Here is a 134,934-nt window from a genome sequence, read left to right as displayed (position 1 = left end):
GTGAGCATTTGTGTGTTTTGTTTTCTTATGCATGTGTGTGCGCGCCTATGTGCCTGTGTTCATGTGTGTGCTTTTGTATGTCTGTGTGTGCACGTGAGCGTGGTAACCACGTGCGCTGCATTAGCGCTGGGGGTAGAGCATTACGGAGTCAGGCAGAACACTTGTCAGGGTATACCCATGCTGGGAGCAGCCCATCTCTGGGCCCCCCAGCCCCGGGGCTGTAGACAAACCCCTGGGACCAGCTAGGCACTCAAGGGCCTATTTGTTCAGCAGAATGTGTTATTCCATCACAGCAAGCCTGTCACAGCAGCAATCATTCAAATACCCACTCCTTTCTGGAATCCAGGGGAACCTTAAGGCCTCCTGTGCAGCGCGGCAATAAGCCTGCTTCAACATTTGATTGTCAGTGTGTTTTCTAGTGGATTTTCAATCGTTTATCTGAAATAAATGTGCAAATAACAACAAATGTTTATTTGGTTGAATATTTAATTTGTATAAAGCTAACGTCAAAAATAAGTGAAAGCCTTTCATTCTTTGGGGTTGAGTATTTTAAGCCATTTGCTCATTTAAAAAGCTAACAGAAAAAAAGTGTTATTCCCTTTGAAACCATAGCCGTCCTATAGGTTAACCTATTCATTCCAATTAGGAGTGGAGCAAGCGTGATGTGCGTCAGATGAATTACAACGTTGATCCGACGTGTAATTAAATCTGCTGTCTTCCATCTTGAGGAGTAACAGATGCAAGCGGGGAGTGACTGCTATAATGTCACTACAGGAACAGTGGTTGGGATCTTTTATCCATCCCATCATTCATTTTATTTACCTCGCTTATTCCTGGTGAGGGTCCTAGGGGAGAGGGGGGTGTGGTGTTTATCCCACCACATTACAGTCTTAAGGAACGGGGGGGTGATGAATTGGCAGCCGCCAGTACCAATTTATTGGGTTGGATTTGTACTCTCTTGGTGCTGTTTACACCTAAAAGCAATCCACGGCCTTTAAAGAGTCTGTAATGCATGTCTTTAGAGGTGAGAAAGGGGAAAGGGACCCATGGCAAACACGGACCAACCTGCTGGCAAAATCGTCCTTAAGGTTTAGTCTTTAGGAAAACTGAAGAGTGGATAGTATGTTGGAGTGTAATACTACTAAAGACAATGAAAAGAAAAGAGCTTTCTGGAAAACTTTCTGGAAGGCTAGAGAATGTACAACTATGAGGGCAAACACTAGACTCAATTTGATGAATAATATACAGTATATATAGGTAAAAACGAACAGACCGTTTCTTGGTCAATCAAAATTCCTTGGATCATTATCGTCAACAACCCCAAGCTAGTTTTTTTTCTGTCTTGAATGCAGTACTGGAGTTTAAATAGCTGTCATTGTACAATGACTGCTGCTGTGTTCACCTGAAAACCAACCTCCAATTGCTGCTTATGAATGTATTTCTAATCTAAAGTGGTATGACTGTGTGGGTGTGTGTTGGTGTGGCTGGTTAGAGCCAGTGAAGAGTGATATAGAAGTACAATAGAGCTGTCAGGCTTGAGGGCTCTCCAACACAGCCAGGGTATAGCTCCCCAGACCGAAGCCAATCACAATAACGGGCCGTATGTAAAACCACCAAGAGTAGGAGCGCTGTCCCTCTACCAGGCAAACAATTACTCCATCACATACATACACAAACACACAAACACACACACACACACACACACACACACACACACAAAGACACACACACACGCCCAGGTATACCTCCATGTAGAAACAGTTATGGTGTGTGTGTGTATATATGCACAGCACGCACACACAAACACGGGAACAGCATAATCACAAAAAAACAAACATTAACAGAAGGCAAATAAACAGGTGCCTTCACACACCTACCGAACAGACGATCGATAGGCCTCATCTCCTGAGAGAAGCCAGGATTGGTCAGGTCAGGCTGACATGCATAGCTGGCGTGAGAGTGAGTGGTGTTGAGTCGGTGAGGTTGTTGTGAGTAGGCGTGCATATCTTTGGCTCCTGTGTTCGCCTGTTGTTGTGTGTTCTGAGGTGTTAGAACTAGATGTTGTAGGGGGGGTTGTGAAGTCTGAGGGACGTGTTCGATCGATGGCCGAATGCCCCCCCGTGGGGCGGAGCCAGACTGGCTGGTGATCACACCAGTGACACAGATTAGCTGGTTTGAGTAATGCAATGACAAGGTAATGGGATTCTTGTGGTCAGGTTTGGTAGGAGTGATGATGTCATCGATGGCGGTGGTAAAGTTGCATTTGCGTCACTAAGTCAGTCAGGGGTTCGGATTCCTAATCTCTACTTGTTCCTAAATGACCTGCATATGATTAGTGCAATCGCAAGTTACTATTAACTGAAAGGTACTGGGTTCTATTCCCAAATGTCTGCAGTCTATACCTGTAGTCATCCATGATACCCCAAAGACCTGCCTTTGCATAAACGAGATGTCTCCACAAATAGTTTCCCTGTACATGACTTTGAAAGTGTTAAATGAGGTTACAGCCCCAGACATTGGGGATCACGGCCAGTACCTTTGGGCTGGTATTCACTAGCACCATCCAGCCAGACAGTAACTAACTAACATAGGCCACCGTACACCTGTCGAGGTGTCACTATTAATCTTCTGTTATCCCATCTTGTAATGCAAGGGATTAGGTCGTGTCCGGATAATGTTTCTCTGTTTTATTCATTCCATAACTTTCATAACACTAACACCTAAGCACGTGCAGAGGTACACGCACACACATGCCTGCGTGAATATTTTAACTCTAATCTTTGTATTAATTTACCGTTGAGCCACTTAAACAAACAAAACAATACACCCCTCCGATGCCAATTAATTAGGTGCATATGAATATTTCAGTGGCCCCCCTGTGATACAATGGCAGCTGTGCACAGATAGAATTCACAACAACCACTAATTAAATGTTAATAATGTAGGGATGTTATGTGTTTGTTTCTTGGCCTTCAGTGAAGGTGGAGGGAGAGAAGGAGAACGGGTTCATCCACTGGTCAACCTCCTCCGATGTGTTGCCCACTAACTATTCTGTCCCAAACGTTTTTTTTGGTGTCACTCAGCATTAAAACTTTGTGAAAGGGATTAGTAAAAGATTTCAATTGATTTGTTTCTGTGCCTTGCTTCAGCAATGTTCTCATGAAAAACTCTATTCATGGCTCTGGCTTTTTATAAGCAACCAATGATTGATTCTGCACTTGTGGCTTCGAGAAACTATAATGCTGGGATTAAAACATAACTCTGTTGCCAACCATAGCAATGCATTAGACCTCTGGTAGGATAGCCTCACAATGTATAGAGCGCTGGCCATTGGAACAAACAAACAAAGAAATCCAAAATACTAACTACATTCAAATAAACAATTTGTAATTTTGCCATTTTACCAAAATGCCTTCAGAAATAAATATAACCACTGAGTTTGTTGTTTGTTTTTGTTGTTTAGCAAACCGCTGAAGCTAATCCAACCGGGCATCAGATCAATATACAACCCTACACAAGGTATTGTGAGATTTAGGGTATTTTATTTATACAGTTGGTTTCTACGTAGGAAACATTGGCCTATTGCAAAATATCTAGTGGACACATACGGTTTTGCAAGCAAACACGCAAACAGCTTGTCTATTCCCATCAGCGCATCTGAGATCTGTATTTGGATACAGTCCTGAATTAAACACTTTTATTCATCAGGACTCCAAACCATCCAACAATTATCTCCACAGTGTACCAGGCCGTGTGGTTTCCGTTTTCAGCGTCATCCCTTCCGTTCCTCCTCATACTGTATATTGTACACTAAGTGGATGTATGGACAGATAAAGCCGTTCAACAGAAGTGAGCTTCTTGTTGTTTAGCTTTCTCTTTTTCCCGGGCGGAGGCGTGCAGCCTGGCGGGGTTCGTGTTATTCATGGACGTGCTCATTTCCTGCAGCAGCCGCTGCACGGTTCAGCGGCGAAGCTGTAAAACAGCGCCAGCTCGCCATAAACACATTTGATTAAAACAAATTAGGAGCGAGAAATAGAACTGACGGAAAACATAACAGGCGGCAATGGAATCACATTAGCGGGGTGCTCGGCGTAAATAGATTCCGTAAATGGATCAACGCGACATACGATGCAGCCCCCGTGTTGGCCCAACATGTATTTATAGCTTAGATCGGAGCACTTCAGCTTGGGTTCAACTCATTTCTATATAAGAGTTCACAGCTCAGGTCACCTGTTGTCGTAGAGACGCTCAGAGGAACGCCTTTTTGGAGGATGGTTGGGAATTTGGAAAAATGGAGATAATCTTTTGACAAAATGCAACCAGAAGTCTCTGTGATTTGTTGCCGTGAGAGAGAGAGTACTATTCTTGTTAATGAATTTTTAATATCCTTAATGACAGGAGAGGAACGATGTAATTAAAAGAGCAAGTTGGAGGAAAAAAAAAATCGCTGACTCCAACTCTTTATGGGGTTTGTTTTAATGTTAGTTTAATTGGAAGTAACACATTATCTTAATGAACAGATTGCCTTGGAGGGAGACACCGTTTTCCCTCCCCTATAGCAAAACTGCAGCTCGCCAGTATGCATACAAAGACATTCCTTGTGCATTCAACAGGCCAGAGGATGAAAGGTACAAAAAAAGAATTGTGTATTCATTGTTTCCGATTCTGTGTGTGTGTGTTTGTGTGTGAGGCGAGGGGCTAGCCTATCAGGGGTCCAGAGCTGTGGCAGTGGCTTGGGGTTGTCAGTTTGTTGCCCGTAATCAATGGCATGTGAATGAGCGAAAAAAAAAAGTTCTCCATGCAATGCATGAAATACATGCATACAGTAAAACGCAGCCAGCCAGCAGACACGTTGACCCCTGTATGACCTTGACAGGGGGGGGTTGGGGGGGGGGGGCACTTGGACAGCCATCACCATGACATCCACTTCCTCCATCCTTCCCTTCACGAGACTTGGAGGGAAACCTGGGGATGCTGGATGCCGGTGAGGGTGTGTTTTTTTGATTGTGTGTGTGTGTGTGTGTGTGTGTGTGTGTGTGTGTGTATGTGTTTTGCACGCTGGAAGGCTCTGGGCAGTTGAGTTTAATTTGGGATTTACAAGTGACATTGTGCCCTCATGGCTGTCCGGGTGCGGCGCTGGGTTTATGGGGTGGGACAGCCGGGGTCTTTTTCCCCGTGATTAGGAGGGCCTGTGGGCGGCCATGCACAGAGTATTATGGCTCACGGTATTATGTATCGGAGTTTACAGACCCTCCTCTCCGCCCCAAGACCCCTTCATCAGCTCCCAATCAACCTCCTCTACCACCACCAGTACCACCTCCATCACACACACCCGCACACACCTTTATACACACACACACATGGGCAGGCATGCACGCACACACTTACTTGACAAGCACACACACACTCACATCTTTTAACACACACACATACACATACACGTGCATGCACACACACACACACACACACACACGGACATAAATGCACATCTTAACACAAATACGTACACACCTTTACACTCTATCTTTCTGTCACACAGGCACACACACGCACGCACGCATGCACGCACGCACGCACGCATGCACGCACACCTCTAGGGAAGGTCAAGGCTCTGAAACAAGGCAACAACAAATGAAGATGTGCTGCATCTCACAGAGGAAATGTATTACAGAGGAATAAGGACGTTTGAAAGAGGAAATGACCGGAGAGAGAAGAAATTATGGGCAGGCCAGGAATATTATTAAATGATTTAGAGGGCTTTTCAACTGTAGGGCGGCAGAATGGGTGGTATTGGGTGGTGGTGGCTGGGAGGGAGGTGGTGTAGTGACTGGGAACAGCCATTTTGACGAGAGCGAAAGGGCTTATCTGGTGAAGGCTGTTTGGCTTAAGCCCCGGCATTAATACACTGATAGCCCCACAGCATAGCCAAGCATAAAATGAATGTGAAAGGATGAAGAAACAACAAGAAAGAGCGGGAAGAAAGGGGATGAAAGTGGTTTGGCCTCCAGCTTAGCGAGCCACAAATATAGAAACCAGCAGAAAGCATCACACACACGTACACGCTCATTGATATGAGCCGTATTCTGAGACATGAGTTGAGCTTTTTTGACTGCTTTACAAACAAACAAACAAGCAAACACAACAAACAACCTAAAAGAGAAAATAGATTGAAACCAATTGAAGAAACTGGATATCATATTGTTCTGGTCTCGACGTGCACAGACTATCAACTGCTGATAAACTACAGCATTTGAAAATACACAGCGTTATCATGATTATTTAGTGTCAACAAACACGTTGAGATTGTGGGGGGGAAAAAAGCCGAAAATAATAAAAAATGATCTTCCCCGCCGCTTTTCTAACCTCTAGGCCAGCGTTTAGTATTTATCCCTTTCTTTTATTGATTATTATAATACCCCAGTAGCACTAAAAACGTACAGTCTATGATTAATGTCCCTCTCTGTGAACGGAATTATATGGAATAAATTAAACTACTGCGGCAGTAAATTGAAAAATAAGAATGTAAATGAGCTTTGAATACTTAATATCATCGAGAAACACAGGCAATGAGGCCCAAAAAATGATGAGCGATCGGCAAAGGCAGATGACATTACTTCTAATAACGACGGGGAGCAGATTTCCACCGCTGTCAAACAGTGAACCGTCTTCTGTGGTGCCAGGTGCATGATTCATCGAGACGACAGCCCGTGGAAAGGTCTGTCCCCAGGCTGTACATAAAAGCCTTAAAACCTTTTCTCTGTGTATGGGAAATATCCTCACACATAGCACTCACACAGCGATCCTGGAGAACAATTCATAAAATATTGGGAAGATGAGAAGAATATGTGTTCTCAATTGATAACCCTTCTTTTAAGGATTTGCAATAAAAGTGAAAAAAAATTGCACACATCCTTCTTCTTCGATCTTTATTTAGCCTCAATTTTGGATCTTCTTGAAATATTGTTATTCAACCCATCTTTTTTCGACATACAGCATACTTTCGCTTCAGGGAAAGGTGTCCTCCTTTGCCACCCCCCCCCCCCCCCCCCCCCCCATCGAGGAGACGTTGGAAGGCAGGCCCTGCATCCACCACCGCCCCATGGCTCCCTCGGTTGGAACCTTTAATTACACAGCCCACCGTATCAGTTACAGAAACCTTGCGGAGATGCTAAAACCCTCAGAAGCTTGGCTACTCTTCCTTACTTAATCTCACCAAGGAACGCAGTCCCCTTACCAGCGCCTTCCCCCCCCTCCCCCCCTTAACATCAACCAATTAAATCGGCCCGCTGTCGGTCCACAGCAGCCCCCCCACCCACACACACACCACTACCTGCGTAGACCGCCCAATCCCGTGCTCGGTACACAGCACAAGTCACATGACCTAGCTGCTTAGCATCCTTTGTTCTTTGCATCTGATATTGTTATTTGCTACTTCCTCTTCCTCCTCTTCCTCCTCCCCTCTTTCCAGCGGGAAACGGCGAGGCCTAGCGCGCGCCGCCGAGCTAAAGACGCTATAAAAATTGCTGAGGTATAAAATGGAAAGTGCTCAAGCTGTCTGCAGCTGGGGCGTGGGGTGGTGGTGGTGGTGGTGGCGTTGTGGCGGGGGGGTGCGGCTGGTTGACTGGGTGGCGTGTGGGTGTTGGGTGAGGTGGGGGGGTCTCGTTGTTGGTAGCGGGTGAAGGATCCCCTCAGCCGGGACCCAGCAGGGCTGTAAATCAGGGGAAAGTTTGAGCTTGTTTGTTTACATACATGCCAGCCTTTACATACTGCCTCGCGCGAGGAGCTGCGCGGCCGGGCGGGGTGGCTGTGCTTGTTCTTGTTGTATGCTTCATAAAACCAGAGGAAAACAAGGCTGATAGCCCGCCTCCGTTGGCTCCTCCGGTCGGCCCACACAGTGCGGTGGTGGTGTGTGTTCGGGACTGGCTTTGGTCGGGGGAAAGCCTGCGCTGCTGTGTATTGCGTCCTTATGCTGCCGTTATATTGTATTATTTTGTAATTTTCTGAAGTGGTCATTGAAAGAATTCTATGCAATTAAAGGGATGTCGAGAACATTTTGAGGCACCCTAAATGTATGAACAAGCTTTGAGTACATTATATAAATAACTAGAAATAAAAATATATTTTCAATATATTCTTTTAAGATTTCCAGATTCTTTTAAGATTTTGTAACATGAGGGTATGGACTTTCACATTCCAAACATTCCGCAAACAATCCATGGTATCACTCGTTCATTCCCCTGTGTTTCCAAAGCATGTCCCTCTTCCTCCCATCACCAACTGCAACAACATTTACACTAGAAAAAGCACACGTACATACGAGAGGCGGGTACAAAACGCACCACGAACTGCCTGTTCCCGCTCCGCTATGCGGGCTGTCGCTCCTTTAAAAAACACCCAGTCGAGTGTTGCAACACACCTTTGCAGGTGTGTACCGTCAGCCCTAAGCACTTATCCATGAGAGACATCGGGCCTGCCCTCCTCCCATCTTATCAGCCGCTACAGTGTACAGAGCTGGCTCAAGGCAGCCGCTCATGCAGAAGCTGCCTCCGCGGGGTGATCATGCGGACTGTGGAGATCACTGGGCGGTCACAGTCTGTGTGTGTGTGTGTGTGTGTGTGTGTGTGCGTGAATATAACGGCGTGTTTAAGGGCCTGTGTGTAAAGTTGTGTGTGTGTCAGAGAGGTGGCGAAAGAGATGGAGGAAGTGATCGTAGTGAAAAGTGTTGATGCAGTGTGTGTATCCATCCATGTGTGTGTGTGTGTGTGTGTGTGAAGGTGTGTCCTTTACATGTGCGTCCTTATGTATGTCCACATGTGCGTGTCTTAGTCCGTGCACATATCCATATATGTGTGTGTGTGTCTCACCACTGCTTCAGTGACAAGCGAGGACTGAAGAAGACACTGGATGGTGATGCTGCAGTTTAGTGCCAGCGGTGATCAGAGCAGCTGGGCAGTCACAGTTGAATCTGTTTAGTTTCTTGTGTTCTAAAGAGGTTTTTTATTGAATCGAAAGGATGTTTCTCAATTGCAGCTCTGTAGAAAACCTACTGTAGACCACCATGATAATATGAAACCATATGGATTGCGAATGATGTGCGTGTTCAATGGTTACGTTGGGGTGCTGCTGGTTGTAATGGACAACGTGGTTCATCATTACATTACATCGGCCTTCGTTACTCACTCACAATCATGCAAACACCCACCCACACACACACACATTCAACCAGGCACGTGCACAGACATGCACCCACACAATCATGCAAACACACACCCACACACACATACACACACACACACACACACACACACACGGTGACACAATGCAAAAGAAGGAGAAATGAGGGATGAGGGCCGGAGACAGGTAAACAATTCCTCTGTCATCCCCTGTGCTGTCTTCACTGGGCCACTTGGCATTTTAATGGAAGGGAATGTGATGTAACACACAGTAGTAACTACAGCGGCAGCATCCCCTGCCAGAGGGGCAAAACTTAACTCCTCAGACCTATGCATTAAACATATTGTAGAATAGAGTGTAACATTTATCACTGTCATTCCTACAGAGTTTGTGTAAATTTAAATGCGCTCAAGCGTGCTGATTCCCCACTCCACACCACCAGCACTACCGCCACCGCCTCCACAATGTATGCGCACAATGCCAACCCCAAAGCCCCCTTTTCCCTGAAATCCTTCTCATTGTTCTGCACCACCATACCACCAAACAGCTATTCATCTTTGGGGAATATGCTGTATCGAAACGTCTTTGTATTTGTGTGTGCGTGTGTGTGTGTGTGTGTGTGTGTGTGTGCGGGGGCTCTCCTCCGGCCGTGTGCCATGTTTCATGCTAGAGAACCTGTCCAGACGTTTTTCCCATTTGGAAACGGAGCAAAAAAAAATACCCCTTTAAGTGTAAATGAGTACATTTGAAGAAATAAATCTACTCATTCGTCTTAAAGGCACAAAACATACAGTAGTATATATCGATTTTTTTTTTTTTTTACAAACAAACAAATGTTATTATTTGTAGGATGTTGTCTTTATAAGAACGATACTTGTTTTGTGGACCTTATTTCTTGAGGAATTTATGCACAATGTATTTCTGTCACTTAACAAATAAGCTTTTCTGAAATGTATTCTATCTCTATATAGAAGCAGTGTCCAAAAAAGGTCTCTAGACAATTTATATAAAACATTTTAGATTTCCCTGAACTGCAGACAGGACTCAAACGGCGCCTTAAAATATGGAATTTATTGAAATAACACGCCATGCTAGTGTGAACTGACACTTTTAACATTAAAACAAATCGCCTAACCTTTACAATGTGCAGTGACGAAAAAGAGAAAAATGATAGATAATGGCTTATTATTCACTATGATATCCTATACATAATAATGATGTCATCAATAACGGCCACGGCTCCTGCGGCTTTTAAAAAACATTTAGGGGAGGGATTATGTTTCTCTTTTTGTCCCTTCTCCCTTTGAATCATCGCTCTGAATCTGGACCTTCGCCGCTCAACTGTAAAAAAAAAAAAAAAAAAAGAGAAGAAAAGTCCCCTTTTTGAAAAGCACTAAAGACCGTAAGAGACAAAAAGGGGTTAGGAGAACACGGGAGAGAGGGAGAAAGAGAGGGTGGAGGGCATGTTAGAGAGGGGGAAAAGGAGGGATTCAGCCTCACGATTGAAGAAAGTAAGAAAGATGTGGCACATTATGAGTCTGGAAGGCTGCTACCAAATGGCACTCATGAGTCAATTTGCCAAATATTAATGCAAGCAGAACTTGACTAAGGGGGCACATCAGTACCTTTAATGTGCATGGGTGTCACCGGCCAGCGGACCCCCCATATATCTGGGCTGACAGAGAATAGAAATATCCTTCAGCGATGTGGCGGCTAATGGTGGTCTTTCTTCTCCTTTGTGGAGCGGGGCTATAAAGGAAATCACCGGGATGGGGTTCAGAAAGTCAAAACGCTCCGACGTATAACAAATAGGAAAACATCGCCGAGACGCACGCTCCTCCCACACACGCGCATGTAAACACGCACACACACACACGCACATGCATTTATACACAAACACACAAACACACACACCACAGAAGGAGGATGCTCCAGCGCGCGTCACATTTCACTCGTGTTGTTTTAATGAGCCTTGTTCCTTTGAACACAAAGAGCAGTAGGCTCAACCCAGGGGTAAACTGCTTAACACAAGCCCACCGTCACTTTGCTGTGTGGGTGTTGATGTGGAAGGTTTGTGAGGGGATTATTTTTGTAATTTTTGTTACATCTGATATACCTCACCAATCCCAATTTATGGTTGCAGTTTTTTGGCTTTCAAACATGAACACTTTTACATTTATAGCACACATTCAAATCGCACACACTTGAACGACACTGATTATGAAGCATAATACAACCGATAGTATTTTTCAGCCAAGGGTCATTTCCCCCAAAGGTAGAAGAAGCATTGTACGCCGAAAATCTTCAAAATAAATTTTATTGTCTGCATCCGGCGTCAGAAATGACTTTCTGCATTTTGCTTCATAATTAAGCTCTCTCACATCCATAAAGTTAAATCACTGCGCCCAGCTGCTGAGGTGTAATTAAAGCATTAAATATGAGAGCGATCAGCTCCACACTAAACAGGGTGACACCGGTGCTCGCGGTGAAATGAACGCTGGCTGGGTTTATCTGCCTCCATCCTCGCGCCCCAGCCACACACGCCCGCGCTGGGTGGTGGGTTCTGCTTTCCCCCCCCCCTCTGTCCCCTCCTCCCCACTCTTTTTTCTCTCGCCTCCTTCTCGCAGAACGCACACCCTTGTAAAAAGCCGTCTGGGTCGCGACTCACACCACCCCTCCGTCTCCCCACTCTACCCTACCCCACATGCGAAACAATACACACAAAAGAGGCTGTTGGAATGATGCTAACACCATTAGCTGGTGATTTAATGACACAGCAGATGAGGACAGCTAGTTCTCATTTTTTAAACCTCTGTCTCTCCTCCCCTCCTATGCCAGCCTCCAGACTAAGGATATGTCGAAACGCGTGCAGATGTGTGTGTGTGTGCGTGTGCGCGCGTGTGTGTGTGTGCGTGCGCGTGCGTGTGTGTGCACGCATGTGTGCGTGTGCCGAATGTTTGTGTGCGGCCGTGTGTGCGGCCGTGTGTGTGCGTGTGTGTGTGTGTGTGTGTGTGTGTGTGTGTGTGTGTGCGCGCGTGTGTGGGTGTGCCCGAATGTTTGTGTGCGGCCGTGTGTGTGTGTGCTGTGTGCCTGTGGCTTCTTTTATTTTTTTTCTTCTTTTCTGGAGGACGAGGAGTGTGCGGAGCTCGTATCTCACAGGCTTCCATTACGCCAAGGTCACCGCGTTGCTTCTCCCTAATGTGATCAGGGAAAGTGTCACTTTTGCAGTTCTGTGGCAGTAAATAAGAAGCGGCTTCTAATTTGAATGTAGTGCACCAGAGGCCCTTTATGGGCTGTTAATTTAGTGTTTAAATACATTTAACAGTTGAGAGAGAGCACTGATTAGGGACAGCGCTACCAGGGAGGCTACTCGGTACTCCTTGTCACCGATTATTGTTATGGAGTGATAGATGCCGCCGCACGCGCCCGAATTAAGAGACACCTCAAAGTCAAAGTGGAAAAAGATGCATTTGTCAATTTTATTTTGTTCTTTCATTGCACTTAAAGTCCTATGTTTTTATTTTCTTCTCATTATCTGTTATACTGCACCGATGATGTGTTGAGGCGTGCCTTATGGGCGTCTGAACACGCAAGATGTTAATCTTATAATCGCTAGTAAGATGTGGATTTTGGACAAATTTCAACCATGTAAAGGCTAAAAATGCTGATTGGTTATTCTGGTAATATACCTTAATTAACCGCATTAAGGTATATTAACCTCAACCGTTAAATCTTCCTTGGCCATTCCCATGCGTAATAATTAATAGTATCACAGTGAAAGAACAATTGAAGGGTTTTTATTTGAGGGGAACATCCAGACCGAAAGTACCACCGTGGACAAAACAGTGGCGCTCTCCCTCCCAACCCCACCCCCAGCCCACGGAGTCCTTGAGGCTTCTTTGGCTGTTATTATTTTCCTTTTTAAACCCATCATTTGTACCCATTTCCTCCCCACCCAGCGGGCGCCAGGCCGTGGCCATGAGAGCCAATCAGTCGGCAGATAACCTAGCCGCCTCCTCCGCCACCACGGCACAGATCCCTCCTGACACCCAACGCCAGTTATGAAATTGGGGGGATAAGTTAATGTGTCACAGCGGCATTGATTTTTCATTTGCTTCCTGCTACCCCTTCTCCCCCCCCGTCTCCTCCGCCTCCTCCCCCACCACCTCCACCACCACCTCCACCACCACCACCACCACCACCACTCCCAGCCCACCTCCGCTCCCTCCTCTGTGGTTTCAGGATGGATTACTGCGCCCGTGGTGGAGCCGGAGCTCAGAGGACTGACATGGGAGTCAATGCAGGCGTTCATGAGGCAGTGCCACACCTGATTACAGGTGACACCCGGACTGCGACAGTCGTCCGCGACAGCGCCAGGGCATAAGCGTCGAACATCAGTAGCGCTTTGGTTCAAACAGGACCTATAGCTCAGAGGAGAACACACAGAGTAGCCTTGGTATAGTTCCCGTTCCTAGAACTATTGTGAAGAAGCGGTTAAAGACAGCTCAGTATTATTGAGGATCGGCTAATATGCGTTGAGCTCACACTCCAGTGACGGCCGTGTTGAATGACCGTAGTTGAGAGGGATATGTACAATTCATATACATTCAGGGCTGCATCGAGGTGAGCTTAAAATATTGAATAATAAATACAAATACGGAAGAAAATAAATATCAATAACTTTTTAGTTTTTTGTATATTGTGACAGACAGCATACACAAAAATAAAAATAATAATGATCCAAAAACATAAAAATATATAACGCTATAAATATTTTATACTTAAAAATTGTTATAGTTGATATCAATATTAGACATTAAAAGTCCTCTACAGCTGGAATGACAACGGAGCCTGTGTGGCTCAGGGAGTGTGTGGTTCCTTGGAGAGGGGGAGAGGAACACGTAACAACAGCACTATGCCCAATGAGCTATGTCCTCAGTTCCATATGAGATCGGTTAATACAAAAGCTTGCCGGCGAAAAACAGCGTCCTGCTCCCGGTGACAAAGACAAAGTGCCTGTGTTTGGCGCACGCGAGTCAAAGGGACAGGTGACAACGGGGAGGGAATTTGAATTTCACATCTACGAGGAGGCAGCGCGTCATTAAAAAGCCTAATTTCAGTGTCAGGTAGACTTACAGGTGATCCATCATGTTGTCACAGGAATTTTATTTCATTTTTTTCATCTTTTTGAGGCAGTTTTTTTTTTCTATTGTTCAATCCAACGCAGATTTAAAACACAATTAGCAGAATGTATCTCATCAGTGGGATACTATATATAATATATGTGCAGATATATATATATATATTTGTATATGTATATGTATAATAAGTATCTGCTCAGGCAGAATGAGTGGAAAACTATCCAATAAACATTCAAATTCAAGACATTAATCTCGGAAATATAAAAAAAACCTGACATTTCAGAGACATATTTCTTGTGGGTAATGAAAGTTTTATTTCAAAACCTTTTGGAAATTGGTCCTATAATTTAGCAGTTAGCAACGCAGTGGCGTTACACAGCTTCTGCCTCTTCTTTTAATATATATCGCCGCCATCAAACCGCACATCAGCAACCCATGAACGCCATTTATTGGTACATTTCTAAGCGTTAACGCCTGTCAACTCCAATCCCTCCCAAGCTACCCCCTGTTTTTTTTCATTCTTCCTTTCTTTCTTTTGCGTCTGGGAAATCTAAAAAATGCGTTGGAGGCGACGAGAGAGAGAGAGAGAGAGAGAGAGAGAGAGAGAGCAAGAGAGAGGGAGAGAGAGAGGAGGAGGACATGAGTTAACTCAGATAGGCTGTGACAAAAACACCATTACCATCCCCTGTTCTCACTGCTTGGTTCAGGACAGCGACGGGCCCCTGGTCCCTGGTTGCAGCCCTTCTGAACGAGAGGCTCTCACTGAGGCATGGATACTGGGGCCTAACTGTTTTAAACTGCTTTTCGAGATGCCCTATGGCTTTTTTTGTTTTTGCCTAAGGGCTGCCCCTGACACAGACGCTCACCAGATCCCACAACATACTGGACATTTTACAACAGTTTTTATAAGATGTTGTCACCTTGTTTTGGGGGTTTGTTTATTAGTTGCTACTTTCTACACAAATATTTGTTCTTGTATTTAATTAAGAAATACCAATTCAATTATTTGAATTGAATTAAACAGCATGTGTATGCATTCAAAATATATGTTTGTTTGATATTTTACTTCTAATGCATTTCCGCCTGTTTGCAGCATGTAGACATAAGTATTCTAAAATGTGAGATCTAAGTGTGGGTTTAAATCCTGAACACACAAAACATGTAGGGTGATGCTTCTTAGCCCATTTAACTGGAGAAACAACAGTGATTGATACTGGTTAGATTTTATCAATAAAGCTGTACATATGGCAGCCTTAATGAATTGATAAAAAAACCAAAGAAAACCCCATGGCAGCCGAATAAAAATAAATATTATGGCGAACCAACCCAAAGGTTTATTAGCATCAGTTTCTACCCAGCATGCTTTGCGACGACAAATGATTGACTTGGAACAATATCTAAGGCGATAAGGATAAAGCACCCGCCATTTCAAGGCTCAGCAAAATTCAAATTCTAATTAGACCTTGCGCCACATTCCAAATAAAAATGGTTCCCAGGATAGTTTAGCCTATCAGGTGTCTCTCGCTCAGACCACTGAAACAAAACGAATAAAGAAAATGATTAAAGCGATAACAAAGGCATAAAATCCAAATGATTGCAGCATCACATCTGGGATCTGTATGTCAATGCAATGCTATTTCCTGTTCTCTCTCTCCTTCTGTATCCCTTTCTTTTTCTCTCGCTTTCTGTCTTTATTTTTCTCTCTTGCTCTCTCTATCCTCTCTCTCTCTACCCTCTCTCTTGATTTGTTTTCCTTTCCACCTTTCACGGTCTCCCTCTTGTTTGCTCTCTACCTTTCTCTCACTCTCTCACTTGTTCTCTGCCTGTCTCTGTAACTCCCTCTCGTTCTCTCTTTTTACTGTTTTCTCTACACATGCTTACTCACACACACACACACACACACACACACACACACACAGGCACACACACACACACACACGCACACTCACAGGCACACACACATACGGGCTCAGGCACAAACATACATGGAATTCCTTTCTTTTTGCATGAGGGCAGTAAAAAAAAGAGCAGGGAAGAATGGGAAAGCTTGAGAGAAAGTGGGAGATGGATATACAGGATGAGGGAGCGAGTGAGAGAGAAAGGAGATGAAGAGAAAGGGTGAGGAAGAGAGAGAGAGAGAAAGCCAGAGGAGGACAATGAGACAGAAAGAGACGGAGATGGATAGAAGAGTGGGGGATAATGAAAGAGAGTGAATGAGACAGAGAGAGAGAGAGGGAGGAGAGATTGTAAGAGAACAGTGAGGGCGAGCTAAAGAGAGGAAAGTGAGAAGGGGAGAAAGGGAAGGAGAGAAAGGGAGGAGGAGAGTGAAAATGCAGGGAAATTAAAAGGTATAAAGCGAAAAGGCAGAAAGGGCTCTCAGCTTTAAGGTTATTAATGACTCCTCAAAAACGGGCGACTTTTCCAATCTCTGGGAGAAGCGCTTGAAGGAGTCTGCAGATGAAGCTGACCTTCACAACGTTCCTTGGTCTTTAGTTAAGAAATTCACTCGCCATTATGGCATCATTAGGGAAACAAGGATAAAATTACTCCATGCTTAATGACCTATAGGATCCCCACCAAAATTTGTTTCAGATCTAATAAAACTGTGCTTAACACAGTAGAATGAATTATGGGGACTGCTACATAGGGGTATTAAAATGTGGGGTGAGGTTGAGGGGAGGGTGGGGGAATAGATTTTCCGAAGCTTGGAGGACTGGACTTTTTAGAATCTGATAGTAGAATGGAATTTTCTGGGTAATAAATTCTACCATGTCTCAATTTGATTTTTTTTTTTCCGCAGAATTTCCTGTGATGGAATCTGTGAGTGGGGCGGCCTCTAAAAATTCATTGCCATTTGCCATATCCTCCTCCATCCCCTTAAGGTAGCTGGATTGATGGATGAACGACCAAATGGGCAAATAAGTGAAGGAAAGTATAAGCCCAATGAAAACCCAATGTGTGATGGAAATAAATGATTAGACACACACAGAGATACTTTAATATCCCATGCGGCACCGCAATGAAGCCGGATATTGGATAACTAGCCCAGTGCTTTAAAGAAATCATATCAGAGTGATGTAATGCAGGTGCAGATGGTGTTGGACGCGGTTGTGCGTTTTGTCCAGTGGACGCCGCGGTGCTAACAATGAGTGGGATCTAGCCGTGGTCCTCAGGGCCTGAGAGCTGGCCTTATTAGGAAGGGACAAGCTGAAGAGGCAGGACGTTGAACTATTAGTATCTCCTTTATTTCTGTCTTTCTTTGCACAAACACACATGCACACACCCACACATACCCACTCAATAGCATACACATATACGCCCACCAACCCACACACACACACACATGCATACCCACCCAAAAGAAAACACATACCAATCCACACATATTCACACACCCACACCATAAAAAACACCCACACATACGCTAACCCACAGACATACCTTGCAACTTTAGTTTATATAAATCTGTGAAACTGTTCTAAATAAAAGCGGGTAAAAGCAGCTTTGGTGTAGCATGGCTTGGTAGCTGCCCCGGAGACGGGTTTGTGAGCTAATGGCATTTGCTCTCTTTAAACTTTAATCTTTCCTATTAATTCTCTGCAACTGGAGAATGTGCGAGAGTTAATGTTCCATGAACGTGTTTCTCACTCCGCAATCTCTTCAAGCTAATTACCTTCAGGTGCTAAATGGGGGGAAATTGCAATCCATTTGGAAGAGAGAATTTTCGCCTCCCCTTTGCCTTACCAAACACAGCGGGTGCCGTTAAAATAAAAAAAAACAAGAATGGAAATCAAATACGGAGGAGCCCGGGTCTATAGCGCATCTAATCCAAACCACAAAAAAAAAACGCACCCAAAAAAAACAAAATAGGCAGGCCCTTGTCGAAATCCCCTACGCCCCACCCCTCCCGTCCCCTACGATTGGCTGGAGTGCAACAAGGCCAGCTTTGGGAAGCGGTAATCTGCTTCCTGTGTGTGTCCCTGCATGGCTGCCCATCGCCCGGGTCAGCTGGGGGTCAGCAGGTGCATGGCTGGACGCGGTGAGGCTCGGGAGCAGATGTTTGATTGACATGGATTATGCATATTGCCCATCAAAGTGCTGCGGTGTGAGAGCATGGGCGAGGCCCCACAGCCGTTTCGCAGGGTAAACACTGAGCAAAGATGGAGGCCGGGGAGGTTGGCATCAGGGCTTTGGGATCAGCCTACGGTGATAGAAAAGTAAATACAGATTTGCGTTGAAGAGAAAATTGAGTGGTCCAAAGTGAAAAATTGAGACAGATTGGCATCAAGCTATTTTTAATAGGCAACATGATGCAGTAGTCTAGTAAGGGTATGACCGTCTAATCGATAGGGTGTTTGACTCCGGGTTCAATCCCCATTCTCGTAGTCTACCTGTAGGCCTCCCTGAGCAAGATCTACTCATAAATTAGGTCTGCAGGTTTGGTCCTAAACAAACAAGACAAAGCGGGAATGACAACCGTAACAGTGGATATCTGTGGGCGCGACGCATCGTTCGTTAGGCCAGTCGTTGTTTGATAGCCTCTGTTGTTTTTCTCTCCCGCGTCGAGTGCTAATAAGTGACGAGATGTGCACAGCTCATTGCAGACAAATAGCTCTGATAAGAGTTACCTCCAGGGGTGTTGGGGGGGGCTAGGGGTGGGAGGGGTCCCCTGTGGAGGAGTGTTGTATACCAAGAGGAAGCCGAGAGGGAGAGATGGTGGCAGGTTGAGTGAGCATCAGGGGCTGACCACCCTCCTCCTCCTCCAACAGAGAAGAAGAGACGTTTGGAGCGTAGAGAGGGACACTTTGTACCCTGCCCCCCCCCCCCCCCCCACGCCGAGCCGTTTGATCTCCGTCTTCAGATGTCACCGCAGGAAATTAAAGTTGAAAGGGTTTCCGACTACTGTCTAATAAACACAGAGGCCAATGTCCTCAATTGTTGCCCGATGTCCGGTCTACACTATGTGGGGCCGGTGGGTGATCTTTTCTCTCCCTCTCCCCTTGCAGTGAGGCTGCGCTATGGTCTGACCAGGAACTCATATAGACCTCTAATGGATTAGCAACGCACCTTGGGGAAACAGAGGAACTGAATGTTCTCCTTCTCACTCCTGATGTTCAGCAGTACCAATTTATTTACGAAAAAAAATACCAAACATATTTTTGTTATTTTAAATATCTGATTATTTGAATGCTTGCAAATGTATACTTTTCATCATTAAACATTATCTAATGCATGTCCTATAGCCAAGGGACAACATAATTTATTACAAATTAGAAATACTCACTTCAATTTTTTATCAAGAACCTTATTTTCTGTTATTAGTTCACGTAACTCAAACTAAAGAGATCCTTCGGTGTGATATACACAAGAAAAAAGAATCATCCTACACTTTTTCCCAGGCATATTTCTTGCGGGCAATATTAAATGAATTAGTAGTAGGGAGTACTACAAACAGTGTATATCTTAGACAAACATTCACAGTGAAGGCGCTCAGCTCCCACTGTGCAGAGGAATCTCACCCTCACCACATACTCCCTCCTCCCGTCTGTCCCGGCCACTAGAAGGGCGGGAAAATGGAACAACAGATAATTGTACTTGTGTTATTCTAGGGCCCTACCAAAACCACCTCTTCGTTTACAACCAAAGTGTTTTTGAACTAAATAGCTGGCAGGGACACTTTGGGTCGTGGCTGTTGATGGAGATACAGCAAACAATTTTAAAAGTGCATCATTCACGGATGCAAGATATTGATGTCACAGCAGAAAATTAACAGAACAGTAAAATAATAAAAAATAGATAAAAATACATATGGATAATTTTTTATTATTCTAGTCATCTCTTGTCTAGAAACTGAAAATTGAAAGTGAACCAAACGGTTGGAAGTGTCACCTCGTGCACTGTCCGTTGATAACTGTTGGCTTGAAGGCTTTAGTTAAAACTCTAATGTTGTTGTTGTTGTAGTTTGTTTTTCACACCGTTGTTACTACTTGTTTCAACGACTCCAGATGCTATGGGCTACATTGGTTCTGTCCTTCTGAAATGCCAAAGCTATTTTGTAAAATCATTACGGGTGTTTATGTGTCTGAAGAGGCTCAGTCTAGTCTTGGTGCGCGAGTCGCCTAAAGTCAGAGATGCTCCCTTGCGTACTATTGAAAGGTTATTTTCTTCATGAACACTTGAGGGTCCACTGAACCCTTGCTAGTGTCTGTAGAAAAATGCATTGACATTTTATGTGAATGGAGAAAACCCTCTCCCAATTGACTCTCTTCCAATGCTCCCCAGGTTTTGACCATTATCCTCACAATAGAGGGATCGCTCAACCTCGTTGGACGAGAAAACCGCGTTCTCTTCCCTGCTTTGGTTCACCTTTACACTCTTTACCCAGAGGAGCCTTTCTGAATGTGTGAAAAGCTTTGTCCTGGTTTAGTGTCGCATTTTTATTATTCTATCAGTGGTATTCAAAAGGCTGAGAATGTTGTCTGCTTGGCCGAAAAAATTGGCTTTTAGAACTTCCCTCAAATGTGACTTTTTTGGAAAATGGTATTGAAATACGAATATGTATTGATTAACCTGTGATTGATTGATTGGCACCCACCGTGAAAGTAAGGTCTCTTCAAACCTAATGCTGCACCTGCTGTTGGTTGTGAAAGCATTTGCCATTTTTTGGAGAAAAAAACGGGTAAACCCATAATTTAGAAAGGCAGCCTCGCCATTTCACGCACCAGTATCTATCTGTAAATACCAGTATTCCAGACTGGATAGTCTAGTGCTTTGGGTGTTTGACTCCCAGCCAAAATGTTATGGGTTCACTCGCCAATGTCCTCAGTCTGCCTCTAGGTATCATTCCGCAAGATGCCCCATACCCCAACCTGCTCCTTAATGCCATGCATCTGTAGTATCACTGTAGGTCGCTTGCCTAACAGCTTCTACTAAACGAATCAATAATAGATAGTAAATAGCAGTGCTGAGGGAACGGAGACGGTCAAACACTGGATGTGAACGGAAGCAGAGGCTTGGACCTGGACCGGTTTGAACTGGTTTATGACTGTCTCGGTTTAGAACGAGAACGTTGTTTTGGTACTGCGTTTATGGAAGACTGAGGCCAGATGAAACTCGCCATGCGTACAGACACCACAAGCCCAATGTCGCCCCTTCTGTCTGGGGAAAGGAAAATCATTTCTTCCACCAGGAAGTCATGAATACCGAGCCTGAATCCAAATCCGCTTTCTTTTTTTCCACTCCACACTTTTATCAGTGTGTGGCCCACCAACAGGGCAGGCGGCAGAGGGGTGGTGGGGGCGCTGGAGGGTGGAGGGGTAGACCGAGGGTGGGGGTTGGAAGGGGTGATCCACTCAGCCGAGACCCTCCACTTTAATCCAATTTACAGCCTCCCCCAGCAAAAGATAATTACAAGCCTTAAACCAGCAAGAGAGAGGGTCGGAAGAAAAGGGCCTCACTCACCAAACTGTGCCACCGGGCCCCCAAGTCTCCACCTATGAAAGAGAAGAGGGGGGGGCGGGCAGTGTCAGCAGAACTCAAGCAAAAGGCCTTGTGACAAACTCTTGTGAATGTGTGCAGCTAATGAGGCAAAGTGATTTTATTCAGCTTTTTTTGTGTTTTTTTGTCCCTTGCTTTTATTGTGGGTAAATGGATGCCCATCAGGCATGTTTGCTCATTAACATTGAGTACAGATATATAAAGGGGCTGTGTATTTTAGGTGTTAATCTACATCTGTATGGCGCTCATGAATCAATGTATATTTAAAAGGAAGGCGAGACATCAACATCCGCTTTTTTCTGTCACTGCTAGAATGCAGCAACGCCTGTGGTCTGCATTTTGTCTTAGGAGACATTAGGGCCCTCACATCCTAAGTAGCTTTGGTTTAAAATGGACCCAGAATTGCTGCTTATTGGTGAAATTCATACGGTTAGAAACATTAGTTTGTTTTCTTGACTGTGAAGCCTGACTGTAAAGCTTGCAAGATGATTGGCTGTTTGATTTGGAAAAGGTATATTTTAAGGATGCATCATAACATATATTTTAACATAAATGGCTGTGTCATGATATATCCATCTATTATCTGAGTTAATATAGTTGATAAATAGAGTTAGATATTCTTATTCACGCTTTATTACACATTTATGCATTCTATATTGGTTAAGAATAACCCATAATAATATAGAATTTAAATCAGTTAAATTTTGAGAACCTTTTTGTTTGGGAAAAGTTTTAGTTTTTTTATTTTATTGATTTTATTTCCCACTCTCTCACTCTCTCTCACCGTCTCTCTCTCTCTCTCTCTCTCTCTCTCTCTCTCTCTCTCTCTCTCTCTCTCTCTCTCTCTCTCTCTCTCTGTGGCTGGGTGTCTCTCTCTCTCTCTCTCTGTGGCGGGGTGTCTCTCTCTCTCTCTCTCTCTCTCTCTCTCTCTCTCTCTCTCTCTCTCTCTTTGAACTGAGAGCAAGTGAATGAGGTTAACTTTTCTTTTTTTTTGCCCAAAAGAATGTGAAGAAATAATAACGAAGGGGCACGCGGGGGGAGCTGTGTGTGTGATTGGGGGGAGGGGGGTTAGGGCGGAAACGCCGGGCCAGTCCTAATTAACAGAAGCAGAGACACTCCCGAAGTCCCTCATTCACAAACTCACAATGGAGTCCTCCGGAGAGCCAGACCCAGAATGGGGGGGGGGGGGGGTCGTCAAGCCTCTCTCTCTCTCTCTCTCTCTCTCTCTCTCTCTCTCTCTCTCTCTCTCTCTCTCTCTCTCTCTCTCTCTCTCTCTCTCTCTCTCTCTCTCCCTCCCTCTCCCTCCCCCTAACCTTCTCCCACAACCTCTCTCTCTATTCCAACTTCTGTTGAGATGCTCCCAGTACTATTGTTACACACCTCCTAACAACAAACCAGCACCACCACCCCAACCTTACAACGTCTCTTTCTGCTCTCTCTCTCTCTCTCTCTCTCTGACTCACCTCATACCACACACACACAACCAGACATATAAATATATATATATATATATGTGTGTGTATTACACACACACACACACACACACACACACACACACAGTGTCCAACTACTATTTGAGGTGAGCTGCGAATGACTAGGGTCAAGGGCACTGGGGCAGCCAGTGGGGTGGCTGCTGGTTCTGCAGTCAAGTCACTGGAGGGGAGAGTGGGGGGCGAGTGAGGGGCAACAGTAGAAGTGTGGACCCACCTGCCACTACTTATCCCCCAGTTATAGGGTTTAGACTTGACCCCTGAACCCCAGATCCGCCCCACACCACTAATCTGTTAATTAACCACGAAATACCATGGAAAAACTTTGCGCCTTTGTCTGTGTGTGTGTTTCTGTGTGTGCTGGGTCAAATATGCCTGCATGGGTGTGTGTGTTTTGTTCTGTTTGCCTGTATCTGTCTGTGTGTCCGTGCGGTGTGTGTGTGTGTGTGTGTGTGTTTTGCGTGGTGGTGTGTATGCTAGCACAAGTGCTATTTTGGGTGTGTCTGTATTTTTCCCCCGTTTTGCTGTCTTTATGTATGTCCGTGCCTGTATATCTACATTTGTGTGTCTTTGTGTGAGTGTGTGTATGTGATGTTGAGCACGAGTGAATGCACCGTCAATGAAGTGATTGACAGTAAATGAGAGAAGGAAAGCGAGAGAGAGAGAAAGAAAGAGAGAAAGAGAAGGAAAGTGAGAGAGAGAAAGAAAAAGAGAAGGAAAGCGAGAGAGAGGGAATGAGAGGGAGGGAATGAGAGATTAGTTGAGGAAGGACAGGATGTGTATAAACACATGCTCTCCATATCGGCATCAGTAGCTAAGTGGGACACTTCAGCTACGTGGCGCTACACGGCTAGCTCCCCGATTGTTGGCGGTGTATTCATTTGTCCTTTTCCCAACTGCTCTGAGCCTCATTGACAGAAGGGGACGCTTTTTTCTCTCGCCTGACCTCTGACCCCTGTACTGTATCGACGCGCTTAACTTCTGTGGAGTGGATATGAATGAACGCGCAGGAATGTAAAAGGGGCCTCTTGTTTTAGGTTGCCCGGGTAATGTAGGCGATTGTTGTCACTTCTAGTCTGAATGGAAATAGAAATGTATTTTAGTGGAAGATATAGATGTTGTGACATTTGATGATATATTATTTTCTACAGTTGTGATCCCGGCTGTGGTCAACCAGATCTTCTGATATATTATACTAAATTTGAAAGTATGAAATGTAATTGATAGCATAAATTATTAACATTTGTCAATATATATATATATATATATATATATATATATATATATTGACAAATGCGCACAAATGCGCATATATATATATGCGCATATGTACAAATGTATATAAAATCAATGATTCGGGGAAATTATTATAATCAAAATCAATAGATCTCGAAAAAAATATTCCCTATTATATCAATGATAATAAACAGAGTAGTAGTAGTATAGTATTGGTGTTGATTTACACCTGGTCCTCCGAGTTTACCTGACTGCTGAGGCAGCTGATAAGTGGGACAGGAGAAAAGGAGCCAATTATTCCTGTGTTTATTAGTATGTGACAGGTACTGGGTCATGCAGAATAACTCCGGCCCAGGCAGGAAGATAGGACAGCAGTAATGGTGAAACATGTTCGTCCCCACCACAAAGTAAAAGCCAGCCGATACGAAGACAAAGACAAAAAGTCTGCTCACTTAATTATGTGGATTAATGAAGTTCTGCTTGATTACTTGGTGATGGCATTAAAACGCCTATTTTTTTTCCCGCCCTCCTCCTTCCCCCTGAATGTGACATAATGGACAGTCTTAATACACATAATGGCACTCGTGTTGATTAAAGAGACTAACACGTTGAGTGTTATGAAATGATCCCCACCTTAATGTCTGCGATCGATTAATTAAGCCTTGCGAGGGGCCTTGATGAACCGGCTCGAGGTTTCATTTAGAGGTTTGACCTCTAACCTTCAGCCCATTCTGTCTCTGAGGTTATTGATTGGGTTGAAGGGTTTATTTTTTAAGGGGAACGTCAACAACATTGCTCTGAGAAACAGAAGGTGAAACAAGTGACTCTTTGTTGACCACAGTGAGGTACTTTTGATGGTGGGTTTTTCGGGTAAAACAATTTAGATCGACTACCTGTCTGAAGCATCTCATTTGTACTTTAGAAAACTATTGAGAAACAACTTTTACTCAGCAGGATCAATGCAACTCAAATGTTTCTGTAGGCAGAAGATCCTGTTATCTCAGAATAAGTTAAAGAAGAATCGAATACGATCACATTTTTCTGTAAGATGTATTCTCTATTTACATCATTCCTTAAATTGTGTCCCTATCTATATTTGGAAAATGAACACTCTGTCATGAAAATGAATTGATAAAAAATATTTTATCAAAGTACATCCAAAATATGCTCCAAACATTGAGTGATCCCTGCCACATGTTGCTATGACCTGAGGGCTTCCAACAGAAGGGAATTATGTTGTCAAAGATATATATGTTTAAGTTATGGTCAAAATGAATCTCCGTATTTTAATGAATGTCATGAACCCTTAGCTCAGGCCACTGGCAACAGTTTGCAGCAAACTAAGACTATTCAATTATAAATGAAGTATATGGTTATTTAGTGAATGTGTTTAAAACTATTAAACAATTCAATGCACTTTATACCCTTTTCTTTATGTTTTCCAAAGACAAAAAAAATTGATCGATTAACACTTCTCCGAACATCACCAACTGCCCCTTTTATCAAGTTTATTCCCACCACCACACGGTTTTATTTATATATTTAAGTTAGTTATTTTTTATATATATATATATATATATATATATATAAAAAATAACTTAACAAAATCCCTGGAGGAGGATTCAGCAACACGGCGGATGTGTCAACACATCAAATAACACGCAGGGGGAAATGCCACGGCCATATCGGGGGCTTGTTTCGCTGCTTGTTGAACAAGGTTGGTTGGGATTGCTCCCCCTTTGCCCTGTGGTCTCTCCTCTAGGGTGCAGGTGCAGTGGAAGGTGGGGGGCCAGGGGGGGCTCTCTGGCCCCAACCCCCCCCCCCCCCTCCCCCAACCAGACACCCCAGGGGCTCCGGTGCTAGCCCAGGCAGCTTAGCAAACTGTAAAGGCTTCAACTGAGCAGCAGCAGCAAGCACACAAACAGTTTTTCCGCTCCCTACAAAGAGACAAATGTCATAAGCCTATAATGAGATAGTTGATCTCAGTTGTAGAAAGAGGAAGAAAAAGCCCCCCTGCTTCTTTCCCCGCCTCTGTAGTCAGTGGCCATCAGGGACAGTGAGACCCCATAAGAGAAAGTATGGTATGGGGGGGAGCTGTGCTGTTGTCTTAGGAACCCTCTGAGCAGGGGCCGGCATGACAATGGTGGTCAATTAATTGGTCAAAAAGTGAAAATCCAATTAATGTGTATCAAGCTGGCGGTTTTTGCATGATGATGGCTCATTAGGAGCCCGGTGGCTGTGCCTGAAAGACTGGCTTAGACCCCCCGACTCATTACAGCTCTGTGGGGGGGGTTTAGAGAGCTGGGGGGGCGAGGCCGGTGTATTTATGTAACAGGTTCTCCTAGAACAAAACTTCCATGGGGCTCATGATGCTCATTTGGGTTGGGTTGTTGGCGATGTAGTGGAATTTATAAACGGCTCGAGACAGATGTCTCTTGTCGGGGACGGTACCCAGTGCCTGTGGTTGTGTGTCTGTGCTGCAATGTGTGTTCACGTGGGTGTGCGCACACACTTCTTTGTGTGTGAACACGCAAAAGAGATAGGATAAGCCACTGCTTTAATAATTTCAGACAGGGAATTCACTCACAAACACCGAAACAGACATGCAAGTTCCATATGAACTCCAAAAACAAATATGTTCCCAATTTCAAAAGAGAAAACTGTTTGGAAGTCTTTCAATGCCCATTCTGCAAACTCTTAATTCAGATCCTGTCTTCTGTGGTCAGTTGTTTGGCCTACTGCTCCCACTTCAGTGATAACATCAAATTTGGGAGACAAAAAAAGGGGTAATAGCTCCCTGAACACACTATAAGACAAGATAAGGGCTCTCTCTTCCCAGGATTCCTCCGGGCTCCTCCGCAGTATCGCTTGTGACACTCTATAAAGCACCTCCACCCTGTGCTGCAGCCCGGACCACGTTTATCTCAGAACCTCCACGCTGGATGTGGGAGATTGATACGGCTGCCACAGTTTCTCATAGAATAATGTCACTTTAATCTTGTTTGGTTGGGAGGGGGGGGCGCTGAAATTCCAAGTGTGGAGTGTGTCTACTTGTTTCCCCGAGATTACTTCATCTTTCTTGGGCCAGCGGTGTGTGACTGGCCTGCTGTCCCCCTGGCTCTGGATGTCCCATTACCCTTCGCACGCCGCAACTTTCTGCTGTCTGCACAACACTGGCCACAGGACCCACCACTAGACGCCATGTAGCACTGCTGTTTGTGTGTTTTACCTTGCGATATGGCTGCTTGTTTGTGTGTCGCGCCTAGCCCTATGTCGTAAATTGTGTTTTAGCCTCAGAGAGGGCTGTTTGTTTGTGTGTTGCTCTCTGTTGTAGATTTTTTTTATCTTCTGATAGTGCCGTTAGTTTTTGTTGCACCTTTTCCTATTGTTTCCTGTTACCTTCTGATAGGCCTGTTTGTTTGTTGCACCTTGCCCTGGTGTTGTAGTTTGTGTTTTAGCTTCTGATAGGCCGGTTTGGTTGTGCCTTGCACCTAGTCCTATCTTGTAGTTCTTCTGATAGGGCTGGTTCTTGGTTTCTTTGAGTTGTACATCGTTTTAGAGTTGTTTGTTTTACGTTTCACGCTATATTATATTATCGTTACATTTCTATTTTTGCCAGTTCTAATCTCTCACTCGCGTTTGTGTAATTACGTTATACTATGATAAACTTAACGCCAAACAACAGCAATGCGTGTCTTTGTTGCATTTGTAACAAGGGGTTATAATTAATGTCTTGTAGTTTTACGACTAAATATAATAAATAAACATCTTTAGTATAGTGGATTAACCGCAACCAAAGAAAGCCTTGCTCGTGTGTTACTTGATTCCATGAAAATCAAGCTACTGCATTTTAATTAAAACCAACGCACGCAAGTGACCACAGCTGTTAATTCAGTGAATGTGAAAGATTTATTTCACTTCCCTGGTGGATTGGAGTGCGGTGTTCAAACACAGTCTTCTTTTTTAGCCAGTGAGCCTGCCGCTGTTTGGAGAAGGAGTGTGTTTTTCCCCTCTCTTCCTAATAATCTATTCTGTTCAGCCAGCCGCATACATTGACAAATGTTTCCAGCATTAGGTATTTACCCGCTGAAAGGTAATAGATGCAAGGGTCTAAAAGTGCCTCCTGCAAGAAACAGCATGCGAACACTGGCAAAAAAAACAGTTGGAGGCTATTGTTCCGTTCTTTACAATGGGGGAACCGTGTATTGGTTATATCGAGTGAAAATGTGATATAGTTGTTTGGTTCCCAGTTAGCCCCTCCTTTTCTGAACGTCTTTTTTATTTCTATTTCTATATTGTCCAAGTATTTTTTACTCCAAAAACCCTTGTAGCAATAGAGATGTCTTCATAGTGTTTATTAAATTACGTTTGTTAACCCTGAAGGTTGTAAAAATTCCATCAAGATTTTTGTTTACATTTTTCACATTTAATCTTTAAACTCTCTGAGAATGTACAGTACTTGGTTGTCGAAGTTTGTCTTTACATTTATTTGTGAATCCTGTTTGTGTTTATGTTAGAAATAACTAATGTTAATGATAATGCTAAAATACAACTCCCAGTCACTGTTCTAATTTAGTCATTTAGGTTATTGGAATTTCCGGTAGGGTTTAGACCGGTTACAGGTTGTCTGTATCAGGTTTAAAAGAGATATTGGTACAGTCTATGGTTCTTTGTTTGATTTCTACAGGCTAGTTTTCCATTGGACATGACGCTAGGGCCTTGTATAAACTACACACTGCTTTGTTTCAACTCCCCTCCTCCTCCCTTATCCTACCCCTCTCCTTCACCTTTCCTTTCCCACTCCTCCATTCTCCACACACTTTTCTCTTCTCTTCTCTTCCTCTCTATAATGTAAGACTGATTTTACCATGTAATAATATTTTGATTATACACTGCCAAAGGATTAGTGACTAGTGAGACATAAAGATAAGATTAGTTCAAATTTTATGTTTTTCATACTGTATCAATATGATACTCCACCTAGAACAGAGTGTACAAAGAATGTCATACAAATCTGCAAATAAACCACCCAGCAACTGGTGAAGATTAGATTGTAATAATCACAGACACATCAACAGATTGTTTTTGAAGAATAATGCACCCGAACAGAATGCAGTGTAAGCGCATTTGGGCATTCAGGTGGGGAAGAGAGTTAAATAGAAACACAGTGAGCTAGTGGTTGGTGGTACACACACCTATACTCCCCGCTCATAACCCAGTCTGGTTAATGGACAACCGGAGTGAGAGAAGCCTCTGTTCTTAGGCAAGACAACAATGACCACAGGCAGCTGAAGAATTTGGCGGTCAGTGACTGTAGCGTTTTCCCATACATACATTATTATAGCAATAGCAGGAGTGCTGATTGAATTTCTGACCTTTTGTTGAAATGGGAAAAAGGGAGGGAGGTGGGGCGACGGGGGGTAGGTTGAGGTGCGGGTGGGGTTGTATTTCAATTTTTGTTACGTCATTTATGTCTTAAAATAACTATGGGGATGAAAGATCGTGATTTGATTCAATTACTGTGTTGTGTCAAGGGCTAAAGATTACTGTATTCTACATGGCACCTCAGACACGCAGCCCAGAGACATTACCTTGGGTCTTACTCGCGGTTCTTTTTTTCACACTCACCATATAAATGGATTGAGGAGATTAGAAAGCTGGCAATATACTTCTGGTCTTCCAGGGCACGTTTTGAGATCTCATTTGTTGGATTAAGTCCTCAAATCGCTGCTGCCATTTGGTTATTTTTCAACCACACTCCCACTAACACCATCCCCACAAAGAAGAGGGGCACACCAGTCACCACACAGAAACACACCGTTCACCAGGACTGAGCACAATTCAACTTTGCACGTCGGCATATCAAGTAACTATTTTGTCAATATTTTCTCGAGATGACAAACCTGGCATCAAGTCCTCCTCTGACACTAGGTAGAATCCTTTTTTTAAAAGGGGCGGGGTTTATTGGCTCAAAAACCTGGCCAGCTCCGCCAATCAATCGCAAACTTCACATTAAAAGCTGCTGACAGCTGTGGGAGAGAGTTGCAGCTTTCATGTGCGCCTCCCGTTCACCTCGCCACCACCCCCTGATCGCCGCCACTGCCCTCTCTTTATTAACCCCCCTCCCCCCTCCTTACATCCCACAATCCACCAGGCCTGGGGCAACAGCCATACCATGTTGGCTCATCTTTACCTTATTTATTTTGTTGTACTTTGTTGTTTTATTTTACTTTATTCTTCCCATAACTGTCACACCACTTTACTTATCACAACTCATGCTTTTTTTTTTTTACCTATGAACTACACTTTACCTGATAGACTTGAACTGAGAGACCTCCACTCCCTAACCAGCGAAGCCAGCCCACCCAGCCAGACTCAACCCGCCAACCTGTTTGCTGAAAGAAGGGTGTGTGTGTGTGTGTGTGTTTGTGTGTGTGAGAGAGGAAGGGGGGGGGGGGGGGAGCGGTGGGTGGGTCGCAACATGTTTCATGATTATGCGTGATTGTCCTATCCCTCTAATCGCAATTCCCAGTATATCTATAGGCCTACAGTACCTTTCAAAATAGGAGTAAAGTCGATCTACAGTAGCATTTGAAAAGACACACAAACTCAAGTGCAACTCATGCAAAATATGATTTCATATGATGACATCATTCTGTCGCAGTTAGTGCACTTTTTTTTTCATGTTTATGTCTATTTAAAAATTGTGTTGGTAACCAATAACATGGCAGTATTCCGCTAGAGCGAGAGAGCCGACTTCAGCGGTTGTTGTGGGCCTCTGCTGCCCCTTAGAGGCGGAAGAGAGGATGACACCTAAAATCATGAACCCGATTTGTTGTGTTTGAAGATTGGTGTCTATAATGCTAGGCATGTGTTGGACATCAAATATCGATCACTTACTTATTTATGTGTTTCTAATTTCGATAAAATAGTATGATTCTAATGGTCAATTATTGGTGCTGTGATTTTGTTTGTTTAGCTATAGCTTGCGGTGTCAGAGCCAGATGTATGTGTGTGTCTGTGTGTGGGTGTGTGTGTGTGTGTGTGTGTGTGTGTGTCTGAGGTCTAATCCCATTAGCAGTGCAGAGTGTGAGCTGCTGTGTTGTGTCTCTATCGGAGGCCTCTTTATGTCCGCTGGCCTGCAGGCTATCTGCTTGTGTTCCTCAGTAAATAACTACCAATAACACAAGCAAGTTCTAGCCTTGTTATTTTCTCAGGTTCTCTTGTAAACCTATTTGGCCTGGTCAGTATATGTCAATGTCTAGTTTTAATCCTTAACTGTTGTCCAATATCTATTTAAAGTCAATTGTTTTTCACTTGTTGTATGCGTTATGTAAACGGCTGACGCTGTCTCCTTAGGTGACGTATTCCTCTTTCAGAAACTCTAACTCCACATCATGTCCCATTAAGGAAAATGAATGCACATTTTCCCAACCAAACAGAAGGACCTTTTGCTAGAGGCGTCCCGCCACATCATGACCTGCGAAGGTGTTAAGTTCCCCTTTCTTTAAAGAATTAGTACATGCACTTAACCTTCATTCAACCGCCTTCCACCCTCAAGGCCTGTAACCTCGGAAAGACTCTAGTCTCTCCCTGTGGTGAACAGACCCCCCCCCCCCCCAAACCCCTCCACACACCACCACCACCGTCCCCACCACAAACCCCCTTGAAACATGTCAGGAAGAGACAATGCGGTAGGAAGTAGCAGATAGAGTTGCTGGGGATCTGTTTCTGCGCCGTGTTTATTTGCTGTGTCAAGGATTGAGAGATTACATGGAGAGGAATCTGGTGAGGCCTTCGCCCGAGGCTGAAAACGTCACTTAAAGAGCCCAGAGGAGGACTGCTGACACCTGCACTAAGGATGGAACTCCTGACTGGGGAACATTTAGCTGGGAGTAAGCAGCTATCATCAATCATTTATGGGCACCTTTTTTTTTGTTGAACATTTACACAGGCCAAAGGGTTTATTTTGGGTTATAGACACATGGGATAGTGGGGAAGTTGTTTTTAAATAACAGGTATATCTATATCATAGAGTTGAATGAGTGTTGTGGTATATTGTAGGCTGTGGTTTCATAAAATGGCAGCAAATATTAAACGCTAATATTTCTATTGATAATCTGCATTCATGAAGAGGGTTAGCGTTACCCTAACCCTATTTATTTACAGCTTTGTTTATAAATGTATTTATATCTCTTTGTACAATGGATACAAAAATGTCAGATTTTTGTAATTGTGACATTTTTTTACATCTGCACAATTGTATAATGAACATTCTGTCAGACACAAAAAACTAGGGCTTTGATTTTTCTTTCAATTTGTGAAATAGTAACCAGAAATCCAGAAAAATCCAGAAAATGCATTTGTAACAAAGACCAACTTCGATATTGCTTATCATAGAAGACTTTGGAACATTTCTTGTATGAGTCAGCATAGAGCATCGGTGTAGCGAATTAGTTACATTTAAACCTACCAGAGAGGCCAAACGTTAGCAACTTGACCTGTGTGTGTGTGTGTGTGTGTGTGTGTGTGTGTGTGTGTGTGTGTGTGTGTGTGTGTGTGTGTGTGTGTGTGTGTGTGTGTGTGTGTGTGTGTGTGTGTGAGTCTGAGTGCGGAAACCATAAACTCCTGGGCCTGTCAAAGTAGTGTGATTGATCACTGAGAGATAAACATCTGATCAGCCAGTGAACGGGACAGAACATTGATCCACCTGAGATGACTTGTCAAGCACACGCACACACACACACACACACACACACACACACACACAGACCATTATGCACACATCTCTGAGACGTGTCAAAATACCATAGTAAACCTGGAAACTGTTCCTGAGTGACTCACAATGACTAACACTGTGGCTCAGACCCCATCTGACTCCGAAAATGACAAGACATTTCTCTTAGTTGTGTTTTTTGTCTGTTCGCGCTGAAAGTTGGGTTCGACTTTGGTTCCAAAGGAAAGTAATAATGGGAGATGAATTATTTAAATGTCATAGGAACCGGCATCCCGGTGGTTAAAGGCCCTTGTCTCTGGCCCCAAGGCTAAACCGCAGAGGCCCATGAAGTATTCCCTGTCGTTTTCCTCCTGCTTTTTGTCTCTGATGGACCAAGAAACCGGCCCCACAATCATACAGGACGCCCCAAAAAACAATCCCAAACACAGAAGCCATTACCATTTGGTCATTACGACAGTTTTATACTGGGAATCATTCTTACGTTTTTTTTAATTGTATTATTATTTAAAATTATAATCATAAACAAATATAAACAAGCAGGTTTGGGGTCCAGGCTCTCTGTCAAGCGTGCCTACAGTTATTTCAAACCCATAACCTTTCGTTACCTCTGGGATTTCCAGCCCCATGGTCCACAATGGCCCAAGATATTCAAGTTCAATCTACAATGACTAGTTCCTCCCTGGTCTTGAGTTTTCAGGTCTCATCATAGCCTCTTCAAAAATATATATTTTTACATCATTAGCAACAGACCACATGCAAGGCCGTGCTTAAGAACAGGAAAAGGAGTGAAAAGACGAAGCAGTCGCTGTGACAAAAGGGGGCCAGCCCTGTGCCGACAGGAAGAAAAGCATTAAGGCCCTTTATGTGTATGGCAGCGGATTTCCGCATGCTCCACTGTCACTGTGTTTTCCCCTTAATTAAAACAGTCACAAGTTTCATTGAGCGGCGAATCAAAGGTTGGCTACACCCAGAGAGCAGAGTCAACTCTTTAACCCTGACTGTGTGTGAGTGTGCGCACTTATGTGTGTGTGTGTGTGTGTGTGTGTGTGTGTGTGCATGCACAAGACACTTATGCTCACACAGGGACTGGGATAAAAGAGATTTAGACTACAGCCATTCCCATGGTCAGTCAAACACAATCGGTCATTACTGCCTTGCTTCGATGTGAAAACGTTGATTAGGAATTACTTCTTTCTCAACTTATTTTTTTTCCTTGCCCCTTTCCCTCAAACACATGGTTCCAGTTCTTCATCAAGGGTACAGAGTTGACCGGTGCGCTTTCCTCAGTATAACAAGGGATTTGAGTGCTCCATGATCGTAATGCACCAATTCAAAATGCATGTTGAGTGCATTACTACTCACTTCACTAGTGTCAGTGAGTGCCATGACATCAAAGACTTATTGGAATACAGAGGAGAATCCCCATCAATAAAACACTCTGCTTCTTCTTTGAACAAAACAAAAAGGTCAAAGGTCATGCCGTAAACTACTCAAATTCATAGCGCCCTGTCCGGCGGGCATCTCCCGCGACTGTCCCCGAGCAAAGCGCTGTGTATTCAGGACAATACAGGGTCAGTGGAACGAAGACAAAGTTAAAAGTGATGTTGCGCGTTAGCCGGCGTGAAGTCTTCCCCCTGTTTGATGGCTTTGTTCCGCCGCTCGGGTTCGGGGTGGGTGGACCCCTATCCCCTGACGGTGGTGTTGAATGGTGGAACACTTTCCACACCGTTGTTCATCCGCTGAATATATCCGCCATATCTCCCCCCATCAATTATGAATCCCCCGGCGACGAGCGGGATTAAAAATGCAGCGTTACGTTGTTGTGTTTCTGTCCGCTCGCTCCCAGGACACTCCCCTCGTGTTTTTGTCCGGGATATCCCCTCCACCCCTCCTCCTCCTCCTCCTCCTCCTCCTCCTGCTCCTTAGAAAAGGAGGACAGTCCAACAAGGAGCTTATCCCTTACAGTTGGCCATGCATAATTCACACAGGAAAAATAATGGCAGAAATTGCTAATCGTAGCTGGGGTAACTGAAGACGGCTGCAGTGAATGGGTGGTTGGGAGGGAAGGGGTCAGGTGGAGATGGGGTGACCAGGGCTGTTATTAAAGTTTTGAAAGTTTGGTCCTCAAGTTTTTCATTAGGCTGTCACCTGTTGCTGTTGCAGTAGAGTACAGTAAGAGGAGGAGTTCCGTAAGGCAGTGTGTGTGTATGTGTGTGTGTGTGTGGGGGGGTACACTAAGGTACTCATTGAGATTACATAAAATAATGCTCATTCCCTAATATTAATATTAAATCCAAGTGGGACTGCGCCAAAAAAACGGTCAGTGCAAATAAAACAGGATATAAAAATAGGGGTAATACCACCAAGTTTTAAACAATGACATAGATTGTGGTTATGATTAGGGTTTGTCTGGTGTTGAGGGTTATAGTTGCTTACTTCAACTGATTAAAAAAAAAATCAGTTGAAAAAACCACAAACCCTTATCGTGTTTGTTTTCTGAAGGTAGAGTTGAAAGAGTGCGGTGTTGGTGCAAGCGGCTGGAATGGGGCGTGCAACTGACGATGACGGACACAACTCAAGTGAGTTTCTTCTTAAATATCTTAATTTCCAACCCTTTGTTTCACATCAGTGTATCTGCATGCTAAGTTAAAATGACTTGGCGAAATGCACCATGCAGAATACCTGTTCGGACAGCCAATGGGTTATGTACAACTGCGGACAAATGATGTCATGTATCATACAATGATGTCATGTATCATACAACCAGAGAATTTACGATAGTATATGTGGTATAATTTGATAAATCACCTAATGAATTCAATATCTAAGTTTGCAAGTAGACACAACGAGACTAAAGGCAAATTTAGACTCATGAAGGAAATAACTTAAATGTTTGGTTCGGTAAATTCACCCCTCACTTTGTGTTAGGTCTTTGCGGGAAAATATCTAGCCCATATAGTTAACAGGCCATATAGTCTGTGGGCTACTTAGTTCAATGAAATGCACCAGCGTTAAAACCAACTGCCAATAGAATAGGTGGATTGTTGTGAGCCAGGAGTAACGGTAACCGCGTGCTGGCTCCTCTTCTCCCTGACACCATGATGGATTATCTGTTTGACAGCTGCTCTGATTCTCCTGACCCCATTGTATTCAAACAACACTGGCCCCTAGAACAGGAAGAGCAGGGGCCCAAACAACACAGACCCCTAACACAGGAAGACCAGGGGCCCAAACAAAGGGGCAGGTGAGTCTGAGGAAGCCCCCTCACACACCCTGAGGGGCCAACACTACCTGTAGCTTAGTATACCTGGAGAGAGAGAGAGAGAGAGAGAGAGAGAGAGAGAGAGAGAGAGAGAGAGAGAGAGAGAGAGAGAGAGAGAGAGAGAGAGAGAGAGAGAGAGAGAGAGAGAGAGAGAGAGAGATGTGTCTGTCCACACTTCTATTATAAGGATACAGGTCTCTCTCTCTGTCTCCACACTACCTGTGGCTAATTATACCTGTGTCGGGAGAGAGAGAGAGACCTTTGTCTTATAATAGATTTGTGGAAGGAGTGATACATGAGCCTCATTATAGCTATGTTTCATTGATCGAGAGAAACGGCCATACCACCCTGAACACGCCCATTCTCGTCTGATCTCGGAAGCTAAGCAGGGTCGGGCCTGGATAGTACTTGGATGGGAGACCACCTAGGAATACCAGGTGCTGTAAGTGGTGTCGGGTGGTGGCCAATAGGTGGCACTCTTCCCTCTGGCCCCTTCCCTCATCAATCCCGATGCCCCAGTGCAGTGACGGGGACACTGAGGTGGAAGGTGCCGTCCTTCGGAGGAGACGTAAAACCGAGGTCCTGAATCACTGTGGTCATAAAAGATCCTATCAGAGTAGGGGTTTCCCCGGTGTCCTGGCCCAACCAGGCTAATTCAATCTGGCCCCCCTAATAATCCTCCTGTACAATTGGCTGACTCATTAATTCCCTCACTCCCCATTTCTAGCTGGTGTGTGGTGAGCGTTCTGGTGCAGATTGGCTGCTGTGCATCACCCAAGTGGGTGCTACACACTGGTGGTGGTGAATTAGGTCCCCCCCTTCACTGTAAGCGTCTTTGGGTCATTGAAAAGCGCTATATAAATATAATGAATTATTATTATTATTAGAAAGAGAGAGCTGTGTTTTATACCTTCGTAGAAAGAGAGAGAGAGAAAGGCAGAGAGACGTGTCTTAAACCACTGTTCGGCGTGTGTATGTTGGGTGACTGTAGTAATTGTAGTATCAGCTTTTCATCACTAGAGGGCGGCCACGCTCAACCAAAGGAAGTTCCTCCTTTAAGTACAACTACTTCATACGGTCTTGGCGTTCCCACATTCCTCCTTCTCCAATGAAAACATACAAGCTACCTTACAAGACATTGAAATTACTCCCAGCTTTCTCATGAATGCCTATTTAAATACAAACATGGTCCATATTAGAACCCGTTTTTCTAACACTCAAAATATTTTGAGCAAGCGAGGATGTGAGCGAAATCACTTATTTTTTTTTACATATAAAAGCAAAAGTTCCTTTATTTGATAAGGTTTGTGGGAACGGCAACATTATCATGAATATGGGCCACTTACCCATGGCTACAAGGCTGATAACCCTTGATAATGTTTGTTCAATGGAGTGATACCGTCCGAAATGGGTGCTATAGGCATTCCAGCCTCTATTAGACACCGCCATCATCCAGGCCTTGCTTGTTGGTATCCTGAAGTGATCCAGCTGGGACACATTATTCAAGGATTAGTGCCCCCGCTCTAATCTACCACACTTTCGACCCATTGAGCCCCAGGGAACAGTTACGCGATCATATTCTGACACCGTGGTTGGGACAGACAAAGGAGTCAAATTCTCCTGTTCGGAGATAGAAAGGATATCCTAAAAGAGATGGGTAAAACATTATGGGCTGGCAGTGTCTGATAAGGAAGAAGAGGGTGCACACACAAACACACACACACACGCTCAGTGTTGGGAAAGTTCACTTTCTACGTGAACTAGTTCAAGGTTCAGTTCACAAATTTTAAAATGAACTAGTTCAGTTAAACGTTCATAATTCAAAAATTTGAACTAGTTCATAGTTCTTTTTTTCAATATGTTGCTGTGAGCTATTCGTTTTTTCTGGTATTTTGAACATTGAGCGACACATTGTGGTTTGTCTAGGATGAAATAGAGTGGTTGAATCAAGTATCGTAGCGAAATACAGTTTCTATCGTGTTTTATTGCACATTTAGCGCATTTTGTAAATCCCATTGATTTCTATTGGAAGACTCATTGCTCGTTGTCCGGAAACGGAAAGGGGGGGTGTTCACGTTTGGTTGTAGTCTTTTCGCTCCGTTCTAGCCCTACTGATGAGACGGAGAACCGAGTGAAAAGACTACAATCAAACGTGAACAGCCCCCCTTTCCGTTTCCGGCCAACAAGCAATGATTCTATGAGGTATTCTAGTCCGCTGAGTTATGAGCCAGAGAGCTAACGTTATGGATTGTACATATTTATAATTCGAAATTCGTCTGTCTTTATACCACAGATACTCTAGGGTCTATAGCATATAACCGCGTACAGTTTAATTCATTTTCCACGATTTGACAGCTCTCGTTTTGAAGAATAATCACAGCGCCATTAGTTTCAACGCCGGTCTATACTTTCAAAATAAAGTGTACATATTTATAATTCGAAATTCGTCTCAGTCTTTATACCACAGATACTCTAGGGCCTATAGCATATAACCGCGTTGTCTGATTACAGTTTAATTCATTTTCCACGATTTAACAGCTCTCGTTTTGAAGAATAATCACCGCGCCATTCATTTCAACGGGAATCGCGCCGGTCTATACTTTCAGAATAAAGTGTACATATTTATAATTTGAAATTCGTCCCAGCCTTTATACGACAGATACTATAGGGTCTATTGCATATAACCGCATTTTCTGATTACAGTTTAATGTAATAGTAAGCTGGCAACACCGCAACTGCAAATTAACCGGAGATTACCACGGCAACCGGTCAAACAACACAGTGATCTGCGCGCGCATCCGCCGTGTTGATAAACAAATAACCCCCATATTGAACAAAGTTAAACCAAGTGAGCTTGCCGTTCACAGACAGCAGAATGAACGAGCTCCCAGTAACGTTCATCAGGCAGTAATTCACGTTCGCCCAAAATATGAACGAGTTCATGTCTGCATCATCTGGTGTGAAGAGATGGTTGACGCTCCTATTGGGGGTCGCGTGGTGTGCACTGCTGCCTAGAGGAAAAACAATGAACTACACGTATGACGTTAATTATAAGTAACGAATTTATGTGGAAGAGTTCAGATGTAAATTTCATTGCTGTCACTTTTATGGAAGGCCAATTGCTGGAGATTTCAATTTTAGGATATGCCACAAAGCCGTTCTATTCTCGTATGCTAGTCTGTGGAGGACATGTTGGCCTTAAAACAAGGTGGCTTTTGAGTGGAGCAACGGCAGAGGGACATGAGTGAACACCCTGTGTTCCACCCTGACCTCAGCACTTATTTACCTTAAGAGAGAGCGAGAGAGAGGTAGCCAGCTTTGGGGGGAGGGGGGGGGGGGGAGAGGGAGAGCCTCTCAGAGAGGGAGAAAGAAAGAGAGAGAGACGTTAGAGAGAGAGGTAGCCAGCTGGGGGGGATAGAGAGGTAGCCGGTTATGACGAGAGAGAGGGGGGGGGGGGAATAGATAGATACAGACAGTTTCCAGAGAAAGAGAGTTATGAGAGAGAAGTAGCCAGTTTGCACAGAGAGAGAGAGAGAGAGAGAGAGAGAGAGAGAGAGAGAGAGAGCGCCTTAGGGGAGAGAGAGAAATGCAGCCCATTAGGGGCGAGAGACTTAAAGGTGGTCTAATTTATAGAGAGGGTTCCAGGGGTGGATATGGGGGAGGGGAGAGGATTAGCCCCCACTTCCAACTAGGCCCCAGATGTAGAGGTCCTCTATAGATGCATAGAGCTCCACCCACCCGAAATAAACGTCTGAGCAAACCAAGCAGTCACGATGTGAATATAAATGAGAGTTTTATAAATGAGGCTTTTATGAATGTTCGTCATTGCTGTACTTTTTGCTCGAGTTCCAGCAGACCTCATGTGGGGATGCAGTAAATATTAAATGTGTTTTGACAGATTTTGTGCCTTTACCGACACAGCTACCAAGATACTTTAGCCTTTTGGTGCAGACACTAACGGGTAGTCATGGAAACGACTATAGCTATGGGTCAAATAGCCGAAGACCATCCAGACAGAACAAAGATTGACGAATTTCAGGAATTCCAACGGAACAGAACCTTAATTAAATTGACAAGAATGCCATTTTGCAAAGCTGAGGGATGTGAACATCGCCTGATCCAGCACACCATTCCCCGTGAGCACATTGAGGCAAGAAGATAAAGGAACAATAAGGCACTTTATTCTCAAATGGGCTGCTTTAAGGAGTTTGGATAGGGGCAGGGTAGGGGATGTTTTAGGAAAGAGAAACCTGAAAAGGGGACAGAGCAGGGGGATTGAGTAGACAGATATCCTGTTTGCTTGGCGCTGTACCCTTCCCTCGCACCAGTACAGAACCACCATTCAGGCTGCCATTGAATACACAAACTTACATCTGGTAGTATGTGAGATATGCAAGCTGCTTGTGCAAATGCTAGTCAAGTCGTGTGCCACATTTAATATTATTTAATCACTTAGCAGACTCCTTTTACCATAGTTTACTGTGGATTAGTTTTGAAAGACATCTTTCTTTAATGAGATGATCTGTATACGCATCTTGCTCAAGGATGTTTGGACAAGGCCCATTGGCTCAACCCACGGTTCGCCCCACAAATTAGCTAACTACAAACAGAATGTTCGTCATAGTGACCTGGATCCGATTGCCGATTGCCGCTTATGCTAAATCTCATTCTCTTTTAACCCTTCACTTGCATGTCTCTACCCGCTCTTATTCCATAAATGAATAAAAAGACCATGAAATATGGTGTATATAAAAAGGATGCCTAGAAACATGCAGAACCTTCAGTAAACAGCTGGGGCAAACTAGCCTTACCACCAGACTATCCTGCTGTCTCCCTTTACTCCATCATGTGTCCTTTGAAAAGGATGAGGTAGCAGGCAAGGGCAAAGCCGGACAACTTTCCAGTGCACATGAATGGGAGTGTTCAGGCCCCAATGGAAATATTTTTTATCTAAGCTTCCCTCAGTGCATTTAAGTATGCCTGTACACACCAAATCAATGTTCATTTGATGGGGGTGCGACGTTGAAAACTCTTGGAATGGCAGGGAGCATTTCCCGAAAAATATTGAAATCAACTGCGGAAAGGCACTGAAATGATCTAAAAATAATTTAGGAGTACTGGAGGACATATATGGGCACATTCTTGAGATTATTCATGGAACAATTTCTGCATCTTCCTGTTTAGTGTATGACCCTCAAAGGGGCAAAAGAGATAAGCTGATGGTTCCTTTAAACATTAACTCAAATTCCCACGCAATGAGCTTCATGACATTTACTTTGGAAACTGACTCTTAAACAAACATTGCTTAATCTGTTAGTATTACGTTGAATGTTATTTAGTCATTCTAACTTGTACTGCTCCCCTCCCGTTTGGTTGATAATAGGAAAAGACTCCATACTGAGTGGTGATATGGTTTCTCCATAACTTCAACTGGTTTGTGTGCTGTGTTGTGAATGTTTTATAGCCCTATGTATATAGGCTATTTCCTTAGAAATAATTTAAATATTATATTTTGAAAATGTCTTTATTGTTTAAGTGTCATTGGAATATTGGTAAAACATGTTGTGTTTCGTGAATGTGCATTGCAGTAATGAAAGACCATGTTTCAGTTATGGACACCAACACCCTAACAGCCAAGTCTTACTAAAATAAATGAGTTTGGCCACTCAAAAGCAGTACATTAAGGCACCAACATAGGTTTTTTTATTTGGTTTGTCAACAACAACAAAAACAGGTAGTTACTTGATAATTATTAAAAAATGGACATCAACTTGCTCCTCAAAGAAGGCCATCCTTCCTTTGTCCGGTCATACTGGTTTCAGAGTATTGTATCTTACACATGGCTGAATCGAGGTAGGCCTTCTCTTATCAGTGCTGTAAGCCACTGTATGGTGGCTTACAGAAAAGACAACATGGTTTTCCCCTCCACCTCTGAGGTCCAACACATTACACATTACTTTCCGAGGTGTTTGGCTTACACTTTGCAGAGAATTTTTGTTTCATGGCATTTCTCAAACCTATCTTCCATGTTATTTTTGTAGAGGTGCATTTCCATTAGGTGGGTTTCAAGTCACCATAATGTAACATTACAATGTAGACTAATATGTTGGTTGTATTGTTTTGTTGTAGGCCTATGACATCTTTATAACATTTGTTTTGTTAAACCGTTAGCTAGCAACAGAAAACTGGGTTTGCTGTTCATGGCAACAGCACCCTGTAACATAATCTGAAAATCTGTTTTGTTGCCATTTTTATCATGAAGCTAATTATTAGCATCATTGATGTACATCCAAACAATATTATATAGCAACAATATCTAACAAAATTACCAATTATCTAACAACTAATACTTTTGTGTGTGTACATTTGTAGGTCTATCATTTGTAAAATAATGTAGGCCTATGGCAAAACAAATGGCACAAAGTGTGAATGATTATTGTGGGTGTGAGTTTAAAACCTTGAAGTATAAAAAATTGATGGGGTTTTTGCAGCTGTTGCCGGCCTGAAAATTCCCAAGTCACCAATGACGACTTTGTGGAAACATCTGCATCACGCTATGTTGCTATGGAGATCAACTAGCATTAGGGAACAGGGTCTGAGAACAACAGCTGTGAACTCTGGGTGGCAGGGAATGAAACAGAATGGATGCACGCATGAATGGAGGCACTGTTTTTTGCCTCTGCTCTTTCCCACACAACTTTAGGTGGAGGAACATTAAACGACAGAGAACACTGATCCCCGGTGAGACTGTATTAGTACTACACCCATAGTACAGAATGAGGCCTACACTGGGCACTTCTTGTTAGGCTAACTTTCTTAATTCACAGGGCTGAGGAATAACATACACACATACGCTTCAAATTATCCTTTTATGAAAGTGTGCTATACAATACACACACAGAACACCAAAGTACTTTATTCATGGGGTGGATGACTAGAATTTTTTTTCGAAGGAAGGAAACAGTCAGAAAATGGTTAAAAAAGGAACAGGAAAGGGCGACTCACGCCAACATTCTCTCTCTCTGTTATGATATTATTATTGCAATATTAGTAAGTGTCATGTACAGTACGCTTTTGTGATTACGTGGTTGCAAAAACCTTGCTTAAAGTGTCTTGCTGTTCTTTAAAATGCTACAAGGAGTAGAAGCTCACTGTATTCACGTGTCACACATATCAAATACCAATACTAGCAAAGCAGTTTCGGCGGAGCCTCAGCCAAGCTGAAGATAAAGCAGCCATTGAAGGGGAATCACAGTGCTTACCCTCATATACCATAAAAGAGCTGCTCTGAGGGCTGGCCTTGACAGGACCTACATTCACCTTCAAGCTATACAGTAGCTGCATTTTACGGAGATCTTACAGTTCAATGGACGTAAAGGCTACCCTTATATTATAGGATGTGTGTATTCTATAGTTTGAATAGGAAAATATAACGTCTGGGATATGGATTTCTATATGGCTTAGGTATCGGGTTCCTGTGCAGAATAACGCTGGTCTGACCTAACATTTGTTAAAATTGTAACTATATACTATCATCCTATTTTAGTGCACATCGATAAAACCTTCCTTTCTTCATCTCTTACTCAAACACTCACACACACAAACACAGACACACATACACAACCAAATTACAAACAAACATCAGTCCCTTGAAAGGTGTTGCAATTAAACCTACAATAGTTTAGTCTTATGACACTTAACGCTCTCTGATTACAATACAATCTATGTTCTAATCTAAGATATTTTTATCAATACATCTGCATTAATAAAAATGAATACACTATGGTGTCGGATAAAGGGAATTTACGTAGCGATCACGTCATATTGGCCTGTCTTTTACATTTGGGTATAAGTTTAGGATTCCCTTTCTAACCCTTTTGCCTGACCAACCTTGTAATCTATTGTACACCTAAACGTATCCATCCTGAATCGTGTAGGACTTAAAAAATATATATGTCAAACTTAGTACGGTAAATCTAACTATCTCCAAGCGAATAGAGTTACCTGACGATTTAACCGCTCCGACGTAGAGCCTCCAGGGCTTTGGACATGTGGTGGTCGCGGTGCGGTTATGGTTTCACTCGGCACTGAAAGCGACTCCTCAAGCCTAATCATATAAAATATAGACTGATAAAAAGAGCTTAAAATCTCACAATAAATACTTATCTTCTTTTTCCAAGTTTTCCATTTAAAACATGAACTGGTCCTCAAGTGCGCTACATCCCTTATGTTTACATGAGGCACGAAACGACAAAGCTTTAACATCTTTGCATTTCATGGTCAAGTGAAAAGTTAAACATGATCCAAAAATATCCAGTCGGAGTCATTAATGCAGTTCATCGTCTGACCCTTGTTTACCTACACCTTGGCACGCACAAAATCCACCTCAGTCTCCTTCCCTGTTGCTAACCGTCCTACATCCTGTTTGGTCCTAGCTTCGCGGGTCAATCCTGTGAGAAGCCAAACCGTCTCTCCTCCAGCAAACTCAGGGACCTGTTCAGCAGCGCCGTTTCGCTATCCACAAACCTATACCCAAACATCTTCATGGCGGGTCCACACAGCTTCTGCACCACCAGGGCTAGCTTGAAGGGGATGCGATACCTCCACTTCTCCGCCTGCTCCGAGGAGTTCTTCTGTGTGGAATAGACCCCGCTCGCCCCCCTGGTGGTCTGGGTGTTCTTCAGGATCCAGTTCTTGGCCTGGGGACTGAACGGGATCCCGGTGAACTTGTACATCTCCTCCGCCTTCTGCATGGGGAAGTGCGCGATGTCCTCGTATCTCACCAGCATGTAGCGTCCCTTCAGCCAGCCAGGCCGACCCAGGCCCAGCTCCGCCGACATCCTGATCTGGTCGCAGGTTCCCTTGAAGCGCTTCACCTGCTCCACGTCTTCGGGCACGTCGCCCTCCTGCGCCCAGGAGTTCCACGTCTGGTACTGGGCCGAGAAGGCCACCATGCGGGACGCCAGCACGGCCCGCGGGTCTCGGACCAGCTGGATCACCATGACGTCCAGGCGCGGGTCCTCTACCAGGGGCCGGAGCGTCTCCAGCTGCCGCACGCGCACGGTTTTGATGGCGCGGTGTTTCTTCGACAGGCAGGACTCGGCCGCCAGGGTCAGGTTGAGTGGGCCACAACGGCGGGTCCTACAGTGGTACCTGCGACGACAACAGTTGTCAATGTGTTATTAGTGGGGGGGTTTTTTAACAGCAAATAACTCATAATGAAGTACATCAACGGAATAGCCACCGAAGAAAAGAAACACTATACCTCTCGAAAATGTCCTTAACGAAGGGAGAGCAAACCGACTTTTCACAGAGCGACGAACTGGACTCTCTGCGGAACAGTGCTGCGGTGACGTGGTCCTGGGGAGCCGGCGAGATGTACCTCTCCAGAGAGCCGAAGTCACACAGGAAGAGCCCCTGGAGAACGTCCCGGTACATCTCCGTCAACCCCGTGACGTTCCCACTCTCCGCCGCGTCGGCCAGCTTGCGCTCGATGTGCCAGAGGGGCTCGAACATGTAGAACATGTTCCCGCCGTGCTGGTTGAAGAACTCCCCCACAAACGAGGAGCCCGACCGGGTGGTGGCCATGAGCAGGATGTGCTTGTGAGGGTCGCTGGCGTTGTAGTGTCCCATAGCTCTATCTCTCGGGTCCTGGTCGTCAGCGAGGGCATTTTGGGTCGTTTCGTTTTCGTACATGGGGCTGGATGACGTCTGCAGTGGAGTCTGCCTCTGGGTCAGCTTATCAGACACCCTATTGAGAGTTCTGCAATGGATTATCATGGATCAAATGCGCACACACATTATGTCCCCGATACACTTGAGTTGCTTCGTAACATTACATGATTGCCTAGTGGTTAGGGTGTTGGACTCCCACCCATAAGGTTCTGTGTTCAAACCCCAATGTCCATGGCATACCTGTAGGTTATCCCTGAGCAAAATGTTAAACCCCTACTTCCTATTCAATCAATTATGTATAAATTAAAATGAACAGGTATTAGCTTTGGATAAGTGTCTCCTAAATGACTAAATAGTATTGTATTGGTTTATACTAGCCAAGGGATGAGTCTGTCTCTGGACATTTGCGACCAGCCAAGGAAACGACAGCCCTCCTTTATAATTGTTTTAGGGTTTTATTGGTGGCCCTAACAGGAAGGGGTAAACAGCATTATCCGCATTATTATTGGTTCAATTGGTGTAAAGTTTCTTAGCAAAACACCCTTGTCTTCCTCAAGAGCCTGAACATTGTGATTCATGAAAATAAACACATTTCACCATTAAGGGTTGATTCATCCCAATACCTTGACAGTATGTTGCTCTCCTTCTCGATGATGACCAGGGCCACGATAAAGATGAAGACGATGGCATACTTGGTCTTCATAATGAGTGGTGATTCTTGTGATTGACTAAAGAGACAGTTGGAGTTGTGTGTTGATAGATCGGGGAGCTGTCGTACATACGTCAGCTCACTCAGTTCTCAGCGCTCTTGTCATGTCTTGTCATGTTATGGACGAAGCCCGAGTCTGGAATCAGGAAAAAAGGCCATGATTACTCATCAATGTAAAAACATTAAAGTAAACTAAGCTAATCCAAGAGAAGTCCAATTTTAGGGCATGATATGAGGCTTTAAAGCAAGCACGGGTGACTTATTTTAGATTTTTTTTTGTCATATTTGTATATTCTATTTACACACCAACAACAATCTAATTAAAATGCTCTGTCCAAAAAAGCAAAAGTGTGGTGTCTGTGGCTGTGGCTGTCGCAGGCCCTTAGGAAATGACTGGCCAGCCTACCTGGTAGGCAAATAATCAGTTCTACCTACTTACCTGCGCACTGATTGTGTGCTATCATTGCGCATGACCAGAGTAGTCTTCCACAAGACTAGACATACCTTTTGCTGAAGCTAATCGCGTGTTTTTGGGGAGTGGGTTTGGAGGCAGGCCTGAAGGGAGGATGGGTGGGATCTTTACTAAATCTAGATTTCCCTTTTGGTGTCACCAAGCCACCTACCCTAATTTTAATGTGATGTAAGTGATAATGTTAGTACATAGAGATACATACACTTCATATGGATAATGTATAGGCTTGTTATAGCATGTTAACCAAAAACCTCCCTTGGAGTATGCAAATACAGAGGGAACAAATCCACAATCTATTTGAATACATGTATCTAGAAGGCAAAGGTTTTCGGGTATTGCCTGGTTATTAATGCATGCTTGCAGATGCCCGGAAGCATACTTTACATGAATCACAACCGCCCAGAAAGCAGCAGGAGTTAAACGATGTACAGGCACACACATGTGAATAGTCCCATTCAGTTTTTTTTCCTGATACACAAAATTGTTAATGTGTACAGGATGAGCTCACGCTTCTAACATGTCTGGGCCTGGAAGGACTATAGGGTCTATAATCCTTCCAGGCCCATATATAGAGCATTGCAATGTATATTGCTCACCTCATGCCAAACATACCAGCCTCCATAAACAGTCATCAGCAAATATCTTTCAGCAAGCGCAATGATGCCGAAACACATACAGTATCTCTTTAATGATGAGCACTTCCTGCTGGACCTGTCAAATCAGCGAGACTCAGTGGGATCTCTGCAAATAACGGAGAAGACACTTTTCAAGCCTTTGATGAGTTCATGTGTGATCTACATATAAGTACATACCATTTTCAGAGAGACGTCATCTCAGTATAAACACTAGTGTAGCTCATAACACTAATTATGGGTCTGCTCCTTCTATGGACCATGGCACGGGTAGATGAGATTCACTAGTTTAGACTAGTACTCGTGCCTTGGTACATAACAGGAGCGGACACATAATTGGCGTTATGAGTGACACTTGCGTATAATCCTACGATGAAGCTTCTGTGAAACTAGTGTCTTTTATCTGAGCTTATTCCACCACAGCCATCAAACTGTCAGGCTGAAGGCGCGTTTGCGGCGGAGGGCTTTTGCATATTCATCACTCACTGAAGCGTTTGGCAATTTCTGACTATCTGCTGGAGCAGAAATACACATCACCGTGTTTATCATCTCAGTACAAATTACGTTAATGGAAGGCCTTGAGGCACTTCCACATGGAGATGTCGTTGACTAAATGGCTGATGATAAGCTTCCATTGCCCACTAGTTTGTCGAATTTAACTGTGACGGGATTCATTTATTTTTATTATTATTCATATTCATCTTCATGTTGAATTAGTCTATGAATCGATGTGTGTTTCTTTGACATTACAACAATATAACCCACATACCCCATACCCAAAGTAACAACATTTCATTCAACAGACACAAGCCCCTTGTGTGTGTGTGGTTAGGGGGGAGGTGTGTGATAGGTGGTCGCACTGACAATATCGTTGCTTAGGCTGAAGATATACTTTCACTTCATTCGGACTGGTCACCATTATTTTGTACATGCATCTCATAATGTTGCTTATGTTTCTGTAGATTGGCAATTGTATAACACACAAAGAAACCTAGGATTATCGGCGTGTAATATAGCGTGTCGTGTCCGAGCTCGTCTGGTTTTATACGCACAGCCTCAGAAAGATGTGAAGGAAAAGGTGCGGAAGGTAAAGAAACCAAGCTACAAACCTTTATCTGGCTCCTCGGCAGTAGAGCCACAGTTCACTATCATACATCCGAGTGTCCCTCGTAGCATCTTGCTGCATTGTCTTTGCACTGGGGGCTACACACTGCCCCATTGTATCCACAGATGTCGGGTCCTGTCCCCCATGTGAAGAGAAGTAGGGCTAAAAACTGGACCAAGCTTCTGCTTCTTCAGGAACTTGTCGCTCCCTCAGGGAGGTGTTCTTTTACACATGTCTCCCACTGAAATATCCGAATGCGCAACAATAAAAGTTTACTTTTTTTTTATTCCATCTCAAGAAAGGATGAAACGCGTTTTTTCATGAATAGGCTACGGTGGCCGTTGTACATCTCTGCATGGCTTTAGGGAAAGTCGTAATGGTGAAAGTGGAATCAAATCGCATTAAATGAAGAACTTTGTCGTAACTTTTCCTGCGCCCGGCTGCTCAGTAGTCGAGGATACACAGGGAGCCGTGTACACGCTGTCCTCAGTCCCCGTACATGCATGCACGGTCACGTGGTGCCCAATTTACAAGGAGTCCTTGGGGTCTTTTTTCGTTGTTTTTTTTTCAACAAAAAAACCGCTTGTGGACGTGCTGTTATCTTTCTAAAACATGTGGCGTGGAAACTGCTTTTCCTCATTTGACTTGATTGCATTTAGTTTATTCACTATAACGTCCGATTGCAAACCTAGATTACTGGTTGTGGCACCAAACCATCCCTTTATCGGTTGCACTGTTCCATAGGTTATCTTTAATTTGCAACCCATATATATTTCCTACACAATTTTAACAAACTATTTTCAGAGCAATTAATTGTACATCTTTAAATCTAAATCTATTTTTTCTTCAAATTTGTTCTGATATTTAGTGAATGAATGAATGAAAATAACGGAAGCCCAACTCCATCTACTTCTTTTGACCACCTGGTGGCAGCAACGGACAAGAATCCGCATCAGCGGTACCTCTTTTAGCAAGAAGGCTTATTTATGTAGTGTTAACATACCCACACTAAGAAATACGCCTACAATTCATATTTGGTAAATTTGGGAAAAGTAGCTTTGCTCTTTGATAGAAAATAAATACAAATACACTAAAGGAGTAACAAATATGAAAAATATTGTATATTATTGCTAAGAGAAACTCTTGACTGTTTCCATCAACACTAAGCTGTCTATGCTTGCAGTTTGACAAAAACGAAAAGACTACTTTTGATCTGTCTCTACTGTACATGGTGGGATTAAAAGAGTGACCTAGTTTTGGGGGTGGAGCAGAACTAAAAGATAACCCTTCCACCCCTGGCAAACCGCACCACAGATTATCATTAATAATAATGATAATCCAAAACAGTGAAGCCCAATGGGTAGCTTGAGCTCAGGTATTCTGGATTCACAGGTTATTCGTAGATAAAAAATAATCCTACCAAACCGGTAACATTATTTAATGTTTACAATTTTTCATAACATCTATTTCCTGTTTTGTAAAAACAACACCATTTTTAAAAAGCACATATTTTATACCTCTCATTCAATTGGTTTGTTACCCTGACATTTTGGAGCACATTCAAGATTATTGTATTCACAACAACAGGTTGGTTATCCTGATAAACAACCTGTTTGGAATTGTAAAGACAAATCATTTCTTAGAAATAATCTTAAACGTAAAAATATCCTGGAAGATCAACCTATTTATAATAGGATAGGTTATGCTATTATTATTTATTGCATTTACTTTTGAAATTATATCCATGCACTGTCAGAAATATCCTCTCGTGTGATAATATTATTATTATCATCAACATGTTTATTTCCCTGTCCTATCTGTATTGTGTCTTGACTGAAAAGCCTATTAGGTTCCATGTCTCCCATGACATGAGACCATACCCCTTTTGGGCACCGCCAGACATGATATTATGGGATATCGTTATGCGATGGCCTGACGATTGTAGATTTAGGCAGATAAGAATGGAGAGAATAAGGGAAAAAAAGAGGCAGCACTGATCCTATTTGACGAAGGTCTGTCATGGCTGTGCGTTGACGTCTCTAATCTCCCCAGATGATGCAGAGTGAGGGATGCTGATGCTTTTTGCGTTGGGCTCCCGGTGAGATTTCCCATGGGCCAGTGCATGCTGGTGTGTTTGTAGACAGGGGATAAGAAAGTCAGAAGATGACGAGAGATGGGCAAAAGAGTTGTGCGATCAACCCCCCTCTTCATATTATATTCAAATCACTGGTTTAGATTTATTTTAGAATTTTGCTCATTGGAGGACATATAGGACTGTGTTGGGTATTTATGTTTTGCAAAAAGTCCACCTGATAAAATCAGACAATACTTACTTTTCCCACACAGGTGTTTTTAGGATAACTGATATTAACCAATAATACAACATTAATACTCTGAGATCACATGTACTTGTATTGTCTTTAGTCCAATGTCTTGTTGAACCAAAAGTCTTAACTTCTGAGCTTCTGAATGACCCGGGGTCTCAACCACAGACTGGCCCGTCTGCCTTACAAGCTGAGCCTGGGTTGAAGAGCAGCGGGTTAATCTGAAGGCCGCTGCCATCTGCCAGCAGTCCGGGATTTAAACCTGAAACCAGGGCCAGATCTTGCCCACTGTCACTCAGAGTTTTTTTTTATTATTATATATTATTTATATTAGATCCAAAAAAATTAGAACTAACAACATGTATATCTCATGAACTGGCTTGTGCCCTTCAGGGTGGCTGCAATGGACAAAGGACAAATTACATATGTATGTGTCTTGTGTGAACGATGTTAACATCCTTCGCACATATACTTACTTTTGTATTCAACCCTCTTTTGGGTAAAAGTCCCTGTGTAAGTAATTCATTCATCAGTCACTCTCTACCCCCACCAGACAGACTGGCCTGTTCTTTAGGGGTTAAGGGTCGATGTGCAGTATTTGGCTGATGCCAGATGGATTAGAAAGCAGATTTGATTCCCTTGCATAAAAATGCACAGAAAAAGGTTTATCCTTTGTATGCAACATGTAAGGTTAGCATGCAAACACATCCATTCTCTTTCAGATCAACATTTGTTTTCTCGTTTGTTCGTGTCTACACCGAAACCGTGTTTTCAGAGCAATAATTACGGCTTTATAAAACAGTTGGTCTTATGTTGCTGAATGGTATCTGCATTACAGTGTTGTACTACAATGCAACAAACTGTAAACTTATTATTATCTTGATAACACTTTAGAATAAAGGTACATTATTTAACCATTAATTAAAATTAGTTAATGCCGTAATAACCATTATTATGTTGCACATCTAACCTTCTACTACCTTAGTAAACATGAAAACCATTAGCCAATGATTACTAGACCATTAGTTAACTGTTAATTCATTCATTGTTAGCCAATTCTATTTGTTGCATTGACTATTGTTATGTAATGGTTAATGAATGTAACCTTTCTGTCAAGTGTTACCACTTTCTTTTTCGTTTTTCGTTTTTCTTTAGGTAACATGCTGTAGTCTATTCTTTGAAGGTAGTTTTTGAAACCTAGCCTGAGCAGCCAACAGATGTGTGGACGACAAAGTGATCTTTGTTGTTGTGGTGGATGTTAGCTGTGGAAATAGGATCAGTGGTGGAGAATTATGCAACACCTGCCTGCTGTAGTACCCCCCGCACAGCTGATCAAGATTATCAAACAACGCCATTAAGCCTTAGTGCCTTAAATACCACGGGAAACTTGCCAGTGTGATAAGATTTTCAACTCTACACTTGTTGGTGAGACGGAAATAAATAAAAAACAAAAGCGGGAAAGAAATAAAGAAATATAATCATAGATCCTGTTGAACCTCTGAACAATCTTAATTTGTTCTACAGCCCCATAAATCCTTCATTTCTAAGTTTTGTGATAAAACCCCAACGTCATTTTCTAATGAAAACAGAGAACACTGCATTCACCTATGCCATGGATTGCAATCACATCAATAGAAATTCATATATTTATTATATAAAGTAGAGGTTGTTTCAGTTTGTTTCCGAGGTGGACAGATGGCTATGGCCTGCAGAGCAGATGCTGAGCACTATAGGCACAACCATCAGTAGACTTATGATGAGAGTTGATAGACAGGTTGAAGCCTCCTGCCATGTGCATTGGAGAGCCAGACACGGCACCACTGGTATTTTTCTTTATTTCAAAAACACCATGTCCTCGTCGTTGCCCTTTAATGAACATGTTTGCAGTAAAGTTGTAAAACATGAGAAAAACTGTTGAATACAAAGAGCTATGCTGAGTTGATTTTTAATTAAAACAATCGTATGCTACATTATGGCATGATATTTACCAAAATAATATAAAAATAATAAAATAGAGGTAATAGAGGTATTACGTTATATTCCATAACATCTTTATAAACAAATTGATGTATATATGCAGGAAAACCTATTATTTAGGAAAAAAGAAACAATTGACAACCAATAACATGTTGGCATTCAAAAGCTTACACAATAGGCTGCAGAAGATCATGCATAATTATTTTTATAATTGTACACATTTCTAAAATTTATACTAACAAATATATAGAACAGAATACCTGTCAACACTGAGCATTTTTGCCCAAGACCTTGTCCTTCTCTCCTCTGTGAGGATCTGTGTTGGTGTGGCTGTAAGGCCCTATGAGTGGCTCTTCGTGAGACTTAGATGTGTCATTGGATTAACCTGTTAGAGACTGTCACAGCCTTTCTAATGATCACTGGTGCAAAGATCTACCTCTTGCTCTAGCGGATTTCAATCACCTTCCTCGACACGGACATTACATGCCAAACACTATCTTTCCGGCCGTCTTTCTCCATGGTGCGACTAAACCATCTTGTTCCTTAGGATGAAGATTGCGAAGAAGTTACATTTTTCAATTGTTGTCATAGTGGTGCACTTCTGCATTGGTGAGTTGTTCTCGAAAAAATCATAGACGAGAGAAAAACTGTTAAAAAATGGATGATATATTTAGAATAATCTATGATGTTTGGCTTGTCATTTGAGTTAATGGTTCATTGTGAATGCATTTACGTTAAGTTTGTCCTGTTTGTTTTGTTCCTTTGCTATTCAATTCTATCATTGATAACTTTCCATGTGAGCAGTCACATGTGAGTGTTTATATTGTCTCTAACTATTGTATTGTAATTGTTATTGAATTGTTTTTTTCATCTGTTGCATTTGTTTTATAGGCTTGTTAATGTCAGGTTTCTTGCTATTGTTATGATCGTATAGCATTTCAGAGACTGGGTATGTCTTTCCCTTTACACAGAAAGGGTATTTTAGGACACTGACGTAACTCACCTGTAATCCCAGTCGGAGGGATAGAGCAGGCAGGGGGATTCAGGCTCCAATAGCTGTTGTAGATTAGCTTCTACCTGGCTTATACTTGGTGGTTCAAGGGATATTTAGAAGAATATCAAATACATGCTGTGCTATGAGAAATATTCACATAACAGAAAAATAAGAATTTGCCTAATCGGCCAAGCATCCTTTGCAAGGAATATAAAAACATTGTGTAATTGTGTGTGTGTGTGTGTGTGTGTGTGGGTGTGTTTGTGTGTGTGTGTGTGTTGCATTTATTTATAGCACAGTATTCAAGAAATTATTAAATAATTGATGGTGAAAGTCTTTTGGTGAGCGAGTGTGATGGCATATGGGAAGAGACGCCCGTTTCTATAGTTTGCTCAGCATCCCTCTCTTTCTTTCTTCACAGCACAAGCTGACTTCGCTCCGTATTTCTACGACAACGGACCCTACATCCAGAATGGAAACCTGGCTCTGTTCAGCCTCTCTGAGGACACAGCAGTCGGTGAGACCCTCACGTCTGGAACAGCCAAAACATTTAGCTTAAACCAACTAGCCAACTACCAACTACTATTTAGCGAAACACTATGCTGCTCGATAGTGTATCGAGACAACCCTCAGCTGGATGGAACCGGGTTCGGTCCCGATAGTTTGCGGGCTAACTTTGAGCAAGATGCCCGACCCTCTTGTCGATATGTATCTTAATTCACCTTTGGAAAAAAACATCTCAATGTCTCGTTGCCCAGTTCATTGAGTAATCAACAACATTTAATCTATGAGTTACTCATTCAAATAGGAAATGCCAAATATTTCAGGTTTGTTTTGTGGATGTGTATGATGATGTGATGATGCCACTTGAAAGCCTTTTGTGTGCACAGCTCCCCCAGCCACACCTGACTTGATATGCATCCTTTTTGAGACTGTATATATGAGTTGAGAATATTGAAGTATGATCCTGAATTCTCTCCACAGGCACACATATCTATTCCCTCAACGGGACAGACCCCGAAGGCCAGGAGGTGAGATACGGCCTTGCCTTTGACCCAGGCTCCAAACAATACTTCAGAGTGGACCCGGTTTCTGGAAACATTACTTTGGTGGAGAAGCTGGATCGAGAGGTAAACCTCTCACATTTTCCTAGATGACTGGTTACGGTTGTTGTCCTAATTAAAGGCTTTTTACAAACAGATATGTTCTTGATTCTTGGTGATTCAATAACTATCCTCCTCCAACATTTGTTCATGTCCTTTTGTTTTAAATTATCCAAACGGAGACATTTCTAATTTAGTTTTCATTATTCGTAGAAACAAGATTCCATCGATGTTCTCGTCAGCATCACTGATGGAAGAAGCAAGGTATGTACTGACGGTGTGAGGCTTACCGTATATGCCCCATTTATGTACAGTTGTCGGGTTAGGGTTAGGGTTACCTTGTAGCACATGTAGCCCATGTGCTACATGGTCTACATGGAAGACATTTGTTTGTCTAAGTCAGTTGTCGTCCTTATCAACTGGCAAAGTGTAATTTAAACTGTTATTATCCATTCACGTCATGTTTTTGTCCTAGACTGAACCTTTTAAGTGGTAAGTGTGTCCCTGGTGTCCCCCACAGGTGGTGGAACGAGTCACGGTGTTTGTGATGGACGCCAACGACGAAAAACCAGAATTCCAAAACATGCCGGCTATTGTCAATGTACTAGAAGTAAGCGATCCAACGCCAAATACATGCATGTTTGCATGATTTGTGAATAGTTCTTTATTTATTCATTCAGAGACATCATATTTATTTTCTTGATTTGCAGTGTCTTGTCCTTTTGACTTTTAACTCCCCCCCCCCCCCCCCCAACCCTTAGTCCTGGACATGGAAGGGCGTCGTGGAGCTCGTGAGTGATTGTTCCCAGTGCCCTACATACTGTACTACTACTACTGTATTATCTCCCTGTGTGCCCTCCCAGACTGCCCAGTCCGGAAGCAGCCTCTTCCAGGTCCAGGCACTGGACAGAGACACAGGCTCTGGAGGCTCCATCAACTACTACCTCCAGGTAACCTCCCACCCCATCACCTGACCACTCCACCCAGCACGCTGCCGCTAAACCCTAGCACAGTCACTAGATGATCTGTTGGGTTGTAAGGCCATGATCAGGTTAGGGGGAGGGAAAAAACCCTAGTGAACAATGTGGTAGGTATTTTAGTGGGTTACTAGCGTGTGTGTGTGTGTGTGTGTGTGTGTGTGTGTGTGTGTGTACATATCTTTGTGTTTGCATGTAGTACATGTGGCTTTATGTGTGTATGGTCATACGTGCATGAATGTATGTATATTTGTGTGTGTGTGTGTGTGCATGCATTGTTTTCTGTGTTCATATTTGTGTGTGTGTGCCTGTATGTGTATGTGTTTTCATGTACGTTCATATGTCTGTATGTTTGTGTGTGTGTGTGTGTGTGTGTGTGTGGTGTGTGTGTGTGTGTGTGTGTGTGTATGTGTTTTCATCTAGGTTCATATGTGTGTACCTGTGTGTGTGTGTGTGTGTGTGTGTGTGTGTGTGTGTGTGTGTGTGTGTTTTCATGTACGTTCATATGTGTCTGAGCCTGTGTGTGCGTGTCTGCTTATGTGGCACTCGTGCTATGGTGAGGCCCGGGATTAAGTCACAATTACATTTGTGTGAGGTATTGGGGGCTTAAAGTACTGCTGCTACTGCTGCTGCCCTGGCTGCAGGGGGTGGCTCTCTGCACTTTGGGCTATTAGGAACAGAGGACAGCTGGTCCGCAGTGGTGCTAACGCCGAACACATCTGGACCCCGCGGCTTTCACCTGCCCGCCCGTCCTCTGGGCATATGGGCTCTTATGGAGAGATGGAGGGAGGACGGTTTCATGTGGTCAGGAGGTGGCCTAATTCAAGTGGCTGTCGGGCGGTCCGCTTTTCATCTGGGGCCGTCTGAGCCGTTTCAAATGAAAGCTCACGTGAGGTTTAGGGTTTTCCGAGGGAGGGAAAGGGGGAGTGAGGAAGAGAGAGAGAGTGAGAGAGGCTTTCTGCCCTGACCTTATCTGAGTTGATCTGTTTGTTATTTCAAAGGAGCTTATGAAAAAGCACCTTTTGTTAACTCTCTCTTTCTATGCCTCTCTCTCTCTCTTCCTCTCTCTCACTCTCACTCTCACGGTCTCTCTTCCTCTATTTCACTCTCTACCTCCTCATTCCTACCCCCCTCTATCTCTATTCCCCCCATTCACTCTCTCGCTCGCTCGCTTGCTCGCTCTCTCTCTTCTCTCTCTCTCTCTCTCTCTCTCCCCCCCTCTCTCTCTCTCTCCATCTCTCTCTCTCTCTCTCTCTCTCTCTCTCTCTCTCTCTCCGTCTCTCTGTCTCTCTCTCTGTCTCTCTCTCTCTCTCCCTCTCAGGGGGCTCAGTCCAGCCTGTTCTCTATTGACAGACATAGTGGGGTCCTCCGCATTCGTTCCGGGGAGACCCTGGACTATGAGAAATCCAAAACACACTTTGTCACGGTGATCGCCAAGGTAACGGTTCTATGGCGGCACGGCAATGACCTTCACGCTACGCTTTCACTGCACTTTCACCGAGCCAACCCTGTTTAAAGCGGGAAAACCAAAGCAACCTGATAATGTGTTCATATAATCTATATCCATACTATGTGATCAATTAATCGACTGTATAATCAATTCATAAAAGGACTTTAAATATGATCACGCCTAGAATCATGTATATTTATGTCATTCATCCATGGTTGAACCCTCTGAGCATGTTAATTAAAAGATGCACAGCAACACACATTAAAAATATCGAACAAATCCCAAACGTGTGTCCCAGGACGGCGGGGGGGACTTCAACGGCAGGGAGCAGTTCATGTCGTCCTCCGCCTCGCTGACTATCAACGTTCTGGACCAACAGGACACGCCCCCCTCCTTCCTTGGCACGCCCTACTTCGGGTTTGTCTACGAGGTCTCGTTGCCCGTGAGTACGATGCCCGCATGGCTCATACCATTCATCATGTCCCGCTTGGACCGAGATACGTCTTCAAATCAGATAGGGACACGTCTTATTGGATGTGACACTAAAAGAGCCTGTTGCCCTGTGGCTACAGATTCATTAATCACATTGAGTCGCAAATGTTTTTGCGTTGTTGAATCCCACATTTCATATTTTCTACGGGCCTTTCCCATAGCACATCCACACACTCCTTGTTGGTTGATGTGCCTTCATAGCACATTTTCTAAAATGGTATAGTTATGTGATGTACTATATAGAGTAAGGAATGTGACTAGGTTTCTTTGATATTTTAACATAAACTGACCAGAAATGACCAAAAGAACTGACAAAGGAAGACATGTTTCCTCAGGGCTCTGAGGTCTACAGAGTTTTGGCCAAAGACGGAGATGCAGGGAACCCAAACCCTATCGTTTACTCCATGGACGACGGTAAGAACCTCCTTCCTGCCAGGTAATATAAACCCAGACGAAAGGTCCTGGGTTCGATCCCCAATGTCCGCAGTCTACCTGTAGTCTACCTCCAAGATGCCGAAGGCCTACCAGCTCATTAATGACATGTATCTGAAGTCACTGTATTCACTTTGGATAAATGTATCTGTTTATTAAAATACTAGTTACTCTTACAGTCTGACAACCCCTTAGGGGGCAATTGGTTATGTCCGGGTGTACTTCATTTACCCTATCTAGACATGTACTCATCCCAACTGTAGGCATTGTTGTGTTCTAACTTCTAAACACTCATTAATGTATCAGAAATCACTGTAAGTCGCTATCGATGAAAGCCTCAAATAGTGAGTAAATTGCAATAGTAGAAGTGACTTTGATTAGGCCAGTGATTTTTTTAGGACTGAGCCTGCTGTGACAGACTTGTGGTTTGTGTGCTGCTCGTCTCTGCAGGAGACGACGGTGTGTTTGGCATCAACAAGACCAACGGCCGCATCACGCTGCTGACTCAGCCCGGGAATCTGAAGAGAGAGATCTTTAACATAATTGTTCGGGTAAGAGGACATACATTTAGACTATGTAATCGCATTTTATCAACCTCCGAAGCAATGCAAAATAATACTAATGCAGGACAACAGCGATGTAGGACAATACAAAACAGTGATGTAAATGCTTGTGTGTTGTTGTTTGTGCGTGTGCCCTATAGGCCTCAGAGGTGGGTGAGAATGGCAAACTGCTGGATTACGGGACGACCCCGGTGGTGATCCGCGTGGTGGACCTGAACAACAACCCGCCCACCTTCTACGGGGAGCACGGCCCCCAGAACACCTTCCAGCTGACCATGAACGAACACCCCCCCGAGGGAGAGATCCTCAGGGGCCTGAAGATCACCGTCAACGACTCGGATCAGGTGGAGATGTAGCTCCCAGTGTTAGCTGTTAATAGTCTGTTAACATGCCATATTGTTAGCATAGCATTTTAGCATAACATAAAAGCATAGCATTAGTTATGGCCCGATGTATTGCAGATAGAGAGATGCTCGATGCTGCTTTACTTTACTACAATTGGAGGTAGCATATGTTTGGCCATTAATGGAATATAATTTTGACAAACTGTATTGATTTGTGACTATAGTAGTGGAATGAAATAGGTTGGGGTTTTGTGGTATTATGTTCATGAGACTAACATAAATTTGAGCAACGCTCATTCTTCTCTACAATAGTCATTGACATATTTCTAAGTGAAACACCTACATTATAAAAGTAAGACTAAAACAAGTAAAAATGATGTAGTCATTTTTAGAGGATGCAAGTGTAACTTTATGACCCTACTGCCACTCAAATATAACCTCCAATACTATGCTCAGACATTGATAAAAAGGGGATAGGGAAAAGTAGGCTATTGGTTTCCGTCCCATGGATAATACAATAAAGACAGACACAGCTTTTATTTTGATTGAATGAACAACACTACAGGGATTATCGCCGCCTCTTTCACTCATACTGTTATTATAACAAATGTTGATTACATAAGCTCATGTTTGAATTATCATGGGTTGGCCGAGTTCTGCTCTTTCTAATTTTAGCATATCCATTTTGTGGAAATTGTAGCTTCAAATGTTGTAGTTTTATAGTCAATGCTTAATATCGTGTATTAGCCATGAATGTTAGCTGTTGATGATGTTGTTGTTGTTGTTTTGCCAATGGTAACTGTTGTGTATTAGCTGAGAATGCTAACTGCTGTGTCTATGGTGCATGCTTGCAGGGGGCTAATGCTAAATTCAACCTGCGGCTGATTGGTCCGGGGAGAATGCTGAGAGTCGTCCCACAGACAGTGCTCAACGAGGCCCAGGTCACCATACTGGTGGACGACTCTTCCTCCATGGACTACGAGAAATACCAGTTCCTCACCTACAAGGTCAGAATCTGAACTCCAAACATGATGGCACTTGGGAGGTGGGATAAGTGTATTGGAGTGTATTGTAAAGCAGTTTGACCCCAAGTTTAACCATTCCGGGTTCACAACTAGTCAATTTTAAGCCTCTACCTGCTCTATATTCACAATTATCCCAAACAATTCACTGTAAGTCGCTTATGATGAAAGTGTCTAAACGATAATACTAAAGTGACGTTTCTAACACGTTGTTGTGGTCTCAGCTTCTGGCAGTGGAGATCGACACACCAGAGAGGTTCAGCGCCACAGCCGACATCATCATCCACCTGCTGGACACCAACGACAACGCTCCCAAGTTCTCCTCCGACTACTACATAGCCAGGATCCCCGAGAACTCCCCCGGGGGCTCCAATGTCGTCTCAGTGACTGTAAGAGAGCGCTCGTCTGACCTGGCTATAAAAACAACTGCCCCTCTCACTGTTGAAAACACAGCCAAAACAGAATGCTAAATATGTAAAGATACAACAAAAAAAAGAGGTTAATTCCCCGATTGAGGATGTTTTGGGGCGGTTTGCGTAAGAGACGAGAGAGGAGAGAAGCTGCCAGATGGCTATCACTTTCATTTTTGTTGTGTAATACAAAATACCCGGCTTTTTGTTTTTGCTAATGCTTAGCCGCAAAAAAAAACTGTGCTGTTCTATTCTGGTCGATTATTACTGCATTCTGAAGGCCATACGGGGCATTTCATTGGTTGATTTCCAAATCACAGCGACATATTCTTTAGGAATATAACATCCCTGATATCAAAACAAACACGTAAAATACATACACCAAGCTCATTTTGTTATGCTTCTACATGGCTTAAAATCCACCTTAACAAAAAGTTAACTGACGGGTAGCTCACGTCAAATAGTACACCGGAGTCCCTGTTTCCCATTAGTATAGTGAGTCAACCTTTGGTAGAAGCTACAAAGCCAAAGGAGGGGAAGGGCGGATCACTGCTAAACCCTGCCCATGCATGAACGCTGCAGAGGCTCATCGCCGCGATCTCAGGCAATTTCAATCAGATAGAAATGGAAAAGTGCAGCCAGCCAGTGACCTTGAGCACACAGACAGAAAGGCCACTGCCAGACAGCCCTGCACCGGGAGATTAGCTTCTAACACGATGATGACGATGTTGACGAGGATGTTGGGGATGATGATGATGACGTTTCATGCGACATTGAGTCCAATTCTTTTTTTAGCCGACCCCCTAACTCTCTCTCCCCCCAGCGGCCCACCCAAAGACCCGTTCAGTGTAAGACTAATTCCATGGCAGCGTTCGGCTCCCCTACTCCCCACCGTTCATTCACGTCAGCTGAGGAATTAAAAATGGCAGATCTCTTTATTTTTTAATGGAAGGATTATACGTTTTTTAGGCATCAAAGTTATTTTTTTTCAGATTTAGACCGATAGATTGAGAGAAAAATGAGTTGGCCTCTTGCACAGTGTAAGCCGTCAAACCCAACATCACAGCCACAGAACATGTGGTTTAGCTGACTGAGCCTCAGAGTCCCCTAAACCCTAAGAAATACATTCTGAATGAATTGTACTCTTGTTTTAACTCTCTCTCTCTCTCTCTCTCTCTCTCTCTCTCTCTCTCTCTCTCTCTCTCTCTCTCTCTATCTCTCTCTCTCTCTCTCTCTCTCTCTCTCTCTCTTGCTCTCTCTCTCTTGCTAACTCTGTTTTGCCTCTCCCTTCCTCTACTCCAGGCTACAGATCCAGACTCGGGTCGATGGGGTGAAGTTAGATACTCCATTTATGGCTCTGGAGCTGACCTGTGAGTACATTGTATGCTCCATTAGTCTTCATCATAGTCTCTCTCTCGATTTCTTTGCATTTTCCAGTCTTTCTTCCATGCCGGTTTGTTTCTATCACTGCACAGATCTTCCATCGCTCATCCATGTCGGGTTGTGTTTGTCCTTCGTGAAACGCTAAACCTTAACCCTTTTATATTAGGTTACCCTGAATATCAACAATTTGTCAAAGAAAAGTACACGATTCCCACCCAGAATCTGGTCGCACAATTCCCACCCAGAATCTGGTCACACAATACAGTGTCAAACACTCCCATAACAAGGCCTCAACAGAAAACAGTGCTTGGAAGTAAGCCACTGATGTGATCTTCACCAAGATATATGAGGAACCATGAATGAGAACCACATGCCCTAGTGTCATACGCCCTCATACTTAATCTGTAGAAAGCACTGTCTTCACCCGTGTTAAAGCTTCCCTCACACTATCTCCAACATCATAGACATATTCTACTTCCCTATCCTTTATACTGATGTTAAATCCGGTTCTGTCTACTTCACCCACATATATTTCATGATGAGTCCTCATCATGAATTAAATAGGAATCAATTCTGTCCCTTTTTCTCATGTGTGTTGTAATGAAATGTAAATCATGTCAGCTAAATTAGTCCAACCAACAATGAGTTAGCAAGCAACATGATTGTTCTTGCTCTTTCTCCCAATGCCTTAGCCTGGTTATCCCCATGTGTTCCTGCGCTAGCTCGTCTTCGCTAATACGCTAATAGGATTGGTGGAGAAAATAGTCTGTGTGCTCTTTGCTTCCACTTACCTGGCATGTGACGGTGACAGTAGGTCACCACGTCACTCAGGGAAAAAGGTATGGTGACGTCTAGTGGCATATTCCAACACAGATATCAAAGGTCATTTTAAGTTTCATAGCCACTCTCTGATATTGAGGAAGAGGGATGCAAGTCCTTTTTCAATCCTAAGTAATGACAAAAAGCAAAGTTTTCAAAAAGTATATTTTAAATAATTTTAAATAAACACTATAATTAAACAACGTTGTTGACACACAACTTGGCGTCATATGAGCTTCTGTAAACATTCTGTAAACTACATTCTCTAAACTTTTCTACATTCTAAAATGGCCCAGTTGACAAGCTAAACCTTAATCTACTCTCTAGTGATATGCACTAGAAAAAGACAAAGGATATGAGCATGCGTACATTTTAATTGTGTATTTATTTCAGCCCCCAGACAACCCACTTTATCCCATGCTGCGACACACTAATGTCTCCCCACCCACAGCATAAAGACCACGACCATAGGCCTTATTCACGTAGCGGCCGTCTTGTTTTCGAAGCTGGGTGGGGAATCTCCCCACCCACTGGCGTTTGGAAAACCAAGATGGCTGTAGGCCATCTTGGTTTTCATATAGAAACCATACTCTAAATTTGTCCACAAGCCACGGCTTCTCAGCCTATCCCCTCTCCGGTCTCCAGGTTCCTGATCCAGCCGGCATCGGGCATCATCTACACCCAGCCGTGGGCCAGCCTGGACGCGGAGCTGCGCTCCAAGTACAACTTCTACGTGAAGGCGGAGGACACGGAGGGCAAGTACAGCCTGGCAGAGGTGTTCGTCACCGTGCTGGACCTCAACGACCACTCGCCCGCCTTCAACCAGAACCTGCTGGAGAAGACCATGGTGATCGGAGCTCCCGTGATGATACAGGTGGGGCGCCGTCTCATGGGGGCGGTGTTCCTCGCTCTGAGGTCACGTCCTGCGGACATCTGATCACGCTGTTTGCGAGCGTACAGGCGTTACACAACCGTTGTCACGTAGTGTGCTGCAATGTTTTCGTCGTTTCCGTTCATGTCAGTCTCTCGGTGTGAATGCTCAGACGTTTTAGCTCGGCGTCCATGTCCGGAGCACATCACGCTTATATGCGTCAACTTTTTAAGTGGCCCATTTTAAAGAAATTCATGTTTTTGGGCCACCATTTTCAGATGTATCTCCTTTGAGAATAAAACGGTCCAATTAGACAAAAAGATTGACATTACCATATTGAGCGACCGTAGCTGGCACATCGCCCAGAGAGTCGGAAACATCTTAAGCGTTTGGCCCCCTGCCCTCAGGCCGTGGACGAGGACGCGGAGGAGCCCAACAACGTCATCGAGTACTCCATCATGAAGGCGGACCCCGACAACATCTTCGACATCAACACGTCCACGGGGGAGATCGTCCTCAAGTCTTACGTCAAGTCCATGGCCATCGTCCAGAACATCACCAAGCAGAAGGAGTGTGTCTGGTCCGTGGTGGTGCAGGCCCGCGACCAGGGCCAGCCCTCCTTCAGCACCACCGCCGTCCTGAAGATCGACATCACCGAGGCCGTGAGTTCTATAGCTGTAATTAAGCCTTTGTTTTTTCAGGGAAAGGCCACTGAGAGCAGGCTCACTTTTTCAATGACGCCCTGATTCCAACATATAAAAATGAAAAACATATCCAAATGCACAACAGATATGGATAGTCGCTCAAACAAGCAGAACAACACTGCAATACATAAAGTAAATAAATAATTAAAGGAATGGGTTGATACGGTATAGCATAGTGATAAAATAATTATATATTATACATATAATATATATTATATTTTTGTGGATTATTGTGGATTTTGTGTGCCTGTGATTAAGATAAAGATGAACTTTACGAATTCCATACAGGACATTGGGTGTCACAACAGAAAGTACAAGACATTAATGTTCATTTAAAAATATTCATTTAAAAATATATATTTAACAAGTATATCTGTAAAAAGAAGAGAAAATACAATGGGATAACAAAAAAAAACATTAAAAACACGAGCAATCCTCATCCAATGCGATTGTGAGCCTGCCCCACAAGTTCAGAGGCAGGCTTGGCTGTGGTTAAAACGTGTTTATATTACGATGAAAACCAGGTGTGAGGTTTGGGGTTTGCCTGTTTGACTCCCACCCTGAAGGCACACGGCTTGGTCGACCGTGGATGTAGTCCACCTGTAGGTATCCTTAATTAAGGGGCCTCAACTCGACCTGCTCGTTAAGGACATGTGACTTAAAGCGCGAAAAGAATCAGAATTGGTCTGATTTGGAGAACCCAAAACCGGGAACAAAGACATCAGTGGTCCAGCTTTTAAGGGATTTTTTTGCGGGGAGAGATTTGTTGTTGCAGAACATGATTTAGCACAACACGCACATTGATTTTGCACTCTCTTATTTTATTTTTGAAAAATAGCGAGCTTAATGTTTCCCTTGTAGTTTTGGATGTAAGCAGCTGCTAAATGACTAAATCTGCTGTTTTATTAAGGAGTCTTGAGTTAGCTAATATGAACCGTTTTACATAAAGGACTAAATCAACCATGTATGCAAGCTTCTGTTTAGCAGTTTGAACCAGCAGATGCTCAACTTCAGTTAAAACAATACAGCAAAGCACAATTTCAAACGCATGCCATTGTTATGTTTTCAGGTCAAATCCAGATTTGTCTCATATGTCTTGGGCCTAAGAAAACGTCCGGGGGCTGTGTTTGGGATTTGCTTGACCCTGGTCTCCATCGCCATTTCAGTGACTGTCTTCATTTCAACCCTAATATACTGGAAGTCTGTTAAAAAGACACGAGTCCACCCTCAGGGCAAGATCAGAAAGATTATTAGGAGGCTTTGAGATCATCCAGCAACTGTTTTTTTCTTTTCTTCAATATCTTTTTTTGTTTTATTGTATTTGGAGTAGTTGAGTCTGTAAAAGAGTACAGGAGCACATTAGAAAATCGAGTTATGAATGTTTTTCATTCTCATTAGACATTCATCCAGTTAGGGAATACATGCATGAAGACAGTTAGATGATAAATCATTGTCTGAATAGAATACGCAAAAAGTTATTCCACCTAGCAACACAAAATCATTGAAAAAGCATTTTATTCTCCAACGGCAACGGCTATACAGGGCATCCCATTCACCCTTCTGATCTTGTCTTGATAATGACAAAGAGTTATTCAAAAGCAATAAGAATCTAAAGACATTGCTTGTATTGTTTTGAAAAATATGAATGAAATATAGTCTAAACATAAGAAGGTTTTTAAAGGATGAATTTCTAAATACCTTCAACTCTTATAGTCGAGCTAATGTAAACTGTGGGCCAACGCCCCTAGCATATGTGCACGTTAGAGTACATTACAGTTCATTTATAAAGTACAGTACAATATAAATGCAGTATATATTGCCTCCAAGCCGAATCAGAGTCCATGCAGTACACTGGGGACCAGGTGGGCGAGAGATCCAGAAAAAAGGACGGACTAAAGTGTGTTTCATTCATCAGTCTTCTCCCTGTGCTCTTTCACAGACCCAACTGGGGGGTGGGCCGCTGTCTACGTTTTTAATGCAGAGTAGAGACAAACCTTTGCAACTCCTGGCCATGCTGGCCGGGGTGATTGGCACGATGGTCGTAGTCACGGTGACCATCTCCACCGCCACCTTCTTGCGTAATAAAAGGTCCAACCGCGTGCTGCCTCACCGCCGGGTCAGGCGCCGGCCGCCGAAGCCCAGCCAGGGCTGGTCCACCTGGACCCTCCCCCGGCCCTTTGGCCAGGGGCGGGGGGGGCAGGGCGACCCGGCGGACAAGTTCTCCGTCTCCCGGGGGGAGGAGGAGGAGGGGGCGGAGGCGGAGAAGGTCACGGTGGAGGTGGTGGAGAACGTCAACCGCAACAACAACGTGGCGGTGGGCGACAGGGGCTGGGGGGGTTTGGGGTCGTTCAGGCCTCAACCGCCGGCCCATCCGCCGCCCCCGTGCCCCCCGGCGCTGCCCCCGCCCGCCTCGCAGTACCACTGGGCGGTGCCCACCGTGTCCGGGGGGGTGGCGGTGGCGGCCAAGGCCAAGAGGAAACAGAGGAGCAAAGAGGACCTGATGAACAAGGCGCTGGTGTCTGAGCTCAAGATGAGGCTGGAGCAGAAGAGACTGCAGAACCAATACTAGCGACCGGGGGACACTGTGTGAGTGTGTGTGTGTGTGTGTGTGTGTGTGTGTGTGTGTGTGTGTGTGTGTGAGGGAGAGAGGGGGTGCGTTGGGGAGGCATGGGTTGGTAGGAGTTAGTGTGTTTCGGTGATGTTATTTGTATCTCATTTTGAGATTTGTTTGTAGTTTTAAAAAGTGAAATAGATTCCATACCAACTTTCATACCAAAGTGTACCAAACATTTTCATTCATATTTCTCTGCATTCATGGGTTTTTCATTCAATGTCGTTTGTATTGTGTTTTGTATATTGCATTGTGTTTTGTTTTTCAGGTTTGATTATCAATCTGTCGAAAATTTGACACTCAGCTCAACGTTTTTATCTGAGTGGAACAGGTTAAAAAGAGGAAAATGATAAGTTCCATGTGACCACGGTTTGAGATATTACCCTCAGGTCTGGTTTGACAAGGGAAGCATTCTTTATTTAGCTTCTTGAGGTTGTTGACCAGATCTTAAGCTTGAAGAACGAAGCCAATTAGGAGAGAGATTTGTAAACAAGCATGAGATCAGCTGCAATAAAGTTTGAAACTTATTTTTTTAAAGGTCACATTTGTGAGATCCTGTTGTTGATGTCACTGTCTCTCTCATCAGAATTATAAAATATATATATTTTTTTTTTTTTTGTGGATTATTGGGGATTTTTTGTGCCTGTGATTAAGATTAAGATGCACTTTACTAATTCCAGACAGGACATTGGGTGTCACAACAGAAAGTACAAGACATTAATATTATTTTTTATATATTCACATAAAAATATATATTTAACAAATATATCTCTAAAAAGAAAAGAAAAACAGTAAGAGATGGGTCCTGAGAAAAGCATTGAACACAAATATAAAAACCAAATCATGCTTCCTTCTGATTTAAATTATCCGCAAATAAAAATAAAGCCAAATTCATAGTTGAAGAGAGTTTTTACCATTCATAAATTGTTTCGTGCACGCAACCAATTATAAAGCTACACCAAACCACTGAGTGGATGTTTATGTAGTCTGCTGCTTAACATGCACACCATTCCAAAGTTACATAAAAAATAAAATCAATTGCAGATTACTCTAATCCAAGATGCAACATGTTCATTTTTGTACAATATTGCATCTCTGGCTAAAGACCAAAAGAACATCTGTTAGTCTGTGTTTGGGAAATAGTTTGGACACGCAATATGTGACTGACTTTAAAGGGATTTTATGAATGGAACTAGCCTATATATCGTATCATTCTTATTGGTGAAATTTCTTATTTTATTATTATGTATGTGTATGAATCTGCTTTTAAATTATTATCTACTAGAAATTATTGAATTATTAGCATTTCATTTACAAGCAATATATGAAGATGCATGCAAAAATGAACATGCAAACACACACACACGCACATAACCCAGACGTTCTACTGTTTCCAGCGGCTTTGACCCGTGATCGAGACGAGAATGAGGAGCAGTCCAAAAGATCATGCATTATAACATGGAAGTGGGGGCTGGGATTACGGAGCTATTTCATACAGGATTATCAACTTTCAAAGAGCATTTATGCACCAGAATTAAAGAAAGCTATGTCCAATATTTGGGACATTTCACAGTTGAACAGGCCATTAAAGCCCATGCCAGACATTGAAGGACAGATGACAAATGAGTGTTATCGTGCAAATACTGGTTCATATCTGTAATATTATATTTTACTCTCAGGGCTGGCCATGAGAGCCATAGTGTAGCGTGGTGTTAAAATGGAGTCTGCCGTTACTGTTATACGATTGTCATTTACTGACAGTATCACAATGAACAGAAATCAATGCCGTTCAATTGAAGAAACACATTTTTTACCATGTAACAGATCAGATGTAGGGATAGACGCTGGCTGGCAAAACAGACTGATAGACGGGCAGACATTGAGTCTGATTTAATGTCTTCATATTTGTGTTGCTTGTATTCCTAACTGATCCTTATCTGCAGAGCATGGATCTAACTAGATACCAACTGATCTTCTTGCGTCACAGTTGGGGGGGGGGGGGGGGGGGTGTATCCATAGAAACAGAGGGCACTGGTGGGCTTGTTGTGTCGTCCAATGAGATGGAGGAGGAGGACAACGGGGGGTGGGGAGGGGTCGCAGCTGAGGGAAAATGCCGGTGTTGAGTGGACTTACGTCAAATGAACAATGCCATTGGCTGACACATATCCCCGGTGCCATCTGCCCGGGGGCCTGACAGAATGGTCCGGGTTGATGACGCAAAGCCACATTACACGTGTGTACCGCGATGCCCATTTAATATACACACATCTAAGCACTGACGCATTTGGGTGTACTTAATGTTGTGTGTCGAGTGTCTGTCTTTAAAGGGAATGAAGGAGTGATCCACGTTCAACATGCTGCATCTGTTTCAATGAATCCTGATATGGGCGGGTGGCGATCTGCAACTATAAATGTCAGGTTTACTGGTGGACTTTGAACAGCCCTTTACAAAGGCAAAGACCATCAGCTTACAATAAGGTCATCAGCATAACCTAGGAAGTAGTAGATATTATCAGGATTGAATGTTATTATGGTGCTCATAATAACACACACACTCATTGAAATGCCATTGCCATGGGCAACAGGTGCATGTTCTGCATATATTTGCTGTATATAACCTTCAAATGCCTTTGGAAGTTATGGTTGTCAAGTTGTTGCCAAGAAAACAGGAAGATTGTATTTTATTTTTAAAAACATTTAAAAACATGCATTTCCTATCGACATCTTATTTAAACGCATAATAGCATTGCTATTACTTTTGACAAAAATATTTGACCATAACTGCCAATCAAAACACAATCATTGCTTGCATAATTTGTTTACAATCCTGTCAATGCATGCACAATTAATATATAACACGATCAAAATAGGGCTTATGACAGAATGTGATGCTGTGGTTAACACAGCATCACATTCTACCTTCATATCAATCATAAATCTTCAAATCAGTAATAGCAGTCATCGTTTCTCCCGGGCCTAGAACAAAGGAAGAGAATATATTAAAATAAAGGCAAACTTTTAATCAATATTAAACGTACAAAATGCTTTGTATGAACATTTTGTAATATTCTGCTCAACGACAGCATTTTATAACATGCTTTAATGTATTTAACAGCAAGTTATTACTTGACTAACTATGTGTTGAAGGAAGAGGAAGAAGGAAAGGAGACTTAATACAAAAAGGGGGACGCCAGTTCGTAAAAATAACAACCCAAAACAAATCCAGCCGCCCTCTCGCGTTAAACCCACTATTATCTTCTAATACAGTTCCGCAGTGAGTCTGCAGTGGTCCGCCATTTTGTTCTTCAGCCCCCTATCTTCAGACCTCCTCCTCACCTTTCGGTCTTCGCTGGACTCCCTGTTCACCAGTCCCTCGTCGCTGGCCGCCTGCAGGCTGTCAAACGTGCTCTCCCTCTCCCTGCCGGCTCCCCCTGTTCCCCCCTCCCCGCCCCGATCCCCGGCCCTCTGCTGCCTGCCCCTCCAGGCCTTCACCACGCCCTCGGGGCAGGCCAGCTTGGCGTCCGTGGTGCACGCGTACATCCCCGCCGGCACGGCCAGCACCATGGCCAGCACGATCACCACGATGTGGATGAGCTTCTCCCGCTGCTCCTTCTCCGTGACGTCACTTCCCGTCACAAACACCAGGCACTGGCCCGGCCGCGGGCTGCGGTTCTTCAGCGTGACGCAGATGTCGTACTTGGTGGCGGGCAGCAGGTCGGACACGGCGTAGGCGTTGAGGCCCGGCCCCACGTGCACCGTCTCCCGCGCGGGGGCGGGGGTCCCGTCGGCCCGGCCCAGGTGCACCGTGAACCAGGTCTCCGAGGGCCGCTCCAGCGTGGCGTACCACTCGATGCTGATGCCTCGCACCGTCTGCTTGGCGATGCGGATGTCGATGTACACGTTGTCCTCCTCGCCGCCGCCGCCGGGCACAGGAAGGCCGGAGCGGGGCCGGGGGGCGTTGGGGGACGACGGCGACTTGGCGTCGGAGGAGGAGGAGGAGGAGGAGGGAGAGTGGAGCACCTCCAGGGCGATGCTGACAGAGGAGTTGCCCAGGAAGTTGAGGGCGCTGCAGGTGTAGAGGCCGCGGTCCACGGGGTGCAGGGCGGGGATGACCAGGCTGCTTCTGATGATGTCGGCGGAGATCCATTCCTGGGATTCTGGGAGGAGGAAGAGGAGAGAGAAGGTCTTTGTTTAAGAAGTTGGAGCAATCACATTGTGGAAAAGGGGGTGCGCAGACACATTCTAACACACACAGAAAAACACGGACATGTGACACACACGCTCACACACACACACACACACACACACACATACAGGCGAGACACACAGACACTTAGCCTATAAACACACACACACACACACAGACCTACACACACACACACACATCGGCAGAAACTCAAACAAGCTGTCTTCCAATGTCTAATCTGACATGTAGGCCTATGTAAATACATTGAAATTGAAATGAAAGGATCTTTAATTTCCCTTTAGTGGGTCAGCAGGCTGGGCTCTGCTGGGAACTCTACAGCGGAGGGTTTAAAAGTCTATAGGCCTAGTGACGCGCTGGTTAATTACAGTAGGTCAACACGCGCGTATTAGGTGGCGCGCGCTCCACCACCGTAATCTCCGACATCTCCTAATCAACATCAGCGATGTACTTGCAGATTAAGAGAATCAATGGTGATTAAATTGCGGGCAGGCTAATATCTCTAGATATGTCCTTCCCTCTCTTATGGAAAGGCCGAGCCCGACCCCTTGGTAAATTAAGAGGTTTTGCATCCAAAGTGTGTATTTAAATGTATAATGAGATAGCAGTGACGCTTATGGTGTCATTGGACGCGTCGGCATCAGACTCTTACCGCGAAATCCTCTGATTATCTTCAGGCCATATGTCCACCACACCGCGGGCTTGGGCCGGCCTCGTGCCATGCACTGCAGGGTGATGTTCGCCCCTAGGGGCATGCTGATGTTGGTGAACGGTGTGGAGACCACGGGCCTCAAACACCTCTCCAGCTCCGTCTCGTGGAAGAACTTCCCCGCTCTGACGTCTGGACCCGAGCAGGTCAAGTAGGAGTTCATCAGGAGGATGGGCGGGCCCAGAGACTTGGCGAACTCCACAAAGCCCGCCAGACGGCAGTCGCAGAGCCACGGATTGTCATGCAGCGCCAGCACGACATTGGGCCCTTGGTGGTTGGTCTCCTGGCCGCTCGTGCTCTGTATTCTCTGGTAGAGCGGCCAGTTTAGGAAGACTTCCCTCGAAATGACCGATAGCTGGTTGAAAGAGAGGTCTAAGTAGGTCAGACCGGGCAGGTATTTTAGCGCGTGTTCGGGCAACACGTCCAGCTGGTTGTGCTTCAGGTCCAGGATCTTAAGCGCGGGCGTGTCTTCGAACGCCGTCCACGGCACCGATCGTAGCCTGTTGCCTTGGAGACGTAACTCGGACAGATTTCTCAATCCCTCTAAAGCATTTGAATTGATCAGAGTGATGTCGTTAAAGTTCAACCACAGGTTTTCCAGGTTTGGGACGGTTAAGAGGGCTCCCTTGGGGACTTCGGTGAAGTGAGACTTTTCTATGCGGATTTTGATCATGTCTACCGGAATGTTGTCCGGTATGGCTCCGAAGGCACTCTCCTCCATGCATATAAGTGACCTGGGGTGGAAGGGAATCCCGTTTTAGTGGCCTACTCTTTTAATTCACCTACTTCTATTATTTGCCTTATCTTTCCTATTCAACTGAATTCAAAGACAGACATACATAGAATTACACTCGAAAATCACTCACCATATTCTGGATAAAATTAAGTTATAGTAAAAATATATATATATCAATATAAAATACAATATAAGATGTTTTTCAATATGAATAGCGTTTAGTAATTTCAATAAATAAATCATGACAACAAAATGTGCGAACATTTGCAATGAAAACAACTCTTAATACTAGCGTCTAATTCTTGGTTAACACTTCTTACCTGCCATTACGGTCTGCCACGCAACTGCACCCTGTTAAACATTGAGTCAGAGACTCACATACTTGCACGTTCACGGCCAACACAACTATTAATAGTAGTCTACAAAATATGTCCATAGTCCGATACAATTCCCTTCAAAGACATGTGCGGGCTACATTTGTGGTCAAGGCATGTCGAATGTTGCAGACAGAGAAGCCTAAGTCTTTAATCCCTGGTGTTCTACCTAAGACACTAGAGGGATGTAGCTCTCAGTAACAACATGCATGCTTAACACCTGACGCTGGTGGCTGGCTGACCCGATTGGTCTTATTCCCCTACCATCCGGCTTGGTTCTAAAGGCTAGCCGGCTGAATGCAGAATTTGCCCTTCAGTCTCCCCATGGACACATGAAGAACTCCATAGGATGAATTAGAAGTATTGGTGAGGTTTATGAGGAGATAGGGGGGGTTAGGACAACTTCTGGACATTGGGGTTCCAAACCGAGAACCTTCCGGACAGGGGCGAGGCTAGCCCATTTTTAGGGGTGCTGAAGCACCCCTAAAAAGGGGCTCAGCACCCCTAAAACTTGGGAGTAAGAAATGTTATTCTAAAAATTATATTTGTGAAAAAAGGGTGGGTGGTGTGGCAGTGGGGCTCATTGAGTGCTCAGCACCTCTAAAGCTCTGACCCTAGAATCGCCCCTGCTTCCGGATGAGGATGACTACCGGCTGGCAGGTTCTGGGTTCAATGTCCTCGATCCCTATCCTGCCCTCAGGCCACTGTCTTGCCCGGTTAGATAAGGATAAAACCGACCAACAGACCAAATTGATTCATTTCACGCTACAGACAATGGAATGAAACCATGTATAATAACCCACACGATGCTTCAACAACTGTAAATATAAAAGTTTATTTCAATCCATTCAAATAAACATACTTGGGGATAAATCGATCTATATTTATATGGGGCATGGCACAAAACAGGGGAGCATATCCAGAGATATGGTACGAAACGCGAGCGTTTCTCGTCCAACCTCGCCTGTCCATTGCCACCTATTTACACAGTCTCTCTCAGTCCTTTCTGCTCATATCTCTCCAGCTTCAGCTTTGTCACTGCTTCCTGTGGTGTGTGTGTATGTGTTGAACCACGCCTCGCTCGGTGTGTGTGTGTGTGTCTTCTCCTCCGAGACCACTTGATGGATATATATATACTGTATATATATACAGAGGTAAAGAATATGCAAGTGTAAATAATCAAGGGGTGTATTTACAGCATCACACAGGTACACAAACAATGGAATTCCCCGCAGTGGTCGCGTTCCTCTTTCACGTCGGATCAGTTTGGTGGAGGTGTCTTCGTGGGTTGCGCATAAAATGATCGGAAATATATAAGCGATTTCCAAGATTTTCAGATTCTTTATCCTTTTATGAGTTTCTTTAGCAGGCTTTGGTTGTATAAACAATATGCTGTACACTTAAAAAATGAACAGTAGTTGCTTCCGAATAGATTCATGACACTCATTGTGGTCATGAGCTCCAGCCTTTATATTATTTAGTTGGATGTCACCTGTGCACGCGTCACCTTTAAACCTCTAGGGAAGGGAGTAAAGCGAATGAAATCCTCCAAAGTCCCCCCTCTAAACCGATATCTCCATGACGGTGCACCGTGCGAACGTCCTCCGGCAGAAGTTGACGTGCTGCGGGCGCGGAGGCGTCGGCGGCATCACCCAGCAGGGGGCCACCGGTGTCGGGGAGGATTCCCAGGGCTGCGGGGTGTGTGAGCGGGTGGGGGGGTGGCTGCCCTCCGCACGACGGCGGGGGGCGGCGGGGAGGTAGTGACGGGGGTGATGGTGCCGCTGTTGAGGCGAAGGGTCCCGGGAAGGAGGCTGATGATGTGCGTCTCGGCTCTGTTGACGATGAGGATGGGTGGGAGGCGAAGGGTCCCGCGATGAAGGAGGTTGATGATGTGCGTCTCGGCTCTGTTGACGATGAGGATGGGTGGGAGGCGAAGGGTCCCGCGATGAAGGAGGTTGATGATGTGCGTCTCGGCTCTGTTGACGATGAGGATGGGAGGGTCCTGGTGGGGGCTGCTGGGGCGAAGGGTCCGGCGGAGGAGGGGGGGGACTGTGCGGAGGGTGAGCGTGCGGGTTCTGTTGAGGATGGCGATGCTGACGCGGCGGAGCCGGATGGCGGTGTAGGTGGGCGCCGGGCAGGTGGCGCACAGCGGCGGCGGGGAGGGCTGAAGCTGGAGCATGACGTCAGCAGAAGTACTCGTTGGGCTGGCCCTCGATCTTGGCCGTGGCCTCCGAGTCCAGGCTGGAGCGGGCGGACAGCAGCCGGTTGGACTCCTCCGGGTTGAGCCGGGTCAGGTACTCGCCCTCCAGGCCCTTGGCCTTGGTGGCGGGCGACAGCGTCTCGAAAGTCACGTAGGAGTCCTGGATGTCCTTGGACTTCTTGCCCCAGTACTTCTGGATGCGGCGTTTGAGCGCGCCGCAGCACACGATGACGGTGAGCGGCACGGCGATGATGCACGCCACCGTGATCACGATGACGTTGATCAGCTTCTGGGTGCCCGTGGCGCTCGCCGCCTCGTCGGTCGAGAAGATCACGCACTGCTCCTTCTTGGGGATGAGCCCCCGGACGCACACGCAGGCGATGTACTTGGTGCGGGGCACCAGCCCCTCGATGGTGACTCGGTTCTGCCCGGCCCCCACGTTGATCTTCCTCATGTCGCGCTCCCCGAACACGGCGTACAGCACGCTGAAGGCCGTGGTGTTCTTGGCCTTGGGCGCCCTCCAGTTCAGGGCGATGGTGTTGTCCGTGTCGCCCACCACCTTCACCGAGCGCACCACCCGGTCGGGGTCCTGCTGCAGGGACGAGGTGTTGGCCGCCAGGTTGCTGAGGTTGGTCTTCTCCAGGTCCAGCAGGCCGTCCTGGGCCGAGGACGTGGCGGGGCCGCCGCCCGGTGGACCGCCGTCCGAGCCGTCCGACGGCCCGACGGCAGCGGCCGCGCCCCGGTTGGGGGCCGGTGGGGCGGCGGGCTCCGGGGCCGGAGGGCGTGGGGTGGCGGTGGTGGCCGGGAGCGCGTACCGGGCCACCAGTTTCTCCTGGTAGGCGGCCTTGCCCATGGTGTTGGGTTTCTTGGCCTTGGGTTTGCGGTCGGCGCCAGTTTGATTGCCGTCCGCCTTGGGGCCGTTGGACACCATGAGGGAGATCACGGCCTCGGCCTCACCGGCGTAGTTGACGGCCTTGCAGACGTACTTCCCCGAGTCCCGGTAAGACACGGCCGGCACGCTGAGGATGGACCAGGTGATGCCCTCCTGGGAGATCTCCTGCTGGACTGTACAGGACAGAGGAGAACAGCGGCTGTACTCACATATAAACAAACTAAAGCACAGGTTGGCTTTCAGAGGTTAAAGTAGACCTGTTTTACTACCTAGACGTGGAAAAATCTGTCAATGACAGTCTTCTCGGTGGACTGTAGCAAATGGTAGGCTTATCTATCCATCCTTCAACTAGGTGGACACGCCCACTTTATGCCACTATGTCACAGGGCAGGGTCGATTTTAATATGGCTTGTAATGGATAATCCCTCTCACACCTGGTGGTAAAATGTGGGGCCCTTTAAGAAAACATTATTTAAACTTTAATTGCGTTTGTTGAAGCTATGTTTATTTGTATATTAATTTATATTTAAATATTTTATGGTTAAATATTGTAGAAAAAAGTGCAATATGGTGATTTAATGGAAGGTCCATCAGCAACTGGATGAATGAGTTATGTAATCCGTTAAATATATATTTAAAAAAAAAAAGATTTAGCCAAAGCGCAGGAACAGTGACCATGCAAGGAGAGAAACGAAAGTGCAACGAACGCAGAGCAAAAACGACGAATCTCAGACTCACCGGTTCCGTTGATCAACTTGCCGTCCGCCCTGCGCCACGTGAGGTCCGGGATGGGCACTCCGATGGTGCCGCAGCGCAGCAGCACGTTGTTCCCCACTGCGCTCCGGACGCGCGCCACCGCGGTGTGGATGCGAGGGAGCTGGCACCGGCGCAACTCCACGTCGCTGAACAGAATCCCGGACTCGCTTTCCGGAGCCGAGCACCGCAGTCGGGTGTCTATGAACGCCACCGAGAGAGTCGGCGACTTCTGAAACTGGACCAAGTCGTAAATCCGGCAGTCGCACACCCAAGGGTTGTCATGGAGACCTGAGGGGACAAAACAAAGGAAGTGAATAATGGTTTAAAAAAAAAAGGTTCCCATGAAACCACACACACATCAGAGTTTCAGACGTTGATTTGATGATCCTAAATAAAATAAAATTTCTGTTGAGCGTTAATATTAAGTACTATCTTAATCACCTAGTATTAGTTTGGAGCTCTCGGGCCCTTGCGCCGGTTTGACGGAGAGCCAGGAAGCCAGCAGCTCAGCAGGCAGGGTCTGCAGGCTGTTGCTGGACAGGTCCAGGTAGGTGAGGTTCCTCATGTACAGGTTGGCCTCCACCGGCAGAAAGGTCAGCTGGTTGTTGTGCAAATCCAGCAGTCTGAGGCTGGGCATGTCCATGAGCGTCTCCCAGGGGAACGCGATGAGCGCGTTCCCGTCCAGCCGCAGCTCTTCCAGCGTGAGCAGGCCGCGGAAGCTGTCTGGGCTTAGGCTAGACAGCGCGTTGAAGGACATCCACAGGAACTCCAGGCTGGAGAGGTAGTTAAAGGCTTCGCCCGGGATGATCTGGATGGCCGTTTTCTCGATGCGCAGTTTGGAGGTGTCGGCGGGGAAGCCGACAGGCACGAGGGAGATGTCCTGGTCGTTGCAGATGACGCTCCTGGGGGGAAAAGGCGCACTTTGCAATTCAGATGCGCACCATCATAACAGATCACGTTTCTACAAATGACAATTAACGCCGTTTGTAGGCCTGTGTGCATTTGCGACATATCCATTGTAATAATAATAATTGCAACATGTAGCCCTAATCCTTTGGGTTTTTATAAAATAGTACGTGAATGGTTTGTGTTATTGCGAGGTGTTACTTTATACAGTAAAATTAGATGACCTTGAAATGCAGAAGTTGAAAATAGCTTTGGGAGATAAACCAGCGTTTAACAACATTCATCTTTTTACTCCCTGAATTATTTTGAGGGCACGTTCACATGCCAGCATCTATGTGATGCTGCGTGTAACTGGCCTGCGCGTCAAACGACCCTCAGACAATCAGCACAAAAAGTGTCAGAAAAACACTTAAATAAACTCAGTAGATTAACCCTTACCTTGCTTTAGACCCGTCACTCAGGTTGTGGTAAAAACAGCTGCACTGGGACGGACACGCGCCCACCGAGGGGAGAAGCGCACCTGTGGCCAGGTGGAGCCCCAGCACCAGGAAGAGGAACATTTTGGCGCGCGCGTTACATAAACATACACACACACACACACACACACACACCACACACACACCTGCCCTACATGCGTCCCCCTCGCGCGCCCACTGAAGTCTCTCAGACGGTTTGGTTTTGTCTCATTGACCGGAATATCACCCGCATGGCTTTGTCCCACCGCTCCGCTGTCCCATAGTGATCTGACCGCTTCGAGTCCACAGATAAAAAGGATAGACAAGGATTAACGGAACGACTGGCGTCCTTTTCATTTGGATGCGTATTCCGCATCCCAGAATCCGATAGGCTACACATACACAGAGACATCCCTATTTATTACCACAGGGAAAAAAAAAACTTCCGAAATGGTCATAATCCACTCTGATGCGCGCTTTTTTTTTATTGCCTCAAATGTTGCTTGTTCATTTGAGCCCTGCTTTCCGTGCCATGGTAATCTGGCAGCTGGACTGAGTTTGCCACAAGGTGGCCCCTATATCATAGTATGTGGCTCCTGAGGCCACTGTGCCTTCATGTGCTTACAACACGAAGAATTGAATGGATGATTAACCCCACTCATCGTATCTAAATTATAACAGATACGATGATAAAAAAAATCATGAAGTCAATTATTCGAATAGTAGGCCTACAATATAAAATCAGCTCAAGACACAATAATTATAAACGTTGTAAATGTGATGTTATGAAAGTCATTCTAAACAGCATAGCAAAACAATACAATTCCATCAGTCACATAAGCATTTTACAGCACTCAGTAATTACATTTTAAAACTGCAGCCTTTTGACTAGGTTCCAGCTGAATAAGAGAGCTAAGTAGCTTTCTGTAACTCTTTCTAATTATGACCAGTTTTTATAGACTTTGCCAAAAAAAGACCAAAGAAAAGCTTCTGTGTTTTGCAATGGATACTCCTGCCACTTTTAGACCTCTAGTTTCAATGAAACCTTTGAGTTTCCTTGCATTTAAAGTTTAGTGTAACACTTGGAACGAGCTGAAAAGTGTACCGGCTCTGGTCTGAAGCGATTGTGAACGGATCAGGGCTTCACATGATGGCCATAGACCTAATATAGTGTGGGAGGTGGTAGCAGAGGCTTTCTGCTGCCACCTCCCACACTGTAATAGGGCAATAATAGGTTTGAGTAGATCGACTGAAATAGGACATGCCATTCCAAAAGTCATAAGAATTTGTAATTAAGTTTAAAGGTATAAGAAAAAAACTATAAACACTGTATCTCTCCTGTCTTTTTCTCTAATTTAGCTGCATGTGATTTGTGTGTGTGTGTGTGTGTGTGTGTGCGTGTGTGTATGTGTGTGTGTGCGTGTGTGTGTGTGTGTTTCTGTGCATATGTTTGTCTGTGTGAGTGTTCGTCTGTGTGTGTGTGTGTGTGTGTGTGTGTGTGTGTGTGTGTGTGTGTGTGTGTGTGTGTGTGCTCGCATTGGTGTGGGTGTGGGTGTTTGTGTATGTGATTAAAAAAACACATGCACACACAAGTGTGTTTAAAATAATATTTTGAGTAGCCTTTTGTCCTCCCCTCTGTCCATAAACATTCCTTTCTATCCTGTTTGCCCTTTCACTAAAACCCTACCTCACATCCAAGCTATTTTAAGATTTATCGACAGTCTCTTTAAACTGGTCTCAAAATCTGTTGGGCAATCAAAGTCTTTATGTCCAAGGTCTCAAACATTCCATACCGTTAATCTAATCTAAACTAATGAAGGAAGCCTTTTCATTTGTTCTATTGACCAATGGGACAAGGATTCTTTTGATGTAGCCTTCACCGGTTCATTGTTAACTTATATATATGTTGTACTTCTCATGGGATTGCGACAAATACGTGTGTAACTATCACTGGTTTGGTATTCGAATGTTAATGAAACAAAACATCAGGTGATAGGTGTCCGTCTGATAGATTTATATTGCTCTTTATGTGTATATTCCTCATTATAAGGCATATTTTAAGAATACATATCCGATTGATTTATGCATCATTATGTTTTGCTGATTATTTTCATTCTGTGCCTATTTAGTGAAACAAAAGTAAAGGCATAAGGAAAGTGTTTTAATGGTTCCATATGAGGGCATATGCTTTGTAACATTGCCTGGCCAAATGGTTTTAGATAACACAAAGCCATGTTTGGCCTTGAATATAATTCACAACACACCTAACCACATGTTACTTCTGGTACAAAGAAGTTGGCTCCACATGAGAAAACAAACAAGTCCATTTTCAAAGTCTTCCTTCAGTGAAATTCTTCATGTTTTAATTTTTCTTTTTAAATCCAAGCAAATCTGTTGTTGTTATTCCTTAATGCAAATAGTTTTCCAAATTGTGTCTGGTCAAAAAAACATACTAAATGTTTCCTATTTTATTCAAAGTTTGCCATGTCATATGATTTTTTTAACCTTTCAACACCCCAGGGTCAACAATTTTATAATCCGGAAACCAAGACCTCACCGAGACAATGTCAGGCTTGTCTAACACAATTAGGCTATGAGGTATTAAAAGCATTGGGGTGTCGCAACTGCAACAAAAGAATGATTAGGGATTAGCATTATAGACGTCACAAAGCTGAGCAATTCCTTTTCATAGTCCATTCAATGCATGGCATTGAATCTCATTGCTTTGAATCTACCTCCCAAATCTATTATATAGCTTAAATATAAATTGCTGTCAGTGTTCCACGAATATGTCATGTGTAATAAAACATACGTTGATTTATTGATGTTTGATTCAGACCATTTATTTGGAATAACAATATCGAGAACATTTGTGAAATTACAGATTTACTTTGCTTCCAGGAATTTGCTTCATACTTTTTAGTAGGCCTAATTCAAATATTCCTCACATTTCAATTCTTCACACCAGCATCTCATCGATGCCATATAAGGGGATGAGCTAATGTAATGATAGTGATATGATAGTGTAATGACATAAATGTTAAAAAATATTGTGGCATTTTCAATACGACAATAAGCACATCACAACATGAATTCATTTATTAAAATGTGATCATTAACGACCTATTCAATTGATCAATTATCAATCTATCAATAAGTGAAGGCAATGGAAGCAATCTCATAATGTTGTCCTTATAGTCATTCGTCATTGCAGTCACGACCGTTTTGCCTGTAGTTATTATATACATCACCCTCACGGACACCTGTTGTCGTTACAGAAGTGAATATGTGTGTGGGTTTATTTAAACACAGAAAAAAAAAAACATTGAATCAGAGGAACGGCAGCGGTGGTCGCGCACACACACAAAGGCTTGTTGTGTAACTAATTGAGGGCTTTTATCTGCAGCGGCGGGCGAACGCGCATTAGAGTGGTGGGTTGTGCTGCTACGTTCATTAAGGCATTCTTCTACAGATTTGTCCAGAAAGGAGGGGAGGAGAGGGGGGCTTTACATAATTACATGCATGCTTTTCACGTGAAATACCCCTTTAAAAGCCCCGTTTCCTTGGAGCATATTGAGGCACATCATAACAAGTGGACAGTAAGCAGTCAGTGGTCTCGCTCTGGTCTCTGTTTAGTTACACTTCGCCGTCAGGATGGTCTCGGCTTACCCTTTACCGGAGGGCTTCTCGGACTTCGATGTTTTCTCCTTTGGATCACTTCTGCTCGTGGAAGGTAAGCATTTGGATTGATTTGTGATGGACTTCATCCCGAAACAATGCGATGTATTGTTGTTGTTGTCCTCATAATGTGTTTAACCCATGACCAGACCCGAACCCGTCTGTCTTGGGTTAACAAGACAAGAGCAATTGGGCAGATAGGGCAATGTTTACGTGTAATGCATGTGTTATTACCTATGCAGCAATGAATGTGCCATGGATAAATGTATGCGTAGCCTGGGCAATTTCTAAAAACAAAACGTAGGCTATACTTGAATATATTGCGCATCGCCGGGCGCACTGAGTGCGTTCATTTGAATTGATGCTCGTGATTTGGAGACTAACGTCTGTATATGTTGTTATGACCAGGACTCCTTGGAATCATCCTCAATGCTGTTACTATCGTGGCTTTCTGCAAAGTGAAAGAACTGAGGACCCCCAGCAATTTCCTCGTTTTCAGTTTAGCAATGGCTGATATTGGAATCTCCATGAATGCCAGCGTCGCGGCTTTCTCCAGCTTTTTGAGGTGAGTGACGTCACGTCAACGTTCTGTGCAATAATCGATTTGTTAGTTTGATATGGACAGGGATGTGGGTAGTACTGGGGACAAAGGCGCGGTGGTTGGAGCAATGCGTCAGCTGCTTCGTCAACACTTGCTGACAGTAACACACAATGCGATAGGGTTGATGATGTTATCTGTCGGCTAAAAGTCAACAAAAGCGATTCACCAGCAACGCTACCACGCTCCGTTCACCAGCAACGCTACTACGTTTGTTTGTTGTTTTCTGTGGAGCTCTGCCCTTTGCTGCTAAATCCTTGTCAGGTGATGCACAGAGGGGAGGGGGAGAGATGATGAGAGTTATAGAATCACTACGGTTCACCGGCTTCCACACCATCCATCATTTGATAAACACACGGGTCAAAGGCAGACAAATTCAATTAAAATGCCCTATATTAACCCTCTGACATATTTATTGAATTGTTTCCATTGTTTAAAAAACAACTATATTGTCTTGTACTGTGTTTCTGAAGGTACTGGCCGTATGGCTCTGATGGTTGCCAGACCCACGGGTTCCAAGGTTTCACAACAGCTCTTGCCAGCATCCATTTTGTTGCCGCCATCGCATGGGACAGATATCACCAGTACTGCACCAGTAAGCCTCAATTAATCATCTCCGACCGACCCAATTCATCACCCTTAGCCATAGCCTCTTGTGAAGATTAAGCTCAATAGGAGACCATTATTTCCCAGACATCAGCTGCACAAAAGGCTATTGGTATTTGAAAAATGCCAGTCTATTCACTATGCTCAGGCAGCCTATAAGACTTGACTACAGGTCTATTTAACAAGCACATGTGGAGGCACATTGAGACAGCTGTGAGCCCAACACCCATCAACTACAAAGTGCAACAAAGGGGCCAACCATGGGGACACAATGCAATCAAAACAATAGCATTTAAAGGCCAACCCTCTGGGATTGACCGTGAAGTTAAGGTCCAAAAAACTTTACTGTCATTGTACACACAATTGCAATGGCAGTCCCTGGCCTCAACATAGAATTGTAAAATAAATAAAGTGGTTGGACAGTCAAAACTAGTCAATATATATATTTTTTTTATCAACCACTTTTATTTATGTGTAAAAATTAAACACCTGAAATATATAAATCCCAAAAGTGCTAGTTGTTCCCATCCTACAAAGAGATGAATCAATTACCCGGTGTATCATTCATAGCATAGCTTTAGCAGCTCCCAGTCGCACATCGACTATTCTATATATTTACTAATGGGTGCCATTCTTCATCCTCATCTTATTAATGTATTATTAATGTACAATTCACAATGAACGTGTTCTTCCATTGTGTTCCCCAGGGACCAAACTGCAGTGGAGCAGTGCCATCACTCTGAGCGTGTTCATCTGGCTGTTCAGCGCATTCTGGTCCGCCATGCCCCTGATCGGATGGGGAGAGTATGACTACGAACCCCTCAGGAGCTGTTGCACCCTGGACTACACCAAGGGAGACCGGTAAGACACACTGAATGGTGCAGTCCGGGATAGAACCCCCCATGTCCAAATCCCATTCCATTCAGCATGTATATCGGGTCCAATATGTCATCTCCGTCGATCAATATTAATCGTGGATGTGTCTTTTGTTCAAGTCAAGTCTTGCTTGTATGGTCCTTAATCATGGTCACAGTCTCAAAGGGCTTCACAGGCCATGTTTATGACCCAACCCTAAGCCTAGCCCGAAGGGCAAAAACAAACACATACAAAGAAAGAAGCTTTGCAAAGAAAACAGGAGAGGGATGTTCTGCCTCTTCCTGCTTCGGGGGATGGTAAGGCAGCGCTTATCCAAAAGTATTTCCTTTGGCACTAGAGAAAAAAAATCCAATCAAATTGTTGAATTGGCAATAAAGTCTTGAATCTTCAATCTAGTCCGATTCTTCTGCTGTGACACTCACATTCCCCATCTGGGAGGAATCAAGTAGATATTGTATCATCTTACTTTTGTTTGTGAGCGACATAAAAAACAGTGATTGTGATTCTCCCTGTTGTGTAGGAACTACGTCTCTTACCTGATCCCCATGTCCGTCTTCAACATGGTGGTCCAGATCTTCGTGGTCATGTCCTCCTACCAGTCCATTGACCAGAAGTTCAAGAAGACCGGAAACCCAAGGGTGAGAACCCACTTCAGCGCAACAGCACTATACCTTGACCGCCTCACCACACACTATCTCCACCACCACCATCACTACCATGACCGCTTAACCACGATCACCACCCCTATCAACGCACAACATCTCCACCACCACCATCACTACCATGACCGCTTAACCACGATCACCACCCCTATCAACGCACAACATCTCCACCACCACCATCACTACCATGACCGCTTAACCACGATCACCACCCCTATCAACACACAACATCTCCACCACCACCATCACTACCATAACATTCTCACCACCAACTCCCCACACGACCACTACCTTTAACACCAACCCCACCAGCATCACTGCCATGACCGCTATCATGACCACTCTGACCACCACCAACAGACAACCACCACCACCATCACCACCATCCCTACAACTCACAAAACTACCACCAACACCACCAGGAGCAACTACAGCCGTACAGCCCTACCTCCACCACCAACATGACCACTATCAGCCCCATGACCACTATCACCACCCCTAACACAACAACCATTGCTACCATCTCAACCAGTGCCATATCCATCACAACAATCTCCACACACAATCTCCACTTTCACAGACGCCACCACATACAACCAATTGTAGGGCCCTCTTTCATCAGTTCTCTTCTGGTCCTAGCTCATAGTAGTAATACCTGAAGGAGAGACAGAGCCTCATAAGCCCTTAACTCTGCCCTCTGGCAAGAGATGAAGATCTTTCAGTATGACTGAACATCTTGTTTTCATTGCGTCGTAGAGGAGCTGAATGAACTGAGGCCATCCAGCATATATATAGGTCATGGCTGCAGGGGGAACCAACTAAAGTGTCTCAGTGTGTGTCCAGTAGTGGGCTGTGCGTGAAAAGGACAATTTAAGTAGAGAGGGTGTGGATAGGGGGCCCTGTTCGTGGGCCACCTCAGGCCCTGGCCCAGGTCTTTGGAGTATTTGTCGTTGCGTAAGCTCATTACTCTCAGTTATTTGAGTGGCGCATTTTACAACCAAGCACAAAGAGGCAACGAGGCTACAACACACACATTCCTCTCTTTGACCACGTAGTTACGTAATCCCTAGCTGATGTTGTTGTTGTCAACATCCAACTCCAAGACACAAGACACAAGACACAACATATTGAATGGAATTGTTGAGTGTCTGCTGCAGTAATGGCAGGGCAAAGCAGGGTCTAACAGGAAACCTCATAGCAGTGATGAAGGGGAGGTGATGGGAGATGACCAGTGTAAATACACTACGACTTAGAGCCCTGTTCACGGTGAACCTAGACAGAGATTAGACCTCTCTCCGCACAATAGCTAGTTTCTTTTGGGGGTTAATTCCCCTGGTTTTATCCTAGACATGTGACCAGAAGCCATGCATGCAAATGAGCTTTTTGGCATCAGGGTCTTATTCTCTAATCTTTTCTTTATTGTCACAAGGGCACGGTTTTGTGCTCCTGTTTCTATTCATCTCATCCAGTGTGAGAGGAAAAGGAATATATATTTTCCTTTCATATTCTTTCTTCCACTCTCTCTCTCTCTCTCTCTCTCTCTCTTTCTCGCTCTCTCACTCACTAACTCATTCTCTCACTCACTCACTCATATGCTTTATCTCCTCTCTCTTAATGCTCAACCTCCCCACCTTTGTATTCAATACTTTAGCATTTTCCACATACTCACTCACACACTCCATTATCTACACACACCATCACTTGCTCACAATTGTTTCTCTCTCTCTCTCTTTCTCTCCATGGGTTGATGTATGGATCTGCAGTTCAATGCCAGCACCCCTCTGAAGACTCTCCTGTTCTGCTGGGGTCCCTATGGTATCCTGGCCTTCTACGCTGCTATTGAGAACGCCTCACTGGTCTCACCAAAGCTGAGGATGGTAAGGAAACCTTTGACCTTCGAACTATCACTACCGACTCCCTTCATGGATAAGATGGATTTCCTGAAACAATAGGAGAAGAGATTCGCTGATTGGTCAATAATAAGGTGGGAGCAGTGTCAAATCTAAGTTGGCTTATACAAAGGCTGCCGCAGTCCACTCAAAACAGAGTTTCTCACAGAGCATTTCACACTACACTATTAGCTGACGGATGGCCATGTAATTTACAAGATACTACACTGAAATAATAATTGTATACACTGAAATATCAAACTCAAGCAAACCTTCTGGACGGACAATGATGAGTTGTATGTCTGAATCTGGTTAAGACAGGCAAAAGATATCTCGGTGCACCTCTTTAAATGTATATACTTATCTAATAGCCAGTTACCACTTAACTTAACAGTACATATACTATTTATTCCCCGGTCATTCTCTAAAATTTGATAATGAGTATATGAGCACTCATGAGTAATAATGAGTGCTCATAGTCAACCTAACCTCTTTGACAACCGAAGTCCTAAATAGAATAGCTAGTCATTCATTCATTCATTCATTCATTCATCCATTCATGTATGTGAAGTGTTTGAAAGGGTTTGCGTGCCTGTGCTCCTACAGATGGCTCCTATCCTGGCCAAGACAGCGCCCACCTTCAACGTGTTCCTGTACGCCCTGGGAAACGAGAACTACCGCGGGGGCATCTGGCAACTCCTCACCGGGGAGAAGATTGTGCCTCAAGAAGTGCCTCAGATTGAGAACAAGTCCAAATAAAAACTCAAGTAGTACGCTCACTGCCCTGGTCATTTCTCTTTGGAAGGTACTTTTGATATGTTTGTTTGTTTGTTCTCAAGGTTGTGCGTGCTCGTGGGTGTTGTGTATGCGTACAGTGGTTTAGTGGAGTGTGTATCGTGGATTCGTTGTCGGCCACTACTGCCGGGGCCCCTGTAACGTGAAAGGGGCCCTATTTCGCCTATTTTCTGGTGCCCCCTCATGGACTGTCTGTCAGATATCTGGGTGGACACTTCCACTTGTGACAAATTAATGTATTTATAAATGGCTTGTAATCAGCACAACACCTGGTGGTAAAATAGGGCCCCTTTCCATAAATAGTCAACGTCCAGAAAGTATTTCACATATGACAGCCTTTTGCACCAGCATTTCTGCCACTGTCCCAGTTTAATGTTTAATGTTAATACAGGGAAAATATGTAACGCCCTTGAGTATCAAGCAGATTTGCCAGGGTTATTGCAGGGTTTACTGTCATACAACTTTGACATGATTTATTTTATGATCCATGTACTGTATGTTTGAATCCATTCCAAGGTGGATGAAATAGATTGCAAAAAAGTGTAGCACAAACAATTAGCACAATGTTATCTAAGTACAATGGCAGCAACACCTATTGGGGGATAAATACCATAGGAACAACATTTCTTCCAGTCAATTATCTTTGTGCATTGGTGGAATATTTTCCCCATTCCTTCCCTCTCTTTCAGTCAGCCTAGGCTTAAAATTGGTTTAATAAGAGACAGCCTGTTTGCTATATAAATAATAATCCTGTGAACAAAAGCATCTTTTATAAAATTCCTTTAGTTTAGAGCTATACTTTGGAGATTACTAAGTAGTCGAGGCATGTCTCTGCTTTCAAATTTAGATCTAAAAAAAATACAAAAAAACAAGGAGATCTGGTGCTGAAAGAACCATGCCAAATATAAGAATATCAAGAAATGGCTTTGAGTGAAGTGAGATCTAGATAAACATCAATATCAACTTAATTAGGAGTACAATTACATTAGGCAAGAGCGATGCTCCAAACAAAATTCTGAAATCCAGTCAGTCTGATAAGAAGGTCCAATCTAACTTCATCCTCTTACAGCGATACCCTAAATGCTTGTCGCTAACAGTAATATGCTATCTACTTCACAGTTGCATTCTCAAACAAATTACCTCAGACTAGTTTGCAAAGATAATCCATATTTAATTTATTTTACGATTTTGTCCGACCATCCATTCAATACTACTTAATCACAAATGCCTGGTAATTATATAATCGAGCCATACTTCTAGTCGGTTGGGCTCCTGATGCACTGAGCTCATGTAGGATAGGATTATTCACAAACGCACGTTTTGGGAACCGTTTTTATTGAACTGAAAACAACCAGGCTGGAACATTGCTGCTTCGTTCATAGGCCTACAACATCAAAGGGGTAGCTTAGGAGATGTCACAAACTCAAGCTTTGACAATCACAGAGTGTAAAGGTGTGTAATGACATCACCAAGCAGCCTCAATACCATCATTCCTCCAACCATCAACCATTGAGTTCAGCTCAAGACGGTGGCTTTCAACACTTCACTTGTAGTTATTGTAATGATTCACTTGATGATTTTTCTTACAAGATATATATATATATATAAATGTGCATATATATACACATGTACACAAATATACATGTGTGAATGTGTATAAATGTGGTTCAGCTACACACACCCTAATTCGCTCTCGTCATTGATTGCCCTTTCATTTTGAATGATAATGTCGTGTGTCAAAGTAATTGTGTTATTTGAAGAATTGTTTGCTTTATTTCTGTAATGACTTGCCACAGTTGGTCCTCTATGAATTGTTTGACCGTGACAAAGGACTTCATGAAGATGTCTTAATCAACTAAATAATAAACCAAACTGAATGTGCAAACTTTGTGTGTCCATCGATGTTTACGCGTTACAACACACACAAATGCAGCCTCCTAAACTGCCTGAGCACTGCCGTGCAACCAGATTGTCCATTGTATGCATTCAGATTTGATTACTGCATAATAATCACACTATCCTTTAGCCCCTGTGACCTAGTGAACCTTGTCTAAACCCTCCCGTTTGGGTTACAAAGCTAACGAATCGTCCCCTTGTTGGCCAGAAAATACATGAATGTGTGGACTCCTCTCACCCTTGTGTGTTCATGTATCCTCCTTCAGGAGATATGGGTTCAGTAACGCTCATCCTAGTACAGGCTGTGTCATGGACAGCTGTTCCGGGCAGCTGCACAGCGGGATGCTGGGAGTGATCGTTGAAATGATGAATGATAAGAGACGGCTAGAGGCCAAGTGTCGGTTATTTATATCCCTCGTTCTTCACACTCTCCAAGCCTCCGATAGCCCCCTGACAGATCCCACTTTCAAACGAGGTTTCAAAGGAAACCATCCTAATCCCTGTAGGAAAATGTCCAACAATGCAGATGAAAAAAAAGCAACTGATAAGACTAAAACTGACTTGACTATCGAACAAATGTTAACTTGGTTCAATTCTCCTTAAAAACTATATACAAGCACACAAACAATTTTAAGCTTAATTTTTTTTTCCAACTAAAAAATGATGTGCATGCTTTTCCTTTTTTTATTTCAAAAGCATATGGTTTCAAATAAAAACAGTAAAAGTGTAAACACTTATGTGTTTAGCTTAGTGTGAAGCATGTGACTGCAGATCAATACGTCCCACTTAAACTCTCGGTGTCCCCTGTCTATATATTCTAGAAATGTATCTAAATTTCCTTTAAAACAACATATAGCTTAGTTAAGAGGCTAACCAATGATGTGGATAATTTAGATTTCTTTGCATCAAGAGACCATGTACTTATCACACGTTATAGAAATAAATGATTCATGCACTTTAACTTCCTCAAGAGAATCAACATGCAGTTTTTACAATTAACTGGACTCAAAGGGGGTAACCCTAACCCAAACCAATAAGAACCCTAACCCTTAAACTAAAAACCAAACCCTGAATCCCAACCAATAGAAACCCCTAACCACAACCCTAGAACTGAAAGTCAAATCCTTGACATCAACACTCACTTATGCATGTGCATACACACACACACACAATCAAAATAACAAAAAAAAATACACACAAATAAACTCATGAGATACACATGAATGCACAAAAACCATCAAACACTCATGTTATTGAAATGTTACCCCAAACGTTTCCTATCATCAGGTCATTTCACCAGTCTCATGGTGACACGTCATCAAAGCTCTTATCAGCAGCATATTTTTCTGCTGATAACATCACTCAGAGATTTGTTCTTCCTTGGCTCAGTCCAAGTCTAAAAACAGATGGATTATCACATACTTTCAATCCAAATCTCTGGCAGAAAACCATAATTTTTGTATATTTTTCTCATTTTTGATTTCCTGTCCTTTTTTTTTATCAGCTTTGACTTCCCTTGCTAGCCCAGAAGTTGTCCTGTCCAACAGATTCAGGAATTTACAGTTTGATAAGGATTATTCTTTTTTGGGGGGGGGCTGGGTAAACCAATTAACTTTTCATATGTGCTTGTTGGGGGGATTACACAGGAACATGACCTACGTCAGACTGGGGCAGAACAAAATAAACATCTTATAAATATCTTTTGGACAGTTTACGTAACTAAAACCTGCAGTGACAAAGCAAGGTTGCCGTACGATGAACTCACTACAGACAACATGAGTTGAAAGATGTGCAACAACTTCGTAACATTACATTGCCAAAACATAGGGCTACCCCATATTTTCAACAATATAGAATATTCTCAGTCCATATGTATAATTATATAATAATGTAATAAAATGTAATAATATAATAGTATGTGCATTACAGAATTGTTTACTTAGGCCAGGCAACCTTTTTTGGAAGCAATATTTTTCATATTTGTTGCAATTCTCTTTCTCAAAAAACCAGACAAAAATCTGGTATCTGTGGCTTTCAGAGGGACTGTCACAAACCTGTCCAACCATTTCATTAGACCCGAATGAAACGATTGGATTGCTTACCTGTCTGTCTACCCACCTACCTGGTAACCTGTGTGCACACTGCCAGTGCACTCATGCCGCGTGACAAGAGTCTTCTAAAAGGCTATGAAGATCTATAGCCAGCCAGTCACGTATTTTAGGGGAGTGGCTTTTGGAGGGAGAGGTGGGACTGATTTCCAAGCCATAATGGAGAATGAGTTTCTGTGTCATAAATTTAAATTCTCTGCTTCACGTAATAATGAAGTGCTTTACAATTATGCAGGAGTGCTTCCTTTGCCTGTTACTGAGGGCTGAGTGAGCAGCCACTGCTGAGGGTCTGTGTTGGAGCTCAGGCCCAGAGGGGAAGGCAGGCATTGGAAGGAGGGGAAATGTCAGTCCTCTGGCCTGGCTCTACCAGTTACTGTACTGCATAGATGGGCTAGGCTGTCCGATATGGAGCAGATTATATAACTGTCCACCCCATTCCCCATTGGACTACAAACACACACACACACACACACACACACACACACACACACACACACACACACACACACACACACACACACACACACACACACATATATACACAAAAACACAACATACACTCACCAACACACCACAAACACACACATGCACGCACGCACGCACGCACACACGCACACACACTTTTCCATTGTTTTCCATTTGTTTTTGTTTAATACAACCGTCTATTTAAGGAAATGTATATTTTAAAGGATTAGCATTTGTAGTGTGAGCTGGATTAAAGCAGGGCCATGCGTCACTGCTCTTTGAAAGCCCTCTGTTTTAATTCAGTCAACTATTCTTTTAAACTGTATACAGTGGACTGTACAATGTGGCGATCCCTGCACAGAAGCCAGTGCTGGAACAACATTCAACCAACCCTGTTTCTGAAAAGGTTCTTAGAAGAGGAACTTCCAAAACATTGTCAACACAATTAAGACTATAACAACATGATGTAGGCAAAGACTATGTCTTACCAGATTACGATATTGGTTTAACTGTTCCACCCTACGTTAGTTTCCACTTCTCAATGCAATGAATTATTTTTCAGGGCTACAGGTGGATTATTTAACTGTATTGATTGATATGCATCTACTTCACTCCTTCACCTCTCCGGTGATAGATGTTATAGCTGCCCTAAAGCCTACTCTGCCATCAACACTCGAATGCAGCGTGGTTTTCATTACATTAATTGTATTCACAGGCGTAGTGGTGGTGACGTAATCTTTTGCCGTCAATCCATTCAGTTGCATGGATTATCCATCTCTGTTAATCAACTTTTGGAGTTTACAAAACAGACACAGTTTCAGCCTGTCTTTTAAGACTATAGCTCTGCTCGGCCATATGGTGTGAAACAACAGGACTTTTGAATTATTTAAAGTACCACATTAGATCATTTGAAATAGTCTATCGCCTGTTTAATTCTCATTAAATATGAGGATTGAACTTCAGCTGTAGATCCAAACCTGTCAGCCATTAACTGCCTAATAGTTTGCTTATGTGAGTGTAGGTTGTCGTCGTATTCGTCGTCCCCAACAACCCTCAACCACAAACACGTTATAAATAGAAACAGTTATTTAATATATGGCCTCCATTCAAGTCACTGATGTTTAGGCTATGTGCATTTGGCTACATGGTGTGGGATTTTGTCTGACCGTCAGAAATTAATACTTTGGCAAATGCAAAAGATTACACCATGGTCTTGAATCTCTCGAGCTTGGTTTCAAATCAGATAAGAGCGGAATCAAAAGGGAAAACATTTTGATCCTAACTCAGCCAATCCAGTTTTGAGTGCCAGTCTGACTCCGCCCCCTGAAAAGCAACCAATACAACAAAAATAAAACGTACATTGCTTGAATAGAAAGTCCCAAAGAATGAACGGCTGAAGAATGAATGAAATAAACAATGACAGAAGAAAGACCATGGATGCATTCTTACATGTGTACACAAATGTGTGAATTTGTATATTATCTGTTATACTGTCCTGGTAGAGGCGTTGATATGTAGCTGTGAATAAGAACATCTAGGGAAATAATTTCAATGTGTGTGTGTGCGTGTGTGTGTGTGTGTGTGTGTGTGTGTGTGTGTGTGTGTGTGTGTGTGTGTGTGTGTGTGAGGGGTGCGTGTGTGTGTGTGTGTGCAAGCGCGCGTTTGCGCGAGATCGTGCGTGGAATATGGCCGTTTGTCCTGTTCGCAGAAAAGTGTTTTACACGACATCTACTGGTGGGAATAGTACAACTATCTATTCTTCCCATTACAAGAGCCTTTGAACTGCGACAAAATAAGTCTCCTGGTAATTAAATGCGTTGGAAAGAATAGGTCTAATCTCTGCACTCAAAGCAAATACTACATATAACTCCTCCCTACGACCCTAACCCTATTCAATCATTTGGAAATATACGAGTATAATTAATCATTTATGGGGTATAGTTTCAATGTACATAGGTCAGTTTACGTGGGGTTTTAAGAAACACAATCTGTGATTGAAGCGTATGTGTTGTTTTTACTGACAATTCAGCCAAACGCCACAAGATGTCAGTGCTGCTCTGCGGGAGTTCAAATCCGCTCCTCCGTCTACTCGGGGCTGATGCCCATTGCGCATCGCTAGATGGCGCCCTCATACAAGAGCTAAACCATCTGTTAACCGAACCCTTAAGGAAGACTCGCTGATCCAACAACGGTTACTACTGGTTAACTCTCTCGTGTGTATAGCCAACGTTTTTGATTAAAATTATTAAAGATATAGGTTCATCCAGAATATGTTTTTCAGTGTTCTATAAGCTATTATATACTGCCTGTTGTCGGTCATTTAGTCACTAAATAGGTCTTATTAAACGAATAATAAACAAAATAAAAATAAGAGAAGTGGTGTAATGAGCACTTTTATTGTAATTATAGCCTCAACAAATTATTCTCGGATAGTTGAGATGTGTAGGCCTATATCCCTTCGTATGTGAGACTCCGACTAAATTAGTTTCCTTTTACGTGCGACCCAGTGTGGTTCCGATTCACCGTGTGTGTATTCATGCAAAACGTGTGAGCAGGAGAAGCAAAAACAAGACATTTGGTGACTTGGCGCTTTTCGTCCATCCCCTTATTCCAATTAGTATAAAACATATAGCGGAGGGCATCGAGGCTGTGCCTGTGCGTCACGCCCTCGCGGAAGTTGGGAGGAGGGGAAGGAGAGTGTGTGTGTGTGTGTGTTTGTGTGTGTGTGTGTGTGTGTGTGTGTGTGTGTGTGTGTGTGTGTGTGTGTGTGTGTGTGTGTGTGTGTGTGTGTGTGTGTGTGTGTGTGTGTGTGTGTGTGTGTGTGTGTGTTTGTGTGTGTGTGGGGGGGGGGGCCCTAAGGGAGTCGACAAACCGCAGTGATGTGTACTCCTGCCACGGCCAACAAAACCAGCCCCGTTGATGTGGAATGATGACATAGCTCACAGCGTTACAGGTGACTGAAGACGGCCGAGAGAGTTGGTCCGGAAGGGTCTGCTGGAGGTCCGACACCGGCACGGCGTGCGTGAATGAAAACCCCATTTGAACTGCCAAGTGAATCCCCTAAACTTGGGGGAAGCCCGGACTGCTGCTCGGAGTGGATGCTGTCAAGGGGCCCGCGCGTCACCCGAATGACGGAATAAGAGACAATGAAGCAAAGACGGGCGGCGGGGATAAAACGCGTCCGATTCACGGGAGTCCAAATGTGCATTCAATGACAGACGGCGCAACCGGCGAGCAAGGTAGTGTCAATCATACGGGAAATCAACCACGGGTTAGCGACTCAGAGACCCACACTGAGCGGATGCGCCTTGAGCGCATAATCTGATAGAGAGTTCGATCAGACGGTTGAGACGGTTTTCCTTTTTTCTTCTTCTCAAGAGAACAGTCACCGAGCGGGGGAAACAAGACGTGATGGAGCCGGAAGGTGAACCAGAGGCGCCAGCGATGGCTAATTTGGCCCAAACAGCCGCCATGAAACTGTCCCAAATGAGCGAACGAAGTAAGCAGCTGGGCACCGCCATGCAGAACCCGGACCGCCAGAGACGGATTATCCTGGTCATAGTTTGTGTTGCACTTTTGTTAGACAACATGCTTTACATGGTGATCGTGCCGATCATCCCCGACTACCTGGCAGAACTGCAGATCGAAGCGGAACACACCCGACCCGCCCAGCACTACAACTTCACCAACGGCACGGTCCCAAAAGTAACCAAGGGTAACTTTGACCTGCAGATCGGGGTGCTTTTCGCGTCCAAAGCCATCCTGCAGCTCCTCATCAACCCGATCAGCGGCACGTTGATAGACCGCATCGGTTATGACATCCCGCTGTTCATCGGACTCAACGTCATGTTCCTCTCCACGCTCACGTTCGCCTTCGCGGAGAATTACGCGACGCTGTTCCTGGCGCGCAGCATGCAGGGCTTCGGCTCAGCGTTCGCGGACACCGCGGGCATCGCGCTCATCGCGGACACGTACACGGAGGAGCGCGAGCGGAGCCGAGCCCTGGGTATCGCGCTGGCCTTCATCTCCTTTGGGAGCCTCGTGGCGCCCCCATTTGGAGGCATCCTCTACCAGTTCGCGGGGAAGCGCGTGCCCTTCCTGGTCCTGGCCGTCATATGTCTCATCGACGGCATCATGTGCCTGGCCGTGTTGAAACCGTTCTCCAATAAGGAGAGGGCCAACATGCCCGTGGGGACCCCCATCTACAAGCTGATGTTCGACCCCTACATCGCCGTGGTGGCCGGTGCGCTCACCACCTGCAACATCCCGCTGGCCTTCCTCGAGCCCACCATCGCCAACTGGATGGAGGACACCATGAACGCCAGCGAGTGGGAGATCGGGATGACGTGGTTTCCCGCCTTTTTCCCGCACGTGCTCGGCGTGTACCTGACGGTGAAACTGGCGGATAAGTACCCCCACCTGCAGTGGTTCTACGGGGCCATCGGCATGGTGTTCATCGGGGCCAGCTCGTGCACCGTGCCCGCGTGCAAGAACTTCGGGCAGCTGATGATCCCGCTGTGCGGGATCTGCTTCGGCATTGCCCTGGTGGACACGGCGCTGCTGCCCACCCTGGGCTTCCTGGTGGACGTGCGTCACGTGTCCGTGTACGGGAGCGTGTACGCCATCGCGGACATCTCCTACTGCGTGGCGTACGCGATGGGGCCCATCGTTGCCGGACAGATCGTGCACGACCTGGGCTTCGTGCAGCTGAACCTGGGCATGGGCCTGGCCAACGTGCTTTACGCACCGGCGCTCATCCTGCTGAGGAAAGTGTCCCAGATGAAGCCGTCCTTCTCGGCGCGCGACATGCTGCTGGAGGACGGGCCGACGGGACTGTACAATACCATCAAGATGGAGGACCGCGAAAAGAGGAGAAAGGGCCTGTGCACGACTGTGGACGAGAACGGCGTGGAGACGTTTGCGCAGCGCTCCTACTCCGAGGAGGAGTCCTCCGGCGGGGAGTACGCGTAATAACGCCAGCCGTGAAGTGGCGGTCGAAGTATCAAAGTGCCAATATCAACGACATGACAGTACATTCCCATCAATATACTCGTTCGTTCTCCATCTACGTTATGCAACACAAGAGTCCCCTCTAAAAGTCCGTTCGGCGCCCCGTCCCCGAGGACGCGTGTGGTGGTCTCAATGAGCCGCGTTTTAACTTGAGCGCAACTGTGTCGTTAAAAGAAAAAGAAAGAATATGCTATCATTGTAAACCATGGATTTCGTGTCAGCTTCAGGGATTGTATGTAAATGTGTTTTGACTAAAGAAAGAAAAAAAAGGAAAATCAAATGTCGATCAGATTACGTTCATTTTGCCAGAATTGTGCTGCTGAAATCAATATGCAATACGTGCTACTTTTAGAGAGATACCATAGATTAAGCTGAATTGAAGTGGACCGTGTCTTGATGTCTGTACTCTATATTCTGTTTATTTTGGATGATGTCCTGACTGGAATGCATAGCCTAACATTTATAAATTCCCAACTGTACAAATGTGTATATTAATGTACATAATTAAATATAAGTATGTGAAACAGCTCTGGTTTACCTATTATTCTTCCAATAAACACGATACACCTACTATATACAGCCTAACAAATATCACACATCAATTTCATATCACACACGTAATTTCCATGGGCCTATTTATAAACAACAATTATTACACAACAATTAAATTATCCTCAACTACAACGATCATTAATAACATTTCTCCTGACCTTTCAAAATGCATTAATTTGATCAAATAAAAATAAAATTGAGTTTTAGTGCAGAACAAAACAAACAACACGAAATAGTTACTGAAACCGTACGTTACTATTGGAGAGGTCATGTACGTCCACAGCCGACCTCACTGATGGTCCATAATAGCCCATACATTTGAATAAAAGTTTTCAATATTCTGCAGGTATTTTAGATCAAAAGAAGACTATTTGTTTTTAGAGAAATTATTATGTTAATATGGACTACATTGCTTTGACCGTGCGTAAGTATCAATCAACACGCCTATTGTATACACCGCACCTTCAAGGGGATAAGGACATAATTGGCTGACTTGAAGAAAGCAATTAAACGAAAAAAACACTTCTCGAAGTAGCTTGATCATCCGCATCACCTTAAACTGCACACCTAGGCCTGTGTCATGGTGCGTGATGAAACAATGGCAGGAGGGACACACTTGTCTGTGCACGGCGGTGTACGTAGGATGATGGGAGGAGTCTGGTTGGCCCGACTGAAGGTACCCCTTCTTCTCCTCCTTTCCTCCCCTCCTGCCAACAAACTACCGGTGGGGCAGGCACACACAGGATTACCGCTCAGTCCACAGCTGGGCGGGGAGCTGACGATTTTGGGCGACTATTCTATGGAGATGGATCCTTTCATGACGAACACACCTGAGACCTCTCTGCCTTCAGGGGTTATGGATTAAATTGCTACTTTTTGGTAAGTTGAACTTGATATGATGATTAGTATAGGTAGTAGCATAGGCATAAAAATTATATATATATTTTTAAGAAACACATTGTAAACAAATACCAAACCAAAAACCAGCAAGTTTGTAGTGATAAAGTCCTACATTGTATGCCTTTGTGATTTATATGACTGTTGAATTGGACGTTAGAAGTTTTCTGAGTCATTGAATAAAAAACTGCGGTGTACCTTCGGTGCGTAATTACCGTCCTCGCGGTTCCAGAGGTACGGCACTGTTATCTTCCACGGCACAGGGAATGCCTCCCGACGCGTACCAACCAGCATTACTGCAACCGAGGGTGAGGTCGGACACCATTTAATGTCATGTATTTTACGCACACTAGCTGGAGCTGAGCCGAGAGGAAATTCACCTGACCGACCGCGCCTTGCGCCTTGCGCCTCCATCATGCCCGTTCTGGACCGGGAGCGCGAGACAGAGCAAGGAGGGGGTGATGTAAATACAAATCATAAAATGTCTTAAAATGGACAATCTTTATTACTTTAAAGTTAATTCCTCTCAATTTGATGGGTTTATTTAGAACTATTATGAAGCTACATATTTTTTGGCTGTCTAATTAGGACTTAATTTTAACCAGTAGTATTGACTTTACATAGATTAGAGTGAATAAATATGTTATATTTCAAATCCAGTCCAGATGCGTTGGTTTTTAATGTGCCCAAGCCAAACTAAAGCTTATAAGGTTCTCCTGCTCCGCTGTTGGCCAGGCTTTGCCCAAGCTGCCCGTGCCCGCCCTGGGGGACACGCTGGACCTCTACCTGAGGACTCTGCGGCCCCTGCTGACAGAGGAGCAGTATCAGGAGACCCTGAAGATAGTGACTAAGTTTGGGGCTCCAGGGGGCCCCGGGGAGCTGCTGCAGAGCAGGCTCCTGGAGAGGAGCGAAAACAGAGCCAACTGGGTGAATATAACACTACGCTGTCTTCTCAGGGGGACCATTGTGGTGAACTTTATTAATAAAGGAAACAGAAGGCCACCACTCACACAAACACAAAGGCAAGCCAGCACACACACACACACACACACATACACACACACACACACACACACACACACACACACACACACACACACACACACACACACACACAAACGGCGAGCAGGATCATAAGTCCATAGAACATATGATCCTACATCCATATGTTCATTCTAATAACTAGACCTATAGTCAATGTTCATATTTCAACACTTCCCTTTGTGTTTTCAATCCTTGCCTGGACCACTAATAGGAGAATATGTAGCGCCACAAACATGTACGGGGCTTTGACAGAAAGTTTGATGTTTTAAGACAGATATGGTTCTGTCTTTCAATTCAAGAATCGAACAAAAACTTTCTTTCCTGACAGTAGTGCATCCACCTCACCCTGAAGAGGTCACCTGCAGGGCAAGCCCAGCTAAAAGACAGACTGATGACCGCTAGAAGCATGTACAATGCTATTGTTCAGTGGGTCTAATGTAAAGGGAATCGGTGGTCAGAGATCTTGGCAGAACGAGTGTCTAAAGAGATGTTTGAATTGCTTGATCCCTAACACTTTCTACATTGATGACCTCTCTATCGTTTCTTCATCCATGTCTGCTTTTCATCAAGCTGATGAAACCATCTTGAATGTTTCCATAAAAATCTTCGCAACTTTTACGCAAAATTCCTATCTATTTGACCATCCTCCCATCCCCAATCGTGTTTACTACTTCATTTTGTTTCTGCTTAATTATGTAATGAAGTCTGTTTCGAATTTTGATTGGAAGTTATTACTTATAGCTTACATTTATTTTCTATTTGAATGGTTGAGTTACTTTTATAAACCCCTTGGCTTTTAGATTTTTTTGTCTCACCTGCACTGTGTTTTTACAAGTCCCTTCTTTTAATCATTTAAAACTACCGTGTAATGCATACAAAGAGCTTTTATGCTAATGAAAAAGAGCTAGACAAAAAGTGCAAAGAATCCCAGAAATTCCCAGTCTCCCTCTCCTCCCACTTTGTATGATTACTGAAGGACATGTACCCGACTATCCCCAGGTGTATGATTACTAAAGGACACGTACCTGACTACTCTCCAGGTGTATGACTACTGACTGAATGACATGTACCAGGCTACTCCCCAGGTGTAAGACTACTGAAGGACATGTACCTGACTACTCACCAGGTGTATGACTACTGGCTGAATGAACTGTACCTGACTATGCCCCAGGGGTATGCCTACTGAATGATATGTACCTGACTATCCCCAGGTGTGTGACTACTGGCTGAATGACATGTACCTGACTCATCCCCAGGTGTATGAATACTGGCTGAATGACATGTACCTGGCCAACCGAATGGCCCTGCCCATCAACTCCAGTCCGGTCATGGTGTTCCCTCCACAACACTTCCGGGCTCCCATAGACTCACTAAGGTACCAGCTGCATGTGTGTTAGTGTGTGTTATCGTTCTGTATGTATAACATGGTAATTCTGCACTGTGACATTGACAAGTCAAGAGTAATTTGTGTAAAAAGGTTGCCAATGCTGTGAAGGTGTAAAATAATATGACATTTTGCGGTGTGATGTATTTCCATTGCATGGCGCCTTAGTTGAACACTTCTGTGACTTATAGTCGCTATTCTTATAAGGTATAGGGGTGGGGGGTGTGAAGGTGGAGGATAACAAGAGTCAATGGCCTTGGATGCAGACATAATGACTCTTAAAGGCTTCAGTTTGGTGATCATTGTATTGATCTCGCAAGAATGATCACCCTTTAACAGTTGATTAAGTTGAAGCATGTCTCGGCTGTAACGTTTTTCCTTAGGTTCGCTGCTCACCTGATTTCAGGGATGTTAGAGTACAAATCCCTCCTTGATACGTAAGTCAAACGAGCAATCACATTTTAAACACAGACTCACAAACACAAACAGAAACACATTTCTCGACATCTATGTCAAAGAAAGTAAAGAAAACATATTTCAACTGACAAAGCAATGCGTGATGTGTGTCTTACCGTGTTTGTGTATATGTGCGCACATGTGTGTTTGTGTATTGTGTGTAGGCGCTCCTTGCCTTTGGACTATGCACGGGGCCAGCTGGCTGGCACTCCTCTGTGCATGGAGCAGTACTACCGCCTGTTCACCTCCTACCGCCTACCGGGGCCCCAGAGGGACACACTAGTGGCCCAGCAGAGCAGCGTGATGCCAGAGCCTGAGCACATCATCGTGGCCTGCAGAAACCAGGTCAGATACCAGAGAGAGAGGCTACCAGGTCAGACACTAGAGAGAGAGACTACCAGGTCAGACACCATAGAGAGAGACTACCAGGTCAGATACCAGAGAGAGAGGCTACCAGGTCAGATACCAGAGAGAGAGACTACCAGGTCAGACACCAGAGAGAGAGGCTACCAGGTCAGACACTAGAGAGAGAGACTACCAGGTCAGACACGAGAGAGAGAGGCTACCAGGTCAGACACTAGAGAGAGAGACTTCCAGGTCAGACACTAGAGAGAGAGACTTCCAGTCAGACACTAGGGAGAGAGACTTCCAGGTCAGACACTAGAGAGAGAGACTACCAGGTCAGACACCAGAGAGAGAGACTATTAGGTCAGATACCAGAGAGAGAGGCTACCAGGTCAGACACTAGAGAGAGAGACTACCAGGTCAGACACTAGAGAGAGAGACTTCCAGGTCAGACACTAGAGAGAGAGACTTCCAGGTCAGACACTAGGGAGAGAGACTTCCAGGTCAGACACTAGAGAGAGAGACTACCAGGTCAGACACTAGAGAGAGAGACTACCAGGTCAGACACCAGAGAGAGAGACTACCAGGTCAGACACCAGAGAGAGACTACCAGGTCAGACACTAGAGAGAGAGACTACCAGGTCAGACACCAGAGAGAGAGACTACCAGGTCAGACACCAGAGAGACTACCACGTCAGACACTAGAGAGAGAGACTACCAGGTCAGACACCAGAGAGAGAGACTACCAGGTCAGACACCAGAGAGAGAGACTACCAGGTCAGACACCAGAGAGAGAGACTACCAGGTCAGACACCAGAGAGAGAGACTACCAGGTCAGACACCAAAGAGAGAGACTACCAGGTCAGACACCAGAGAGACTACCAGGTCAGACACTAGAGAGAGAGACTACTAGGTCAGACACTAGAGAGAGACTACCAGGTCAGACACCAGAGAGATAGACTACCAAACCACAATGCGTTGGAATAAAGAACATGCAACGGGATGTTTCTGTTATAAAGAGTTATATGCAGTATAGTATATGCTATGTGATTATTTATTTGTCAAGCATATGATAGAAGCTTTCATCCAAAGCGAACTACAGGGAATTCAGAAACAGGTGGGTAAGGAGCAGGTAACTGGTAGCTTCTTGCTAACGGATTACTAGGTTAGACTGTGAATATGGGGGTCTCAAACCCAGTTCCTTTTCAGACACTCTAGCCACTAAACTATCCTGGCCTGTGGGCCTAAGCTGTTTTAATCAAATACAGAACAATATATAGTGAGACATACCATGTAAGATGGAAAAGCAAACACTCAAAACATCCATGTAAAACTAACAAAAGATAAGTGGTTCTAAAGCCATCTCTTTAAAATGTGTTCAGCTGCTTATGGTATTTAAAAAGGGGTTTTAAGACATTAAAGGCATCGTCGTTCCCCATCACTTATCTCCTCATCCTAATTACTGTGCTCACACAACATGAACATAAAACATGTCTGGCAGATTGTTTCAGCTAATTAGACTGAGGGATGGACTCAACGTTGTGGCCTTGTCACATCACGACACAACATATGGATCACCACTGACGGAAAATAAGAGGTTCAGAAGGACGGCAATGCGAGAAAAGTGATTAGTGAACGGCACCCCGGGTGACAAGCGTTCTCTGTTTAGTTAATTAAGTGTGCCGAGCGTGACATTTATGCGAAGATTAACCAGCAACCTTCGGCTTTGTGACTTCATTGAGAGTTCATATGGGGCTTTGTTTGGCTGACGATGCAGACGATGTATGATGTGTTATGGCGGCTGGTGTTTCAGACGCATTGTAGAGTTAGATTAGAAGAGCTAGGAGCGCTGCAATAAAAACACTATCCAATAATAATTAATCAAAATACTAACAAAAACTACATTGGAAGATTTCTGTGGACTGAAGCTGGTGATCTTCTAAATGTGCTTTGCTGAATACATTTTTTGAAAGGCAAAAATTTCACGGCATATATCAATGTCCTTAAATAGGATTTAAAACAATTCAGTACAAACAAAATGAGTACAAAGTGCTTCTACTCTGTAGTTCTTCGTCCTGGACGTAGTGATCAACTTCCGTCGACTGAACGAGAGAGACCTGCTGACCCAGCTGGATAAGATCTCTAAAATGGCCGACAGCGAGGAGGAGCGCCTCCCTCCTATTGGTCTACTCACTTCAGACGGTCGCACCGAGTGGGCGGAGTCCCGCCGGGTGCTCATGAAAGGTAAGGTTTTAACCACAGGAAATGTAAAGCTCCAACTGCTATGAATGTTTTCCATACGCATGGAGGGTCAAGCGGATGTGTTCTCTGCAGTTAACGGTTTGGTTTTCTTTGCTATAGAGTCCACAAACAGGGATGCTCTGGATATGATCGAGAGGTGCCTATGTCTGGTGTGTCTTGACCAATCGTCTGGCCTCGATTTGACTGACACCTCCAGGTCCAAGCTGATGCTGCATGGAGGAGGCGGGGCAAAGAACGGGGGAAACCGCTGGTACGACAAGCCCATGCAGGTAATGCAGAGATTGGAAATTAGATCTATGTCTATTGGGATATGATGTGCAGATTGTATTCCAGTAGTGATTGATTAGCCTACTTCAATGTGTTCTGGACATTAGCTATACATTTTTGAATTATAAGCTGCGAAAAAAGAAGGGAGGAAAGCAGGCAAGAAATAATATAGAAGACACAAAGACAGAAGGAGAAGATAGAAAGAAGATTGTAATAAAGAAAGATCGAAGGGAAGCTCAAACAACTCATGATCCATGGCATGCCCCATTTTTGGCATAATTGCATGCCCATAAAATAAAGAATATGATTAGGAGAGATCTCGAAGATCCCATTGGACGAAGACCCCATAGCTTCCAAAGTCATCATTAGCTGGTTCTCCATTTTTTGATGAAGAATTCATCTGGTTGGAACTACATCATTCATTTGCCCCCCTAGTCTGTGTAGACTCTGCCAAGACAGCATACATTTAATATGTTAGAGTGTGGAATGAATAGCACGTCAGATAATCAGACTGGGGCTGCAAGTCAACCTCATGTTGTGGTAACCCTGCCTCTACACTTACGCAAATGTTGATTGTTCTCAGCATCACTTCATCAGTTGCTTGGATGACAGTGTCTGGTGAATGACAAAATGCATGTATAAATGATGGTACTGTAAACATGGCTGTGTTAGTTTGTCATAGGAGCCGATGGCTGCTGCGGAGTGGTGTGTGAGCATTCTGCTTTTGAAGGGATCGTCCTTGTGCAATGCACAGAGTACCTCCTCAAATACATGTGAGTACAAACTCAGTCATGTGATTTTAGAAATTAAAGTAAATTTACTATTAAAGGGTAATTCCGGTGTAAAATGGATTTGGGATATGTTTTGTATGATAACGAGTTGAAACGTTCGTTTTGGAGCACAAAATCCGCATATAGGTGCATTCTTCAGTTGGCTGTTTTTAGCCGATTCTATCAAAACGCTATAAACTTGGAACGATTTTGTTTTTAAGACTCAATAAGTAGATTGGCGAACACAGAGTTTGCGTGTTGTTGACGGATGTCACAATCTCTGTGTTCATCAATCTACCTATCGAGTCTTAAAAACAAAATGGCGTCGACGGGTGATCTACTGATGGTATTGTGTGCATAAAATGTCCTTTTTAATAAACAATATGTATACTTACAAAGTTCTCAATGCCTCATTTTATAAGGCTACTTTTAGCCTTTTAAGTGGTTTAACATAGCGATTTAGTTTTTACCTTAACCAGTGCCCCAATCGTTCCAAGGTTATAGCGTTTTGATAGAATCGACTAAAAACAGCCAACTGAAGAAAGCGTCTATATGCGGTATTTGTGCTCCAAAACAAACGTTTCAACTCGTTATCATACAAAACATATCCCGAATCCATTTTACACCGGAATTACCCTTCAAGTCATTTAGGAGATGCTTTTACCCGAAGCAACGTGAATACAGACACAGGGTTATAAATAAGGAGCTGTTTAGCACCTTTAGGTTGGGAATCGGCAGCCATTTGCCACCAACTGAAACACATCGTTCTTTGTGACCCCAGGAGAGGCAGTCCTTCTAAACTGGTGAGAGCTGCAAGTGTGAGTGAGCTTCCCGCTCCTCGCAGGCTACGCTGGAAATGCACTCCAGAAATCCACAAGCACCTCTCCTCTTCTGCAGACAAACTCAACAGGTCTAATCTCACTGCATGATCTCTCCAGAAAATACAAATATACCAAAAAACAGAAAACAGAAGTCCTTCTTTCTTCTTTATTAAATTGTTTCTTCTCTCTCCATGTCTCCCTCCTTCCAAACGTTGGTAATCCCAACTGTATCTTTGCCCGTGTCCAGGCAGGTGAGAAATTTGGACATGGACGTTCATAAGTTCCACGAGTACGGGAAGGAGTTCATCAAGAAGCAGAAGATGAGCCCGGACGCCTACATCCAGGTTGCCCTGCAGCTAGCCTACTACAAGTAAGATACAGACAGGACTAGATATGCTCTCTAGCTATGGATCCACCAAACAACAGACCTCCTGCTTTAAGAAAGGGTTCCTTCTGACTCTGTAGGTGTCACGGACGCCTGGTGTCCACCTACGAGAGCGCGTCCATCCGTCGTTTTCAGGAAGGTCGAGTGGAAAACATCCGCTCAGCCACCGCCGAGGCTCTGGAGTTTGTCAGAGCGATGGCCGATTTGAAATCAAGTGTAAGGTGGCTCTTATAACCTTGTATGTGGTTCTGTTAATCTAAACTATACATTATTTCATTCATTTATTCATTAATTCGATGAGCTGATTAGAAATAATCTGCTCATGGGAATTCATCAACATGTAGTGTAAATAATAATATAGCAGCTAAGCCCAGAAAAGGGGAGTATTTTTATGAAAGATGCATAGAATTTGGGACAAACTGGAAAAAACTGTCCTCATGTATGTAATGACTATAGGGAGGAAGCTAGGTGATCCTTAAAGATCCCATGGCATGCTACTCTATGAATGCTTTTATATAGCTGTTAGTGGGCCCCTAATACAGTATTTGAAGACGTTCAAGAAATTCAGCCTTGGTGCAGAATTACAGCCACTAAGAGCCAGTCCCACAATGAGCTTTCCACAAACCAGCAGTTTTTTAGAGGCAGGTCAAGATGGAGGGTGGGGGTGTGGCCCATAGCAGCTTTCTGCCACGGTACCATTAACTCAGGTTTACATTGGATGTATCGCGCACACATGGCGAGGCGCACACAGCTTTTCGCCATGTTCTGTAAATATTCTAGAACACTCCGGCTGATCCGGCGGGAGTCCTGGAGCTCTATATCTAAATAATATCATATTATACATAGATATCGATATCATATAATATATATTATCTTGGCCAAAAGCTGTGTGCGCCTCCAGACGAAATTATAAATCCGACGTCTCTGGTTCTTCCACTTCCACATCAATCTGAAGTAGACTGAACCCCGACATGGAGGAGAAAGGGATTCATGCCCTCAATTGTTGACTGCGATTGTCTCCTGCCGGAATCCCGCTGCCCGCTGTCGCGGTTCATGTACTTCAGGGAGTCAAAGCCAAAGTTCCTTTCCCTCAATTCCTTCTCAACCATGACTTGGGTAACCCCCACTACGAATCTCATTGTGGAAATACCAGAGATCTCAGAGAACCCGACGTTTTATGCGCCATAACACCAACAGCAGAACGGTTATCCAAATAACAAAGAAGTGTATATCACTTGCGTTACTGTGTGTGTATTCACACACACACGCACACACACACGTGGCGCTCACACGGTTGTCTCATTGTCTCATTGGCGGGCCAAATTATCTGGGCGGGCAAAGAAGAGAAAGGGGAGGTAACATGTCCCCGTATGACGCCATACGGGGAAAATTCCAAATCGGCGCGTCTGAGCTTTATTTTTTTTTAAAGGCAGAGCAGGATACCTAGTGCTCGTTTTACACCTAAGGCCATTTCTAGCTACATGGGGACAATAGGCAGGCTAGGGGAACTCATATTAATGTTAGAAAACCTCATGAAGTGAAATGTTCATGCCATGGGACCTTTGAAGGATAACTGTAAGAGTTTTCTACTTTGATCGTATTTTCCCATTTATAAGTCTACATGATTAATGCACTTAAACAACGATTATTTTTTCCCAGTATTGGGCGAGAATGCTCAGACATTGCCGCCGTGAAACAGGCTGCAATGTTACCCTAAGGGGTAAAAGCACCCAATAAGTGAATGTCCTCTAAATATGCTTTTTTTTTCACTGATAGCCTCAGATTGTTGTGAAATTAAAAGTTTTCTTCACCTTTCGCTTGACCCTATCTGTTTGTTATTTAGTCTCTCCAAGTCTCGCTCAAGGGGAAGTCTCGCTCTGAAATCTTATGAGAGTTGAGTTGTTGCAGTAAAGGTCCTTATTTTTTTTTACAACCCTCCTTCCCCCAAGCTGAAGGGGGTTAAAGAAGCTCAACATCTTAATGCTCCCCCTGCTGGAGTCCTCACCTCACTACAAGTAGTCTTAGTCCTGCTGGTCTAAGGGGGACATTGTCGATTCAATCTATGTCAAATGAAAACAACATCAGATAAAATAAAACATGATAAAACTAAAAATCAAATATAGGTATCAGAAAACTCTAATATAGGTATGAGAAATACCACATATTAGAGTCGCGTATAACTTAATGCTTGGAGTGCACATTATTCCATCGGTCACACCAGCACATCAATAAAAATAGTAATTCAAACGTATTCATATCATTTCCATTCCCAGGATACAGAAAAGATGGAACGGTTACGCGGAGCAATCAATGCACAGACGAAGTACACGGTTCTGGTAAATAAAAAAAGGACACAATATTTGGTCATGTTATGCAGAACTATGGCATTCAATGACAAAATACCCTAACAAAAAGCTATATTCAATTATTACAGGCTATCACTGGGAAGGCCATTGACAATCACTTACTGGGACTCCGGGAAATAGCACAAGACCTGAAGCTGGAGAAACCAGAGATATTCAAAGACAAAGCCTTTCTGATCAGTAATCAATTCATTCTGTCTACAAGTCAGGTAAACTTTGCTACCTAAAACCCCCCCTCTAAAAATACACTTCATTCACATTGAGTCAAAGAAAAATATTTGCACATACCCTCTATTCCTTAAACATACGTAACAGCATGACTTTATTAACTTACCCCTGTCTACCTACCAACTATATTCAATTATATCATTGTATTAGTTTATGCTATAAATGCATTATCCTCCTGCCCTTTATGCCTGTGCTTTACCCCCTAGTCTCTCTGCATCCCAACGTTGTTATTTTTCCCCAGGGGATCAATAAAACCAGTCTAATCTAATTCCATCCAATAGAAACCTTTATATATTACTATCCCAAATGTTGTTTGTTTTCATTCAAGCCCTTTAGTGCATCATTGAAACAGATCCCTAGTTCATAACAATGGAGGAATGTCTGAGTTTAAGCCTTTACACCGTACGTACCTCCTAGGTGCCCACCACCGTCGATATGTTCTGCTGCTACGGGCCGGTGGTCCCGGACGGCTACGGTGCCTGCTACAACCCCCAGTCGGACCACGTCCTCTTCTGCGTATCCAGTTTCAGGGACAGCCCTCAGACGTGCTCCGAAGAGTTCGTCCAGATTCTGGAGCAGGGCCTTCTGGAGATGAGGGACTTATGCGTCAGACACAACGCCGACACCAATGGGAATCCTAGTGGGAAAGCCGATGAGAGACCCAGTGGGAAGCCCAAGGAGGAAACTCTGGAGAGGCCTGTGCAGAGCCAAGCGACCAGGATGGTTGGCGGGAAACCATCCATTCTGGGGGACGTCCAGAGACCTCCCCCCCAGGTTTTAGTGAGCAAAACAGCGGCGAAAAGCCAAGTGGATATCCCGACTCAGGCGACATCGCAAGGAGGCTCAAAAGAACGTAAGATTTGAAGTAAGTGAAAAAGGTTATAACGATATCTCGTGGAGGAACGTTTATTGTCTTACGTGTATAATATTAGTGTTAGTAATAGTATTGCTTGTATGGAAAATAGTTCATAACCGAATGTATAGAGAAACACTGAGCCATCTTCTTAGATATTCTTTTAGTTTGCAGTATGACCTTCCCATTACCAAGAGCCTTCTTCCCCCATTTTACAACTCCTCAATTATGTACATCCTGCTAAGCATTTGTTTGTAGGTCAGGATATTAATACAAGTTAGAATACATAACCATTACAAATGAGGCAAACCTTCTGCTTACAGATCTTCTGGAAACCAATCTTTGAAATTTGCTTGAGTCTAATGTGTTGCACTCTGCTGGTCCTTCCGATCCTGTCTTAGAACCCAAAGCATCAGCAGTTGATGCTGCCAACTCCTCCCTAGCAGTAGTACCACCAAAGCATTAAATCCAATTTTCTCTCCAGCATTCTAGTCTGATTCTAAAGTCTGCCTCCTCCCCAGTTGTCACCGGTAACCAGACCACTGTAGTGTGCGGTACAATACCAGAGGACACCATTGCAGATTTTCTGGACCCTTTTAACAATGTTGAAATACTATGTTGTACAGTGTTATTTGCTGGTTAACCGATTCAAAAAATGAAAGACCCTGAGGCATAAAATGCTAGCAAGCAGTGGTGTGACTATTTATTACACACACCAGGGCAATATTTAATTCTCATGAAGGTGTGCAAATTGGGATAATTGCAATGTCCCCCCCCTCCCTTACCGAATGGTTCTTTCCAGGATGAGTTATTTTAACATTGTTGGCAAATCTTAGTTTCTTTAATGATGTTGTTATGCAATCATTCAACCAAATAAGACACAGCGTACCATATACAGACGTTGGCTAACCGCAGGCTGGAAGCTGCTGCTATTGGTCAAAAATAGTGAAAAGTTTGTTTCAATGTTATAGAAAAAGGAAAGGAAATGTGTCAAGTTCGTCTGTGCTATAACATGTGTTTCTCCTCGGCTGCTTGTTTAATATGGATGTGTGATGTGTGTTTTAGACGTTTGGCTAGCCAACAGAACCGAATAATATTTTTAAGAAATCATTGGGTTAATATAAATGACAATTCAACCTACGGATTAGGCCTAATGTATGCCTTATTTATTTATGGAGTTATTATTTGTGTAATGTTTTGGTTGTAATGTGTTATTACATGTATGTGCAGGATCACTTACTGTGTAAAAAAACATTAGGAAAAGAAATGCCAAACTGTGTTGCCTGTGGGTTCGTATGTTAGCAGAGTGGTTGGCTCAGTATTAGACAACACCCGCAGATGCAAACTTTTATGTCCAACAGTGACCATGTGACCATTGCCTGTGATGTTGACAAAACTGATATGCCTATGTGAGTGATTGTCAAGGCTGTTATAGAGCCATTGAAAGGTCAAATTTACTGTTGCAATACAATTTAAAATATATGCATATGCTATACTCTACATATAAATATAAAACATTATAGTCTGAATTTAAAAAGATAATATATTATTAATAATATATGAGGATAATACATATTTATTTGTTTATGTATTGTCGAAACTAAAAAGGGATTCAATTTATTTATTTTTATATGGCGTTACTTTTACAGAATAAAAGTGAAGTATTATTGTCTATGTTGTCTAAACTAAAAAGATTGAAGATGTTTCGATGTATGTTTGATTGTACCAGATTATTATTGTTAATCTGAAATGATACAAAAAGCAATAAAATCATCTGAAAAATTTCTCGATAATTCACTGAATGATTAGTGAACATACAACGAGCTGCTGGAGTGCGTGGTCATTACCTGGGATCAGAAATGTGATTCATTCTGAAATATGATGAACGATTAAAGCCTAATTTGTGTTACTTATGAATGATTGAGGGTCGTGAGTCTACGATCCATCATCGGAGCCGTTTGATAGAGACAAGAGTTCAAGCCGTGGACAACTGAACAGGATCCCGACGATCATGTTGGTTCATACAAGCCGCAGTGACGTCAGCTGGTCAACATTAACAACGTCCGCTCACTTCCATGGAGACGCGAATGTTTGACCAACACGTCCTCAGACAATAAAGACATCCAACCAAATAGATGCCTAAAAATGCAACCGTTTTCGTGCGTTATGGACCGTACGAGTCATGTGGACTAGTGGCATATCGCACGTTCCGTCTAGAAGGATTAGAGTGTAGGTATTCCCAAATGAATAAATTAATGCGCGATCAATGTATTCGATAAAAGGGTAGTAGCCTAGGCTACCCAACCAAATAAATGCCTAAAAATGCAACCGTTTTCGTGCGTTATGGACCGTACGAGTCATGTGGACTAGTGGCATATCGCACGTTCCGTCTAGAAGGACTAGAGTGTAAGTATTTCCAAATTAAAGCGCGATCAATGTGTTCGATAATAGGCTAGTTGCCTAGGCTACCCTAATTTTCCGTAGTTGGACTGACTTCCTGGCTAAAGCTTCCCTTTTAGCGCGCGGGCATCGCTGCCTCCTCGAGGAGAGCAGAGACTGGAACACGGTGGAGATCGTGGTGCACGGGGAGTGCGTGTTCACCTGCGGCGTAAAGGACCTGCAGTTCGGTGAGTTCATAGGCTGAAGGACCTCGTGTTACCACGTCCTACAACATGACTCACAATCATTCATATCTGGCCTACGTATTGGACAATTATGATCAAACATATAGTTAGATTATGATCTGAAGATCATAATCGTGAAGTTTTCACATTTATTAAACATTAAAGAATGTAATGCAGAACTAAATTGTTTGCATTGACTTTAGTTATAAATGTTAACTATTTTTCCTCACGTCAAAGGTGGAGACGGGAAACTGGATCCTCTGTGCCAGGAAGCCGTCATCGCTGTGGACAATGCTTACTGACAGTGTAGCATTCAGTTGTGGGAATCAAGACCATGCATTGTAATTTTATTTTCTAAAGTAAAGTATGTTTTATTATAGAGTTTTATATATATTATAGATTTTATAGAAATATAAAGGCTTCAGACACATGGAATATGTTTCAGCATTTATTGTTGTTTTCATTCAAGTTGTCATTCAATATGACTACAAATTATTTAGAATTCTCCATTTCTATATTTCTTATTCCATAAACGTTCCATCATCTGTACACAACCGTGTCAATACTTTTCTTTACCCTTAAAACACAATAAACTGATTGTTTTTAAGCAGCTACAAAAATATGTATAGAACTATACGGTTTGTGCTTCTTTTCATTCGCAGTGCGGAGGTTTAGCTTGACAGGATACAGACGCCATTTTGATAAGTTTCGGTCAGCACAACGCTCCGTGCTCTCAGGTTTTCTGACATGACAACCATCACACAGACATACATGGACATACAGACATACACCATGTGTACACCAGCTGGCTGCTGTCTTCGGGTGTAGACAGGTGTGACTCAATCCAACAGTCCGATTTGACGAGGACAACAAAGTAGAGACACACATACACTCAAGCAGGAAACCCGCTAGGCGTTTAAAAACATGTCTTCATTCATTCCCGATGGCATTCTGGATGGCTGTGAGGAGACACATTGGAGACCGGGGTCCGGTTTTTGCGTTTTATAGCTGCTAACTGCTATCGGTGTATCTACACAACAGCAAACACAACACTTTTACAATTAGGATATCTAAAGGCTCAACATCGAGGCATTGTGTGTGTGCTAAAGTGTCATCTATTGGGGATAGCATAATCGTTCTACAATGAGAAAAAGTTACTTGAAGGAAAGTGGCAGGAAGTTAAAGGAATAAACCACATGAAAAACTAAAAAAGGGAACAAATGAACGATCATTTGTTAATTCATTATTCACCCTTTATAGCCTCAGAACGCCTTAAGGAAAATAAAGTGGCATTCTCATAATTATACCTTTGTAGTTTCTTTTCATGTGGTGCATTGCTTAAATCATTATAAAGTGCTGCATAGACATCCACTAACTAACCCAGCGAAGTGCTTTGATAAATAATCGTGTGCCGACGCCATAGTCCGCTGTGAGGTCCGCCCCAACCCATGGATCCAGCCCGTTCTTCTCCAGGTTCCCCTAGAACTTCCTTCCCTGGAAGACGCTGAGGTTGAACGCGGTGTCCATGAACCTCCTCAGCTCGTTGAGGTGCGTGGCCTTGTTGCCAGTGGCGGGGGCGGCCGCAGGGTCGCGACCCACGTACCTGAAGGTCAACAACAAGGTCACTGATACCAAACGGAACCGTCCCACCGCGATTTCGACCAATCGCATCGCAGGGGTGATGAAACTTTGTGATGAAATATTTCTATTTTTTGGAAGTGGCGATAGATATGCAAATTACTCACCAAATAGGTTTCTGATTGGCCACCACGGTGAGGAAGCGCGGCCGGACATAGTCATAGTAACCCATGTTCTTGTGTTCCTCCTGGCACCAGACCAGCTCGGCGTTGGAGTACCTCTCCACCTCGCTCCTTACCAGGTCGAAGGGGAACGGAGAGATCTGGAACCCAAACAGCAGCACCATCGGTGAAAAACAATCCAGCTTTCTGTTGGTTTTAAGCATTGGGGGTTATAACTGGAACCAATGGACACAATCATGGGATACACCATTTGCGAGCACACTGGGTGGTGGGGAAATTAAATGCAGAACTAAAAACAACGCATCGAGTTCCCCGCGGCTCCAAAAGATTCTAGGAGGTTTCCCCGCTGTATTAACCAATGTGGCCACTAGGCGAACAAGTTCCAGAGTACATAGTAGAAGAAGAGCTATTTAAACACCTGTTCCAGTCGGATGAGGGCCACCTCTCCCTCCAGGTTGAGGACTTTCCTCTCCCGGGCCAGCTCATAGTACACTTTCCCGGTGCAGAAGATGACTCGCTTCACCTGCTGGGGGTTTTCACTCGCAGGGCCCTCGTTGGGAATCAGCCTCTTGAACCTGGTCCCTGGACACACCCAAGGGGTTGAATAGTGGAGCGGTGGACACGGGTTAATACGAGCGTTTTATAAGGGTTTGAAGATAAGATGTACAGAGACTGGACAGTATTTGAGAAGATTTTGAAGATGAAAAATAGATTAGGAAATGTAATAAAATAATAAAAAAACGAAATTAATAATAATAAGAAGAAACACTACTGTCTTGTAGCTGCTGCTGCTGTGGCTGACTTGTGATCAATGAAGTACCATCTTATTTGACAAAAGATACACAGAAAATATATCTATAAAAAACACAATTAAGAGTAGAAATGTAGATGCAAAAAAAAGAAAGTTAGACAGCGAAGTAGACATTACAGATACTACAGACTACATTACTGATGGTACAGGCTACATTACTGATAGTACAGGCTACATTACTGATGGTACAGGCTACATTACTGATGGTACAGGCTACATTACTGATAGTACAGGCTACATTACTGATGGTACAGGCTACATTAGTGATAGTACAGGCTACATTACTGATAGTACAGGCTACATTACTGATGGTACAGGCTACATTACTTACTAATAGTACAGGCTACATTACTGATAGTACAGGCTACATTACTGATAGTACAGGCTACATTACTGATAGTACAGGCTACATGACTGATGGTACAGGCTACATTACTGATAGTACAGACTACAATAGTGATAGTACAGGCTACATTATTGAAACAACCACATCCTTTGTGTAGTACACAAGGTTAACACGGTAAAACCGGTACCTTTAGAGAGCTCATCAAAACTGGACCTGGCATCGGGCAGTCTCAGCAGGGACTTGGGGGTGAAAACGATCAACTGTGGAAGTTGGAACATTACTTTAAGTTTCATTTTCATTCATTTACATTTAGGGCATTTAGCAGACACTTTTATCCAAAGCGACTTACATTTGTCATAAGAGGTAAAACAATATATCGCTGTCGGTACAGTAAAGATGTTCATAGAACCAAGTGCAAGTACTAACAATCGCTAGGCTAACTAAATTCCCTGTATATAGCAGTGATAGCTAGCTAATGCTACCTACGAATAAATAACCCTAACCCTAAACATACAGTAAGTGCATACAGTGAGTGCCACGACGTACAACATACAATAGTGGGAGGGGGGGGACTGGATGGCTATGCAGAGTCTAGGTGAACTCTGAACAGGTGAGTTTTGAGTCTTATTCGGAAGCTGGTGAGTGACTCTGCGGTCCTGACATCGGCAGGAACCATTCTGATCAACAGAATGATTCTGTGTGCTTCGTGCTTTTGGGAGGGGAAAAAAACCCAAGAGATGGAAGAAAAAGTTTCCTTGCTTTTTTTCCCCCTTGTTTCTTTGTTGCCTCCTATACGGCACACACTTCTACGCTGGGGAAAACACTTTTTTTGTTAACCCTCAAATAAATAAATAAACCCACTTTGCTGCTCAACCAACCGTGGCTTCGGCTTCTCTCTCGTAGAAAAACAAACAATAATATCCCCCATTGACTCCTCTCGCTAATTTGCTAAGGAAGACGTTTTTTCACGCTCTGCAAAGCGCTGCATTCAGATACAACAGGGGAACGCTTTACACACTCACTGTGACCAGAGAAAGAGAGCAGAGTTAAAGATGTTTACTCTATGGCAACTTTTAACAAACAACTTTCTGAAACAATTAGGAGTAGAATTGAGGTGAGAACGATGCCCAGCCTCCCAAACCTCCTGCCAGTTCTTTCAAGCCATGTATAAAGAAAAAAACATCATGGATAAAAGTATCTGTAAAATGGCTGTATCATAAAAGAAAGAAATAATGAGATTTAAGTAATTGTTATAAGATCAATTAACATGAACCACTATATAGCAGTTATAGTAGTAGTTACTGCAACTACAATTACAGAGCGATAAAATGACTTGCATCCCAAAATATTTGCATTAATACTTTGAACTTTAAAAAAAATATTGCAATAGGTCAAATGAAATCAAGGATGAGTGAAAGAAGCTGGCGAGCTCCTTACCGGTTTCCTGAAGGGCAGCAGGACCTGCCTCCTCAGCATGTGGCAGAAGTTGGCCGGAGTGGAGCAGTTCACCACCACCCAGTTACAGTCAAACAGCTGGTGGACCTCGAAGTCTCCGCTGAACTCCTTCATAGAACAATCAAGACCAACCAAGAACAACGACGACTTTGACACAGAATACTGGACTTGATAGGACTTGTTACAGACCCACTGAGGGTGTGTGTAGGCATTTTCTTATGGAAGATGTATATTTATATATATTATTATTTCAAATTGTAATAAATATGTATTACGGTTTAAATAGTTGCGTACATAACTATTTATACCATAATACATATTTATAAAAATTGAAAATTAAACAATGGAAATAATGAATCTTGTTATTACTTTCGGTATGTGTTGAGAGAAGAGGGGGAAATGTATAGTGCCAGAACTTCACACATATGCAAGCCCCCCCCCCATGCACACACACACACACACACACACACACACAGTCATGATGTGCATCAAACAGACGCTGGCATTGGTGTTAATCCTGGTGTGCTCCCACTAACTGCTGGATCAATATCCCATTTGTGAAACTAATCCACCAGGATGACGCTGAGACATATAGTCAGGGTTTGGTCGTCTACTGGTCACCACCCACCCCCACTCTCCCCCTGGGGGATGGGCGTGGAAATACTCATCGCCTCCCACAATGGGCCAAACATAGCGTCGCATCCAGTGAGCAGTTCAAATGTTGTTAACGATTAAAGTCAAACCAGGAGACATTTGTGGTCTAGTGAATAGTTATATAACTCTTAAACGGTTAAATAAATTAAACTAGGTTGACCCCATTGAATCAGCAGACAATGTGGTCTTGAACATGCTTCAATGAAATGGAACAACAGACTGTTTTGAATAGTTGAATCCGTTGAGCTAGGTGGATGCCGTTGAATCAACGGTTCAATGAGTACAGCTTTGACCCCAGTGGTCTAATTGAGCTCTGGTTACTTTCATGTGTTGGTTTCTAAGGAACGTACAGGGAAGCGGTCTGGGTCGTCCTTGCTCATCTGCAGGAAGCGCTCCGGTCTGGCCGACGAATGCTCTGGACCCTGGGGGGGGGGGGGGAAGACCACCGTTACCCCCAGTTGATATTGTAATCATATCATCCCTGCCCTATAAGAGATCTGTATAAACGGGGGCTAGAAGAATATGCACATGAGGATAAAACATGAGATTACATACGTCTGGTTCCCAGGCAACCCCAGTCTACCAAATGATGGTGATAGAGACATATATATCTATACAAATTATACCAAATGTTGGTAAAATAAATACTGGTAAATCCATAATTTGTGTCAAAGAGCAGTGCTTTTATTTGTTAGAAAGGAAAACACCTAAAATACAACAATGTTATCAGAAGGAGCAGGTAATGCATTGTGAATGACAGGTATAACACGGCTAATTTCAGACCATTTTCCTTCCTTACCATCCCCTCCATGCCATGGGGCAGCAGCAGGACGATGCCGTTGTTGCGGACCCACTTGGCCTGTCCCGGGCTGATGAACTGGTCTATGATGCACTGGGCTGTGTTGTGGAAGTCTCCAAACTGAGCCTCCCACAGCACCAGGGCGTTGGGGCTGGCCATGGCGAAGCCCAGCTCGAACCCTGCAACCGGCAGCCAGGTCAGGCACGTGCACAGAGGCGTGGCTACGGTGGCTAAGGCCGCCGCCCCTTTGCCCTCATTGGCTAATGTGACGTCTGGCCCAAAACATGTTTTTACTAGTGAACTACAAGTTCATAATAATAACTTTATCGGTGTAGTTGTTACTACTTCAGATATTGTTGTGTAGCGTAAATATGTAGCTCTCTCTTTAAGTTTCTTCTGAAAAAATGAATTATTGTAAGTCGCTTTGGATAAAAGCGTCTGCCAAATCCCCTAAATGTAAATCTAAGCTAGTTTAGCATTAATCATTACAAATGTCTTAATTTGCTTGAGTCTCTGACCTTCAAAATGTCTGTGAATGGCCCAGAGCCAGATAAGGTAGAAAACAGCTAATAATGTTGAAAAATCGGAATATGTGCATTTTAAAAAGATGGCAGTATAAGTGAAACTTCAACCAGCCTCAAAACAAAAGCTGTTTCTTAGCTTTTATTTGTGTGGTGTTTCTTATCAGATGAGATATACAGTACATGGCTATAAACCTTTTCCAGTGGTTCTCATACTAACCCAGGACCCCGTACTCTGACAGGGAGCTGTTGCAGACCGTGTATGGTGCCTGGTCGGACCACAGGTGGTTCATTGGAACACAGAAACGCCGGTCCACTTCCTGGTCGTGCAGGACGTGATGTCGGTGACTGGGGTAAAAACACATAAACAGAAACAATTCATTTATTATACATATTTACTGTACATAGATAAATAATAAAAACATGAATTTGTATATCAAGTCTAGAAATATAACAAAATGCACAGTTAACCTCTGAGGCTTTTGAAATGTTAAAAGTCTTCCGTTGTACAGCAAACACTTTAATAGGAACCAGACAGAATGACTGATAAGAAATTGTTCCCCATGATATCCGGTCTTTATCCTCAACAGTCATCACTTGTATTCTCTGACACACACACAGAGCTGCTAGTGGTTCATGACACACAGTCAATCCAGAGAGAGAGAGAGAGAGAGAGAAAAAGCGAGAGCGAAAAAACAATGATTGAGACAGAAAAATACTAAAAGCAAGAGAGTAACAGAGAAAAAGAAAGAAAGAAAAAGAGAAATAGAGAAAGAGAGAACGAGAGCGAGATGGAATCAGGCAGTGTGAGGACATGGGGTCAACAAGAAGAGTGGCTGGGAGCATGGAGGCGAGCGTTAACCAGGCCTGCCAGCACACTCGTTTAGAGCAGGAGAGTTAGCCATCACTACCAGCGGGATGAGACAGGGACTTAAATGGCACCTTTAACATCACTTTAATGATGTCCACACACACACACACACACACACACACACACACACACACACACACACACACACACACACACACACACACACACACACACACACACACACGGAAAGTGCAAGGATATGGTTGTGTACGCGCAGACACACACACACACACTTTAATCAGCATACAATATGTTAAGGATTATACTGTATGCTGTTTATAATTAGGTATCGAATAATTGCATCAGTAATTTAAACCATCTCCACCAGTTTTTTTTCTTTCTGACCATCATTTCCCTAATTGTGACTGAAATCATGGGAGAAAGCTAATTATCAACTAAGCAGGCCAGTTCCTGCATACTTGTTCTGTTTGATCGCTGCTCCACATCTGCGGGATATTTTCATTCTCTTCAAGAAAGACTTTTGAACGGAGCAAGAAACAAAAACGCAACGTGTGTTTTCTTCTCTCAATGCGCTCGTTTACTATCAAAAGGCACCGCTGCCTTTTCTCCCCGACAACGGCCTCATAAACCACAAGCCTCTCTGTCTACGTTTACATCATCCCATTCGTCTTTTCATTTTTTGCCTTCTTTCCCCTTTCGTTTTTTTTTCTCCTCCCTTCACCATTCACTATTTCTCTACCCCATCGCCTTTCTTTCGCTCTCTTTATTTCTTTCATATACAAACAAACAGCTTTCCCTTATACAGTACATACAATCACCCGTACACACACACACGCATGCATGCACACACACACACACACACACACACAGCCGCCTGGGGGCCCCATTAGTCAGAGATGGGGGGTGGGGGGGGGTCGAGGTAGGGGGTTTTCTTGGTGCAACGCAGCCGAGCACAGACTACTGAATCCATTAGTCCACGCAGTTACCTACATCACCACGACGTGAGCCGGACCCGTCAACTGTAACGCAACAATATGCTCAGTTCCACCCATCAGAGGGAGACCGCGGGGATATGGGCAAAAAATGTAAGTTGTACAAAAAAAAGAGCAAAAAAAGTCCAAAAAAGAAAAGAAAAGAAAAGAAAGATTGATCACTCATTTTGTTAACATTGTTACTGACTACATTTTTTAAATTCTACGTCGGGGTGAATCAAGGAGCAGGTGTAAGGGGAGGAAGGAGCTGTGAAAGATAGAGACCTGAGAGAGAGAACAGAGAGAGAGCTAAGGCCTGACACCAAATGGAAAGTGACACTGACGTGGGGAATCGGTTTCTACCCGACACTAAACCCCAGTCGTGGACGTGTCGTTTTGGCTTCTCTAATACATTTTTTTCCTCCCCATCTATTTACTTATTTATTTTTATTTGTCTATCGGCAAGCAGCCACTGTGTTCGGTGTCTTTATCCAGGCATACCATCACAGCGGACGACACACCGAATGGAAGCAATAGATGGTAAAGTGCGCCAGAGAGGCTGGCCGTTAGTTAGCTTGATATATGGGCTGCAACGCTAAGTGGAGTGCTTCCACGGAGAGAGATAGTCTGGTTTTGAAGAACTGAGGTTGGACAGATGAAACTGGCAGTGAGAGAGAGAGAGATGGAGAGACAGGGAGAAAGAGCGCAGGGAAAGGAGGCGGGCTGGGTTTGATTTCTATCCCGTGTCACTTCCTTTCCTCTGCACCATGTCGTTGTCGCTATCTTTTCCAGGACACTGATGTTGTTCGATTCTGGCCCCTCAATCCCATTGCTTCCTCTGGGCACTTGGTATGATAAAGGGTGATCTTTCTTCTTCTGAAGAGCTATTTACTTGCTGTACAAGTAGGATCAAGTGAACTTCAAAGATGTAACAGAGTGAACCACAAGAACCACTTTGGGTTGAATTTCCGAGAATGCAAATTTAACGCCTTGTGTCTGACTAAAGGGTATCTTGTTAAAGTCCAATATACCAACAGGGGAGGGCTAAATCTCATGGGAGACATAAGGGGCTTCTTTGACAACTTGAGCTGCAGTTTACTCCAATACAGCTGCTTAGTGCCCATTCATTGAACACTGGTTAAAATGGGCAGGAAGCAACCAAAATGCTTCTTTAAAAAGGGATAGGCTATAGTCTGAGGGAAATCTAACTTTTGTCCTTAACAGCATCCAGAAAAACAAAATATGAGTGACATATGATTACCCTAATGTCATGTGCTGTGAATCTTTGAGACAAACTTGCCATCGTTCAAGAGAGACCTTTAGTCCCACCCCCGTTGTTTGCTATTGGTTCAGTTTAGGTAGGAGCAGGGGCGTAGGAATGAGTTTAACATTGGGGGGGACACATATCGGAAACCTGACAGATCCGGTATAATTTTTAGGTGGGACAAATGCGGCTGTCTCCGATATTGGAGGGGACACGTCCCCTCCGTCCCCCCCGGTTCCTACGCCCTTGGGTAGGAGATAGATTTTTTTTTTTTTGAGTGTACCAATCAAGCAAAGACCAAACAGATAAATAACTTTTATGAACACTCTCACTACCCTGGGGAGTCATCACACACTCCCTGGGGTATGATTGTAGCGGTTGTCGTCAGCACACAATTTGAGGCTAAACAGAGTTTTAAATCAAGTACAGAGCCGGTGCAGGTTTCCACCCCTTGGAATCATACCAGTGAAATACAAACGTTTCGATCTGTTCAGTCCGTCACGCCGTGCTGAAAGCGCCACAGAGTTGGGGTTCATTGTAGCGGTGTGGGGGGGGGATCTCCTCACCTGAAGGTGCCCCTCTCCACGTCCTGCCCACTGAGCCTCACGTGGACCCCCTCCTGGAGCAGGGACCCGAACGCCATGTACTCCCCCAGGGCCCAGTCCATCTGACGGGCCTTCACCAGCTCAGACCGGCCCCGCAGGATCCGCGACACCCCTGGGACATACACACATACTGCATGTGGACACACCTCACACACAATCACAGCAGACTGACACACACTTGTCTAAAACTCAGTTGCAGACACACACAACCACTTCCATATATGAATGTGCAACACACACCAATACACAGACACACACACCAATACACAGACACACACACACACACACACACACACACACACACACACACACACACACACACACACTAACGTGACAGGACGAACAGGGCGTCATACAAGAAAGGTCAATAACAGCAGCAATGAGTTTGTCAGAAGGTAAAAGCCAGCGGGCCGTGGCGCGGCGAGGTAAATAAGCAGTGGTGGAGCTCTGAGGAGGAGCCTAGCCAGGTGCCAGGCCAGATGTGCGGGTCGCAGAGCGGCTACAGGGGACGGATGGGCTGTTCACAGGTGATGCTTTTAATTGGCTCTCCGAAGAGCTCCCCGCCACAGTTGTGGTAATGTCAAGCCAATAAACAAGATAGACTGTGGGAAGGTTTGGCTCGTTGAGAAATAAACATTGGGTGACCCAAACAGGGATGGGGGAGCTTTCGGCTGTTCATCAGAGTTCAGAATAGGAACCACCATGTGGTCGATGGCCAAGCAGGCTAACCCATACAAAGTGTTGTATGGGTTGTACGTCATATTTTAGATTGAAGAAAATTAAAATACAACACTACAAGAAATACATCCATTTACTGTATACATTTACTTCTATAAATAAGACAAAAAATTAAAATAAGTAAAATATGAAAAGTGTCACTAAATGTTTTATTAAAAACGTGAACAGCGATACGGTGTGGACAGAGAGTGGGGGAGGGCTCACCAGGGTGGAGGTTGAAGCCCTCCAGAGGGACGGAGCTGGCGGTCAGGCCGATGTGCTGCAGCACCCCCTCCTCCAGGCCCGTGGGGGGGCAGCTCATACTCTTCGGCTCCCCTTCGGCCGTGAAGAAATCTGCCCCCAGATGACAACGGGAGGGACTCAAACGAAAGGTTGACATCAATTATGCAATGATTCGATTCAGGGAGCCTTTTATCCAACGCGACTTGCACTTGCTCAAGGGCGCCTACAGAGTATGGACATCGGGGCTCAAACCCAGAACCTTTTTGCTGAGAGTGTGACGAACACCTGTCCCCTGATGGAGCAGGTATTGCGGGGTTTCTGGATACCTGGCCAGGGTGAGTCCAGCCAATGGCGGATGTGAGATATCTTTTCATCTTTGGAGCTGGTGTACGCCTCCTCGCAGATCTTGTCATACTTGGCTACTTCCTCCTGAAAAGAGATATTGCATGTTTAGAACCACTACATACAATGAACATTACCAGAGGTGCGAGCTCAGGTGTGTGTGTGTGTGTGTGTGTTTGCGTGTGACATAATGGTACAGGGGAGGGGAATAAGGAGAAATGAAGAAATAAACAAAAACCTAGGAAGGGAACTGAGCTGAGAAGAGACAGCTCAAACGGTAACAAATTGGACACTCTTCAGCAACACGCCGTATTTCTTTGCAACGGCTTCCATTAATCTAAATAAAAAAATGATTGACTCCGGCGATGTGGCCCCCGCTCCTAAGGAACCAAACCGCCGCATCTCCGAGCGGTCGCGTCTGCTAGCTCTCCCATCGGGTGGGAAGGGGGTGGGCGAGGGAACAGAGCAGGAGGCAGTAAATCTACGACTGGACCGGCGCTTTGCTGTGTCAACACAGCTACGAGAACGACAGGGTAATATTTAAACTGAATTTAATGTGCTTAGTTCAGCAGGGCGGGCTGCTAATAAACTGCTTCGGGACACCACGGCGACGGCGGTTGTAGCTTTTAAACAATCTACGACGTGAAAGTGGCGGGAAAACCGGGCGGCAACCTCGAACTCCTGCAGCGTGACCACGCCCTCGGAGATGAGCTTGTCCGAGTACTTCTTCAGCACGTCCTCCTGCCGGCGGATCTGCTTGTACATCAGCGGCTGGGTGAACATGGGCTCGTCCATCTCGTTGTGGCCGAAGCGTCGGTAGCTCACCTGGAAGCAGACAGGGTGGAGCATTAAACAGAATGCCGTTTAATAAAAGGCACCAGGGTTTCCCACAGCACCTAACAGCTTAGGCGGCCGCCCAATCAACACACGCCTGCCGTCATTTTGAAAGGTTCTGGCCACAGAATGTCAACATTCTGTCAGAAATGACTTGCTTTAAATTCAATTACACTTGCAATACGTGACTGCCTGATTACAATTGTACTACTTAACTGCCTGTTTACAATTTCCTAATCCGTGGTGGTGGTTGTAGGTCTAAGTTTCATATTCAACCCACACTGAGTGAATCAATAAAACTCCCTCAAGATCACTCTTCGTCTAGTTTTTGCTACATTTTGGTGCATTTGGTACGATTGATAATGTGTCATTCCATTTGATAATCTCTTTAAACTTCCATTGGAGTGGATTTAAAATAGAATTATAAAAGTGTGCTTAATCGCAAGTTAACTCACCAATACTATTGTCGCAATTGAAAAAATGTAATGTTTGACAGCCCTAATAATAATAATAATAATAATGTTTATTAATATAATTTTTTTGATATTATACAAAAGTATAAAGTGATCTAAATTTAATTGATTCTCTGTGAATAGATTAGGCTTCAGGGCTACAGTCTGACAGCCTGCATGAAAATAAGCATAAATGGTCCCCCACTCTCCCCTGGTCAGACAGCAACCACTTTTAGATCTTTCCTTCTTAACGGACACACACACAATCTGTTTCCACATGCAGTATCCTGCTGCATTACCCAGATACCGCCCAGACCGACACACACCCCCCCAGACCGACACCTCACCCCCCTCAGACCAACACACCCCTCAGACCGACACACCCCCACCCTCCCCCAGGCCATCCGGCATGAACCAGGCCCTACCAGGTCCATGAACCAGGCCCTACCAGGTCCATGAACCAGGCCCTACCAGGTCCATGAACCAGGCCCTACCAGGTCCATGAACCAGGGCCTACCAGGTCCATGAACCAGGCCCTACCAGGTCCATGAACCAGGGCCTACCAGGTCGATGAACCAGGCCCTACCAGGTCCATGAACCAGGCCCTACCAGGTCCATGAACCAGGGCCTACCAGGTCGATGAACCAGGGCCTACCAGGTCCATGAACCAGGGCCTACCAGGTCCATGAACCAGGCCCTACCAGGTCCATGAACCAGGGCCTACCAGGTCCATGAACCAGACCCTACCAGGTCCATGAACCAGGCCCTACCAGGTCCATGAACCAGACCCTACCAGGTCCATGAACCAGGGCCTACCAGGTCCATGAACCAGGCCCTACCAGGTCCATGAACCAGGCCCTACCAGGTCCATGAACCAGGCCCTACCAGGTCCATGAACCAGGCCCTACCAGGTCCATGAACCAGACCCTACCAGGTCCATGAACCAGGCCCTACCAGGTCCATGAACCAGGCCCTACCAGGTCCATGAACCAGGCCCTACCAGGTCCATGAACCAGGCCCTACCAGGTCCATGAACCAGGGCCTACCAGGTCGATGAACCAGGCCCTACCAGGTCCATGAACCAGGGCCTACCAGGTCCATGAACCAGACCCTACCAGGTCCATGAACCAGGCCCTACCAGGTCCATGAACCAGGCCCTACCAGGTCCATGAACCAGGCCCTACCAGGTCGATGAACCAGGGCCTACCAGGTCGATGAACCAGGCCCTACCAGGTCGATGACCACGTCCTTGTTGAAGGTGCTGCGCCACTCGGCGGCCACGCGACACACGTGCATGACGGCCTCGGGGTCGTCGGCGTTCACGTGGAAGATGGGCGCGTTGACCACCCGGGCCACGTCGGTCGGGTAGGGGGAGGAGCGCGCCACGCGGGGGTCCGTGGTGAAGCCGATCTGAAGGGGACACGGACAGTGACAGTGACACTATGGGAATAGGTGGTAGATCAAATAAAAAGGATTACATTAAAAAGCTCATTCATAAAAGCAATCCCATCATTCCCAGAAGGGCTGCGGCGATTGGTCGATTCCTCGGTGAGTCGATCTAATTAAAACGTATCAAATCTTATTTTGGTAATGGATTGTTTTAGTTTATTTAGTACATGTAAAAAACATTTGCTGCTTTATTTTGCAGTTCATTTCAAATATGTAGTTCATGGATCATTATAGAAGAAATAGGCCTGTTTTTTTGTATTATTAATGACAAATTATAGACTAAACATTTAATCTATGAATTGAAAATAATTGCTAGATTAATCGACAATGTTGATCATTAGCTGCAGCCCAGTCATCTTGACCATCATCACAAGCAACATCATCATCATCACCATCGCAAGTACCATTATCAGCACCACCTCCACGATGACTGGCCTTATCAGCACCACCAACACCCCCATTATAACTGCAAAATCCCCACTCTGCTACCACCAACAGGACCGTTATCACCATCAACAACAGCATCACCACCACCACCACCATGACCATCTTTTCTTAGACAGAGTACCAGCCGTCTCCCAAAGGGTCCCCCTTTTCCATACCTGATTGTTGACGACGACGTGGATCGTACCATGTGTGGTGTACGAGGGGAGTTCGCTGAGGTGGAAGGTCTCGTATACGACTCCCTGTCCAGAGAAGGCAGCGTCTCCGTGGATCAAAATGGACATGACCTGTGACCGGAGAAAGGGCACCACATCCATTTTCAGTTCTGATATTTGACTATTTCGCAGACGCTGTCATCCGCCGCAACGTACAGTGAATTCAGAGCCGTGTCATCAAGAAGCAGCAGCTAGGGCTTAGGGATCTAGCTCAAGGGTGCCCCGAGGATACGCTGTGGAACTTGGATACCGAATGCAGTATCAAGTCCAAGTTTCAAGGTTCAAATAAACCAATAAAATAAAATGGCTGTTCTGTAGCGCAGCTATACACTTGTAAAAAGAATGAGTTCATACATAGTAGATGTTTATATATATTGTCGTACTTGTGTATACTTATTCTACACAGATGCTACGTTTAAAACGTGCCAAAGGATCAAAGTCAGTTCACAGGTGAGCATTTCACCGTGAAACATTAACACAGAGAAAATGTGTGTCAAAACAACAGAAAGGGACAAGTGCTAAACATTAAAAGCATTCCAATCATCCATTCAAGGTAGAGAGTAGGAGCCCCTCTGCATTCACATGCAGGGCCTTGGGCAGACGCTTTTATCCAAAGCGACTCACAGCAAGCGTCGCGCCTACCTTCTTTCCCTGGGAGTCCCCCCGGTAGAACTGCTCCGCCTTGGCCTTGCCCTGCACAACGGGGTCCACAGCCTCCAGGTGGGACGGGTTGGCCATCAGGGACAGAGTCAGGGTCTTGTCCGTCTCCCGGTTGATCCTCTCGTGGTACATGCCCAGGTGGTACTTGACGTCCCCTGAACCCTGACCACACGCACGCAAAAACACACACGCACACGCAGACCGACGTAAGCACAAGTGATGGACCTGTTTTTGTCTGCGCTTTATTATTTCTTTACATCTGATTGAAATTCTACATGGGTGTACTGTTTGTTTGTTTGACGCACACACACACACACACACACACACACACACACACACACACACACACACACACACACACACACACACACACACACACACACACACACACACACACACACACACACACACCTCGTCTGCAGCCTCCAACTTGGGGTCGAACTGACAGAAGATCTGGTTCAGTTCCTTGCGAATCACGTTGGCCAGGACATTCAAACGACCCCTGGCAGAAGAGAAACGTTTCTAATTATTTTCTTTCAATTCATTTCTCAAAGTGACATCAGAGGTTCATCGTCATAACATTGGTATCAGTTACATTTGAAGTATCTTCTTTTTTTTTTTTTCCAAGGACAGGGAAATAGTAAGTGTACATAAGTCATTATTCAATGCAGGATTACTTATGATTTAAAAATACACATTAAGGCGATCTTAATTATGAATTGGGCATGTTTCTCTGAACGCCATATGATCAAACAAGATATTTATAGAAAAATATACGATACAAGGTGTTTTAAAACAGTCCAATACCGATGAGGCATCCCCATGATGATGCTGTCGATTCCAGCAGCGCTGGAGCTGTCTATGATCATCTTAAGAGCGGGAATGAGGACCTCGCATCCCTCCAGACCAAACCGCTTCTCCGATGACCACTTCCTGGCCAGGAAGTCCTCAAACCTACATAGGAAAACCCATTAGGTCCAGTAGCTGTACCTGCCCACCTGTAGGCACCCTTGCCTAACCCTACCTGCTTTTTAATGGCATGTATCTGTATTCACTGTAGGACACTTTGTATAAAACCCTTTCAGCACATTGTACTCCTAGCCATCTCTGGTAGGAGGGATCTTCCACTCTGCGTTCCTTCTCGAGGTTTCTTCCCTGATTAGGAGTGATTCCTTGCTCTTTTGGGGGTTTAGTGTTAGGGGGTGTCATAAAATGTGTCTTGTGAGCCATTTGAGACTGTAACTGTGATTCAGGGCTAACTATACCGATACTGGTATATTTTGATAATGATACCAATTACAAACAAATGAAATGGAGGTGTTGTTGCTGACCGTGTGGATCTGACCAGGCGGGCCAGCAGGGTCCTCTTCTCAGCGCTGGTGAAGTGCATGGCTCCGGGTGTCTCGAACTTCCCCCGGATCCACTGGCACTGCTCCACACTGTTGATGAACATGAACTCCACGCCCACGTGGCCACAGTACGACGTCTGGGAGAGACCAAGAGACCCCGCGAATAAACGTCAAACAGACCCAACGCTGTCCAGCCTGTCCCGGACATTACCGGCCGAAAAGGAGAAGTACACTCTTTCTCATCCATCCGATTCCACTGGATCAAGCTCCTTACTATTATTATGAGTGGGCAGGGTAACTTAGTGGCCAGGGTTTTCAACCAAAAAGGTATGCACACTCTGAGCTTCCCAAGGCTTTATAAGCATCTGTGAGCCAGCTGCATACCCTGCTCCAGAATACCATGCATCTGAACTTACTGCGAGTCACTTTGCACCGGCAGGTAGACTATCATGGACAACCAACTGTACCTCCAGCCGGCGGATGATCTCCCTCAGGGGCAGAGTGGTGTCCCCTCCCCCGATGAAGGTGGTGAAGGGCAGCCGAAAGGTCTTGTCCAGGTCGCTCTCATCCAGACCGTAGAACCCTTTGACACAGGCCTCAGGTCAGTGGGGTTACATCACACAGAGACAAGTGCCCAGGTTATCTCTGAGACTCTTCTGTCGGTATCCATCACTGAATAAGGTGATCTTTTGATATTTAGTCAACCACAACGCTTGTCAAGCTGAACACTAGTCAGTAAAAGTGGGAGTAAAACCGTATATGAAAAGGAATGCAGGAATATATTTAAACCTAAATAAATATAAATTAATTGAATCTCAACCATGAACTTAATTAACTTAAGTGAAGAACCATAGCAACAAATAATTCAAAGTAGGTAAATGTGTTGTTAAGCAGAGCAGGCGGAGTCAGTGGCTTCTACCTCAGCTTAGCATCTTCTGACCACCACAGGCTACCTGGAGGGGGGGGGGGGGGAGGGACTGCATAAGCTCAAATACTACCAGCAACACACGAGGAGACAGGTGCAAATCACATTACAAACGCAGGATAGAGAAAAGCAAGGATAGACTTGCATGTCCAATCAGGAGGACAATAGATGGAGAGGGCCGACATAACCAACATTACCAACTAACATTACCTGTCACTGTAGGAAGCGGTGTATCTGCTTAAGACGATACAGATCGCGCTACGGTATATCCTGGCCAGACAAGCATCCCTGATAACAAGTACTGAACACAGCTGCAAATCCCTTCGCCCTCTTTGCTTATCTCGTCTCTCTTCTTCTATGGGGACTGTTACGGCCAACCAGAGGCTGTTTGCCTGTTTTACATCCTCTCATCCTCAAGGCCGCTAAATGAATTGGGAGCGCAACGAGCAGCGTGGCTCTCGGATGAATGGAAGCATTACACAGCGGCCAATGACAACGCAGAGTTGTCGTGACATCGTGATGCTGGTTTTTATGGTTCTGAGAGAATCCAAGCCCAGCGAAGAATGACTACAAAGGGCGAGTTATTTATTGGAGGGGGGACTAGGGTAAAAAAACGATGTTTTTTTACCCTTTTTTTTTTGTTGTTTATAGATTCAAGATTATAAATTCTAAGTGCTTTTGTATAAAAGTAAACCATTTAAAAAATCGAATAGGATAATGAAAAGTAAAACGTCGCAGTAAGTTCATCGCAGTAAAACATTGCAGTAAAACATCGCAGTAAGTTCTTAAGTCATAAAGGCAACAAAAAGCAAAAGTGAATACTGTAAACAGTAGGTACCTCTTCATCACCACTATTATCCGGCCCTGTTCGCAGCATGTTTGAGGCAGCATATCATTCTGGTTAATAAAGAGGGGGAGTTTTATTTACCCAGTTTGTCGATTGTGGTGATCAGGTCGGATGGCACAAAGCAGTCCAAGTCAGCTTCCAGAATTCCCAGTGGGTCTAACTGGGCGACGTGGTGTCCACGGATCTACAGGAAGAGATAAGACACACGAGGGTGGGGTATGGAGAAGCAACGGGTAGGGGTAGAGAGGGTAGAGGTGGGGGTGATGTTGATGGAGATGGTTGATGTAGTGGTTGTGGTAGAAGAAGGGATGATGGTGGCTGTAGCCAGCCGGTGATGATGGTTGAGGATTTGATGGTGGGAGTCCCGGCAGTGTTGGATGTGATGGTGGTAGTAGTGAGAATAGGTATTGGTGATGGTAGTAGGGATGATAACGATGTTGATGGTGGTAGAAGGGATGGTATCGATGGTGGTGATGGTAGTAGTGATAATAGTGGTGCTGTTGGTAGTATTGATAGTGGGGGTGGTGGTGCTGATGATAATGATGGTGTTGTTGGGACTACGTGACAGGTTAGAGAACAGCAAAGCCACTACTGTGTGGTAAGCAGAATTAGATACGAGGGGAATGAGAGTGAATGTGAGGAGCAGGTCATCCTGACGACATAGAGGAAAATCCCTTTGGGAGTTCCCTTAAGCATGAACACACACACACACACACACACACACACACACAAAAAGCTTGTGTATCGAGTGCACTAAAAGCACAGAATCTTGACACAACACACACACACACCATTCCCCCAAGGTTTGTAGCGAGTGGGGAATAAGAAGTTGTCATTGCCAAAAGACAGAATTTAATAAATCCCTAGGATAGTTCCTCTAATTAATGTGAGGGCGAGGGGAAATGCTACCACCTGTTTTGCTTAAGTAGTCTCTTTGATATTTCCATTTTCAAAAAGCTGCTCGGCTATGTAGGTTACAGATAATCTTGCAATTAGCATAACCTCATGCAGTGACAAACAAATTGTGTATTCCTTTTAATAAGCGCTGGCAAGCAGTGCAAACAGCTTCACTAGCCCTTCCAAGGGCCCTGACAAGTCAATTCCACATATTGGTTTTTGACAGGTTTTAAATAAAAACACAAACGCACCACAAATGGGTAACAAATGAGATGAACAAATTGAGAATAAATGCAACCCCGACATGCAACATTTGACCTGGGGTGAATGAAACTGTAAACATACTCAACAACACCACAGCTGTAATTAAAGCAAAACAAAAAAACAACACCCTTTGAGCAATTTTATCAATTGCGATGACACACATTCCATTATATGACAATTCCCCTCTCTGTGTGTGTGTGTGTGTATGTGTGTGTGTGTGTGTGTGTGTGTGTGTGTGTGTGTGTGTGTTAATATATATGCAAGTTTGTTTGTATGTGAGTAAGTCTGTTTGTGTGTGAGTGAGTCTGTTTGAATGTGAGTGAGTCTGTTTGAATGTGTGTGAGTCTGTTCGCATGAGGGTGAGTGTTTTTGTGTGTGAGTCTGTTTGCGAGTGAGTGAGTGAGTGAGTGAGTGAGTGAGTGAGTGAGTGAGTGAGTGAGTGAGTGAGTGAGTGAGTGAGTGAGTGAGTGAGTGAGTGTGAGTCTGTTTGCGAGTGAGTGAGTGAGTGAGTGTGAGTCTGTTTGTGAGTGAGTGAGTGTGAGTCTGTTTGCGAGTGAGTGAGTGAGTGTGAGTCTGTTTGCGAGTGAGTGAGTGTGAGTCTGTTTGTGAGTGAGTGAGTGTGAGACTGTTTGTGAGTGAGTGAGTGAGTGAGTGAGTGAGTCTGGTTGCGAGTTAGTAAGTCTGACCTGGTAGGCTCTGATGAGGGTGTGCACAGCCAGGTGATCCTCCACCACCTTGTGGGCCATGCTGGGAGTCTGGTGCCCAGCACGGCCCTGCAGCAGGGCAGAGGGGGGGCCCTCCACTGCCCCGTCGGACACAGCCCCAGCCTGGGCGTGGCGGAAGAACGTGTCCCAGGACTATAGGAACCAGGAGGGAACAAGTGTCAACAGTCCTTACAATGGCGCATTACAACAATGATGTGAAAGGACGTCAATGGATAACTCATGGAAGGGCTTTCTTTCACTTTTCCCCATTTTTGGTACTAAAGTACAAGTAATACAGTCATTGAGAGTATTTAACAATATCATCTAATAGCTCTGGCGCTAATTAAGGCTCACGCTAACATTGTAGCTTCATTTCCCCAGGCCTTGAAGTAACACTACTGAGACAAATATTTATTAGTACCGCTCCCCATTTAATCTCCTAATCAAGGTAAGATCGTGTTTAAGTAGGCCTGTCCCACTGGTTCACAGAGCAATTTGGGTGAGATAGTCATCAATAATCATAATATATATATTAATACTTTAATTAATAATTAATAATAATGATCAAAGGAAGCACTTGTTTGAACAACAACGTTCAAAAGGTGAATAATAGGACACACATTTAGGACATCATCATCACCTCGTGGACATTTGTGGGATCCTCCAACCAGGCGAAGTACATTTCCTCCACATAGCATGAGCTGGAGCTTCTGCTGCTGCTGCTGTTCACAGCATTGGGAGCCGAAGGCCCAGCAAAGCAGCTCCTAGCCGACCCTGCCAACACTGATCGGCAGGCCGGACCCCCTCCACCTCCTCCCTCGGGCAGCAGCAGGCACTGCCAGCCTCTACTCCTCAGGATACCTGCTAATGCACGGAACTGACTCATGGCTGGCTAGTCGCAGTTGTTGGCTCTGCATGGAACAGATGTAGGATAGGTTTAGGGGATAGGGTCAATTCCTTCTGATAGCGAATGCGTGTGTATATATGGGGGTTCTTAAGTGTTTCGCAAGGTTGGGCTGGCTACACATTGCTATCATGCTGCCCTCAAATCAGTATTCCTTGGCTTTTCTTCCAAGATACAGGCCTTTCCAAAATAAGCATTAATTGGTGACCTGGCTTTATGTATTTGCACATCAAGGATGCGCCAAGGTCGGTGTTGCATTGGAGTTCAATTTGTTACAAGTATTTATTTAAAAACTACGATCTTGCACGACAGGAAAGTTGCCAGCGATCTGTGAGCCATGCAACTATATCCTAAATAAGACGCGTGCCCGCAAATGAGACATGTGGGTTTGTAGCCAGCATAACCCATAGTCCAATACATGCAATGAGGGCTTCTCACCTTTGCGATAGACGATTCATGCAGAAGAGTTGCTAGACCCTACATCAATGCAATGTAACTGCTGTTCGACTCTCTAGGTCTGTGGAATTGGACCACTGCACTAATCCCTCAACGTCAAAACAAATCCGTATTGGATAAGCTTCACTCTATCCTTTGCCAGTGGAAAAAAGGGTGCACGATATACGAGAGCAACCGCATCATCTGTGCCCTTTTTTCTTTCCTTGGTCGATTGTATTTACCTTAATGTTACCAGCCCAACGTGCTGTTTGACTTTGTATTCATCGTCTCGTTACTAGGAGATGTACAACACTAGAAGGAGGACAGGTTGGTTGCAAAGAAGGTGACACGAATAGCGTCAGCGCGACACGCCCCCCGTGTGGTCAGGTGGTCAGGTTATGCCGCCTCTGCAGAGCGCATGAAGACCGCGCTCTGGTTCACCTGGACGAATGTCCAGGTAACAGACCGAACAGAAGGACTAGTAAGCCCATTTACGTTTATATAGATATTGAACAATTACATAACATAAGCTGTATGCAGCTTTGCAAAGAGAACACAGTATA

At 44.3% G+C, this 134,934-nt stretch overlaps 9 protein-coding genes across 10 annotated transcripts; 5 read left to right on the top strand and 4 right to left on the bottom strand.

The window, feature by feature from the left end:
* Window positions 1–42,250: 42,250 nt before the first annotated feature.
* On the bottom strand, window positions 42,251–49,580 carry chst3a (carbohydrate (chondroitin 6) sulfotransferase 3a). 2 transcript variants are annotated; one of them, XM_079729324.1, is made up of 4 exons: window positions 49,135–49,580; window positions 46,836–47,057; window positions 45,803–46,300; window positions 42,251–45,690 (listed from the first exon to the last, which is right to left on the bottom strand). In XM_079729324.1, exons 2-4 carry the CDS (start codon window positions 46,913–46,915, stop codon window positions 44,982–44,984), a joined length of 1,287 nt encoding a protein of 428 aa, XP_079585450.1. In that variant the 5' UTR covers window positions 46,916–47,057; window positions 49,135–49,580; the 3' UTR covers window positions 42,251–44,981. The 2 variants fall into 2 exon arrangements, with proteins under 2 accessions (XP_079585450.1, XP_079585451.1); XM_079729325.1 differs by having other exon boundaries at window positions 45,803–46,288.
* Window positions 48,054–67,564, top strand: cdhr1a (cadherin-related family member 1a; the record flags this gene model as incomplete). Its single annotated transcript, XM_079729075.1, has 18 exons — window positions 48,054–48,125; window positions 54,813–54,942; window positions 55,410–55,555; window positions 55,742–55,792; window positions 56,049–56,138; window positions 56,392–56,478; window positions 57,827–57,943; window positions 58,254–58,397; window positions 58,783–58,861; window positions 59,330–59,430; window positions 59,583–59,786; window positions 60,641–60,793; window positions 61,033–61,197; window positions 62,521–62,588; window positions 64,066–64,294; window positions 64,699–64,953; window positions 66,935–67,212; window positions 67,321–67,564. 18 exons carry the CDS (start codon window positions 48,054–48,056, stop codon window positions 67,562–67,564), a joined length of 2,613 nt encoding a protein of 870 aa, XP_079585201.1.
* A 3,300-nt stretch (window positions 67,565–70,864) lies between these two features.
* lrit2 (leucine-rich repeat, immunoglobulin-like and transmembrane domains 2) lies at window positions 70,865–73,691 on the bottom strand (the record flags this gene model as incomplete). The annotated part of the gene is made up of 3 exons (XM_079728860.1): window positions 70,865–71,763; window positions 72,463–73,253; window positions 73,576–73,691. The coding sequence occupies 3 exons, from the start codon at window positions 73,689–73,691 to the stop codon at window positions 70,865–70,867; spliced, it is 1,806 nt and encodes a 601-aa protein (XP_079584986.1).
* Window positions 73,692–75,812: 2,121 nt separating this feature from the next.
* On the bottom strand, window positions 75,813–78,943 carry lrit1a (leucine-rich repeat, immunoglobulin-like and transmembrane domains 1a; the record flags this gene model as incomplete). The annotated part of the gene is made up of 4 exons (XM_079758823.1): window positions 75,813–76,894; window positions 77,460–77,765; window positions 77,919–78,379; window positions 78,822–78,943. 4 exons carry the CDS (start codon window positions 78,941–78,943, stop codon window positions 75,813–75,815), a joined length of 1,971 nt encoding a protein of 656 aa, XP_079614949.1.
* A 3,516-nt stretch (window positions 78,944–82,459) lies between these two features.
* On the top strand, window positions 82,460–88,048 carry rgra (retinal G protein coupled receptor a). Its single transcript, XM_079730828.1, has 7 exons — window positions 82,460–82,571; window positions 82,925–83,081; window positions 83,588–83,709; window positions 84,428–84,581; window positions 85,117–85,234; window positions 87,022–87,135; window positions 87,754–88,048. Exons 1-7 carry the CDS (start codon window positions 82,493–82,495, stop codon window positions 87,904–87,906), a joined length of 897 nt encoding a protein of 298 aa, XP_079586954.1. The 5' UTR covers window positions 82,460–82,492; the 3' UTR covers window positions 87,907–88,048.
* A 7,774-nt stretch (window positions 88,049–95,822) lies between these two features.
* On the top strand, window positions 95,823–97,382 carry slc18a3a (solute carrier family 18 member 3a; the record flags this gene model as incomplete). The annotated part of the gene is made up of 1 exon (XM_079728842.1): window positions 95,823–97,382. The coding sequence occupies one exon, from the start codon at window positions 95,823–95,825 to the stop codon at window positions 97,380–97,382; it is 1,560 nt and encodes a 519-aa protein (XP_079584968.1).
* Window positions 97,383–99,285: 1,903 nt separating this feature from the next.
* Window positions 99,286–110,059, top strand: chata (choline O-acetyltransferase a; the record flags this gene model as incomplete). The annotated part of the gene is made up of 14 exons (XM_079759102.1): window positions 99,286–99,333; window positions 99,606–99,797; window positions 101,171–101,289; window positions 101,682–101,735; window positions 101,919–102,099; window positions 104,166–104,343; window positions 104,461–104,630; window positions 105,301–105,401; window positions 106,180–106,308; window positions 106,467–106,589; window positions 106,685–106,820; window positions 108,878–108,940; window positions 109,039–109,176; window positions 109,613–110,059. 14 exons carry the CDS (start codon window positions 99,286–99,288, stop codon window positions 110,057–110,059), a joined length of 2,079 nt encoding a protein of 692 aa, XP_079615228.1.
* A 2,301-nt stretch (window positions 110,060–112,360) lies between these two features.
* On the top strand, window positions 112,361–112,974 carry cUnh10orf53 (chromosome Un C10orf53 homolog; the record flags this gene model as incomplete). The annotated part of the gene is made up of 3 exons (XM_079730862.1): window positions 112,361–112,454; window positions 112,556–112,675; window positions 112,910–112,974. The coding sequence occupies 3 exons, from the start codon at window positions 112,361–112,363 to the stop codon at window positions 112,972–112,974; spliced, it is 279 nt and encodes a 92-aa protein (XP_079586988.1).
* A 1,177-nt stretch (window positions 112,975–114,151) lies between these two features.
* Window positions 114,152–133,918, bottom strand: ogdhl (oxoglutarate dehydrogenase L; the record flags this gene model as incomplete). Its single annotated transcript, XM_079758623.1, has 22 exons — window positions 114,152–114,275; window positions 114,418–114,572; window positions 114,851–115,014; window positions 115,777–115,849; window positions 117,027–117,152; window positions 118,049–118,120; window positions 118,498–118,676; window positions 119,239–119,366; window positions 122,652–122,802; window positions 123,633–123,761; window positions 123,977–124,079; window positions 124,665–124,817; window positions 126,509–126,688; window positions 127,330–127,458; window positions 128,029–128,208; window positions 128,458–128,548; window positions 128,854–129,000; window positions 129,378–129,532; window positions 129,863–129,978; window positions 131,249–131,351; window positions 133,015–133,185; window positions 133,673–133,918. The coding sequence occupies 22 exons, from the start codon at window positions 133,916–133,918 to the stop codon at window positions 114,152–114,154; spliced, it is 3,075 nt and encodes a 1,024-aa protein (XP_079614749.1).
* Window positions 133,919–134,934: the final 1,016 nt, after the last annotated feature.

Source organism: Pollachius pollachius, assembly GCF_949987615.1.
Source record: "Pollachius pollachius genome assembly, chromosome: 2".
Classification (NCBI taxonomy): Eukaryota; Metazoa; Chordata; class Actinopteri; order Gadiformes; family Gadidae; genus Pollachius; species Pollachius pollachius.
The sequence above is the reverse complement of the archived record's forward strand: the minus strand, read 5'-3'. Positions and strand labels throughout refer to the sequence as shown.

Coding starts and splice junctions, on each gene's coding strand:
- chst3a (XM_079729324.1), bottom strand. CDS start 46,915: ATGAAGACCAAGTATGCCATCGTCTTCATCTTTATCGTGGCCCTGGTC. Junction 46,301..46,835: donor GAGAGCAACATACTGTCAAG/GTATTGGGATGA, acceptor AATCCATTGCAG/AACTCTCAATAGGGTGTCTG. Junction 45,691..45,802: donor GTTAAGGACATTTTCGAGAG/GTATAGTGTTTC, acceptor TTGTCGTCGCAG/GTACCACTGTAGGACCCGCC.
- rgra (XM_079730828.1), top strand. CDS start 82,493: ATGGTCTCGGCTTACCCTTTACCGGAGGGCTTCTCGGACTTCGATGTT. Junction 82,572..82,924: donor ATCACTTCTGCTCGTGGAAG/GTAAGCATTTGG, acceptor TGTTATGACCAG/GACTCCTTGGAATCATCCTC. Junction 83,082..83,587: donor GCTTTCTCCAGCTTTTTGAG/GTGAGTGACGTC, acceptor GTGTTTCTGAAG/GTACTGGCCGTATGGCTCTG.